The following is a 144,179-nucleotide window of genomic DNA, read 5'->3' on the forward strand; positions in this document are numbered from 1 at the left end:
TGTAGATCTTGAACTGTTTATCATTTTTGCTGTTTACAGTTTTTCTTTATCTACTATATTTCTGGTCAAAATGCAAAATTTGGGAAAAATCATCATTTAGGGGCCAAAACTCATAAAATGAGGTGACCGACGATTTCAAAGTGATGTCATTTATATGTTGAAATTGACAAAGGGAAAAGGTACGGTTTGAGCCAAATTGGCGCTAAAATAAAAAAAATTTCAAACTGTCTCAGTTTTTATTCAGAATCAAATTTTATTTAATTTCATTGCATGCTACCTTTGTTTTTACAGTCAATAATATTTTATGATTGATATGTATTACAATGACGAAAAAGCATAGGAGCAAGAAAACTAGGAAAAGGAGTAAACAATCAGAAAAATTCAATATAAACCCAAATATTGTACTTAAAGAGGAGCCACCTCCACCCTCAAAATTAATAAATTACAATAACATTTGAATTGAATGGAATATCTAATAAAAATGAAAACAACACTTTACAATGTTATGCTATATGGAGTTGAAACCTTAGCCTCTTTATAATTTTTAGATTTATAAATGGACAATTCTAAATGATTCATTGTTGGTTGCTTAACATCCAGTGGCAAATGTGTCGTGCGTGTTCAGGACGAGAACAAATTAACAATAGATCCAATAAGAAGGTCCTGTAACAGAACCTACGGACCCTTCAAAGAGCTGTTGCAAGGATTCTCAACGTTCAATGAGCGTAGCACTCTCTCTACACGCTGCATTGTGACCGGACGTGGCTGCGTTCTTGAACATCTCACACAGCCAAACGGACGTCTCACTTTGGCAGGAGTCGTTAGGAAGAGGACTTAAGTGACCATATTTCTCTTTCCCTGTCCCCCTTGGAGGTAAATAATTTTAGAAAGGTTTGTTATAAATCATGTCACTACCGAAGTACTGACTACTGAGCTGATGATAAACTCGGGGACTTGTCCAATGTATTCAATAAACAACGAAATAAATAATCTGCAAGCTTCAATACGATCCTTTTGAAATAATATTGAAAAAAAGAATAAATGTGTATATGATATGCGTTCACCTCACAAATATACATTATCAATTTTTTTTATCACTGTGTGGCCAGGCATAGCATACCCTTGATCAGACTCCTCTTCACAGTAGGAGCAATTAAACATTGTTCTTGATTTCCTTTTCTAGAACGATAAAACATTATTTCTTATTAAACAAGAATCTTGCAATCTGATTAGTTAATTAACCGGGTGTAAATAACACCCCCACCCTAGTTCACAAGGGGATAAAAAATATGCCAAAATTTCCGAAAAATAAAATGGTTGCCAAAATTATGAAAATTAAAATTTTGGAAATAATAATAATAAAAAAAATAATTTCAGATTAAAAAAAAAAAAAAAAAACCAAGTGAAGAAAAAAAATATTCTCCAATATTCCCCAAAGAATAAATTTTTCAAATTTTCCACAAATAAAAAAAAAATAAATAGATAATATTTGAAAAATGCACAGCAACGTCGGTGTTGAAAAAATGTGTAGTGAGAGTCGGTCATAAAATTTTTTTTTTTCAATTTTATTCCCGGGAATTCATCATTATTCGTTGGATACCAATTTTCATGTAATTCGTAGGTACAGGAAAACCACGGATTTAAATGTTCACCGAATTGCAAATTGGCTGTATGATTGTATGCAGACTTATGGAAAACCACGAAATCAAATATCCACGAAAATGCAAGTTTTCCTCAATCCACGAAAATTGGTACCCACGAAAATGAATGAATCCACAGTAAACGTTTTTAGAACAAAGTAATTTAGGGTTGATAATATTTTTCTATCAAAAATACTAATTTACCTTCTATGATCTTGTATATAAGGTTCTAGCATATTTTTTTCACTTTTTACCAGAAAGGAAGTCTGTTTACATTTTTGATCATATTCACTCGAAAAAAAGTGGTCACACTAAAAAAAACCCGATCAAATCACTCGAATAACCACGATCCAAGCCGGACACTATACCTACCTTGAAGATATTAAACAGTGAGTGTTTTTATCTATTCAGTTACAAAACTATTATATCTGGCGTTTTGTGTGCTGTAATCTGGTACTTATGCCAAAGTGTTCTTAACAAGAGGCTCTAAAGAACCTGTGTCGCTCTCCTAGGTATACGTGCATCTTCAACAATGAACACTCTCCAACATTGCGGGCTAGAATAGAATTCATGACAAAAATCTCTTTTATGTTGATCTTGTATTGCTGATCATGTTTCTGTTTATATATTTTCTCTATCTTCTTTAGTTTTTGCCCAAAACACTAAAAAAAGTCAAAACAATTGTCATGTAAGGGCAATCACTCCTATAAAGAGTCTACTAGTGATTTCGGCAAAAAATGACTTATTCTTAGATCGTGTCTTGCTGATCATTTTCGCTTTTAAATTGTCTATTTTTGTATAATTTTCAAGAAAATAGGCTTAAACGTAAACAATTGGTAAAAATCGTCATCAAACATCCAATACGTGGTCGACTGACGATTTCGGCCATATTAAATTTTCTGTAGATCTACTCTTGCTGATCATTTTTTGCTATTTGAAGCAGCTATCTCTCTATAATAGTTCTCAAGATAGAGGCAGAACACGGAACATGGGTAAAAATCGTCAATAAAGAGCAATAACTCCAATAAGGAGTGAACTGGCGATTTCGGTCAGAAGACTTATTTGTACATCTTGTCTTGCTGATCATTTTTGCATATAAAAGTTTCTATCTATCAATTATAGTTTTTCAGATATTAGGCAAAAACGCAAAGAAATGGTAAAAACGTCATTAAAGGGAAATAACTCAAACATGGGGTCGTCGGACGATTTCAACAATGATAGTTGCTGATCATTTTTGCCTATTTACGTTTCTGTCTATCTTACAGATATTTGGCAAAAATGCAAAAAATTGATAAAATCGCCATGTAAGGGCAATAACTCCAATAAAGGGTTGTCTGACGATTTCAACTATGTTAACTTATTTGTAGATCTTGTCTTGTTGATCATGTTTGCTTTTAAAAGTTTCTCTTTGTGATAATTTTAAAGATGATACGTAGTCAAAAATGGAAAAACAAAGGTAAAATTCTTCATTCTCGAGGGCAATATTATAACTCCTATAAGAATTCGTCTGACAGTTTTGATGTATTTAGACAATAGGTAGATATTATCATTTTGAACATTTCTGCCACTGTCAAGTTTCTCCATCTAAATCAGTTTTCAAAATAATAGACAAATTTTGCATTTTACCCCCAATGTTCCATTTTTAGCCATGTCGACCACCTTGGTTGGCAAGCAGGGTCATCGGGCACATTTTTAAACTAGATATCCTAATAATGATTGTTGCTAAGTAGTTTCGGCGACGATTTTTGTATAGTTAACCACGACAGACGGACGACGGACACCAATTGATGAGAAAAGCTAACTTGGCTCTTTGGCTTTGGGCCGAGTGAGCTAAAAAAAAAGAAGCCTATTTTGCCAAAAATTCATACAAATATAGCTGATGATTTCTTTTTCATGACGTCTCAGTCAAATTATGCCATCGAGGAAGCTTAAGATGATTATCAAGCTATAAAACCAGGTTTATTCCACCTTTTCTACATAAGTAAATGCCTGTACCAAGTCAGGAATATGACAGCTGTTTTCCATTCGTTTGATATGTTTGAGCATTTGAATTTGCCATTTGATAAGGGACTTTCTGTTTTGATTTTTCCGTGGAGTTCGGTATTTTTGTTATTTTACTTTTGGCTAGTAATCTTATTTTCTGAAAGCCTTTCTTCTGAAAACAAGAAAATTTGGAGGTAAACTAAGGTGCTCTGGAAGGGGAAGCAGTTTCCATTCAATTTAGGTTATTTACCAAGCCAATGTTCTTTCTCTAGAGTCCCAAATCCTGCTTTATATTCAGTCCATCCTCTGTAAAAGTTTACATCACCATTAATTCTTCGCTGAAAGACCTAAATAAAAGAATATAGTATGTATCATACATATGTATATATAAATTATTGTCCAAATATAAATGCAAAATGCAACCTTTGTGGCCAGTGCACTTTAGAGTAAAGTTGGTAACATCTATATAGGAGTGGGGAATGATAGAAAACACATGTCAGTGTTGAAAGGTCGAGAGTAGCGATCGTGGGAATTTAAAAAGTAATCTTTATGCTAGGGCAGTTATAAGATATATAAGAAGATGTAGTTAGAGTGCCAATGAGACAACTCTCCATCCAAGTCACAATTTGTAAAATTAAACCATTATAGGTCAAAGTATGACCTTCAACACGGAGCCTGGCTCTCATTGTTCAGATATGAAACTGTAAACACATATTCATATTATCTTAAAGATTTAGTTATACTGAAAAGGAGTTAAAGATGTAACCTTTACAACAGACTCAATTATTCTTTGGTCATTTATAAAGTGATACCAATAGTATATCTTGGCAAACATCGTCGTCCATAAACCAACAATGTAAGAGTGAAACTTGGTATACGTCTTTAGTCAGCTAGTTTCCCTGATACACATTGTTTCTATGTAACATCTCGGATTACAAGCGTATCACCTTGTTTATTTTTTTAGCATGTTTCAACTGTTGATCTATCTAATAAAACTGATGAAATTTCCTTAAAGTTAACAGGCGCTTTTTAAACAATACAATTTGTATTACCTTAACCCCCTTTCATCTTGAGCAAGATCTCGGCAGAGAAACGTTATATATTTAAATGCAAATATACCAATTTTAGTGTGCCCAACACATGTTTCATAAACATCCATTATCAGGTACGCTTGAAATTAAAAGTTTCTGAAAACAGTGAATAAACTCATAAATACCAGGATTAAAATTGTGTACGCCAGACGCGCGTATCGTCTACAAAAGACTCATCAGTGACGCTTGAATAAAACAAAGTTAAGAAGGCCAAATAAAGTACGAAGTTAAAGAGCATTGAGGACCCAATATTCCAAAAAGGTTTTGCCAAATACAGCTAAGGTAATATATTCCTTGGGTAGTAAATCCTTAGTATTTTAAACATAATTAAGTTTTGTTGATTTATAATTATGATCATATCAATGATAACTCATGTAAAATGTCACACATAAGTACTTACTACTGTGCTGGTGATATGATATAATTCCGTTGTAAGTGGAATATATTTTCTTACGCGTATCGTATGGATTAAACCTTAAATGTAATGTTAGAAAGAATGCCAATTTGTTTCTGTGTCTCATTTTTGAAAAGCAACGGATAGAGTGAAATTGGGGTTTGGTTTCTGGACGATATCTTTTGAATCGTAAGTCCAACATACACCAAACCTTGAAAATGCTCCTTATAAAGAATAAGCTCACTAATGATTTTGTGGTCTGCAGGTCAAAGTTAAAGTTCACATCGCTAATAGATAGACTGAATGTTTTTGGGGAAAATTTTGCTTCCATAAAGTTTATTTAGATCCATTTATCAAATTTATACCAATCTTTGGTGAATAGTACGCTTTGAAGAATAAAAGGTCCATAGCTATTGAATTTGGTGTCATTTTCTCAAATATCAAAGTTACAGCAGCAAGTAAACGGATGTCCACTTTATTTCGGATACATTCTAAACCATAGATCCAAACATTTCCAAACATAGTTTGATAATGCCTTATGCTAAATTTCGTTTTCCAATGATATCTTTCGAAACATATGTCTAACCTTCACCAAATTTATCTTGAAAATGTCTCTTGAACAGAAAGCGACGCCTATAAGTTAAGCAATGCCTAAGGTTGAGGTAACAATGCCTTTGAATAAACTTACACTTACTCTCTCCGGACAATTTTGGTGGATAATTTTCCTTTGGGGGAAGACCCCTTTTATCCTTGAAGTCACTGAGTCAAAGGTCAAGGTAACAACACTAATTGATAAACTAAGATTTTGGCCAATATTTGTTTGTTTTGGGTAGTATTTGTGAGCAATTACTATCATTTGACGTTGATTGTCAGCTGACTTTACAACCCTATTAACCAATACCATAAAGAAAAAAATAGTACCCAATGCAAAAAAAAACCCAAATTCCTTCAACTACAAAGCAATAAAGAATTAATTCGGCTAATCCTTTCATAGAGTTTTTGTATTTTTTCGTATAATTTATAAATATAAATGCATCATTCGATTTTTTTATATGTTCCTATAAAACATTGAATGTTTCAAGGTATCATGCAAACGTACTGTCCATCCTCCGTCCACATTTTCTGTTTCCATATCACAGAAGACATTGATGGCATATCCTTGCTGATATATTTTGTACACACCACTTCCTCTCTTGATATCAATGTCGCCGCAGTCTATAGGAAGTCTGATATTAGATCCATCTATAATAAAATAAAATAGAATTTATTTGCTTAATATTTATGTATTTTCTTGTTCTTTCTATGATATCGTTAATTCACAGAGGTGTTGAATTCCATTCAATATACACCATCACGAGATCAATATTTCGTTCAACTAAATTTTATCTTAAAAAAAAAATAACTATACATAAATTAAGGCAACAGTAGATTATAGATCTGTCGGGCTTTAAAGGACATTGGCCGCATTTAAAGAGTTCATTACCGTATAAAATAAAGTATAATAATCGCATCAGACAAGACTCTTGTTAATCATGTTAATACAAATGCGCGGATATACATAGCACACAAATACAAAACGACATACATTAAGTTTGTCATCTTTTTTATATTTTTATTTAACAAATTAGTATGCACAAAAAGAAGTGAAAAAAGCCTTGTGATCTATTAATAAAAATAGTTTCAGAATTCCATAAAGAGATAACTGGTTATTCCATGATAATATGCAATGTGCAAACGCCAAAATTTATATATCAAAACAAAATGGTAAACGACGCATCTTACTGTGGTAAGGGTACTTACAGTTGTTTGAAATACTTGCAGAATTTACTTTTCCGATAGCAATTAAAACAAGAGGTGCCGCAATGATTAAAACGGATGTCATTTTGACACTTCAAAGTGAAACCTCCACAATCGACGATCTGGAGAGATCTGCGTAGTAAAACATTATATTTTTTGAATGATTCATAAATAAAGGAACTTTTGATTTCCTCTTCCTGTTGTTAAAAAATATTAATATTGATGTAAATAAATGTTTCTCGCATTTTATTTTATGACACGGCAAAAATTGATATCAAGGCCGTTTTCGCTTCTGGTATTTTTTAACACAACTTATATATTCTATCGTTGAAAATAATAAAAAGAAGATTAGCAACTGTTCTATTTTTGTCCAACCGAATCGTGAATTATTTCGGATTCAGAGGTATGTATATAATTGTGTCCGATGCAAAATAATTTTTTTTTATGGAGGCCTTCGATTCATAGTTTTACCCCAAAACATGTAAAATTTGCAATAATATATTAAAAAGTAACCTTCAATCGCAATGTATTGCACCGGAATAACATTTTACATTATACATACATGTAAACGTGACGAGAAATCTTATATGCAAAATATCTAAAAACTTGAGTATTTTATATATATTCTTCTAAGTTTCAACATTAAAATTGAAAATCCTCAGCTTAAAGGAAAGATTAACTTGGTATGATTTTGATTGTTCTATATTTTCCGTGGTGGTGTATAGCATCTAATGTTATTTGATATCAATGCACTGCTTATAAAAATTGTGTACGTAGTTTGTATAGACCTAGGCGTAGTGATATCTACAATTTAGAATTATTTAACACCACTGGTCGGCGAAATATGAGTCACTGTCATCGAAAATATACATTCCCTGCAGTTCACACCGTGTCTATGGATGGATTGTTATAAAAAGCGTTGGGATAACTATATTAAACTGTTTCCCATACCATTATCACATAATACTCTATTTCAAGAGGCCCAAAACACTTTCGTTTTTGATTTAATTCTGCTAAGTACAAATATATGATGGAAAACGTAGTTTTTTTAATACAATTCGCTAATAAGGGTTTGGTTGCTATCAATTTTATAAGTAATATTTCCACCAAATCTATGTACAGTCAACAATACCTGATTACTTTATAGATAAAATTTACAGCTGTCATTTCAGATACCTGCATCAAACTTATTACATCCAAGATTTTCAACCACAAGAGTAAATGATAGACTTTCAATTGATATTTTATAGTGTGTCTTTCTATGTTGTGATATTACACTATTGTTTCAGATAAGGGTGAAGGTTTGGTACCATTAAAACGTTTAAACCCGCTGCAATTGTTTGCACCTGTCCTAAGTCAGGAATCTGATGTTCAGTAGTTGTCGTTTGTTGATGTGGTTCATAAGTGTTTCTCGTTTCTCATTTTTTTTTTATAGATTAGACCGTTGGTTTTCCGGTTTGAATGGTTTTACACTAGTAATTTTTGGGGCCCTTTATAGCTTTCTGATCGGTGTGAGCCAAGGCTCCGTGTTGAAGACCGTACTTTGACCTATAATGGTTTACTTTGATAAATTTTGACTTGGATGGAGAGTTGTCTCATTGGCACTCATACCACATCTTCTTATATCTCTTTACCCTCAAAGATGTAAAATACAAACCTCCCTATTGCTCTTGTTAGATGGTATTTAGCCAAAGGCCACAAATATCGAATTCTCCAGCCGATCACCGAGGAGAAGAATTAAGATTACTGATGGATGCAGTTAAGGACTTTGCAAGAATTTTAGAAAATGGGTAAATCGCGAACCAGTTGAACCAAAACTGGATACTTTGTCTGAATGGATCAAAGTTTTTTGGTCATACATTCAGACGTGCATTCAAATTCTACGATGCACAATGAGCGCACGGGGTTTAAGCCCAAGGTGGTCGATGTGTTATCCTTTCTTCGCGACAAAAATACTTTTGTTACAGCAGACAAAGCATCAAACAAGATTGTTGTCAAATGCAAAAATCTTTTTTTTTTAATGTCTAGATTAAAACAAAAAAAATTGGGAATCCCATATATTCTCCTACATAATTCACGGAGGAGGAGATTTTAGAAAACCATAATTTTTTCTTTCTCTCCTTCGGTATTAACTTTAAAAAGGACAATGAACTTCACAAAAATCTTTATAAAGAAAGAAATATAGCCAGGTCGTCAAGACGGTCGACTAAACACCTTTCAAAAGTTCATACCACCGTTCTTCTCAATAAAAAGTGCCCTCTGGTATTTTGTGGTGAGGTATTTTAATCCAGCTGTGTGAATTCTTAAATACTAGTACTAGTAGTCTTAAAATCTACACCAAAATCTTCAATCACAATCTTTACAATTTTGAAGTAATATCGAAACCTTTAACCTCTCTACGCTAAACACTACTATTCCCATGCTCAATTGAGAAATTGACTAAATCGTTTCATTTAACTGACACTTTACTGCTAAACCGGAAATCGTAGATACCAATTTTAGGTCATGACAAATTTTAACTTGTGAAGAACCACACTGAGTCCATGAACAAATACACCAAAGATAATATCACCACAATGCAGACCTTTTTATCGACAAAATGTTTGTTGAGTTTGATTGATTGATATTTCAACAGACAGTCGGAATTCCAATGGGTAAGAATTTTGCATCCCTGCTAATTTCACTTCTATCAGATAAATTTATGATGTACTGTCACTCAAATAACCCATATTTTAATGAATGCTTGAATCTTATATATCCTAGTGAACTTGATATCTATGATACTACCACAACTAGGAGGTTTGCTTCATATCTTCAACTTTTCCTCAATATTGACACATTTGGACGACTTCAAACTAGAATCTATGACAAACGTGATGATTTCAACTTTCCATTTTTCAAATTTCCAATTCACGTCAGTTACATACCCTCTGTCCCATCGTATGGCGCATATCTCAGTTATTATGTTACGCTCGAGCATGTTCATATTACACAAAAACTGATACAAACGAGTTTTAAGGAAGAACAACTGAAATCGACAGTATACAGACTTACGGTCATCATCACAAATTCTTAGCCGATACGATGTTTCTGTGTCTATCCTCACCAGCGCCATGGCTTTGCAGTCTTAGATCTTTAGATAGAATAGTCGTCTGATCTGTAATTCTATCCCAACTTTGACATTTTGACTGATTGTTGATTCGCATTGAGGATGATGCATGCTTACCCTGCCAACGCATCTGGTCTCGCTCTTTTTGGAGTTCATGATTCTTTCCGTTTTTGTTTGTAATCTTGATTTGTTTCTTTTTAATCGATTGATGAGATCAGAATATCGGTAAATAAACTCATCATAGATACCAGGATTGAAATTTTGTACGCCAGGCGCTCGTTTCGTCTACAAAAGACTCATCAGTGACGCTCAAATAAAAAAAAGTTAAAAGGCCAAGTAAAGTACGAAGTTGAAGAGTATTGAGGACCCAAAATTCCTAAAAGTTTTGACAAATACAGCTAAAGTAATCTATTTCTGAGGTAGAAAAGCCTTAGTATTTCTAAAATTCAAAGTTTTGTAACCGGTTGACTTACAATTATGACCATATCAATGATGGTTCATGTCAACACAGAAATGCTGACTACTGAGCTGGTGATACCCTCGGGGAATAAAAACTCCACCAGCAGTGACATCGACTCAGTGGTTGTAAATAAACTCATAATTACTAAATTTATTTTTTCTGATTTAAAAATAAAATGAGATTATTTAAAAAAATATCTTTAAACAGACGTTTAATGTGAAAGACTGATTAAAACAAATTGCTGAAGAACGACCTTTTAATTGTGACCAAGATAATCAGATCACTGTAAATACCTTGTACTAAGTCTGATATGTACACTCATTAATAAAAGCAGATGTGGGGTTTGAAACTACTGATCAAAACCCTTAACCAGCAAACAATTGTGTATCATTTTTGTTAACACATTTTCTACAAATATAAATGTATCGAAGAATCCAGGTATTTTCTACAGTTTTATTTTGCCAATCATGTCTTCAGTGTTTCTTGTTGACTTAATTTTACAACTGTCCATTTCGGGTTTATATGCATAACCAACAACACACCATCTCCACATATCAAATTTGTTAATGCGATTTGAATCTAAACTGGGGTCAACTTTCAATGGTTTGTGTGTGTGTTTCGGGGGGCTGCAGAGCAAACTGAAGCCTTCCCATCACGCACCATCGTTTCGAGTCGTTTTGTAGTCATAAAATACAATAAACCGTTTCTGTGTGTGTTACATTTTAATGTTGTGTTTTTGTGGTGTCGTTGTTCTCCTCTTATATTTGATGCGTTTCCCTCAGTTTTAGTTTGTAACCCGGATTTGTTTTTATCTCTATCGATTTATGAGTTTCGAACAGCGGTATACTACTGTTGCCTTTATTTGTTAAAATGTTTGTACTTTTGATAAAATCCAAAACTAATATCAATCTTAACAAAATAATTTCGACACTTTGGTGTTTATGTTTAACAAGATTTATTCAAGTTCAAATAGTAATAGTAGTAACAGTTCAAAATATAACACTGTCATATATGAGGATTTGATGCAATTGATTTCAATCTGTAATGATGTAGGTGGACCAAGGACCACAATGAACATCCTTTATCGTAGACCCTGATCTGATGTATGAAGATACAGTTTCAAAATAGTCTCTTGTGATTATGTCATCATGGCATAACTGTCCATAATCATTCCATCCACTTGTCAACAAGATACCATTCTCTGCAAATAAAAGAGTGAGAAGATACAAAATTGTATATTATGTAGTATTTCTTTCAGGGGCTTGTATTTTAGATTCTCTCTTGTAAGTGCAAAAACTAACAGTGGATTTTATTAAAGCTACTCAATTAATTCTTTTATCATCTCACTGCGTGCACCAACACTAAAAATGGTTATAAAATACCATAAAGCAATTAAAAAAACTTCGCATGAACTCTAAAAAGGAGCGTGCATGATGGTGAGAAGGGGGTTAGTGATTTCCTATGATAATGTACCTGTGAGTAAAGCAGTATGACGAGATCCACAACTGGCTTTTTGTATATTAAATGTGTCCTGTAAATCTATCAAGCATGGGAGAGGGTGAATTTGTGCTGGGTCTACATTTTGTATAAACAATAAACTCTCCATCTTGTCTAAGTTTTGTCTTTCTGGTGAGTCATCAGCTAAAATGTCTCCTCCTACGGATGGTAAGGAACTGTCATCACTTTTTTCCTGTACAGGTTTGTTCATGTTATCATCGTTTATCACAATGTTTCCAATATTATGTCTAATTTGTGGTGTTGAAGTATCTTGTCGATGCGTATCTCCGTGTTTTTCTCGAACAGTGTTAGAGGGAAGGCCAAGTTGCCCACTTTCGTTCCAACCCCAGCAATATATATCTCCACATTCTAAACAAATAAGGTAAAAGGATAATTATAATATTCTAATTTAAGAATGCTCTGCAAAAATGAGATAAGTACTTTGTTTTGTGTTGCTATCTCATTAACGCATACTTAGATCTCCTTCTGTCCATGCAATGTAGTCAACTGTTTAATATTTCGATAGTTCTTAATTATTTGTCTTGATAGATAATACAGTTATTATGCTAAGTCAGAAACCAGGATGGGAAGAAAACAGTCGTACAAGATATACACTATTCCATCGTTAAAACCAGACTGTCGAAATTTAACATTGATGTTTAGCAGACAGTTTAGACTTCATTTAAAATTTTATCAAGTTTTTCCACTAGCTTGATTGATTGATTGGTGTTTAACAAAACTTTCAGCACTCACTATAATTGCGCTATTTCGTAGAGGTCAGTTTTTATTGGTGGAGGAAGCCAGATTGCCCGTAGATAACCGCCGACCTTCGGTAGGAAAACTAGCAATACTATTTAATTAAGATTGGATTCGAGCGTACCTGCCACGTGCGGAATTGGAACCCACAACCTCAGTTTTGACAGGCTAGTGATATAGCAGTTCTACTTGGCCACCGAGGCCCCTGTTTTTCCAGTAGAAAATAAATAAATGTTTCGTTTCATGTTACCTGAAACACAAAGCGAATGCCAGCCACCAGCTGCAACGGCTAACATTTTGAGTCCCGCTAAGCTGTCTATCAACTTTGGTTCCTTTGTACTGTCCACTGTTCCATGACCAAGCTGTCCTCGACTGAATGAAAATGAATACACAGTAATATAAGGCAATTACAGTTCTTATACGACAAAGTAAAGCATTAGTGAAAGCAAGTGAAGACACATCATTGCGACTAACACAGTTAAGTACTGGACACAGTAGAATGCAGGAAAAGCTACATATATATCGGCAAGAGCAATAGCTATATCAAATCTGGTAAAACGATACAATATCTTCTGAGGTGTTATACAAAGAAAAGTGCATAAAAAAGAGGCATAAAATATTTAAAAGTTTTTGGTACCTTTAAAATCTAGGCCAAATCTTACTGGGGAAAAAACAGACAGAAACTGCATAACCAATCATTTATTATATAGTAAAGCACACGAAGAAGAACAATACAACGAATACAAGAAACAATTAAAGTTAAATCAATAATAGCTATTTATTAAAGTGACATATGTTTATTGGCAAAATTCATTTCCAAAGATTTTCGATGATCTGAGAACTACAAAAACATTGTGTACACGTACGGCAAACAACGCCATATCACCATTGTGGCCGATTCAATTCATGAAAATGTAATTCACTGATTTTATTTTTATATACATAGAATATTACATTTATATTACAATTCCTTATTTAAGTAATACTTATAACTTTCTGGATTTATTTTTTAACATCTGGGAAATGACTTTTAATGATAATTCTATTTCTAAGCATCCTTTTAATTCCTGTTGAAAAAATAAAGTGATCAAACTATTTTACAAGAGGAAGTACATCTCCTTTTTATACTTGTATCTTGTTATGTTCGAAATTTTTCTACATACGTTCCTCCTCCAAACGTGAGGACTGTGCCATACGTAGTTAAAAGTAAGATATGTTCCTTCCCACAGCTAACTGCAGCCACTTTATCTGTACATAGAGGTACTAATGGTAATGATAATGTTGGTATAATATCTGCATCTTCGCATCTGATATCTTTTCCTATTTTACATAATATGTTCTCGCTTATGAAACATGTCTTGGTATCTGTAATAATATAAACTGAAACTCAATACTAAATATGGTGGAAAATGTCACAATAAGTATCTAATTAGAGTTTTGCTGTACATGGCGCATGCTACGAAATTGGCTCATATTGTACTGTGTAAGTAAAAACTAAGTTATACAAGCATATGAACTTACTGTCCTTTGCATGATATTTAGATATAATAATGATTGACTGATTGAATGTTGGTAAACGGTCGTCTGCAAAACATTAAATGCATATACAAGATATTAATATCTTATAATATGTAATCGTCCGTTTGAATTCTATAAATCTTTAAATAAAAATATTTCAAAAATCAAATTTTCAACTTCGTTGCCTATTTTGCAGTGTATATTTATATGTGTAGTACTAGCATACAAACTACGACAATTATGTTTATATTTTTTTCTTTAGCTAATTAAAAAGTTGTTCCTTATAGATCTACTGTTATAAAGCCCTGCTTTGTACAATACCGACACTTTCAGTTGGATTTTTCACATGCTAGCTCACACGGGAACAGCAAACACATTATTCTGAGTATGGACCAACCTGTCTTTGTTATTAAGTCTAACTGTCGCGTGATTGTCAGGTTATATCATTTTTTTAATGATGTAAAGACGTGTAGTTAGGTAATGTTATAATGTCTTGTATTCATAATTCAATATGAAAAGTGATCATTGGACAAAATATGCATGAAACGCTCCAGTGATGTGGGCTTTAACGTTATTTTAATGAACCGTAATTTTGGTCAATTTTACAACACTTCTGTAAATATAGACATACCTAAAATAATTATGAGATCTTTGTCCGTTGCAGTAAGATGACTAATCTGACCTTTATGTTGCTGTTTGTCATGAAATTGGACCAGAAAATATTTCGATTTGTCTGTTATCATATAAAATTGTTCGAAATTGTTTACAAATACTAGATTTTCACCCACAAATGTAAGGTTTTTAATGACAGATCCAGAAATTTTGTGAAGAATTTGGTCGTATATCGCATGTTGGTAGCCCAATACTTCTTGTGTTCCGTCATCTGAAAGACAATAACTTTATTCAAACGTGTAAAATCTAAAAGAATGATTAAGAAAATTAGTATTAGTATAATAAAAAAATCATTATATAAACAACACATATCTGAAAGGAGATAGAGCAGATTGTTATCCTGAGAAAACATTGTCAACCGACGCGATACCATGCTTTTTCGAGTGGTTACAATCTGCTCTATCACCTGTTCAGCTATGTGTTATTCAATTTATTTTACTGAATCATCTGTCATATTTGTCTTTTAAATTTTAAATTGAATGTAATAAAATATGACTTCATGTACATAGCAACGCTACATTCATTAGAAAAGTGTTATATCAAGGTATATAAGTATTTTTTCAGAGACAAGTGACTGTGCAAAGACAGAAGCGTAAATCTTGAACATTTTCTTTAAAAATTATGGATGTAAATTTAATTCATTGTCTTTTAAATAATCGATTTTGGATTGATCTTCACGAGAGGGTGAAATTCAAAAATTGTCTCCCGCTGAGACATGGGATGGAGTAAAATGTTTCCAAATCAAAACCTAGCATTTTGACGTGAAGTATAATAATAAAGATTAATTAAGCAATGCGAACCCAACCATAAACACGTGGTTAAAATAGGAGCTACGAAAATATAAGTAGTCCTGCTCCACTAGTGGCAGTTAACTATATGATTAAAAGTGCATTGTAAAGATATCATTTAACTAACAAATAAAGATTACAATGGATCACTTAATATGATAAAATATTACATGCATAAACGTCTCTTTACATTTTCAAATAAGGAACACCTAGCAAAAGATGTGATTCTGTGTTGGTAGGATAGTAATTAATTATTCAAAAATGTGTTATTGCTCAATTGCAGTTTATCGATTTTATCAACAACAATCATACTACAAACACACAAAAATCATGTCTTCAAATAGACAAATGCACTGCTATATGAGGACACGTACAATCTCCTCCTGTCCGAAGTTTTTAACATGGTGCATGTGAACAAAGGAAAACACAACGATAGTGCATGATCACATTATGTTCAAAACAATGTGTAGAAACTTATTCAACAATTAAAACTATTTAATAATTATAGTGTTAGAATGTACGTAGGCTACGCTTGGGTACATGAAAAAAAACCACATTTAAGATAAAACAATTGAAAACATGTATAACAACTTTGACATGTTTGACAAGAATTTATGTAAGGAACTTGAAAACGAAGACTTGTCCCGGCAATTGTAAGCCGGTCTGGATGGAGTTTACAGCATAGAGAACAATATCACAAAAGAGCAGAAAAAAAGGCAAAAAAGAATAGAGAAAATCGGCAAAAAAACCCCGAAAGAAAAGAGAATAATGGTCAAAATAAATGAAGAATAAGAGAAAATGATCTAAAAAGTTAAAGAATAAATAAATCCAGACCCACATTTATCCTAGGCTTATCTTCTCAGAAGATCAGGCATATAATAAAGCTATGACAACTAATGGGAAACAGAGTGCATGATTAGTTCTCTTTATAATGCTCTACACAACAAACTGATGTATAACTATATTAAGCTAGACTAAGTATTAAACAATGGCATTTTGACAAACGTATCATTATGGCGATTCTTTGTTGTTTATATGGTGTTCATTGTACAGGTAAACATCTACAAATGTATATAATATATATATTTATATTATTTATTCCACTGATACGGGAGTGACCCTTAAAAAGGGTCAATTTTAAAGTACCAGACAGAAAACTGACAGGTCACTGGTATAATCTACCCTCAGTATCAATATCAAAAGCATCACCTCCTCCAAAATATCTAAAGATATATTATATACTTATATAATATGAATATTAATATGTGGGAGAGTACACTATAAACCTTGCCATTGTCGGAAATGTCCCCGGTCCCGTTTCTTCTGGTTCAGTGAGTGACAACAGATAATATATAAACTGACTGAAATTAGTCACCTAGAGTTTGACTATGTACAGTGTGTTCTTAACTTTTACTAAAGATACTTGCCAAACTGAACTGTTGTGTTACTCCATGATGTTTTTATTCTGGTGACGTTCTTTTCATTTAATATTTTTAATGCTTTATCGTCCATAAATTCGCCAAAGCCATGGACGTTAACCATATTTCTTTTGTTGTTGTTGTTGTGCCATGTGCTTGAAGACTGGGTTCCGTTTTTGACGAGGTTGTGTGAAACCAGTAAACAAATATAATGATATTCAATATTTGTTCTTTTGTTTCCAATTATTCGTGCATGTGTGTATTTAGAATATTTTGAATGAAGCTTCTTGGGAAAGATTTATTAATAAATTAATAAACACGAATGTAAATCTGCAAAAAAATGGAAGCTCAGCGACATTTTATTTACGTCGTTGTGCTGTGTTGTTTAATGTCTGTCTTTTGGCGATTAAGATGGGAAATAATTTCAGCCAATCGCAACTCTTCATATTATTCATTTCCAAAATGGTTCTCGAAAGTACCATTGTCTGGTAAAAAAACATAAAATAATATTTGTTCCCCTCACACTTAAGCTTAAAAGATAAGATACACATTTCGGTAGAGAACTGATGTAAACTTGCATATCGTATCGTATCCTCTATACCCTATTGAAGGCACTTAATGTGTGAAAATCAATTGCCATTTATACGTTATAACGATGATGATTTAGCGATTTTGAAAATCAACATCATCGTTTGGATCCATTCGTCCCAAAAAAGGAATATCAATAATCATTTCATTTAAAAAGAATTCGGATTTGTTAACATCCCGCTTATAATTTAATACTCTTATAGAATAATATGAGGCCGGTGTTACCTACATGTATGAACATGATGAAAGGGGACGATGTAGGGCCAACATAATTTTAAGAATACTTTTACGATATCCCTATCCCGTTTACAACAGATTTATATATATAAATATTTATTGTCCAAAAATTCCCAGCACAACTCCTGGTAGAAAAGTAAGTGAATTATGGAAACTTATCTGATGTTAAATGCTATCTCAAAACTGAAGCAGTTTTTGTCTCGCCTTGACGGAGTCAAAAAGTGAGAAATAGGTATGCTGGTTCCGGTAGCATTGACTGCATCAACAATGCATAAGATTGTGATTAGATCAGTTTTTGGGGAACCACTTGTGGTACATGTGCATTTGTAGGTCAATGATATTTGGTATGCAGTTGTATAAGCATTGGCACATCTCATTTCCATGGAGATTATTTGTCCCCGCCACCTCAGTCATGGTCTATTGACTTAAAAAAATTTGCTGAGATTACATGTATCAGTTTGTGATTAGATCAGTTTATGGGGAACCACTAGTCATGCTAGTGTTAGGTGATTGATATTTGGTTTGCAGATGAAAAAGAATTGGCACAACTTATTTCCATGGAGATTATTTGGCCCCGCCCTCCAAGTCATGGTCTATTGACTTTGAAACTTTTGCTTAGTTTACATGTATTAGTTTGTGATTAGGTCAGTTTATGGGGAACCACTAGTGGTAGGTCATTGATATTTGGTATGCAGTTGTATTAGCATTGGCACATCTCATTTTCATGGAGATTGTTTGACCTCATCCCCTCAGTAGTGGTCTATTGACTGAAACTTTTGCATGCATTAGTTTGTGATTAGGTCAGTTTATTGGGAACCACTAGTGGAAGGTCAGTGATATTTGGTATACAGTTATATTAGCATAGACACATCTCGTTTCAATGGAGATTGTTTGGCCCTGTACCTTTAGTCGTGGTTCATTGACTTTGAATATTTTGCATAACTTCCATGTTGAGTATCGTCTTTTAATTTCAACATTTGATTTTTTACCATCAAAAAAACAAAAAGGCAAGAAGTATCTCTGTGTTAACAGTTTATTTCTCATATCAAATGGTCGTCTTCCAAAAGACACTTTACCAAATTGTAAAAAATTACTTCCCAACATATTTTTGATTTCTGTTAAAAAAGTAACGGAAAGGCAGAATCGTTTTCCGTTGTTGGTCCTGTTGTTAGGGATTTAAATTATGACATCATTTTTAATGTAAACAAAGAAATATTATTTTCAAGTAATGCTTTTTTTCTTCACATTGATATGAAGTAGTATTTAAATAATAAAATATAATAATTTTTAGCTTAAAACAACAAATTAAGATACAAAGTTGGCTTATTATTTATCTTCGTTTATCAGAAACAAAACACTGCTTGGTTGATCAGGTGAGAACTTTCCCTCGAGAATTCATTTTGTTTGCTATAAAATTGTATGTTGAATAAGCAAGACTCATTTGAAAATGATGATGATTTTATTTTCATTTTTTAACTGCTAATATTCTTTTTGTAATCAGATGCAACAAATTTGCGGGAAACCCTTTGAAGCTCCTTCGTATATTTTAATTGAATCACTTGAATGTATCTCTTTTCTGGTCTTGATTATTCTCAGTCAACTTTTATGGGTGTCATAGTTATAAAATGTTAGATTATATTTTGGAGAACGTTGTAGTCTTTTTCCCGCACCAAGTTTTGTTTTCTTTTGTTGAAAAAAGAGAACCAATTGACTTTGGTTAAAATTCGGAAGAAAGATATTTTAACTGAATAAGTATATCCACATCATCATGGCAGTAACCTTTGCTGTTGAATGATTTAAAACTTTTTCAGTTAAAATATAATTTTACAATGTTAAAGTTCTGTTAACAACATTATTACAGTCAGTAAAAGGTAGGATGAGAGATACCATGCATGTAATAATATTTTTTTAAGAGAAACTCATGTACAGCTAAGATAAAGATTACAACTAAAATATATTGGAGGTACATTTTGTATTCATAACAGTCAAAAAAAGATTGGCAATTAGAGGTTTGAAGTTTTGTACCCTTAGGAATTCAAATAAATGGCCATAAAAATCATTGTCATGCATGAAATGTAAAGCCTAAATCATGTCCTAACCTTTTGTTGATGATACACTTGTATTTTATCTACTTTGATATGTGTTTCAGTGTTGACAACAGTGATTATATGAGAAATGGAGACTTTGTTCCTACCAGACTGCAGGCCCAACAAGATGCTGTCAATCTTGTTTGTCACTCAAAAACTAGATCTAATCCAGAAAATAATGTTGGACTATTAGTTATGTCTCAGTAAGTTGAAGGGAAACAATGTTGGGCTATTAGTTATGTCTCAGTAAGTTGAAGGGAAGTAATGTTGTTCATTAAAATTAAAATTGTTAAAGTAAAATACATGTATATGCAGATGCACATACTTTAGAAATTAATGCTTTTTTTTGAAAATTTATAGAATGAAAGTAAATGACTACCAAATTTATGTATCAAGCACAAAAGCACTTCTTTAAAAATGTGAAAATCAATTGTTTTCATTTTGTTACGGGTTAAAGAAAAAAGCATCTAGTTCTTATATTTAAGTGACACTTCAATTTCAAAGAAGTTCCCTCATAAAGTATTTATTACAAAAAGTGTAAGTATCGATGATTATTATATATTAAAAGGATAACAATTTATAGTTTCAAATTTCTATAACTATTTATTCATATTTACAATAATGTAGACATTAAACTTGGTTGCAAGTGCGCATAGTTCCACAAACAATATGTAAAAATAATGTTAATTTATTAATCAGAGCTAATATTTCTATTCTTGGGTTACTTTTACATAAATTTGAAATATGACAATCAGATGATTTATCTTGCAGTCAATTAAAACTAAGCAAAAGTTGCCTGCTAGCTAGTAGATTTGTAGGTTACGTTGTATACAGTACTTAAGTTACATAATTATATACACTTACCATGCACTGTAAAGGCTAAATAACGGAAATGTAAAAAAGTTTGAAATTATTAATTTGACTTTAACAATATTTTTTTGGTGGTTCTGACAGTCTTCACGATGAACTTTTGAAATTACAGGCCCCGAGCTAAATTTTTTGAAAAATTTAGTTAGATTCTGTTGGCCTGTAGAGATGAATTTTACAGGCCTGAAAGCAATGATACAAGCCTGGGATGCTGGTCTTGTGGTTTAGCGTGGACTGTTCTGAACATTCTGCTTTTTCTCTCTTATGTAATGCTAATTTCAAAGTGACCTGTTGTATTATTCATAAATTGAACCAATGTAAACCTATTTCTGGCTTATATTTCTCTAAGTTATGACATTTACTTTTGGTGTGAGTGATATTGACCATAATCTAACATGACATAAAACTGGAATCATTTTATGTTCCTCAATGACAAAAATGTTTGCAAAATATTAAAGATATATGGAATATGTCTTGACAAACAATACATTGCAATGAAAAAATCTGGGTCATTTTACTTAATCTTCCTTTTTCTGTCAGACTTGTCAATATTTCATTACTTGAATATACAAATGAATGTACTATTAAGTTTAATTTAAATTCATATAGTTAAAATAATAAATAGTTATGTCCTGATAAAAAACTTTCCAGCCAGGTCTACTCATAAAACCTGACCCATAGTGAGGGGAATATTACTTTTTATTGTGATTGTAGAACTTGCAAAAGATTTACAATAATTGGTTTCCATTCTCTAACTTTAGTTTGCCTCAACCAAATGTTATGAAACTTACACACAATGCTTATTACCACAAAACACAGATCAAGTTCGAATTTGGGTGGCATCACTTTTACCGTTCTAGAGTTGTGCCCCTTTACAAATGGAAAAATTGCAGAATTTTTCGTTTCCGTTCTCAAACTTTAGTTTGCCTTAACCAAATGTTATGAATCTTAAACACAATGCTTATGACTACAAATCACAGATCAAGTTTGAATTTTGGTGGCGTCACTTTTACGGTTCTAGAGTTATGCCCCTTTACAAATGGAAAAATTGCTGAATTTTTCTTTCCATTCTCTGACTTAAGTTTGTGTCAACCAAATTTATGAAACTTATACACAATGCTTATTACTACAAAACTCAGATCAAGTACAAATTTGGGTAGCGTCACTTTTACAGTTCTTGATTTATGTCCCTTTATAACGTTATATGCAAGCGGGGGCTTCATCTGTGTCCCATGGACACATTCACCATTTATTTTTTAATCATACAGAATACTTGTAGTTCTGAGCTGGTAATATACATGTAGTATACATTATGATAGAATCAGGAATTAATTTTCACAGTGTGTCTTTCTTCTTTTCAGTGTTGAAGTTTTGGTCACCTTGACCACAGATGCTGGAAGGGTTTTAAGTAAGCTTCATCAGGTTCAACCGATGGGAGAAATTAAATTTGGAACAGCACTTAAAGTTGCACATGTAAGTCTTTAGAAGAAAAGATGAATCAGAAATATTAAGATTAGGTCGAGTATATCACATCATGCAATAAATCTGAAAATGTATCATCAGCCTGAAGATTCACATAAGATTCTCTCAAAATCTTATTCTTTTAGTAAATTGAACTAGTTTCAATTGTTTGTAATTTTTTGTCAGATGTTATATATGTATACGGTAGATTCATTATTATTCATGGAGCACCAGTTTCATGGATTTCATTGGTGTAGTTAAACCATGAATTCCAGTGTTCACCAAAGTATAAATTTCCTATAAGCTTGTATTGAAACTCTGGCAAATATACTTTTTTTCAATCCATGAAAATTGGTACCCACAAAAAAATAAATCCATATTTAGTTATATTCTGAAACTTAGAATACATCATATCTTGTATTATATATTGGTTATACACATATATATTAAAGGATTAAACAACTTGATCAGGTTTTTTCACATTAAGTACATTGTAATACATTTACAAACTATATCTGAGTAAGGAAATAGGTATTTATCATTTAACATGAAGCATGGTATCATGTTGTTGTAGAACAAATAAAATAAAAAATATTTCTGTAATACCTGTGTCAGATAAGAATTTACTGATGTGTCTAAGATAAGAAAATTCTTGAATACTGTAAATTTATTTATAGCTTGCACTTAAGCACAGACAAGGAAGGAATCATAAAATGAGGATTGTATTCTTTGTTGGTAGTCCTGTTGAAGATGAAGAAAAAGAGGTTAGTTTGACATTTAAAATGTATTGTACTAAAAAACTAACCTGGTTCACAGATGATCTGTTTGAAATGGTAATCTTTAAAGGAATAATTGATACGAGGCTAAAGATAACTACAAAATTTATATGATGGCTTTCCAGAATTATAGTTGATTACCCTAATGAATCATCCAACAAGGACAAGGTTGCCATTGCACATAAAAATTTAAAAAATGAGTAGAATATTTATTAAAATTTCATGTAGTAGACCATAATCATATCTGCAAGCTATCAGAAGATAGAATAATTGGAAGAAGAAAAACAATAAAAAATGAAGACAAATTAGTATTTATTCACTATTCATTACAACAAAACTGATGAATGAATCAGTTTTAGTTGCATCTATTTGTTTTCCTTCTGATGTTAGAAACTTTCATGATTAAAGCTTTGTCCATGGAGATCAGTGCTGTTGATTGATCAACAAAAAATTAACAAATGTGTCTTTTTCTGTTATAAAAATTGATTTTGTCTTGTTTATTATAGTTGGTAAAACTTGCAAAGAAACTGAAGAAAGAAAAAGTCCAGATAGATATAGTTAATTTTGGAGAAGAGGTCTGTATAGTAGATTGTTTTGGATAACTCATACTGAAATGTTGCAGGAATTAGAAAATTCCTTGGATAATTATATCCCCATTCTAAAGGAGAGTGTATACTGGTTAAGTTCAGTCTATCCAATGAAATTTTTATCACTTTTTTCTGATCCATGGAACTTTACTTCCAAGATACTTGTGAGCGTGCTATACCATTTTATGTGTTTTCACATCTATTCCTCATTAACTACGTGTTAATTGAATACTTAAAGTTCCTAAACATAATGGCTCTGTATGAAATTTTTGTCCCATTTTTCCTTGAATTTGGTAATAAGCTGCTGTACAATGTGATTTGTTGTCACAGTTCATCTTGGTTGTGGTTTAATAAAAAATACAAAAACAAACTAAACAAAACAAAACAAGAAAACAGCTATATGCAACCATTTGTTTTAAGAAAAAAAATAATGCATAAAAGAAAAATTCAGTCATTGGAACAAAATTGCAAAGATCATAATGGATGAACTTAGATACAAAAAAAAAGACCTATGTTTTAGATCCTTGCTTAGAGATGCAACTATTGATATATTTAGTCAAGCGTTATTGAAAAATTCCCTAGAAGTATACTTCTGCAGTAGTTTTGAAATACATCATTAATATTTAAAACCATTGTGAATTTAATAATAAATAAATTCCCTTCCACAGTGACACCAGCACACTCCATTAGAATAATTCACAAATCTGTAGTTCCATACAAGTAAATATGGTGTATATATTGGTTTATATTTTACAGGCAGTCAACACAGATAAATTGACAGCATTAGTAAACACAATCAATGGAAAAGAAGGAACTGGGTAATGATCAAATTTCTAATGTAAAGTTTTCATACTTTGTCAATTGGACTTGCTATCAAAGATATCAGGGACTGAATTTTGTTGGAAATTTATTTTACTGTAATCTGTCAGTGTAATGCAGGTGATATAGTTGTCATACTTTTTCTCCAATCTTATTTGGATTTTAATGAAATATGAAGCTAAATTTCTGTCCCTTTTTCCTTTGGAAATTTAATCTTCATTATTTCACCCTTGTAAACCAAACTATGCAGGACTTCCCATTTTAATTTACTGTTAGTTTGTTCTTATCCTGAAAGTTCATGAACGTCGTATATTGGTATGACGTTGGCGTCGTTGTCGTCCGAAGACACATTGGTTTTCGCACTCTAACTTTAGTTTAAGTGAATGGATCTCAATGACATTGTACCATAAGGTTCAATACCACAAAAGGAAGGTGGGGATTGATTTTGGGGGTTATGGTACCAACAGTTAAGGAATTAGGGGCCAAAAATAAGCATTTTTATACACCCGTTTACGGGACGTATTATGGTATTCCGTTGTCCGTCTGTCCGTCCGTCCGTATGTCCGTCTGTCCGTCCGTCGTCAACATGTCGGACATTAACTCAAAAACGCTTTAACCAATTTGCATAAAACTTTGGTGAATTGTTTGTATCTATTGACGTGAGCTCCCTTTCGTTTTTTATAAATTTTAGATTTTACGTTTCCGAGTTATGGGGTTTTATTCATTAAAAAAAGGGGGATTTTCCAGTTTTCGGACAATTACTCAAGAATGCTTTCACCAACTTGCAAGAAATTATGGTGAATTGTTTATATCTATTGACATGAGCTCCCTTTCAATTTTTATGTATTTTAGATTTTACGTTTCCGAGTTACAGGGTTTTATTCATAAAAAAAGGGGGATTTTCCAGTTTTCGAACAAAAAATCAAAAATGCTTTCAGCAGTTAGTATGAAACTTTGGTGAATTGTTTATATCTATTGATGTAAGCTCCGTTTAGAATTTTATAAATTTTACATTTTACATTTCTGAGTTATGGGGTTTTATTCATTAAAAAAGGGGGGATTTTTCAGTTTTCAGACAATAACTCAAAAATGCTGACAGCAATTCTCATGAAACTTTGGTGAATTGTTTATATCTATTGATGTAAGCTCCCTTTACATTTTCATAAATTTCTAATATGACATTGAGAATTAATTGAACTTTATTTGTTTATAGTCTGACAACAGATTTACTAAGTATTGCACAACAGCACAGTGTATTGCACAACAGCAAGAAATCTTTAATTGAATATAAATTCAATTCATATAACCAATTTCAAGTTCTTAGACTACATTTATTCAGAAACCTATAATATGTCAAATATTTAATACAATCCAAATTCAGACCTGTATCAAGCTTGAATATTGTGTCCATTTTTGCCCCAACTGTTCAGGGTTGGACCTCTGCGGGCGTATCCAGCTGCGCTCAGCGAAGCAGTTTATTGTAACTTCCAGACATAACTTGTGTGTTAGTGTATGGATCTCTCTGACATTGTACCACAAGGTTCCATATCACAAAGGGAATGCTGGGATTGATTTTGGGGGTAATTGCCTCCAAATTTTAGGAATTAGGGGCAAAAAAGGGGCAAAAAACAAGCATTTTTATACGACCGCAAAAAAATTTTGTGGTCGTATATTGGTATGACGTTGTCGTCGTCGTCGTCGTCGTCGTCGTCCGGCGTCGTCGTCCGAATACACAATGGTTTTCGCACTCTAACTTTAGTTTAAGTGAATGGATCTCTATGAAATTTTACCATAAGGTTCATTACCACAATAGGAAGGTGGGGATTGATTTTGGGGGTTATGGTACCAACAGTTAAATAATTAGGGGCCAAAAAGGGGCCGAAAATAAGCATTTTTGTAACTTCCAGACATAACTTGTGTGTTATTGTATGGATCTCTTTGACATAGTAATACAAGATTCCATATCACAAAGGGTCGATGATGGGATTGATTTTGGGGTTAATTTCCTCGAAATTTTAGGAATAAGGGGCCAAAAGGGGGCAAAAAACAAGCATTTTTCTAGTTTCATGACAATAACTTGTGTGTAAGTGTATGGATCTTTCTGAAATTTTACTACAAGGTTCCATTTCGCAAAGGGAAAGCTGGAATTGAGTTTTGTGGTAATTGCCCAAAACGTTTAGTAATAAGGGGCCTAAAAAGGGGTGAAAAATAAGCATTTTTTAGTTTCTAGACAATAACTTGTGTTCAAGTGTATGGATCTCTCTAAAATTGTATTACAAGGTACCATACCACAAAGGCAAGGCTGTTATTGAGCTTGGTTTGGGGGGGAAGGGGGGGGGGGGGTGATGAATCATAGGGGGGGGGGGGGGGGGTCAAAAAAGGGGTAATTATTTTTTTTCGTTTAAGGAATAAGGGGAAAAAAGGTTAAAAAACTAGGGTTTCCATTTTAATAGACAAATAATTGAGTAAAGAACATTATTTAAAAGCAGTGTAAGGTTGGTAATTCAAACTCATTTAAATATCTCACCTGCACTATGTTTGAATTATGTAAATTGGAAATTTGCCAATTATTTTAGTATAATAAACTTCATTGGAAATTTGCCAATATAAAATTTTGCTGATGAAGGTTTTTTGTTTACCTTTAGTCTGACTATGATGTCATTTTCTATTTTAATAGCGTTATGATGTAGTTAAATTTTTTTTAATACTTTTATGATGTATTTTAATGCGCATTTATGGTTGCAAATTTATTGTTTTAATATAATAAACTCCATTGGAAATTTACCAATAGTTTGTTTATTTTTAGCTATGACTATGATGTCATTTTCTATTTAATTTTAAGGTTACAAATTAATTTCAGTTTTAAATATTATTGTAAAATGTTAGCCCAAAACATTTATTAATAAGTGGCCAAAAAAGGGGGCAAAAATAAGCATTTTATTAGTTTCCAGACATTAACTTGTGTTCAAGTGTATGGATTTCTCTGAAATTGTACTTAAAGGTACCATACCACAAAGGGAAGTGGGTCAAAAAAATTTTTTTGGGGGGGGGGATTTTTTTCCTTTTTTTTTTCTTTAAAATTTTCCATTTTAAGTTGGTTAATTCTGATCACAAAGAGAAAGTTGGAATTGAGTTTGGGGGATAATTGCTCAAATGTTTAGGAATAAGGGGCTAAAAAAGGGGTTAAAAATAAGCATTTTTTTTTAGTTTCCAACAATTAATTGTGTTTAAGTAATTGGATCTCTGTGAAATTGTACTGCAAGGTACCATACCACAAACTGAAGGCTGGGATTGAGTTTGGGGGGGGCGTGATGTGTGAAAATTTTCCACTTAAAGTTGGTTAATTATTTCTGATTTAGATATAAAAGCAAATAATAATGATGTGGTTTGATTTTATCAAAAACTTAAATTGAAGTTATGTATATTGTAAATTTAGGTTACATTGGAATTTAAGAATTGGCTTTGGGGTAGGGTTATGGCTCAAACTTTTAAATAATAAGGGAAAAAAAGGTGAAAAAACAAGGGTTTCCAGGTTAATAGACAAATAAGTACAAAACATTATTTAAAAGCAGTGTAAGGTTGGTAATTCAAACTCATTTAAATATCTCACTTACACTGCTTTTAAATTATGTAAATTGGAAATTTTCCAATAACTTTATTGTTAATAAATGCATTGGAAATTTGCCAACAATTTTAGTATAATAAACTTCATTGGAAATTTGCCAATATAAAATTTTGCTGATGAAGGTTTTTTGTTTACCTTTAGCCTTGACTATGAAGTCATTTTCTATTTTTATAGCCTTATGATGTAGTTGAATTATTTAATACTTTTATGATGTGTTAAATGGGGTTTTATGGTTGCAAATTTATTGTTTTAGTTTAATAAACTCCATTTAAAATTTGGTAATAAAAAAAATTTTTGTTTATTTTTAGCTATGATTATGATGTCATTTTCTATTTTACTTTTATGGTTGCAAAGAAATTTTTATTTTTAGATATTACTGTTAAATGATGCTGATTAAGGTTTTTGCTATGTTTAGCCATGACTATTATGTCACTTTCTATTTTAATATCTGTCATGATGTATTTAAATGGGCTTTTATGGTTACAAAGGAATTTTATTTTTAGATATTACTGTAAAATGTTGCTGATTAAGGATTTTGTGTTCAAGTGTATGGATCTCTCTGAAATTGTACTGCAAGGTACCATACCACAAAGGGAAGGCTGGGATTGAGTTTGGGGGTGCTGAATCATAAGGGGGTTTCAAAAAATTTGGGGGGGGGATTTTTTTTCCTTTTTTTTCTTTAAAATTTTCCATTTTAAATTGGTTATTTCTGATTTATATATAAAAGCAAATAATAATGATATGGTTTGAATAGGTAAATTAAAAAATTTTAAGTTCTTAGACTACTTTCATTCTGTGTGAGAAACCTATGCTGTGTCAAATATTTAATTACAATCCAAATTCAGTGCTGTATCAAGCTTGAATGTTGTGTCCATACTTGCCCCAACTGTTCAGGGTTCGACCTCTGCGGTCGTATCAAGCTGCGCCCCAGCGGAGCATTTTATTCTAGTTTCATGACAATAACTTGTGTGTAAGTGTATGGATCTCTCTGACATTGTACCACAAGGTTCCATATTACAAAGGGAATGCTGGGATTGATTTTGGGGGTAATTGCCTCCAAATTTTAGGAATTAGGGGCCAAAAAGGGGCAAAAAATAAGCATTTTTCTAGTTTCATGACAATAACTTGTGTGTAAGTGTATGGATATTTTTGAAATTGTACTACAAGGTTCCATATCACAAAGGGAAAGCTGGAATTGAGTTTGGGGGTAATTGCCCAAAACGTTTAGGAATAAGGGGCCAAAAATAAGCATTTTTATACGCCCGTTTACGGGACGTATTATGGTATACCGTTGTCTGTCTGTCCGTCTGTCCGTCCGTCCGTCTGTCCGTCCGTCGTCAACATGTCGGACATTAACTCAAAAAGGCTTTAACCAATTTGCATAAAACTTTGGTGAATTGTTTATATCTATTGACGTGAGCTCCCTTTCGTTTTTTTATAAATTTTAGATTCTGCGTTTTCGAGTTATGGGGTTTTATTCATTAAAAAAAGGGGGATTTTCCAGTTTTGGGACAATAACTCAAGAATGCTTTCACCAACTTGCAAGAAATTGTGGTGAATTGTTTATATCTATTGACATGAGCTCCCTTTGGATTTTTATATATTTTAGATTTTACGTTTCCGAGTTACAGGGTTTTATTCATAAAAAAAGGGGGATTTTCCAGTTTTCGGACAAAAAATCAAAAATACTTTCAGCAGTTCTTATGAAACTTTGGTGAATTGTTTATATCTATTGATGTAAGCTCTGTTTATAATTTTATTAATTTAACATTATACATTTCTGAGTTATGGGGTTTTATTCATTAAAAAAGGGGGGATTTTCCAGTTTTCGGACAATAACTCAAAAATGCTGTCAGCAATTCTCATGAGACTTTGGTGAATTGTTTATATCTATTGATGTAAGCTCCCTTTACATTTTCATTAATTTCTAATATGACATTGAGAATTAATTGAACTTTAATTGTTTATAGTCTGACAACAGATTTACTAAGTATTGCACAACAGCACAGTGTATTGCACAACAGCAAGAAATCTTTAATTGAATATAAATTCAATTCATATAAACAATTTCAAGTTCTGTGACTACATTTATTCAGAAACCTATAATATGTCAAATATTTAATACAATCCAAATTCAGACCTGTATCAAGCTTGAATATTGTGTCCATTTTTGCCCCAACTGTTCAGGGTTGGACCTCTGCGGGCGTATCAAGCTGCGCTCAGCGAAGCAGTTTATTCTAGTTTCCAGACAATAACTTGTGTTCAAGTGTATGGATCTCTCTGAAATTGTACTGCAAGGTACCATACCACAAAGGGAAGGCTGGGATTGAGTTTGGGGGTGATGAATCATAAGGGGGTTCAAAAAATTGGGGGGGGATTTTTTTTTCATTTTTTTTTTCTTTAAAGTTTTCCATTTTAAATTGGTTATTTCTGATTTATATATAAAAGCAAATAATAATGATATGGTTTAAATAGGTAAATTAAAAATTTTTAAGTTCTTAGACCACATTCATTCTGTGTCAGAAACGTATGCTGTGTCAAATATTTAATCACAATCCAAATTCAGTGCTGTATCAAGCTTGAATGTTGTGTCCATACTTGCCCCAACTGTTCAGGGTTCGACCTCTGCGGTCGTATCAAGCTGCGCCCCAGCGGAGCATTTTATTATACTTAAGCTTATTAATGTTTTTATTTGATACAGTTATTAAATCAAGTGAAGCGTCTGATTGAATGTGATTTAGTCTATGTACTGCTTTAAGATGATCGTTTACTATTTTAGATCACATTTAGTAACAGTACCACCAGGACCTTTACTATCTGAAGCCTTGATTAATTCACCCATTATAGTTGGAGAGGATGGATCTGGTGCTGGTCTTCAAGCCACAGGATTTGAATTTGGGGTTGATCCTAATGAAGATCCGGAGTTAGCCCTGGTATGTATTGCCTGAAATTGAAATAGCTGCAATGAATGGAGGCAGTATAGTATAGAAACTTAGTTGGCCCTAAGATGTGAAAATCATCAAGTGTTATGAATTTATCAGTTTTCATTAAGAGAATGAGAAGATCTTATTCTGTCTTAAATAACTAGGGGGCCTTGGTGGCAGAGTGGTCTAAGTAGTTACTACTGTAATCACTAGCCAGTCAACACTGAGGTTGTGAGTTTGAACCCCTCTTGTGTGGGTGCACTCGACTCCAATCTATATTGACTAGGATTGTCAGTTTTCCTATCGAAGGTCGGTGGTTTTCTCTGGGCACTCCGGCTTCCTCCACCAATAAAAACTGGCTGCCACGAAATAGCCCAAAAGCGGTGCTTAAAAGTGGCGTTAAAACACCAAAAATCAAAATCAAATGTTAAACAACTAGTGCATTAATTGTTTTAGTGATCAATATGTGGCATTTTGCAAGGAAAATAACTTTTTTTTATCCAACTTGACTTTCTTTTTCAATTTTCAGTCTAAATTTCCAGCATTTGATCTAAGTTGATCCACATGGCAGATTTATTTTAATTTTGTTCTTTTTCTAAAGTGAGCATGAAACTTTTCCCACAACATTAAAGGGGCATTAGCTGCCATTAAGACAAAAAATTAAAATCTTATTTGTCCAGATGAAACCACAATTTACATCTATGTTATGAAATCAAACCGACCTGAAAAAATTGTATTTACACAACTCCATGTGCTTCTCAGTCTATTTATATTTATATTTATGTTTATATGTCAGATGACTATTGGCAGTCTTCAGAGGTAATTTTGATGGTTAATTAGCTGGCATCTAGTTGAAAATACGCACGAAATGCTGATACATTATACTGAGTCTATGCATTGTTTCCATCGAACTTTTTATAATTTGGATTTACGTTTTAGTGTGCTATGAATCCAATATGAGAATTTAAGTTAAATCAGTGATCATGAATTTGACAGCTAACACCCCTTTAAGCAATCAACAATAAATCAACCATGAACCATAAAGTCTATTCAGATCTCTCTTTATGCACTTGCTGTTGACTGATGGCATGGTAGGGAAAACTTAATAGTTACAAACAACAGTCTGACTTTACAAGAAACATACATGTATTATAAAGTTATGGTTATCAATCTGTATAAGATTGTTCAATCAAAATCCAGATTTATCATATCTCTGCAAAAGGAGCTTGATAGAAGCATTTATCCCCCTGTCCATCTGTCTGTCCTTATGATTGTTGTAAGTACAAATTGGTTTTAACTGTGAGTTTTATACAGGAGTAGTACATCAGACATGTAAAGATTAAAGATTATACATCCTTTGCTTTCAAATGTTTGTGTATGAGTGTTCCTGATAGTAAATCCAGAAAACATTTTGAAAAAAAAAAATTATTAGGATTATTTTTATTTTAAAACGAAGCAAAATTCTGCTCAAGCATCTTAAAGGATAGATTAACAGTACTTTAATTTAAATTAGAGTGGAAAGGGGGGAGATGTTCTCTTTTGTGAGCTTGTTCACAGTATCAGTTATTTGATTATAGGCATTGAGAGTATCTATGGAGGAACAGAGAGCCAGACAGGAAGATGAAGCAAAGAAAGCTATAGAATCAACAGCTACAGAGACAACACCTGTACAGGAAACTGGTAAAAACATTTCATCATTCAGTAAACCATGGTTTTCCTAAATTCCCTCTCAAGATAGGCTAGACCTCTTATAAAATCCAGATTAATTGTATATTCCAGTAGAAATTTTTTGTTTATTCAATATCACACCAGAGGCATTTCTGTCACAAGGCAAACATTTCCTTGTTTTAGGGAAAACCTTATGAGATGTGGATCTCTGTAATCGTTGATTGGTTAGAATATATTTTTGTTTTAACTTGGTAAAAACCTCTTCTGAGATGGGCAACTTTTTTAGTGTGCCAATTAGTAAATGCCGTCTAGACATATTGTGGGGTTTGTTGGATGTGAGCTTGTACACTAAGGTTCCTTATGGTTATTCAATTTGATCCATGCAATATTGATCCATTGATCTATCATCTGTATTGTAGGAACCAATGATGAAGCAATGTTAAGACAAGCTTTGACAATGTCACTAGGACAGGAAGAAGAAGCAGCACCAACACCCAGTGGACAGAATTTTAGTTCTTTATCAGAAGAGGAACAAATTGCATATGCCATGCAGTTATCTCTACAAAATTCAGGTCAGCAAAAAATTGTTGTATAATATTTATCAAAGATGCTGTCTTGTAGTTGTGTATAGTTTTAAATCTACTTTGCTAGGCCTAACCAATTAATTTTCAGTTCTCGTACAATCTGATTTGCTTGTACAAGTTGTTGCTAGTGATTTTTTTTTTAAATAAAAAAATAATAACACTCTCCTTTTGACAAAAATTCCAACATTTTGATGTTTTTTTTTGGCTTGCCTTGTTGGAGTCAAAAAGCGAGACATAGGTATGATGTTTTTTGGTGGCGGAGGCGTCAACAATGTATTAGTTTGTGATTAGGTCAGTTAATGGGGAACCACTAGTGGTAGGTCAATGATATTTGGTATGCAGTTGTATTAGCATTGGCACATCTCATTTCCATGGAGATTGTTTGGCCCTGTACCTTCAGTCATGGTCCATTGACTTTAAATATTTTGCATATAACTTGCATGTTAAAAGTATTGATATTTTAATTTCAACATTTGCATTTTACTTTCAAAATAACAAAAAGGGGAGACATGCCTCTCTGTTAACAGTTTATTTAATCGAGAAATATTAATGGGGCTTGCTTCTTTAACTAGAAAGACAACTGACATGTCAGCAGTTAAGACCAAGCTGTAGAATGAACCTTACTTTTAGTTACATCCCAGCAATACCCATAGAAATGGAAATAAAACTATCTTGAATGTGTTAGGTGTTCCACAAGGCTATATTTCAAAGTATAATTCAAGAGAGTATTGCTGTAACACTTAAGTACTGTCTACGGTTAAAGATTTTAAAACTTGGATACCTCTTCAAACCTTCATTATTTCAAATGGAGGCTTATACAATATTTTTGTCCAATTTTTTATTCATCTTTTAAGGGGATTACTTACAAAATTATTAAAAAAAAAAGTAATGGAGGTCAACAAAAATAGAAAAAGATGCTAAAAATCTTGATTTATACATATTTTTCATCCTTTTTGGTATTACCTTTAAAAGATTGTAAGAATCCCAAAGTTCAACCAATTTCTTTTTATTTTAGCTGATAATACAACAGAAAACACTCCAGCTCCCATGGATGTGGACGATGAAGCTAAAACACCTGTCCAGAAATCAGAGGAAGCTGTAAGTAGTTATAAAATAAAATGACAGAGCAATCATCAAACAGTAGGTTCTGATACTCATTATATAGTACAGTAGACTCCACCTAATCGGATATCCGCTAAACGCATATATCGGCTATTGTAATATTTTTCAAAACACCAAACGCTTCCCTATATGTTTAATGTTAATTTTATCGTGTTATCGAATATTGGATTTAAGAATATATCGGCAAATAGGATAAGAATATTCAGGAAATTTTGTTCAGAACCATGCACAATTTGATATTTTCAATGTTTTTCTGACAGGAAATTGAACCGAAAGTTACGAAATTACAATCTTGCAGACAAGAAAATTTAGTTTTTACTGAATAAAAAGGAACTATTTCTTAATAAATTGTTGTCTTTATTCATTGTTTTCCTCTGTAAAGTGAATTAGATGCTCTCTAAATTCAAATAGTTTAAATTTATTTATAAAATATACAAGAGCAGTACGTTGGGAGAATTTTGATAAAACTCTAATTCCTCACAGAATCAGAAATATAATTTAAACTGAATGTACCTCCTTCTGAATAATTTATTGCAATATACATATAAATCCCTTTTGACAAGAGAAATCTGACTTTTGTCAGATATAATTTTGTAACATTTGGATGACCACATGTCATGGATGCCATTTTGTTTTGTTTACAATATGTGAAGAAGCCTCGAGAACCATGACCTAAACATAAACAGTCTTCAGAAAACTTAAACTTGATGCAATAATATTTTATCAATCATGATTATATATCTTCATAAATTTGATTATTTAAAGAAATAAAATATATAACAAATACGATTTTAGTTTAGAGACTGCAGTGTACACAGACCATGCTTTGATCTATTTATAGCCAAATTAGCTTACCTGTGATAAATGTAAATAATGGATATTAAGTCGTTTACAAAACAAATAAAGACACAAACTATGGATGGTAGATAGTTATTTACATAAATATTTCAGGACATTTTATTTATTTTAATAAATATAGGATTTAAAAACTGAAAACAAATATAAGCATTACATAACCAGCTGATAATTTTTTACACAAACATCGTGGTGATGTAACTGATAAAAATCACTCCAGCCTTTTCTTATATATAGCAGTGGTCAGGGCTAGTAATATCTCAGGATTAGGTCTACTCATTATTGCAGAATATACCTTTATCATCTAATTGAATATATCAGATAATGGGATATTTTTTGTTGACATTTTGGGTATCCGATTTGCCAGAGTCTACTGTACCTTTAAATTGTAAATATTCAGGTACTAGTAGAACTTCTTTGACAGGGTTAATGAGTACAGTACCTGTACTATCTTTCGGGATGGGGAATCTGTTGTCTCCAGATTGACAAATGAGGTTAAGTCTGGGTGTTAAGACTCAGGCCCTTTATTTTAAAAAAAAATTTAAAGTAAGGCCTATCTTCTATTATGTTATAAGAGTTTTTCAATTATCTGCTGAGAGTACAACTCCAGTTTCCTTCACCAATAAAACTGACTATTGTTCAAATGAATACCTAACAAACAAACTGAATTTTAACTATATTGGTTAAAATCATCAATAATATTATTTTTATTTACAGGGTGCTGATGAGGATTATTCTGAAGTGATAAACGATCCTACATTTTTACAAAGTGTTCTTGAAGGATTACCTGGTGTTGATCCACAAAGTGAAGCTATACAAAACGCTATAAGTTCAGTAAAAGATGGGTCTAAGAAGGACAAGGATGATAAAAAAGATTCAAAATGATACATTATAATTTATTTCTAGAACACAATTATTTCACCAAAAAATATCATAACTTTTTTTTTAAAGAAAAGTTTTAGTACTGTATAAATTAAAGTGAGAATACTATTTTCATTTTGTTATCAAACAAGTATCAATATTGAAGAATCTTTATATGGGAGTGTGAATGAAGTCTAATGTTTAGTTTATGTGTATGGAAAAGTAACAATCAGTGATGGAAGCATTTCTTTCAAATTAAATAAATTTATGCATCCTTAATAATTATTTTCATTGCACATCTAAAATTGGAAAATGTTAAACGGAGTAGAAGCTGGGCATTTAGGCCCAATTATGGCCCAATAAAAATAAAGACAATTATTTCAAATTTGAACATAATGTTTGGAAATGCATACGATCAAGAAATTTCACAAGTTTTTTTATGTAATGTCATCACAATTACGTCATCATATTTCATGAAAAAGATGAAAATTGTTCAATTTATAGTTATCAATCCATAATTACTTTCTGGAAATAAAGTGCACAGCCAGCTAATCACAAAATAATTTTACAGAAACTTAAATATAGCTATTTAAAAAATCTCGCCTAATAAAAAGTTGTTTATTGCGTGTGCACCAAGGGTCTGGAAACAGTCATAGTTGTCAGACATCACCTAATCTGAAATATCTATGACGGAAATGATTATGCCCCCACCTTTTCAAAAATGCTGGATCCACCCTGTAACAGTAGTAATTAATCTCAGAACTAATATTATAATGTTATAAAGAAATTATATTCCAAAAGTTACTTCAATATTCAATATCTTTTCAGCAAAGACAATCGCCAATTCTGATTTTATAATTGAAATTTAATGAAGTAAATGTGATGAAACTGTCATTACAACTTCATAGATTCCGTAAATGTAAAATAAGGAGATGTGGTATGATTGCCAATGAGACAACTATTCACCAGAGTTTAAATGATGAAGATAAAAGCAATTATAGGTCAGGGTCACTTGAAACGAGAAAACGGACAGCCTAATTTATACAATACAATTTACGCAAACAAAATGAGACGGACATGAACCATCGATAAGAACTGAATTACAGGCTCCTGACTTGGGACAGGCACACAAAGAATGTGGCAGGGTTACACATGTTTGTGAGCCCTCAATCCTTACCTAACCTGGGACAGTGGTGTTATGTAAATCTACTAAGATTTTGAGAGATTAAAAAAGGACCCCAACATTCAAGTCATCTCCAAATGACCAAAATTGTGTGAAATAATTTCCAGATCCTTGGTATAGTATACATTTAAAAGTTGATGGAAAAAAAGGAAAGGCAAGGAATTTTACAAAATAACGAATTTGGTCATGGATTGTTGCCATGGTAACACTTTTTATGTGAAAATTAGTTTTTATTTTCTGAACATCTTGTACCAGGAAAATTTAAGAACATTTATGATAATTTTTGATTTGCAGTAATATTTGAGCCAAATATGAGTCTTATTGCTCCTTCTTTTCAAACTGTTTACAAATTTATATAATGATGAATCTCCATTGATGCAATATTTAAAGATGAGAACCAGTGAACCAGTTAAAACCTGATGCTTGATGCTTGGCCTCCCCCTTTTTTATGCCCCCGCCGTAGCGGAGGGGGCATTAAGTTTTACCCTTATCCGTCTGTACGTCTGTACGTCTATCAGTCCGTCCGTCCGTCTGTACGTCCCAAAATTGGTTTCCGTTCTCTAACTTTAGTGTGCCTCAACCAAATGTTATGAAACTTATCCACAGTGCTTATTACCACAAAACACAGATCGAGTTTGAATTTTGGTGGCATCACTTTTACATTTCAAGAGTTATGCCCTTTACAAATGGAAAAATTGCTGCATTTTTCGTTTCCGTTCTATAACTTGAGTTTGCCTCAACCAAATGTTATGAAACTTATCCACAATGTTTATTTCCACAAAACACAGATCAAGTTTGATTTTTGGTGGTGTCACTTTTACCGTTCTAAAGTTATTCCCCTTTACAAATGGAAAAATTGCTGAAATATTAGTTTTTATACGTTTGTTAAAGGGACGTATTATGGTATACCGTTGACCGTCTGTCTGTCCGTCCATCTGTCTGTCGTCAACATGTTGGACATTAACTCAAAAAAGCTTAAACCAATATGCATGAAACTTTGGTGAATTGTTTATATCTATTGACTTGAGCTCCCTTTCATTTTTAATGAATTTCAGATTACAGTTTTGCGGTTTATTCATTAAAAAAGGGGGGATTTTCTAGTATTCCAACAATAACTCAAGAATGCTTTCACCAACTTGCAAGAAATTTTGGTGAATTGTTTATATCAATTGACATGAGCTCCCTTTTGGATTTTTATAAGTTTTAGATTTAACGTTTCCGAGTTACAGGGTTTTTATTCATAAAAAAAGGGGGATTTTCCAGTTTTTGGACAATAACTCAAAAATGCTTTCAGCAGTTCTCATGAAACTTTGGTGAATTATTTATAGCTATTGATGTAATCTCCCTATTGATTTTCATAAATTTCAAATATGACATTGAGAAGAAATTGAACTTTATTTGTTTATAGTCTGACAACAGATTTACTTACTAAGTATTGCGCAACAGCACAGTGTATTGCACAACAGCAAGAAATCTTTAATTGAATATAAATTCAATTCATATAACCAATTTCAAGTTCTTAGACTACATTTATTCAGAAACCTATAATTTGTCAAATATTTAATTACAATCCAAATTCAGACCTGTATCAAGCTTGAATATTGTGTCCATTTTTGCCCCAACTGTTCAGGGTTGGACCTCTGCAGGCGTATCCAGCTGCGCTCAGCGAAGCAGTTTATTGTTCTCTTACTTTAGTTTGCATCAACCAAATGTTATGAAACTTATGCACAATGCTAATTACCACAATACACAGATCAAGTTTGAATTTAGTTGGCGTCACTTTTACCGTTCTAGAGTTATGCCCCTTTACAAATCTCAAAATTGCTGAAATATTTGTTTCTGTTCTCTAACTTTAGTTTGCCTCAACCAAATGTTATGAAACTTGTGCACAATGCTAATTACCACAAAACACAGATAAAGATTGAATTTTGGTGGTGTCACTTCTACTGTTCTAGAGTTATGCCCCTTTAAAAATAGAAAAATTGCTGAATTTTTCGTTTCTGTTCTCTAATTTAAGCTTACATCAACTAATTATTATGAAACTTATAAACAATGCTTATTACCACAAAACTCAAATCAAGTTCAAATTTGGGTAGTGTCACTTTTACAGTTCTTGAGTTATGGCCCTTTATAACATTATATGCAAGCGGGGGCATCATCTATGTCCCATGGACACATTCCCCATTTATTTGTATATGATTTTTAATAAGTTTACATAAATATTTCCAACTCATTTTCCTTTATATAATGTGTTCTTGCTCTTATCCTCACAATCTAACTTTACCAGTAGTGTATACCTGCTTTTTTTTTATTCTTATTTTCCAATTTCACATAAAAGGGACAGTTCAAATTAACTTCTATTATTGTAAGATTGTTTAGATAAAGACAAGAGCACATTTAATAAAGGAAAATTCATTGAAATATGGAATGAATTTACTAGAAAATCTAATAAACACAACAAAAAAAATGAGAAGGGTATGCCCGAAGCATCTGTGTTTTAAACAACTCTTTAGGGGTGTTCTTGTGAAGGTCTAAAACAAGTGTTGTTACCTTCAAAAATAGAAAGGTTGACATTAGAGGTAAGCTATTAGAAATCAAATTGTGAATTATATTCGAGAACAGATAAAAGGAATTGAAACAAAACATGCATGTTCTTTAGATGGTGCTTACCATATGTTATTACTTTGGCCTATATTTGCTAGATAGATCAAAGTAAAAGAATCAGGCTTCTAGTAAAATCTAATTTTCTTCTGCCATTAAATAAATGTCATATCTAAATTGCAAGAAAAATCAAACAGAAGGTGTTTTTTTCAGCTTGCAATTTTAATAGAAAAAATGTCTGCTGCTTTTGGCTCTAGTTAAATGAGTTTCTGCAATGCATAATGTTCAAATTTTTTTCCTGTCCAGCACCCAACATGTCATTAATTATCACTGATTGGGAATGTACTGGTGCAATAGAATTAAACTATATTTATATTCAAATGTGCAGATTTTCTTAAAGAGCAAATAGTGTACCAGTTCCTTTTTTCCTTAATCATGTCAACTGCTGTCGTTGTCGTCGTCCGAAGACACATTTGGTTTCCTGACAATAACTTTAGTTTAAGTGAATGGATCTCTATGACATTTTACAAGAAGGTTCAATACCACGAAAGGAAGGTTGGGATTGATTTTGGGGGTTATGGTACCAACAGTTTAGGAATTAGGGGCCAAAAACAAGCATTTTTGTAGTTTCCGGACAATAACTTGTGTGTAAGTGTATGGATCTCTCTGAAATTGTACCACAAGGTTCCATATCACAAAGGGAAGACTGGGATTGAGTTTAGGGGTTATTGCCCGAAACATACAGGAATTGGGGGCAAAAAAGGGGCCAAAAACAAGCATTTTTGTAGTTTCCGGACAATAACTTGTGTGTAAGTGTATGGATCACTCTGAAATTGTACCACAAGGTTCCATATCACAAAGGGAAGACTGGGATTGAGTTTAGGGGTTATTGCCCGAAACATACAGGAATTGGGGGCAAAAAAGGGGCCAAAAACAAGCATTTTTCTAGTTTCCAGACAATAACTTTTGTTTTAGTGTATGGATCTCTCTTAAATTGTACTACAAGGTTCCTTATCACAAAGGAAAGGCTGGGATTGAGTTTGGGGGTAAGTACTCCAAGAGGGGATTCAAAAAGTTAGGGGTGGGGTTTTTTTTCAAATTTTTTTAGGGGGTTCATATTATTTTTTCTTTTAAATTTTTGAAATTTCAAATTTTTTGAAAAGTTCCAACAAGAAATCTTCAATTGCACAGTATTGTGCAATCCAAATTCAGACAGTATTAAGCTTGAATATTGTGTTCAACCTTACCCCAACTATTCAGGGTTCGACCTCTGCTGTCGTATCAGGCTGCGCTCAGCAAGCATTTTATTTTTAAAGTAGTTTAGTTTTAGTTGCACATCTAGTAAGGATGATCAAATCCATTGAGATTTATTAGAAGCAGGCACATGGTGGATTTATTTTGTTTTTTTAGAAATATTCAGTTTCTTGTCCAATTGGTTTTTGGTTTATAGTTAGCATATCTTTAAATTTCCACAAAGTATGTCATTAATCCTTTCGTATCTTTCAAAATCATTGCCTCTGCCACAGCGAGATAAAAGATGTCCTTGTGCCTGTGACATGGTTTGACATAACCTGTGAAAACATCAACTAATATAAATAGTTTTGCATAAACCCATTATTCTGTAGACAATGGAACTGTGCCTTTTACATATAGTTAGCTGTAGTACTACACATGAAGGGTTTCATGTGACATCATAAACAGCCCAAAAAGAACTGTCTTTCACAATATAAACATTATGCTGATTTCAGTGCTCATAGTAAATGTTTTTGGAATAACCTTCATCAGAAGGTACGCTTATTTTAAACAGTTTGTGAACCAAATATGTAAAACCAATAAGAGCATGAAAAACAAAACATGTCTAAACAGGACAGCTCTCAAGTCATAAACAGTTTAACAGGATAACCAAAGTCAAAGAGGTCAAACAGGACAGCCAAGGTCATAGAGGTTAAAAAGGTCAGCTCAAGTCATAGAGGTTAAACAGGTCAACCAAAGTCATAGAGGTTAAACAGGATAGCCAAGGTCATAGAGGTTGAAAAGGTCAGCTAAAGTCGTTTAGGTTAAACTTGACTGTAAAAGTCAGAGATAAAACAGGACAGCCAAAATCATAGAGGTTAAACAGGTCAGCTAAAGTCATTGAGGTTAAACAGGATAGCCAAAGTCATAGAGGTTAAACAGGACAGCCAAAGTCATAGAGGTAAAACAGGATAGCCAAGGTCCTAGAGATTAATCGGGACAGCCAAAGTCAAAGAGGCCAAACAGGACAGCCAGTTATAGAGGTTACCCAGGTCAGCCAAAGTCAAAGACGTTAAACAGGATAGCCAAGGTCATAGAGGTTAAAAAGGTCGACTAAAGTCATAGAGGTCAAACAGGATAGCCAAAGTCATAGAGGTTAAACAGGACAGCCAAATTCAGAGGCCAAGCAGGACAACCAAAATCATAGAGGTTAAACAGGTCACTAAAGTCATAGAGGTTAAACAAGATAGCCAAAGTCAGAGAGGTAAAACAGGATAGCCAAAGTCAGAGAGGTTAAACAGGATAGCCAAAGTCATAGAGGTTAAACATGACAGCCAAAATCATAGAGGTTAAACAGGATAGCCAAAGTCATAGAGGTTAAACAGGATAACCAAGGTCATAGAAGTTAAACAGGAAAACCAAAGTCATAGGTCAAACATGATAGCCAAGGTCATAGAGGTTTAACAGGTCAGCTCAAGTCATAGAGCTTTAACAGGATAGCCAAGGTCATAGAGGTAAAACAGGACAGCCTAAGTCATACGAGGTTAACTTAGCCTGTGGAAGTTGATTTTTAGCTTGAACAATGACACAATTTATAATAAAAAAGGATAATTTAAATCCTGCTAGTGTCCAAATACTGCTTATTTGTTGGTTGGTACTTTTTTAGCACAGATCCAGTAGAAGAAATATAAACTTGTTTCACTGGAAAAAGAGATATGGTGGCCTAAAAACCTACTTCTACAAAATTGTGTTGGTATAAGCAGGGACATATGTATTATAAGTCTCTGGTATGAGCAGAGAAGTGCTGTCGGTCTCGCTCATTTCATTGTCGGTGACATACTTTTAAAAAGTAAATCAGAAATAAGAGAATATGTAAAATTGTCATATTTCACACAGAACCAATATGTTTTCATTCATCCGATATTATACAATGGCTACATTGGTTTCTGAAATGCGAATCTCTGAACTTTGAGCTAATCAGAACCCATTTTTTGGGATGCGAGGACCACGAATCTGGTAGAACACCCATAACCAATGTCCATTATGTTTACGTATAGTTTTATTAATTGAGATTGCTGACTGATGCATTTAATATGTAAGATATGTTTACAGTGTCAGCGAGCCTGCGGATCCAAATGTCCAAAATGGGGACCCCTAGAAGGCCAACGTTTGGAGTGATACTTGTAACAATTCTATGTATTTATCATATATGCCGCTCCATAAGAGGTCCCGGGCCCCTCCCCTTTTTTCCCCTAAATCCGCCTCTGCTAACATGCAAGTAAAAAGCTTCTGGAAAGATTTGTTTTAGTTAAAATTGAACAGTCTGAGCAGTTACTTGATTCAGATAAAGTTAGTTTGCAGTTTGCCTACAAGTTTCAGAAAGAAGTCTTCAAGAGTTAAAAAAAATATAAGTCTGAGAAATACCAGAGACTTGTATGTCACTGGAGATATACTAAATGTAAATGGCTTGCTAAAACAAACCTAATGTAATACCATAACGTTCTAAAAGACACTACCACAATCATAAAATGAAATACTACCAGGCTGGTGCTAAGTACACTCAGCTTTAATGTTTGGAAGAGAGAGAAATAAAAGGAATGTACAATGTCATCAAGTCAAGAAGATCTGGATTGCACTTATGACACATGTCTCACTTCGAGCAAACAGCGACAAATGCAGCAATTAATATAATTCTACAAATTACTGTAACATATTTATAGCTAGGTCGTAGCCATATTAGATATAACGAAAATGAAAGAAATGGGCTATTAATGCGTTTTTTTAACAAAAATCGACTTTTCAAAATACAAATGCTAAATACTAATCTGTCAAATAGAAAGTTTGAAAATATATTTTGGAGTTTAGCGTGACATCCATCATTTTTATTGAACTAGTTCACATTTTTGTTTAGGGGCCAGCAGCAGTCCGCCTCCGGGTGAGGGATTTTCTCGCTGTGTTGAAGACCCATTAGTGTCTGCTCTTTGGTCGGGTTGTTGTCTCTTTGACACATTCCTCATTTCCATTTTCAATTTTATTGAGTTGTACGTCAAGAACATATATGCGAGTAGTATAATACCATTGCAATTTTCATGTAGATAGTATGGCCAATTTTCCGTGTAGTAATTTTGAAAAAAAGGAAATCCCAATCTAATTAAAATTCATGTCAATAGTAACTCGCATGCTCGTATTGCATGCACACGTATAAAAATTGCGGTTTTTATCCAACGCAATCATAGGTTTGAACGTTGTTTTCAATTTAGACTTGTATGTTTACGGTATACCATCTTTTCCGCAAGTTTATTGTTTTCTGTTTAGTATTAAATTGATAGTAAAGATCCATTTTGTTACATCTGGTGATCCGTTTATTTTGGCAATCGCCATGGTAGTCAGCAGTGTTTAAGAACATCCGTTGTTCGACCTGCTAGTCAAATGCGTTTTGTTAAAATATACTTTTTCACGTTTTTGTCTTTTGGAAAATGTTGTTTGTGCTGTATTTAGACCCCTCTACCAAGAAATTTGTTTATAACAATAACGAAATCAGAGATTTTAATCAGATTGAAGAAAACCCCATCAAACTAGAGAAAAGTCATTCAACTGTTCAAGTGAAAAAAATCAATAATAAACTTACTCTTATAAGCCAAAATTTCTCACTCGTGGACTACTTCAAAAACTAAACCACCAAGAACGGTATTTCTTGATGATATTATGATGATACAGGGTCGGATTCGGGAATTTTGAAAGGAGCTCGGGTCGTAATTCCATAAAACTGAAACATAATTTGGACTATTTTATGCTCATTCGGTATTCAAGAGCTTGAAGCTGCTAGTCATTCAGACTTTATAAAGCGTCACCTGTGTCTGAGCAGAAAGTTGACGAACCAGAGATATGTCAAAGAACGTCTCGTCCTTTTTCTTCACAAGGAAATGCCTGTACCAAGTCAGGAATATGACAGTTGTTTTCCATTTGTTTGATGTTTCAGCTTTTGATTTTGCCATTTGACAAAGGAATTTTCCTTCGGTATTTTTGCTATTTTACTTTTTACTTGCAAATTTCTGAATTTAAGTATATGAAAGATCACAGTTTCGAATTAGAATTAGGTCGATATAATGTCCATTTTTATCAATTATTATTTCGAATGATCATAAAAATGATTATGTTTTTGTCATATTGTATAAATATGTTGTGTAGTATCACTTAACCCGTTTAAGCTTTTTTTCTTTTATGCAATAAATTATCGACAATTTCAGAAAAAGCTGTTGATGTAGCATTTAGTATGAGAAATTGTACATTTTTAATGTGATTAAAAAAAAATTAAATTCCAAGATACACATGTTATTTTGTTTGGTACAAGTACATTAAAACTGTGTACGGCCGTATTTTTTTTACCCGACTAGAAAAGAAATCATCGTTCTTAATACATGAATATGCAGCAGAACTCCAAACTGAAATAAAAAAGAAAAGTAACGTTTTGTCTTTGATTAATGATTTTTTTATAAGTTGTTATTGGCTTGGAACTAGCTTCCAGTTGTTATTGGCTTGGAACTAGCTTCCAGTAAATGCAAGTACTCACAGATAGGTTCTTTGTGTCTTTGGTGTTTATGTTACTTGATTATTTTGCTTTGTTTCGATCTGATGAGTCCAGTCCTTTTCAATTAATTTTTATAGTTTGTTGTTCATTGTTGTGCTATTACACCACTGCCCAGGTTAAAGTGAGGAGAGGGCGGGAGCCCGCAAACACGTTTAACCCCGCCATATTATGTATGTACCTGTCCCAAGTCTAGAGTCTGTAATGCAGTGGCTGTCGTTTAATGTTACTGTATATCATATTTGTTTTTCGCTTATTGTTTTGAACATTAATCAGGCCGTTGTTTTTCTCATTTAAACTGCTATACATTTAATTTGTCGGAGCCTTTTATAGCTTGCTAAGAGGTATATATGGATTTTGTTTATATTAATTTTAATGACCGTACACCTATAGTTGCTAACATCTACGTCATTTGTTCTCGGTGGATAGATGTCTCATTGGCAATCATATACCGTATCTACTTATTATATATATATCTATGTTCTTTCTTAGATCCGTTTGTATTCCAAATTAAACTACTTTTTAAGAGAATTGCCATTGAAATGGATTAACATATTATCCTTGTGATGTCTTTATACATAAATGTTCTATAATGATAACTATAATGATAATGTCTTAAACGAGGATTTGCATAGCCAGAGCATACCAAGGATCTCGGAATATTAAGTCCAGAGACATATGTGTATATGCTACAATGAATTTGTACATAATCCCTGATTTTCCAGGGATTTTGCATAATTATTAATCACTAAAATAAAGTTAGTGATTATATATAATCCCTGAAAATGACCAGTGATTTTACATATATTCACTGAAAATTTTTACAAATTCCCTGGAATATTTTCAGGGATTATCCGCAATAATACAAAGATTCTTCTCTGTTTGGTTCAAATACAGACAAATAAATCATATGTGTAACCTATCTATGGTTTAAGTGGACAGTTTTTATGCATTCCCTGTCCATTTATGAAATCTTATCAAAGTGAACAGTCAGTTTTTTCTGGTGATATTCTATTTAACTGTGCCGTTAAACCACATAAACTCATAAACAAATAAGTTTTTTTTTTAATTGAACTAAATAACACCAGCATAAATGCACAGACCATGTAATTTGCTGTACTACAAAGGGGATGAAAGTTAACGAACAAGGAATTCGAATTAAGCAAAGAAATGCAGCTAAACGTTCAGAAACACAAACAGAGCACATGCTTGACAGATTGAGCACAATTTTAGAGGTGGCTGTGATATCGATTCCGTATGTTGATCGTGGAAAGGGAGACCCCAAAAGCATAATGGCCATCGTTCATAAAAGGGCTGAAAAGGATATTGCCTAACTACGAAACGTGAAATTATGCTCAGATAATACTCAAGGAATCAATTTGAGGTGTCTGATTGACCTTTTTAGCACCTTCCGATGTTTCTAATGAACACTTCATTTTTCTTCAAAGTGCAGTAAAATCAGATTCAATATTTGAAGGCTAAGGGTTTTTGTTTTTTTTTTGTTGTTGCGAAAATTGAGGATAAGCAGAGCAAATACTCAATAGTAAAGAGTCTGGATAACCCCTAATCAGAGGCGGATTTAGGGGGGGCCCGGGCCCCCCTTTTGTGGGAAAAAATTGGTTGATTATATAGGGAATCACTAAAGCATTACTGGAGCGGGCCCCCTCTTAGGCAGTCAATGGGCCCATTCTTATGAAAATTTCTAGATCCGCCACTGCTAATTTTACAAATTCACTGTAACTTATATATGTCTCTGGTAAGTCTTATACCAAAGACATAATATAATATATTGTATTACATGTCTCTGATCTTTAAGTACTATACAAATCCTTGTTAAGTGGTTTTAATAAAATTTATACCAATTAGGCTCATTACTATCTGGGACTAATCTGAAACTTCTGTAACACAGTGTTGATAGTAGTCTCAGGACTCAGTAATATTAATATTGGAACATGACTTTGATTTGATTTTTATTTAAAAATTGAATCCATAATTTCGGCATGCATCGTTTTCATACACTTTCGTTTCAGAATTCAAAATTATTTTAGTTGTAATTTAATAGAAGTTTTCGTCTATTACCCCAAAAACTAAATAATGTCCTCAAAGCACCTGTTAAAGTTTTCGCGCAAAAATGCATTTAAAGATTTCGACGGAATTGTCCGAATAAATTTTGACCAATCAGATTTTGTCTATTTCCCGCCGTATTTTGCCGACAGGAAGCCGAATCGGTCATGGTGTCTTCCGGTGAAACCAACATTGGAAGTAAAAATCATTTATTGTTGAACCTATGTAGTAACATTAAGTTTGAAATCAACTGTGACAGCTACTTTTCAATTGTTTCAGTATCACACAACACATGATTGTCGAACAAGCGAGATTTGTAACGAATTATTACCCTTTTTGTTTTGCATTTGTTGCACAGTTTCACCATTTTTACAAATTTTAGTATTATGATACTTTGCATGCAATTTTTCTTGATGATGCCTTCAGATGAAGTTCAGATGTTTAAGTATGTTCAATCTGTACTGACAGGACAGTTCAAAGAATAGATGGTTTGAAGCTGAAGTTTCATTTGAAAAGATTTGTTGTCCTTTTTAAATTCAAAGTACACATATTTGTTGTGAGCCTTTCAGTGAAAAGTTCATCTGTCTAGAGATTAAATGAAAATTGTTGGGGTAGTTTTCCAAGTTATCGTCTTAAACATTCAATGTTCATGAGTAAAGTGCACAAACAGTCATCATGATAATGTATTTTGCTGCCTATCACTGATTATTATCCAAAATTGTACTTCATTAACTCAACAACAAAATCAAGGATTTAGGGCTGTTGGGGGTCATACTGAACAGAGTCTGTAGAAGTCTGGTCGTCTTTTAATTGGTTTATTAAATAACAATAAAATATAGTTTATGATGTATTATTTTATTAATATGAATCTTTTTGTCAATTGATTACTGTAACGGTGACTTTTGATATATATATTCACTGAACATGGACGTCCCCATCTCTGGAATTAGCGACCATGGAGTGTTGGTGCAGTTTTGTTGTTTAAAACCAGTATTTCATATATAGATATGTGTTTTAATATATTGCTTTTATGTGATTGTAGTGTCTAAAGTTTTGTGTTTTATATTTTACTGGTTAAATTCACTTGCAGAGAAGTTTATAGTTACAGGACCGTGAATGATTATTATGTTTGACAATATGGTCGACATAGACTACATGTATGGAAGAGTCTAGATAAAAAACACCTATTTTTTACCAGTAAAAATTTCCATAAAACATATAAAATGCTTAATACAAGATTTTTTGAAAGAAAATTGTTTCAAAATTGATATGAAAATTTAGTAAATTGTACTTGGGCATTACCATAGATATAATGTATATCAATATTCATTTGTCATATGCCACCAGTATTTTGAATATATATGCGTTTTGCAAGCGGTTTGTCAAAACTATCCGAAACGAAAATAAAGAGACAAGAAAGTTCTGCAATTTCTAGATCATTATGTCTCAATTTAGCATTTAACAATTTAATACATTTGTAATCAAGTAATCTGCATGTCAACTTTAAGATAAAACTCTAATAAATATCAATGGAATATCAATAGGTTGCATAATGTAAAGGTGGAAACCCCTTGGATTTAAATATTATTGACCCATACTCCAGAAAATATCAGTCACAGATTTCACTGTTTTATGACAAAATATTTACTGAAGCTCTGTAAATAAAATACACATACAAACTAAACAAGCTTTTACTAAAAGAATATTCAATCCAAATGGACCCCCCAAGTTAGAAAAAGGATCAGCTGGGAAGTCCAACTTTGCTATCAAGTTTGTTTTCCAAAGTGACGGATTATGTCAATCTATGCCCTATTTCTTGGTAAACCAATAAACTTGCAGAATTTATATCAATAGGAAACTGAAAGTAACCAATAAAATAACACACAGACTAATGTAATTCAATTAAGATAATTTATCATACAATATAATATTAGATCAATAATGAACAAACATTTCACTGGATTATTCGTGAATTATTCTTAGTTTGAAATCTTACCATTCAAGGCAGGGCTTAAAATTAGTGGTCGCCCACTCAACGTGTGTTTTTTGATGTGGGCTAATAAATATGTTCACTTCAATATTTCCACTTACCTGCCTCCTTAACTAATTGCAATATCCCTCTACTTCCCCATACGTTCGTCGAGTTTTTTATTATAAATACGGTAATACCTCCAGTTATCTCCCTTGCGTAACTCTTCAGTTTCTCTTGGCGGACGCCATTAGAGCACATGCATTGCTTTCCCCATACGTTTATTTGGATAATAAGAATTTGAATCGTAAGATGGAGAAACAGGAAGATAAAGTTTAAGAAGTGTGTAAGGTGTCCCGACAAGATGAACACTCTGGATGAGCACAATGAATGTTACAAACATCGTATTTGTAACGAGTCATTCCCATGTAAAATTTTCAAAAATTGGTCAAAGGAGCATCAGAGTTTGATCATGAAAATGATGGAAAAAAGTGTTCTGAAGACAATTAAATTGAATAAACTGTCTCAACCCGCCTGTGTAGACAGGTTGACAGATTTCAAAGACATAAGTCCACCTGTGGAGGCGGCAGTCAGAGCTTCAAATGAAGACACTGTCACTGAAAATACACCTGACAACAGCACCTGTATGGTCGATATTTCGGCCATTGTACAAGAACAGGTACAATTACAAATACAAAACTTATTCAAAAATCAATGCTAATGTTCTTGAAGTTCAACCTCCTGGAAAGCCTAGTTCTGCAACTTTGCAAAACCAAAGGCCACATTTTGACAAATTCAAAAGCTATGATGATCAGATGTCTTTAATGATGAATGTTGATCAAGATCAGGTTTCTTATCTTGATCCAGAAGAAAAGATTGATGATGGGTCTGCATCGCCACGATCTAGTCAAATGTTAACATGCACCCCAGTCGAGGTACCACAAGGGGCACCTTGTGCTTCTGATCCAATTGAGTGGGTTTCATTTATTCATAAAATGGCAACAGTTCTCAATATAGAACCTGAATCTTCAGAGGCTCAAGATCAGGAACGTCTTTCTTTTGTTTTGGCAAGATTAAAACCTGACAAGAATGATAAAAAATCAGCAATTAAATTACCTTTGGAAGGTACAATTATTGACATGGTAAAATCTGTAGAAAAGGAAGCTATCTCTGGTCATTTGAAAAACAGAGCTGTTCGTGGCAGGGATGATGAGGCTTTCATGGTTAAGAAAGATGATTTTAATGCTTTCTGTAGTCCTAAGTTAGATGACAATATTGAGGAAGTGCTAGCTATTGGTCATATAGGCAATTCTGTTAGATCTGGAGTTAATATTCCACCTTTTCACAGAGAATTAGATAATGATTTTCGTCGTATGGACAATTCTGCCAGGGCACTTTTTAGAGCAGTTTCATATGGTACTATGATTTCTGCCTTTTTGGATGAGGCAACTTGTGAAGATGATAGGATTGAAGGACGTAAAGCATTAATTAATTGCTTTAGAAGTATGGCTGATTTATCAGGCAGAATCATGGCAAATTCAGTATTAAGTAGAAGGAAACTTTTTCTGAAAAATGTTGACTTCATTTGCAAGTCCACAGAAAAGAAGTTGTTAAAGTTGCCCGTTTTTGGCAGTCAACTTTTTAATGGACAATACTTTGACACATTGCATACATCAGCAGAGAATTTACGGGATGCTAAAGAGACCCAGAATGTTTATATTAATGCTGGTAGTTATTGCAAGAACTTTAACAAGTCTAGAGATGATGACATCTTGTAGGTTATTTTTGTAAATTTTCTTTCGTCCACCACTGAAATATTTACAAATCATGGATCAGAAACACACAGACTATAAACAAAATCCGTATTCTAACGATAATAAATACAGACACATGAATGACACAGTTGACAGAAGAATTATGATTACAAAAGTGAAAAATACGCATTCCACATGCATAAACAGACATTTGGTTGGATCCCCTTAATTAAATGTCTATATATCAGTGCAAATGCATTGTTTCAGTTGCTTAAATTATTCAATTCAATTCAAATCTTTATTGTCATCACACTACATTTCATAGCTTGTGACACAACACTACAAAATGAAAACAAACAATATCAACAGGACCATTTATATACATAATGAAAGTAAATATTTCAAGAGATCCCTGTCCTCAGTTCTATGGACTTATTTTAAAAAAGGAAACTTAGCCTATGTGTCCCAAAATTTGTATTGAGAATCATGATTTCCATAAATTTTGTGGGCTATTAAGATTTACTGTAGGCCCCAAAACCTATTTTGCTAGGGGCCCACATGGCTCCTTGAAAAATAAATAAAGTTCAAACCCTGCAAGAAAGGATAACTCGGATTTGAAAGCCTGTAATGAACTTTGGCAAATTTATCAAAAGTATGCATCTCTAATTAATTAAACATTCTCAGGCTTGAGCAATAATAAAAACTAATTAAGTCCAACATGATTACTTCATTCCTATAGTTTTAAATTAACTTGCCTATACTACACACCAGAAGTTTATATTCAAAACATCTCTGTTTATCTATATTATAACAACGATCATGTATCAAAATACGTTCACAACTTTGATAAAAGTGGACCATGAATAAATTCCTTGTGTCTTATACTAATGGGTTGATATTTTCAGTATTTTATCTAGATAAATAAAGGATTGCTTGAGTTTTCATATTTTTTCTATTGGCTGTCTACCAAGTTCAGCTTTAACCCCTGATTTAGAAAATGTCTTTTTGGTACCAAAAACTTGTATATTTACAGAAATTACAGTGGCGTAGCTTGCATGTATGCTCAGATGCTCAAGCATCCACATCATTTTGACAAAAAAAAATGTGTTTGCAGCAGTTAAACTTTTAACTGCTTGAAATTCGGAGGTATAAAAATTTAACAAGGGTCAGGATATGAGGATACAGTCCATTCTTTTCCGAAGCAGTATAAGTGGTCTTTCATTAAGGATAATTTAGTTTTTGTAAACAATTTGGATAAATCGCAGAAAAGTGTTCTCAATTTTTTTTGTAAAAAGTCTACATCGTCGGCTCCAGCAAGCGCAGAGGATGATGATACGCAGACCCGCAGACATGTTTCAACTGAAATTGAGCCTAGCGGAGCAATGGCTTCTACATCTGACTAGTAACGTTACTAACAACTAAACCACCATATCGTTTCCTTCACATGCAAGACGACATGATAAAAAATCAATTTGTAATAGAGTGTGATCATTCCTAGGCGTATAAATTCCTGTTTCTATCTAGGTACAAATATTAATTTTATTTTCAATTAAAGAACAAAGTTCTAATGTCCCCCGCATTGCTCATATTTTATCTATCCAAGGAACAAGGGCAATAACTGAAAAAAACATTTTTTTCCTTTTAATTTTAATTCTAATATCTTAAGAGAAATAAAATCTTCAGAGCAAATGCAATGGGATTTCCATTATAATTTATATTTCAAAGGGTCATAAAAATATCTGATGACTTATCTTCGAAAGTGTCAAAGACATTGCTGATGATATAAGTTTCATAAAAATCTTACAAGAATTAGAGAGTGCTAACAAGACCAGATGGACGCCCGGTATTTCCATGTCTCCTGCAACGCATTAAGCCAAGTTATCAAAATCTCCATGGGGAGACTCAAATTCCTGGAAAGGGGGGTCAGTTCAGTTCCTATATTCGGGAGTTCCTTATACAGAAGTGCCACTGTAATGGGTCCATTTTTGAGATGTCAAATATAAGATTAGGTTGGAAACTTTTACATCAAATATTTATGAATTGAATGATGGTAGTTTCAAGAAAACAATAAAATACAGTTGGAAATATAATAATATGAATTGGTGGGTATTTTGAAATTAAACAAAAATCTAACAAGTGTCTGATTCTGGTGGAGTACATGTGCTTACAGGAAAAATGTCTGAAAAAAAATAATTTTCTACAAAAAATGGTCCAAAAAATGTTTGCCTCGCTCCGCTCGCAGACAGTTTGGCATCCACATCATTTCAACCCTGGCTACGCCACTGAATTAACATTACAGTCATTAATTGACTTTATAAAAAGATTCATATTAATAAAATAACACATTATAAACAATATTTTATTATTCTTAACACAAATAAACGAATCTTAAGCCTCCAAACTCTACCAGACTGAAACAGAAGTCTATGTACAGACTGTTTAGTATGACTGGTTCTGTTGTAGTCTAAATATTTATGACATCTTGAAAGGCTTTTTTAATTTTTTACTGTGACGCCTTCCTATGATGTCATAAGGACAAAGTTATTTTTTCCCCTGGACTTGGAGAGGAAATTTTGTTCTCAATTTTGAGGCCATATTTGTCATGAAATTTTCAGTGACAGCTAGAAATGTTTGAATATATAACAATTTTTACCTTTTGTGTGCTTGTTGGTGCAAAGTATTGCCAGAAATATCCTAAAAGTGATGATGTTACAATTCCATCCGACATGATGATGACTTACTTCTCTTTGTTAAATGGTGTCCCAGATTTCCCAAGATCCTTCACTTTCGGAGAGTTTAAAATAAATTTACAATCAGACTCTTGATGGACCTAAATTTCTGGATTATATAAATGGAACATTTTAAAATTGTTAAAAGTTTTCTGTTTAGAAATGGATCATTCTATAATGACAGCAGAAATGTCCTGTTCCCATGATAATTGGGTACATTTGTATAGTTCATACTAATATTTTTTTTCTAATTTGGGTCTCTTTGACATGTTTGAAGTCTTAGCATTGGATCAATCTATTATGACAGCAAAAATGTCCTATTACCGTGATAATTGGGTACATTTGTACAGTTCATAGTAATATTTTTGTATTCTGAGTGTCTTGAGGTCAAAGTTTTATTTGCCTGTTTGCAGAATGTCATTTTAAGTCTGTTGAGTGCATGAGGAAAGGCTGCAAACAAGATTGGTCCTTTTGTTGTTTATGCATTAGTAGAGCTGTGTAATTTGAGGAGCATCTGTTGCATAACTAACTTAGTCAGTGTTTTACTTGTTTTGCAGTCAAGGCAAATTTTGACAGCTATATTGAACGATTGGGGACAAAATGGTAGCTTTGCTATATTGTATAACTAATTTTAATCACTTATCTATTTCTTCAGTTAATGTATTATCTGTTGTAGGATGAAGTATGGACAGTGAGTCTGCTGCGGTACCTAACCATCAAGCAATATCTCCTTCCTCTCCTACAAAAAATCCAGCCATGAATGGAACCTCACAAGCCCCGTCAGGCTTCCGCCATATTCTACCACAAATTCCTACCATGAATAGGAACCCTAAAATTGCTCAAAGTAAAGCTAGTGCTAAGAAGGAAGTAGCTAGTCCACCAGGAAGTGTTGGTTCTAAGTTGGTAGTGGAAGATGCTAGCAAGGTTGTTGCAATAGATGTAGATGTCAAACAAGAAATATCAGTCCAGAAGATGCCAGAGGAGGGTTAGTAGTATTGCTTAATACCCTGAGAAACTTATAAGAGTACATGTAAACTTAAAATCATTTTTATGTATATCTGAAGTGATTTGTTATTTTAGTTTTGGTACTATAACTATTTTTTAATAGTATTTAATCTAATTGCTTCATTTGAACATGCAGAAAAGAATTTAATTGCATCTTACCTTTCTGAAAAGCACAAAAATTAAACCCTGAAAACTACTTTTGTACTAGAAATCTTAAATTTTATAAGTCATGAAAATAATTCAGTATACCGTACCCTTTTTGAACTAAAAATAACAAACTATACCATATTCCTTAATGAGCTAGGAACGTCTTTGTTTGTAAATATATATCTTTTTTTAGGGGTGCCAAATGAAAATGAAGAGTCCGCAGAAAATGAGAAGCCAAAAGAATCTGACAAGTCTCCAACATTGAGTGCAGTATCTACCTTAGATCCAGATAAAAAACCTGAAGGAAAGTCAGATCAAAATCAGGATCTCAAAACACAAAAAAAATTGAAGTCATCATCAGAAAAATCAGAGCTTAAAGGTACAAAATCTCCGGAAAAGTCTGAACAGAGGCCACAGAATCCACCTGAAAAGAAAGTGGGAAGTTATAAAAATATTTTTGATGACAAGGTTGTTGAAGGTAAAAGACAACGCAAACCTAAAGTTATCGATGATGATTTGACTGGGTCACCTAAAACAGCTGTGAAAGCACCAGAAGTTAAACTTAAAAAACGAGAATCTTTAACAGTAGTAGAGGAGGAAAAACCAGTAGAATGGTTGGTTGGTGATTGCCTTTGGGGAAAAGTGGCAGGACATCCATGGTGGCCATGTATGGTATCTTTTGATCCCCACACTGGTATATATACAAAAATGCAAGGTAATTAGATATTAATAATATAGCATTCATATTTGATATAACTATAAGAGCAAGGTTTCAGTAGACCAAGTGAAATTGAAATATATGTATACTTTTGTTTAGTGACATGCATGTTTAGACAAGTATTATTTAAAGGGCATAAGCTTCACAGTTTTGTTTTTGTTTCAAACATTTATAGAACTGGAGTTGTGAAATAATATTTTGCTCTTCCTAGTCGTCTTGATTCAATTTTTCAAAATAAGGTCAAAAACATTGCTGATGTATTATTGGCTTGCAAGTCAATAATTCAACTCATTTGCACATTCATGGGCTAGGCATGTTTAGTTATTAAAAGAAAATAGTGTCAACATTGAAAAGTGAAACAAGGTAGCCACTGGGAAGAATCCTTTTGATGACTGATTCTGTCCACAAAATATCATTCTAATACAGGTTAAACGATGATTTACATATTTTTTCAATCAATGGCATGAATATCAAACAGATCTAGAAAATTCTTCATTATACGATTGCACGTGCTTGGAAAGAAGGGAAGTATAAAGTTTCAGAAATTTTTCACAAACTTTTCTAGGTGATCATGTGATTGTAATGTGTTATGAACTAGGTAACATGACCAATTAATTTTAGATTGCTCACTGTTCTTGTTGCCATGTGGACATCTTAATACATAAATATATACAGGTAAATTCAATACTTTTGTTTTATAGGGAAATCAAGGATGTATCACATGCAATATTTTGGTGATGAATGTGAAAGAGGATGGGTTTATAGCTCATCAGTGATGGAGTTTAAAGGGAAGAAAGATTATGATGAACATGTGAAACAAGCATTTGATAATGCGAAAAAGTCTGATCGTACTAGACTAGAAAAATTATATAAAACTTACCCTGGTAGATTAAAAGCCTGGAATATAGCAATACTGGAAGCTGAGTCTGCATTGCCATTGTCAAGAAATGAACGTAAACAGAAATATATATTTGATTATGAACAACCCAAACCTGTTGATGTACCCCCGGTCGCTGCTGAAGTGACCCCACTAAATGGAGATGTTGAATCAAGTTCTGAACAAAAAAAAGTGGATAAAAGTAAAAAGAGAATGTCATTACCTGTTAAAGAAAAAACTAAAGATTCTAAAGTACAAAAAAGAAAATTAAGTTTAGATGTTAACTCTCCTAATATTCCAAAACCAAAAAAGATGAAAGTATCTGAGGAGGAAACACCAGTAAAAACAGATACACCCAAAGTTCAACAAATTGAAGGATGTTTTGAAGTATTTTGTCAAAAAAATAAAGATACAATGATGGAAGAACATCCTAGTTTTACTGAAGAGATGCTTGCAGACCTAATGAAACAACAATGGTGTATGATGAGTCAAAAACAAAAGGCTCGATATAAATCAAAGTTTGCCTCTGATGAACCAGGTATGTAAATTGTGTAGTTTTTGCCATGCCTGTTGGATTGCCAGCAGAAAACTTTTTTTTTCTTTCTTGTCCTTGCTGAAAGGTGATATAGCCTGGTCTACAAAATAGATTGTACCATTTAAGAGTTGTGGTTCCTGGACAATGCCCTGTTATGCGGAAAATAAATTTAATAATTTTTAGGTTTAGCTGAATGACACAAGTATGCTTAAAATCATATGAGTTAGAACATAAGATTTATTGTCCATACATTTATATTTTATTGAACAGATGCCATTGATTGATATTTTAACTATTTAAGAACCTAAAAAGAAGCGTATGAGTAAACCAACAGCAAAAAAAATTGATATGGAAGAAATGGAAGAAGATGCACCTGAAGAGGAAGAAGTTGCAAAGAAGAAGAAATCTTCACAAAAGGTGAATACTGATTTAGTTTTTGGGTTATGTTTGCATTAAATGCAACTTTAGAGTCACAGGCTGGTTAGCTATTGTTTTGCCATCTTCTCTACCTATGTTTGTGTGAATCCACATTATGCAGTGAGGTGATAATTATTTAGGTTATATCAATGTCCATGTAGCAATTTATTGATGATTTAAAACAGATAAATTGATTTACCAATTGCTGTAAATGTGTATTACCATATTTATCAAGAAACCATTTTATTAAAAAAATTCACAAATTTTAGAAAAGTAGTGCATGGCACACAAATCTATCTCTTACCAATAATTATGAACTAAGGGAGACAACTCAATAAACAAAATTGTTAAAATTTGTTACTTTGCTCAAAATGTAATGTTTAATTTTAGGTTCACAATACTAAATAAAAGTAATATTTGTCCTTGAGTGCGAGTGAAAATTAATGACAATTGTATATAACATAACTATCCACTTAACTATTTAAGTGTAATGCATAGTTCATGTTGACTTTTTGTTTCAACTTGTAGGCATAGGGAATTAGAATACTGGTTTTTTTTGTGTGAACTTTGCTGATGAATTCATGTGTATTTAATTTTACTGAATTTCAAAAACATAGTAAATGGACTTGTCATAATTTGTTGATAATATGAAAAATATTTGGCTCTGGGCATTATTTGTTACCTTTTATCTTCCTTAAATGGTTTTCTGTATGGATCACTGAAGTTGTTTTAACAGTTTCACAGTTCAGTTGAGGTTATGTAAGGTAAACATGCATGTACAGTTTTATACAAAGACAAAAGATGGAATTTGTTATAGTTAAAAAAGATTTTTTTGTTGCCCTCATTTTACTGTATTAATTTTTTGAGAGTGTTTTGTACTCTAGTGTTAAAGAACAATGTTAAAATTTTAATTCTACCATATACATGTATGTTTTAGTCAACAGAACCAGAGGAGCAAGAAAAACCAGAGAAAGTTCCTAAGGTCAAACGTTCAAAATCTGTCAAAGAAACAAAGCCTGTTGTTAGTGATCAGGTACAACTTTATTTTAAGTTTAATCTATTTTTGTTAGGCAAGACATAAGATACTAATCAGATGGAGACAGCCTAAACTAATTGCATTAAGCTTAATGTTTTAAAAGGAAGAAAACCCAAATATTGTGCAATCTCGTTATATTTGGGCAAAGATGCATATAAGCTTCAAATACAATACAGTTATCTCTATTCTAATCCAAAATAAACAAATCATTCAATTTTAGTCGTTATTTCAGTGGAAAATTTTCATTAAACGAAAAGTCCGCGAAATGATATCTTCTTTGGCACCATAACTAGGTGACGTCATATGTATGCTTCCGGCATCAAACGTAAACACCAGGTGTTTTCTGCTTTCTTTTCCACTTCAAAATGTAATAAAAAGAAGATTTCTAGGTGCAAAATGTGAGTTTTTTGCTTATTATTGAAGAAATTACATGTGAATACATTCCGAAATTCAAAATGTCAGCTTCCTTAGTTACAGACAGGGAGATAGAGAATTTTAAGCTTATTGCCATCCAATCAGAAACATTGATTCAACATTATTGCATTAGAAACAGTAATCTCCCATTCCTAAAAAAGGAAGAGAAATTCATATGGGCAGTAAATAAGTAGACTAACATACCTAACAGCAATTTGAATACTAATTGTAATTTAAGAAATTTTTAATTATGTTTTCCGATCTATGCTTTTGTCTATGTCCATCCAGTATCAGTTTTAAGTGTTTGGTGGAGGTAGTTTACAATGAAGTTGTGGTAACATCAACTTTAAACTTAGTACACCAGAGCTCCAGATAAGAATTCACAAATTGGGGTTTTTACCCACCATTTTTTTATGTAATTGGGTGATCAAGTTTTTTAATTGCATTATCAATTCCAATTCACCCTTTAAGCAAATATCAAATTGGGTTTTTCACCACCAAGCTCCTTAATGTATTGGGTTTTTTCATCAACACAATATTGAATATTTAGGCATGTTATAATCACATTATATCAACCCCAGATGTGTTGCCATCTTAAATGTGTTTCTTTCTTTGTATATGTGCTTAGCTGTTTTATTTGATTATTCACTGACAAGCAATTGTATGTTTAATTTGTGTCCCGTTTTAAACCTTCTGTCAGTTTTGTATTTTCTCAAAACTTAATATGTAAACTGCAGCTGGTGTCACTATTTGGACAGTAACTAATTGCCTTTCTAGATCCCATATGATCACCCTACAGTTTATAGTTGGGGTAGGTGTGGCTAAGTGTTTAGATTTTTATGTAATATATGTGAAATTTAGGTGCTGTAAGAAAGTTTTGCCAGACCTTTCACCTTTTTGCCAGATCTACTTTTTAATAAAAAATAAAAAGTAGTTCCCAGATTTAAGATATACCCCAAAACCTTGAGATTTATAGGGTGGTTTAATGATGGAGACCACATTCAACTTAAATTTACAAATAATTCTGCAACATCAAGTAAATAAATGACAATGTTATACTGCACTTGCCAATAAGACAACTATCTTAAGCATCCAGAACAATTAGACCAAAACAAAGAAAGTGTCAAGCTGCATAATTTGACGTAAAAAACGGATATGTGTATTCATTCATCAACTAAAATGAAAAAAATAATATATAAACTGTTTTTGTTTAATTCAATTTACATAAATCTGGGTTAAGTTGTCCCTTATCAGAACTTTTGGTTTCCTATGCTTTCCAACTACATATCATGTCTTAATTGATGTGGCCTTTCACTTTTTCCAACTGATTTCGTTTTTGACGAAACCCCGTGTTTATGGTTCTATAGCAATGTTCTCGTTAAGGTACGCAAACACGCCCGTGCGTTCAATGGACGCTTCCTAAAATCACTAGCTGAGTCTTGTTATCATCATAACTTTCCCTCAGCTATCAAAAAGAAGCCGAAAACATGCTTCTATTCAATATTTTTATCGGACATTTATTTTCGTTTTAATTCATTGTATGTTATGATAAATCCAGAGCAATTCAAAAAAATATGACAGCATGTCACACGCTAATTGGATAAACGCCGAGAAGATCGAAATGTTTTCATAAACATGTGTACCTTTTGAGCAACGGAAAATTCCAACAGGGACCCATTACAGCTACTTGATGCAGGGCTCTATTTTAAGAACGAAAGGACATTTCCAATTATAAATATTATAAAAATAGATTTACGCGACGACTGTAATCAGATAAGGGTAAATAACGCAAACGATAGCGAATAAAAGCGTTAAGAACTCATGGTTTTGGCATATAATTGGGTTTTCCTTTGAATTAATTGGGTTATTGAACCCTGCAATGGGCAATTGCATTGGGTTTTTAATTATTTGTATTGCATGATCACGCAAATAGGCATCTTATCTGGAGCTCTGGTACACATTAAAAAATCATTATGCTGTGAACTTCAGAAATAATATGCCAAATTAGGGTTTTGATCCCAATAACACATTTTATTAAGTCTCCCAAACGAAGTTTGGGAAGACTTATTGGTTTTGCTCAGTTCTTATTATTATTATTATTATTCTTCTTCCTCTTCTTCTTCTTCCTCTTCCGCCGCTTTTAAATTTGAACTTGTCCGCACCCGTTCTCCAAAACCGCTTGTCAGATTAACTTAGGGTTTCACAATATGTTAGACTAACATGTCTAGTGGTGCAATCAGGGTTTTGTTTGTGCAATGGGGTTTATAAAGGGGTACTTTGGGGGGCAAACAGAAAGGAGGGTTTTACTATAGAACCCTATGGGATTTTATTTTAAAAATTTTTCAATTGATTATAAATTGAAAACCGTTTGTGATAGACACAATCTTTTTAATTGAAAATGTTCTAAATGATAAAGCACATTAAATGAAATACAGGGTTAGTCCCCAGGGGTCATCCCTGCCTTTTAAGAAAGTTCTAATATCTTGTAAGTGGTCAAGATCCCCACCCCTAAACCATATATATTCTGGTTTGTCATGCTAAGATGGTTTGAATGATATACAGGGTTAGTCCCCAGGGGTCATCCCGACCCCCTGCCATTTGAGAAAGGTCTAATATCTTGTAAATGGTCGAGATCCCCACCCCTAAACCATATATATTCTGGTTTGTCATGCTAAGATGGTTTGAATGATAAACAGGGTTAGTCCCCAGGGGTCACCCCGACCCCCTGCCATTTGAGAAAGTTCTAATATCTTGTAAATGGTCGAGATCCCCACCCCTAAACTATATATATTTTGGTTTGTCATGATAAAGCACATCAAATGAAATACAGGGCTAGTCCCCAGGGGTCACCCCCACCCCCTGCCATTTAAGAAAGTTCTAATATCTTGTAAGTGGTCGAGATCCCCACCCCTAAACCATATATATTCTGGTTTGTCATGTGAAGATGGTTTGAATGATATACAGGGTTAGTCTCCAGGGGTCATCCCGACCCCCTGCCATTTGAGAAAGTTCTAATATCTTGTAAATGGTCGAGATCCCCACCCCTAAACCATATATATTCTAGTTTGTCATGATAAAGCACATCAAATGAAATACAGGGCTAGTCCCAAGGTGTCACCCCCACCCCCTGCCATTTAAGAAAGTTCTAATATCTTGTAAGTGGTCGAGATCCCCACCCCTAAACCATATATATTCTGGTTTGTCATGTGAAGATGGTTTGAATGATATACAGGGTTAGTCCCCAGGGGTCACCCCCACCCCCTGCCATTTAAGAAAGTTCTAATATCTTGTAAGTGGTCAAGATCCCCACCCCTAAACCATATATATTCTTGTTTGTTATGCGAAGATGGTTTGAATGATATACAGGGTTAGTCCCCAGGGGTCATCCCGACCCCCTGCCTTTTGAGAAAGTTCTAATATCTTGTAAATGGTCTGGATCCCCACCCCTATACCATATATATTCCTGTTCATCATGTCTCGAACATTTGTATGACGTATAGGGTCAGTCCCCAGGGGTTCCCCCCACCCCCAATGTTCTAGTGTCTTGTAAATGGTCGAGATCCCCACCCCTAAACCATATATATTCCTGTTTGTCATGTCTTGAACATTTGAATGACGTATAGTGTCAGTCCCCAGGGGTTCCCCCCACCCCTAAACCATATATATTCTGGTTTGTCATGCCAAGATGATTTGAATGATATACAGGGTTAGTCCCCAGGCATCATTAATGCATATAACTTTACTGGACCAAACCAATTTTCACTGGACTTTGCCCAATGTCAGGCGACCCTGGGAATTACGAATTATGGGAGCTTCGTTTGGGAGACTTCGTAACAGCATCCTGTTACAATCATTTCTTGTTGAATATAGAAATATCTCACTATATTTTTTTCACTGAAAAAAGTACAATCAGGGCATAGTTTCCTATTGATACAGATTTTTGTTTGTATTGTACTTTGAAACTGGATTTAACAAAATAAAGTTTTGAAATAGCATTATTAGACAGCAAGATTATCAACCGTAGTCAAATACCATCTGTAAATAATAATTACTGAAAAGAGTACAGTACAAATAAAAACTAAATAATCAAATAAGATTTACCAAGATATAAAAAAGTTATAATAACATAATTATTTTAAAAAATCACAAACTTGCTTTTCTGAGTTTCATCCATATTAATACAAGAGAGTATCTTTCTTTTGGGAACAGATAACACGTATTCTGATGCTATATTTTAGGTTGAGCCAATGGAAACAGAAGAAACTGTTGAACCAAGTGAAGAGGATCAGGTACTTATTTACATTCATTCAAATAGATATTTTGCTTTGATAAACCTATATACATTATCCTATTACAAGTGGGTTTACTGTAGATAGTCAACATAAACATCAGCCAATATGGAAATAAAGTGAAATGGCATATTCCAGTATTAGAAAATGTTTTCCTCGATCTTCCAGGGGAAAATAATAAAATAATAACCCAGCTGTCTATCAAATGACATCATAAGAAAAATTTAAGCTATGCATGGAATAAAACCATTATGCTCTAGAAGCCTAAGCCAATTGTTTTAAACATTGTAAAAATGTAATTGTTCATACTTCATGAAACAAGTTATCTAAACTGGGAGAAAATTAAATTGATAATTTTTATTTTAATAAATATTTCAGTTTAACCCATTCTGTATGTTTTATATTTCAGGAAAATTCCAAGAGTGCTGCTCCTAAACCTACTGATCTAGAAAATGAAGAACCAGAGTTTGAGATTTTGAAATTGGCCTCTTCTGGTCCTCAAAAAGCAGAAAAGATCTGTCAGATATGTGAGAAAGATGGAGATTTGTTAGACTGTACTGGTCCTTGTTTGGGCACCTTCCATGCTAATTGTCTTGGTCTGAAAGAAACAGCTTCTGAAAACTTTAAATGTGACGAATGTACAACAGGTACCAGTATTCCAAATAATTAACATATATTGCATTATATGATATTGTTGATTCTTTGTTTTTGATTGATTGATTGTTGGTTGCTTAATGTCCAGTGGCAAATATTTCATGCATGTTCAGGACGAGAACAAGTTAACAATAAATACAATAGGTAGGTCTTGTAATAGAGGCCATCCGGGATAATGGTCGGGGAAATTTAGACTGCCACTGGAAAATGAGGGTATATTGGATAGGGACAGAAATTTTGACTTGCAACAGGCCACCTACGGACCCCTCAAAGAGTTGTTGCAAGGGATCTTAACGTGCAAAGAGCGTGGCACTCTCTACACGAGGCATCAGATTTAACGTCCCCATTCTGACCGGACGTGGCTGCCCGCACAGCCAAACGGACGCCCAACTTTGGCAAGCGTTTTACTGCCGGTCGGAAGAAGACCGAGTGACCATATTTCTATTCCCCAGTCACCCTTGGGTGATACTTTATTTTGTGGTTTTGCCAAAGTCTGCATATAGAAAATTTGTACTTCGTTGAACATATTAGTTTGTGGTACCCCTATACCCATGAAATCCTCGTCAATGTGTACCCCAGGAATAATAGTGAATCCACAGTATGCAGTTATTATGATATCAAGTATTAAAATATATTTGATGTAAGGATTTTGGAGAAAATATGAGATGTGGTATGATTGCCAATGAGACAACTATCTACCAGAGACCAAATGAAGTGGATGTAAGCAACTATAGGTCACTGTACAGCCTTCAACATTGAGCATCACCCATACTGTAAAGTCGACTATGAAAGGCCAGACGTGACAGAATATGAAACCATTCAAATGAGAAACCTTACAGCCTGAACCACAAATGAAAAACATATAACAGACAGCAACCAACTGCGACCACTGAATGGATCAGACCTTAATATAACTAATCTTTACACTCAAATGACATTCAGAAATTCATATCTTATTTTTCATTTTAGGTATCAGTTATTTATGTTATGAGACTAAAAAGTTGTTTGTTATTGAAAGGGGCTTTTAACTACTATTATATTTTCTGCATTTTGAAAGCTTAGGCAATGCTTCATTGTGATTCAAAATGTGCATGTTAATATAATAAACTTTGACAACCAAATGAAAGAAAAAGTTGTCTACCATGCCTTGAATAGAATAATTGATAACAAAAGAGTTTCTTCAATAGATTTATATTCCTTAAATTGTACAAAGATCATTTGTTGGAAACTGTTTCTTTGTTTTTGCAGGAAATCACAGCTGTTTTAAGTGTAAGAAAGCTGACACAAACACGAAGAAGTGTGGCGTTGTACAATGTGGAAAATTTTACCATGAGGACTGTGTTAAATCTCTTCAGTATGCTAAATGTGAGAATAAAAATTTCACATGTCCACTTCATGCCTGTGAAAGTTGTTGTGCTGAACAAACTAAAAAAGACAAGTCATCTAAAGGTTTGTATAATTTTTCATAAAGATAGATTTACATACACATGTTAGGTCAGTTTCATTCACTGTGTCTTGTCATTCTGGTGAATTATAATTATACATACACATTTAAAATGTAGCACATCAGCCCAGTGTTCTCCCCAGGCCCTTAAAGGACCGCGGGCTTGCGATGTATAATTTCTGAGCGTGGTGCTATCGGTCTTACCTCGATTCTTTTGTGTTTTAATTAAGAGATCATAACTTTATGGTCACAGATAAATATTTTATGGCTTCACTCACCACCCAAGTGCTGACCTGTGACAAGTCGGAAAATACTATGTACACAAACAGTATCGACCCGATAGTTGTAAACAAGCCGGTACAGTTTTTGTACATAATAAAGCTGGCTGATTAACGGATAATTGACAATTATACATTTCTCAATTCTTATATTATAGTATTATCTGTCTCTGACTAAACCATGGCCAAATTATCTTTAATTAAGACATAGTTATTGCATGATAGTCAGGTTTCAAACTATAGTATCTGTCAACCAGTAAATATTATCATCTGTACATATCACATGACCCAGTTAGTTCACGTAGCATATTCAAGTGTATTTACAATTAATTGCAATCTATTCTATTTTATAAATAAAATAAATGACTGTACCTTCAAACTGGATATCTATATCCATAATTAATGAATAACAGAAGTAATCTTGCAAATTTTATCCATAAACACATGTTAAATCTATTTATATCTACTTCCTGTCATTAAGGCAGGAAAAATAGGGAGACTTTGTTGTTGTCATTGAATATGGTTACTTATAGATCTATAGACCTAAAATAAATTTATAGATTTAGGAATTCTTTATAAATGGATCATGACAAATAAAGATTTAGATTTGAGTGCAGTATTAAGTCTGTATATATGTTTGATTATCACCAAAGACAAGAAAGGTTATTATTTACATGAAATCTATGGCAAAATGTTTAAAAATTTATGAAAAATTTCTTTTTATTTAAATTTAAGATAGATACTGGTTCAAATGATAAAACAATATTTGTTCTTGTAAATTTTATATCTCCTTATGACAGGAATCCTTTCACATATTACAACAACTTTCTTTCTAGAAACTAGAAAGTTTTTTAAATTGAACATTTTTGTTCTCTTTTTAATTTATTGATCATGGATTTTATAAAAGATTCAATTATTTTAAATTTAGATGAATATTTTGTAATGAATAATGTTTTATTTATTTTAAAAAAGTATTAAAGTAAACAAACTGTTTTTTTATTTACTTCTTTTTTACCAATAATTTTCTGACTCAATGTCTATACATAATACAGTACCACAGTATTAAAACAAAACAAGAGACATAAAAACTACAGTAACTAGAAATATAGCTAAGCGACGCGACGCAACACAACTGATAGTATGAATCATTTCACCAAGCTGTCCACACACGTTACCCTGGTGCTATCCTAAAATCCTGGGGAGAACACTGTCAGCCAAAGTATTTTCCCGATTAAATGTGCCAATTATTTAGGAATTTACAATTTTGTCTTGATAGATGTAGTATTATGATATGGATTAATTACACAACTCCAGTGACAGATTTTACATGCAAATAAAGTTGTTACTGTGATATGGATCTTGAGCCCTGTTTTGTACATAAATAAATTGACCATGAATTTTTGGTTATTTAACTCGTAAGGTAACTGTCTACAGAAATAAGTTCCCCCTACTAAGATGCATTTTAATGATTCCAAGCCAAGCAGTCTTAGCCCTTACTCCTAAATTCCATGTGCTTGCCTTAGAAACTACAAAAAAATAATTTCAAATACATCGGTTGCATGAGCTTGGTATCAAACACAGGCATCCAACACTCAAGGCTAGCATTCTAACTGGGAACCACCCTTGCAATTTAAAAAAACTGTTACAATGAAATCACTAAGTGTTTCAGCTGGACTATTTTATAACCAAGCATTATTAAGTGCTATTAAATTTTTCCTTTAATTTGTTGTCTAAAACTTTAATTTTTTTCTAATTTGTGTTCGTTAAAAAGAAAATAACAAAAAAAATTTCTAATGTGTGTTTGTTAAAAAGAAAATAACAAAAATGACAGAGAAAAACCAAATACAAAAAGTTAAGATTTGAACTATTTATTTGTTGTTTTTTTCAGGTGCCAGATTATTGCGTTGTGTAAGATGTCCTACAGCATACCATGTAGGAGAATTCTGTATAGGAGCTGGAAGTATAAATTTGCCTGGTTATAATATTGTTTGTCCTAAACATTTCAAACCATCAAAGTCAAATAAGGCTGTACATAGTCATGTAAATGTGTCCTGGTGTTTCTCTTGTAACAATGGTAAGTCTGATAACCACCATACTTAGTAATATAAAAATATGCTGCTGTTTCTAGTGTAATTATTGTAAAACAACCAACATGTTCATCATTGCAATGTGTCCCTTTGTTATACCTTCAGTAATGTTAAATCAAAATGCCAACAATCATCCCAGGGCGTTAAAAATTCCTTTTCCTGTTTCCCGGGGAGAGAATAATATTACATGTGAAGTTGACATTGCAGATCATTGCAGTCTGACAGTAATTTCCCACCTGGAAAATTCGTTTTTCTATCAAAAGAATAAACCTATCTGCTGCTCTTACTTGTTAAGTAAAATTTCAAAATACTTTCTTAAGATCATTCTGAGCTTCTCATTTAATAAGTTACAGTTTTACCGATCTGCAGCAATTTTCCATGTGTGCCTTTTGGTATTTAGACTTTTAGTTCAAATATTCAAAAAGGTTGTATAGAAACGGTTTCAAATATTGAAAGACGCTCTTTGCTTGACGTCCTTGAAAACTCATTGATTGTCAAACACTTTTATATCTTTCCATGTTTTTATTATACCCCCGCTTTAAAAAAGTGGGGTTATACTGTTTTACCTCTGTCTGTCCGTCCGTCCGTCCCATGAATTTTTTTCGTCACATCTTTCTCAGGAACTACATTACAAGGATTTCTGAAATTTGTTGTCGGGGTTCATATGAGTTAGCTATACTGTGTGATGCGTTTTCAGATTCATCACTCAACAACTTCCTGTTTACCTTATACTTTTAGTGGGGCAGGGGTATCATTAGTGAGCAGTAGCTCACAGATTCACTTGTTTTAATTAGGAAATACAGGAATTCATAGTATGAGTTTTAAGTATTGCATTCCAATGCTTTATACAATGCAATGTTTCATTTGTATTTCCCACTGCAAAATGAATACAATTTTTACCCTTCAATACTCACAAGCACTTTGATTCTTATATAATATAAAATTGCACTTGTCAATGCATATTCTGATTAACTGTTAAGTTTTGTATGCCTTCTATCAGGTTGTCATCTTGACTATACACTTACCTTGGTCTATTGTGAATAGAAAATAATACTAAATGGGTTTTACAGGTCATAAACCACCTATCAATTTAAGTTTTATTGATTGGTTACTTGTTGGTTGGTTAACGTCCAATTTAAGTTTTATATCAAAAGTATGTTGAATGTACTTATAACAAAATGTGTCACTCTTTTATCAGAAACTACAAAATAGAATGACTATATTTGGTCAGCAACTCAACAGTGATGAGTTGTAAAGTGTGCGGGCTTTTCAGATCTGACAGACAGCTACTTCCTGTTTTCTGATACTTTGAATTACATGCGGAAGTATGCTTGCCACAACACACGTGCATTCTTGTTTCTATCATATGATATGCTTTATATCTATCATTTCACAGGTGGTTCATTAATCTGTTGTGAGAGTTGTCCAGCAGCTTTCCATGCAGATTGTGTAAAGATTAAATCAACCGAAGGAAGCTTTTATTGTGCTGAGTGTGCTGCTGGGAAAAGACCATTATATGGTGATATTGTATGGGTCAAGTTAGGAACATACAGGTATTCAGTTGTATTTAAAGTAAATAAACTTTCCAAGACTATTTTCTTAAAAATTTAGATTTTTAAAAGTGTAATAAGACAAAAGGAAAAATGAAGTTGATACAGAAGCAGTCAATGGTGCTTGAATTAACCACAGCTTATATTGATGTTTATATTTAAAATTGCTATTGTGTCTTTATAAGTAATGAACAAAATATCCAACATCTTGCAGATGATATGAGACCTGAATGTCTTTTGATAATTATGAGCTACATGTATATGATAAAGTAAGTTTAGGGTAGAAAGGCAACTTCTTTTAAAATTTATGGGGTGATGGCTATTTAAGCCGGAGCAATTCTAGGAAACATTGAAAATTTTATGCATGGCCAGGCAAAAGAAAAAGTCCTTTTCGAATCCCTCCTCCTTAAATGTTTCCAGGACACCCCTTACAGATATGAAAGAAAAGGAGATGAGGGTCGTACGTTGAGGAGAGAGCAATCCAAAAGAGCCAAAAGATGTCTGTCCACAAATGGTCTTCAACAAGCCATATGCCTAGCTGTAAATTGGCATAAGTAGACAAGTTCAGTGTTGAATTAAAGGAGACTACCAAAGTCTGTGATTAGGATTTTAAAAATAAACTTCTGCTTGTTACAACATTAAATGTGCTCAAAATTTCTTTCACAGATGGTGGCCATGTCAAGTCTGTCATCCTGCCAATGTTCCACACAATATACAACACAAAGCTCATGGTGTTGGAGAATTTCCTGTACAGTTTTTTGGTTCTAAAGATTATTACTGGATCCATAAAGGAAGGTAATGTAGCAAAACAGAAAAATCATTTTCAGACGGACTCCGCATTCTTATGCAAGTTCTCCATATACACTGCTTCCACACTTTAGACAAATTAATTTTTCTAAAAAAATTTGCCTTGAAATAGGTGTTAGAAATTTGCTATTAATTGAGCTTTTCAGAACATTTTATTAAGCTACCTGGATTTTTTTTGAAGTGGTCTTATCATGGCATATTTGTCTGTCATAAACAGATTAAGGATGATAACTGAAATTTTCTTTGGAGTAAGAGCTCATTACTAGGTACCATAAACTGTAGGTTAAGTTAAAGTTTCAATCTTTCTGAGATGAAGAGATTAACTAAAGTTCGCTTTGGAGTAGGACTTAATAACTTTTCAATTTACCATGAAATGCATGTCTGAATTGATGTTCCCATTGTAATAATTACTAGTCCCAGAGTCTTGACTTGCCTCAACCTTGTTTAATTATTTCATTGAGGGTTTTACAATTTTGTAACAATTGGAAAACAAAATAATTACCAGATAATAATATTAGGTTACTTGGAAGCCTATTATTATTGAGTCACTAGAAAGGTATTATTACATGAAATTGGTGTTATTCTTGCTCCTCCAAACACACTGTGTTGACTAGTTCAGGCTTTTCTTATTTTTGCTTTTCTACCAGAGATATATGGGGAGGATTTATTGGCTGTGCCAATTTTTACACCTTTTTTCATGTTTTTCACCCATTATCTTGCAGGTGTTTTGCATTCCAAGAAGGTGACAAAGCCTCAAAAGAAAACACAGCAAATAAGCATTTAGCCAAGATATTTAGCAAAGGTAAACAAATAATTGTTTTATCTAGTTGGAATAAAATTGCATATATACTTTAATTTGATCTTTTTCTTTCCTTAGCTAATACATTTCAGACTGGATTGAGCATTCTTATGCAAGTTCTCCAAATACACTGCACATATATATTATACATATTTGATCAATGAAAAATTTCAGATAATATATTACTGACGAATGATGGTGTGCTTTTAATTAGGGTTCAACTTACTTGTCAGTTGAAATTGAAAATTCTCTTATGTGTCTTCTAGATGAAATAACACCAAGGGTGAAATATGGTAACTTTGGTCTTTTGACAGACAGTTAAACCCTTGCCAAAGTGGGGCATCATTTTGGTTATGCAGGATGCATAAAATTGCAGCTATGTCCTGTCTGAATGGAGATGTTAAATTTGATGCCTCTTTTAGAGGGAATTGTTTTCTTACATTTTTGAAAAGTTTCCACCAATTTTTATTGTTTTTCTTATTTTTAACTGTTGGAGTAAAGAAATAGTTGCTGTATGACTTCCAAAGGTGATAAAAAATGCAATTTTTTGGGTCAATAAAAGATTCAATCAGGACTAATGCCATGTTAATGTTTTAGGTGTTTATGAAGCAACAGAGGCATTCAAAGTATGGAAGGCAGTGAAAGCCAACAAAGAACAAGTTGAAAAAGAAAGACAAGACAGAAAACCAGCACCATTTAAATATGTAAAGGTAAAGGTTTATACGTACTTTAGCATTATTTCTGCACACAATTACTTCTTTACAAGGAGGTATAAAAAGGTATTTATTGCACCTTTCGTACAAAATTTACTGTATAAAAACTGATATATATTGGCCTTACTGTAAATTCAGTAGTGAATGTGATAATTTTATTTCAGTTGAAACTCAGTTCAGATTACTCTCACTTTTTTCATGCTAATGATGCATATTTCAATATAACATCTATCAATATAACATTTAGTAAACTTTGTATGATTCAGTTTAATAAATGTACATTCTATTAAACTAATTTTTGCAAGCAATTTTTACGGGACAACTAGAAAAATAGTATGAATATGTTAAGTTGAATTATCAACAAGTTGAAAATTGTGAAATTAAATCTTGGCGAATTTGGCTATAAACACACGATTAGTATCTGTGAAAATGAGATGAATCACAGACTTATTCACAGTATTTTTTAATTAACTGTACAAAGATTAAGGTTTTGATGTCTTTATGCAAATTTGTTGGATCAGAAAATGTATATGAAATGGAAAAAAAATATCTTTAAATGGTAACATAAACTTTATGTCAGAATCACAGAAATCTGTATAATGCAAGACTAACTTTAAATGCCTCAAACTTACAAAATTGTCACACATATGAACGTTTAAGTTCTGTCAAGCTAACTTACCTGCTTTATATCTTTACAGACAAATGTTCCAATAGGCAGTGTACAGATCTACAAAGCTGATTTGACAGAAATTCCTAGGTGTGAGTGTAAGCCAGAACAAGATAATCCTTGTAGTTCTGACACTGATTGTCTCAACAGAATGTTAATGTATGAATGCCATCCAGCTGTTTGCCCAGCCGGAGAGAAATGTCAGAATCAGAGATACCAGAAACGGGAATATCCAGATTCAGAACCTTATAAAGTTCCTAATAAAGGATGGGGACTAAAGACAAATGTTTCTGTTAAAAAGGTAAGGTCTTGCCAAGCATCAGAGGTATTAGATTAACTTGATACTTTTTCAAATGCATACTGATAAATATTTAATCCATCGCAAACTATCACAAATTTAAACATAAATTCTACAATTCCTGATATAATTTTAATCCATGATCATGATTATTTTAATTTGTGATCTCAAATTCAATTTATTATTTTTGGAGGTCCTAAATAGACTTTCGTACCTTTTTGAATGACCATACAGACTAATTATTTTCCTTCAGACTTGATTCAGGTTATTGAGTTGAGTTTACACATTGCTTGTGACACATAAGGATAACTTCTGTCATTTTGCATCGTCTGTCTAGTCACACTTAATGGCCTACTTCGAGCGTTTACCATAGTTTAGTTAAGGTCGAATTAGTGCGCATGTCTAGACAATAAATTGCCAAAATGCATTCCCTGAGTTTAAATTTTCTAAACATGGCGGTGTTGAAAGTTCAGAGTTCGCTAAATAACTCATCATAGATACCAGGATTAAAATTGGCCCAAGAACACAGTTATTTCGTAGTGCATTTCTTTTAGACAATAAAGTCAAATTAAAAAAATCGCACCTGCTCTATCTCAAAACGATTTTTACAGTGTAGTGTACTACTATTGGGACAAATAATATCAAAATTATAGAAAAGTCTACCAGCTCTAACTCAAAATATTGACAATTCTATGTTAAGGAGGTCTAAAATTCAATTTGACAGCTTCAGACATACTAGTTTTTGACCTTTTTTAACTGGACCAAATCACTACTTAACATAAAGATTCAGCACCCAAATTTTATTAACATGTAATTTCATCCCCTTACTTAATATTTCATGCATAAAATATAAAGAAATAAATTTGGAAAGTGTATTAAAAAAATTTGCAAGTTATACACTGTCCACACTAAGGACTATATTTGTAGACAACGAAAATCTAAGAACGATAAGTGTGTCCTCGGACCTAATAGCGTACGCCAGTTGCATATTTCATCTAAAAAAGACTTACATGTATAAGTAACTCTCAAATGAAAAAAGTCAACCGTTTGGTTCTAACATAATGACGTCACCAATGAAATATAGTACAATACGATCAGCCATATTTCTGATGTGGATCACATTATTCAGCCTAAATAATATAGAAATAAGCAACAACATCAGGTAAATGCAGCTGGTTGTGTTTTAGATAATTATATGAATATGTTGGGAGTAAAAAATAAATTTTCAGTTTAAACAAATGGCCTTGCCACAATCGCGGCCATTTTACAAAGTTAATTTTGGTGACCTCTGGATTGACTATATTAACTATAGATAGCACCTAAAGTAGGCCAATATTAGTTCACAACTCCTTGGAAAAGGTTTAACAGAATTCAACCAATCTTTAGGGATCATAGATTTATTCTTATGAGGAAGCTCCGAGCATGCTCGGAGGATGCTCAGAGCTTTTTCAGTAGGCTCTTCTCTGCAGTTTATGTGAAAATAATTATCATGATCCATTAAGATGTCAATCAAATCTACACCACTTCTATAATAAGGAAAGTAGAGCATTATAGAGGAAGCTCAATTAACACCTGTGTAAACATCTAATCTATTCAAATACATTTTGCCTGAAATTTTACAAAACTATAGAATAGATTAGAAATTCTTCAACAGTACTGTGTAATGCTTGGAAAGAAATCTCATGTCTCCACAAAAAGTGAAAGTCTTTAACAAAAAATATACAATTATTATATTTTTAAAATAATCATTTCTTTTTTTATAATAAAAAAATTCTCAAATTTTATAATTAGATGATATGATTTAAATATAGTTTATATTATATAATATGCTACATAAAAGTTATGAAGACACAAACAACAGTCAGGGGGCGATACTAAACAAGTTATTTTTTTTAGTTACTTATATTAATAGGTATTTTTTGTTTTTTTAAATTATTTGATATAATCTCAATTGTTATTTTAAATGTCAAAAGTGGACTAAATGTAGTTTTTAAGAATTTTTTCATCATTTCATTAAGTAAAATTAAGTATTTATCCAACTTGAGATGAGTATAGAGAGATTACTTTAAAAATAATGACAAAAATATTACTTTTATAAATTATTTTATACATCTTCGAAAAACTAAGCGAAAAACTAAGCACAATTATTTAAGGAACATATGTAATTGTTTTTGATAAATATTTCAAATTATAAATAACTTCAAGTCTTAATTAAATCACAAGGTTCCATCCATTTATATTTGTTCATCTCTAAGATTTTGAAAGAAAATGTTATTTTAATAGCCCCAAGAGACCAATCTATGACCAAGAAGTGTGGCATCAGAAAGGCAATTAGTGTTTCAGGAGGATTTAAATAGTTTTATACTGCATGGGGAAAATAACCAGATGTGAAAATTTGTTAAAGCTTGTAAAACCTGTATGAATGGACACCTATAGAAATAATATTAACAGAAGTTACTTATTCATGATATATAAGTAATATTTGAAACAACCTTGTTTTCAATATAACTTGTATAGGTTATTTTGAAAATTACTAGTTTAAGTAATGCCCTTAACTAAACAATGGTATTTTTTTTTATTATTTTGAGTAAGCAGTTTATGTACATCTTCCTAAGAATACTTACACATCTTACCTTTATATCCTTTTACTGCTGCAGAATATGTTAATTTACCGTTTACAATTTCAGGGACAGTTTGTTAATGAATATGTTGGTGATTTAATTGACGAAGACGAGGTTAAAAAGAGAATAAAACAAGCACATGATGATAATGTGATGAATTTCTACATGTTAACATTAGATAATAAAAGGTTTGTTTCTCAATATTACTGTAAATTCAGAAATTACTGCGATGTTTTTATTAATGCGAATGGGTGAGTATCGCAAAAATAAAAACTCGCATTCTCATATATGATACATGTACATATCGGTATGCAGCTTTTCCTGAAATTGCAAAAATTAATCTCTCATTTTTGTCCATTCATTAAAAATCACAAAAATAAATGCACACAATAATATCTGAATTTACAGTACATAAAACATTAACATTTGGCAATACATGGTAAAAAAGAATGATATAAATGTTAAGGAGATTGAGGAAAAAAGTATACCTGAGTGAATTACAATTGGTTGCCATCTTTGTTAGCTTTGAAATATCGGTCTAGCTTTATGTTTAATTTTCCTTGTTGAATTTGTTCACATCTTTTTATACCAATTATATGCTGGTCATTTTGAAAAGACACTTTGTCTATTGTTGAAGACTAATTTTACCTCTAGATGTCTTTCTTTTTTTGTGTTCCTTGGGTGCTGACATATTTCTGTATTTTAATATTATATAACAAGAGGTTGATTACTTCTGAATGTTAATTTTAGTTGTCATGCGATAAAATATAAAGGCAATTTCTTATTGCTTTGCTATGCACTTTTGATTGCCCAAACCGTATACTTTCTTATTTTCTCTATTTAAATTGTAATATAATTTGTGATTAATTGAGATTGCCAGTAAGAGAAATATATGTACACAAAAAAATGTATCAAGCTTGGGAAATCTTGCCTAATGGTCATGGTTCAACAGGATTAGATATCTTTCAAAAATAATTTAACAGAAATTCAGTTTACTCATCTAATAAAAAATTTTAAATTACAGAATAATAGATGCTGGACCTAAAGGAAACTTGTCCCGGTTTATGAACCATAGTTGTCAACCTAACTGTGAGACACAGAAATGGACTGTAAATGGTGATGTCCGTGTGGGTCTGTTTGCACTGCATGATATTCCAGCAGGTAAACCATTGTCATAACACATCTATCTGTCACAATATTCAAATTCAAATTTAAAAGTATTGAAGATTTTTCAGAAATTCATATGTAGACTAGTGACTTCTTAAGAATTTTTTGTAATGATATATTTCTTTTTTTTTATTCATTATTGTAACAAGGAAAGTGGGACATTTCTTTATTACATGTAACTACAGAGGGAGAGATCAATTAGTCATGTAATAATCAACTGATTTCTACCAAAGTGTTTTTAAATTTTTTATAATTTAATTTTGCCAAAATAATGTGATTATTAAAGGGACAGTTGTTTATGTAATCATTGTTTGATTGATAATTTTTCATATGCATACTGATGAGGAAAATCAGCATCAAATAAATAGAAAATTAGTCTGGCCTTTAATTACTAGTTTGGCATTTTGAACATGTAATAATGAAATATTAGTTACCTTTGTAGTTATTGACTTGGATTTGTTTTTTTACAGGATCAGAGTTGACATTTAATTACAACTTTGAATGTTTGGGAAATGACAAAACAAGTTGTTCATGTGGTGCTGCTAACTGTAGTGGATTCCTGGGTGTTAGACCAAAGGTAAAACATGCTTTACACTTTTGTATATGTATCACCTGTTCATATTTCTTAAAATTAATGACTCTCTGCTCAATATCAATGTGCCAAGTCTCATTATCCTCTTTATAATATTAAACATTGAATGACTTCCGAAACTATTGTATTCCAAGTATGAATGTTTATTTTTTCACAGAATATAATGTTAAACTGAATTCTTTAGTTCAGTTCATTGTGTACCATACTAGCAATTGTCATTAAACCTTATTTTGACCATTAACCACAGTGGCATATTCAGATTATTCTTTATGTCCATTAAGTCCGATAGAGATTTTAAACTTTGCAAAACGTTTTACATGTTTTATTTGAAGACTCGAAGCATCGCAATGAATTGGCATTTCCAAAGGTAAAATGGAGACCCTTCAAAATCTGAAAATTTTAAAATGCAAAATTACTTAGTTTTACTTGGTCTAAATCAAGTACAATTATTTGAAACATTTTACAATAACTTTTTACAGTACAGTCATAATTACTAATTGAAAGAAAAACCTGCCAAGAGAGCTTCGAGTCAAACCACAGACTTAAAAAATTTGGTATTTGCTGCTTTTTAACTAAATGCAACTTTTAGTAGTAAGAGAAAAGACTGGTTGGCCTAGAGACAGAATAATGTGTCCAGTAGGGTGACATGTCTTCCTGCAGACTTTTACATTATGAACTAGCATGTTAAAAATCTGGCTGAGCATGTCAGTCGCAAGCAAAAGTTCATTTTTATATCACAGATAACACGTTTTTGTCCTAAATGAGCATTTAACTTGCCACTTGACATTTGATAGCAATCCAATATCATTTTTGCTTGAAATAAGGTTGAAAAGTAGGAGTGACATTATGAAGTTTGTAAATATTAAGTTTTATTAGTTCAGAAGTATTTGTTTTCTTTTTTGACAGACTGCAGCTGCAGCAGCTCAAGAGAAAAAAGCAAAAGAAGCAAAAAGTAAAGATAAAAAGAAACGGAAAAAAAGAAAAACTGAAGTCAAGAAAAGCCATGAGGATGAGTGTTTCAGATGTGGTGAGGGAGGGGAGTTAATCATGTGTGACAAAAATGGATGTCCAAAAGCTTATCATTTAACTTGTCTTAAGCTGAGCAAACCTCCACATGGTAGGTAAAAGAGATATTGTTGTATTTAATACAGTAACTATAACAACTAAAATCATGATATTAGTGTTATTAAGGTTAAAGGGCTTCTACTTGTATTTCAAACTTATTAACAGGAAAAAGGAAAGAAGGTGAACCGTATTACAAGTTGGATCCAAATCACCTGTAAGATAGACCAGCAAATTTTACTGTGGACTACTAAAACCATATCATAGACACTATATAAATTGACATCCAATGAAATAAAATTAAGAGACATTATTATAATGAATTATTTAAAGTTTGCCCTGATTATAATCTTTACAAAATATTCTTACAATGATTTTGTTCTATGATAAGAAGCCCGCTTTTAATGTGTTGTTCCAGAGTTATGAATCTTATTAATAATTGTTAAATGAATGACAGTAATGTGCATTACAATTAAAAGTGTCATCTCATATCAGTCTAGTACAAAACAGGGTATATTCATATAACATTAACATGATATTGTCCTAAATAGGCATGGAATTTTGTTGTAATAATCAATGGTGGCGATTTAAAAAAGAGAGGCGAAAGATACCAAAGGGATATTCAAACTCATAAGTCGAAAAACAGACTGACAATGCCATGGTGAAAAACAAAAAACAACAGTACTCAAAACACAACATAGAAACTAAAGATGGAGCACCTAAAAATGGAGGGTGGTATCAGGTGCTCCAGAAGGGTAAGCAGATCCTGCTCATGTAAGTAAAAACCCGGTGATAAGTCTTAATTCGGAAGGTCACATTCGAGAAAAAGAGGATGGGGTTGTGGTTCCAACAATTGGAACATATACCTCATCATCTGTGAAACAGATAATTCATAATGATCAACCAACTCTTGATGGTGTCTGGCATTATTGTGATTGAGTTTATATATAGAATAGCCATCATCTATTTGTGTATTTTGTTTATTACAGGAAAATGGGATTGTCCCTGGCATCATTGTGACGAATGTGGTAAACCTGCCACTAAGAAATGTGCCCTTTGTCCTAACTCATTCTGTTCAGTACATGAAGAAACCAATATCAGGGAAGTACAAGGTTTCCTTATTTGTACTGACCATGAAGATTCCGAGGCAAATGATCTCTACATATCTGATCAGGAAGAACGAGCCTCAAGCAGCACAAGATCTTCAGTGTCATCAGACGTTGCCTCTGAAGATGATTCCAAACCAGTTGAGAAAAAGAAGGCAAGTAACGGCAAAAGAGGCAGAAAGAGTGGCAGTAAATCTCAGGGTACAGACGATCCATTGGCCGTAGCCCCAATGTTTGATGACAGCGATGACGATGGATTCTCAGGACTTGTTATAGACATACCCAGTATCCCATAAGGCATCTTGTATTCACTTGTAAAAAACAGTTTCATTGCATGAATTCATTATACTTGAATTGTTCACTAACAAATAACAAATTTGAGGAGAACTTGTTAACTTTGTTTTGTAAATATCTTAATATTATTCGTTATATTCATCCTGTTACAATATTTGTCGTATTCTCTTTGTTAATTTTCAAGTTGACAATAGATTTAAAGTATTCCAATGAATCAGATAAGCACAGTATTGTTGTTTCTCATTCAAGAAGTTAATTCAACAACTGTTCAGTTAATTCTACACCTGTTCATGTGTTTCCTGAAAAAACATAATGTAAATACCTAAAATGACCTCAGATTTACTCAACAATCTTATATAATTTGTATATTTTGATCAAATGTTTCTGTACCTTCATTGGACATATTTCACATTAAAATGTCCAATATTCTAGGTTTAACATGGTAGGGATACCTCAAAATTTCTACAATACCTATGAAGTTTCATCTACATAAGTTTTGATAACTCATCCTCATGCCTGTTAGTTTACAATTTTCAAATGTGTTTATTAAATGTCAACTTTCAAAATTTATATCTTTATAATAAATTGTTTAAGAAAAACATTATTGGCATATTTATACAGTAGGCATTTTAAATTTTATGGGATAATTTTTAGAAAGAAAGGAAAACTTTTCAATATTTTTGTATGAATGCTTCAGCTATAAATATCTTGAAGAGTTCTTTGATGGGATGGGAGTGACTCATTTATCCAATAATTTTTGTTGAAATTTTTATGATGAAAAATGACTTTCATGTAAATAAAACAAAATTGAATGGAAAAAACTGGAGAAATATGTAGAACTTGGGTTAGTTCTAAGATTTCAATATTTTCCCCCTCTTTTGTTTTTGGCAAAGAAAAGATGGATTGTGAAAATTAATTATTTGGGACTTTTTGTGTATGTGGTTGAACCATGAATCCATATTCATGCTTTTATTTTCTTTGACAAATAGGAGGGTTAGATTCAATTAAGCTTTTATAAAAATATTCAAAAGTGAAAATATTTAAATCAAGTTCAGTTCAATCAGAATTATTTGTACATTAAATATAACAGAAAAAAAGCTATTGTTTAAATTTTAGGGAACGCAAAGTGTACAGAATTTGATTTGTTTGAAAAATGTGTGGAAGAAGTTTATAAGGATTGTTCTAATTTGTTTATTCAATTTATTATTGTCAACTGATAATTACTATTGAACATATTTAATATGATATTACCAGTGTTTCCACCCAGCATTCATGCTATGGTACCTGAATTAAAAATTTGAAATTAAAAAAAATTGTTAGAATTATGCAGAAGTGGGATGAAATTGTTAACATTTTATTGTTATATTTGAACACATTATTTGAGTGTCTTGCAAGTTTTAAAAGTTGATATTTATGGTAGTAAAATGTTGGCATTTTGTGATATGTTCAGGATTATTATCAGGTTGCATATATTTTCTTAGTCTCACTCTTAATGATGAATACTATTAATAATAATAACTTTATCAGCTCAAATAACACCCTTAAGAGGATCAAAATTGAGGGAACAGGGAAGGGGTGGGGTATATAGAAATCCCCCTGTCCATCCATCTTTTACAGGTGCCTTGTCATCAACTCCTCAAAAACATCTGGACAGATAATGATGAAACTTTACACAATAGTAAAGTGTAACATGTGAATAAAGGAAAGTAATCCTAGTTCAACATGTTAAAGGGAAGATAATCAATTTACTTACTTCAATATACTTATAGTATTGCGGGGCAAGGGTATCCTTTTGTGAGTTTAATCGCAGTTTTAGTTTTGAAAGGAATAAACAATGAAAAATCATGATATAAACAAAATATTTTTTTGTAAGCCACAAATTATTTGTGGAAAATTCATGGAAAATTAATTCCCAACTTTGACTGAATTGTTTTTAATACGAAGGGAACAGAAGGAATCTTTTTCCAAAGAAATCCATTGTCTATGTACCACGAAGAACAAATATTGAATTTTTGAATTTAGCAGTCTGTGAAAAAACTTATATGTATTTGCTCTAAATCTCGTTTCAAGAAAATACTTCCATATGTTTAACAAATTTTTTCTAAATTTTCAATGGCTCAAACCAATTTTTACAAGTCACTTGACTATTGCTATGTTTTTGGCACAGAATGAGATCGGAAAAGATAAAGGCAGATAATAAACTGTTTTTGTTGCAAGTACAAATAAAAAGGAATTAGAATTTTATCATATCGTGATATTTTTCTATTTTTTCAGTCAATTAATTTAATGAAATGCGATGTACTTGAATGAAAGATTTAAAGAAAATTCTGTGCAATCATGTGAAACTTGTGTGTCACACTCAAATTTTTTTTGAAAATCATGTGTAGAGAACAGATTTTTTTTTTATTTGGTGAGTAATTAAAAGCTATAAGTTCAATAATTAAAATGAATAGTTCCCATTCTAAATAATACCTTGTTAAAGTTATTGTATGTAAAAGTATTCATGAGCTAGTTATATAGTGTGTAAATAGACGATTGTATTTTATTGTGTTAATTCTCAAATTGTTTTATTCTAAATTTTATTTAACACAAAAATGTTAGAATTGTATTTTAGTGTGGTGGAATATTTATGACATAAAATTCTTTCAGAGGTTTTTTAACTGATATTTTATTGTACATTATTGGTGTCAAAGTTGATTTTTAATATCTTAACATTGCTTTAGTTCTACTCTATAAATATTGTAATTATATTTAAAAATACAGGTGTTGAAACATAAAAGTGTATATTAATCTTTCTGTTATGCAAGTCAAATTCCACATAAACTTCTCCCATTCTAAGTTCTTTTGGCTTTCTTATCGAGTAATAGATATATTGAATGAAAATTTACAGAGTTCGCGAAATGTGGTGGTCCGAAGGATTTGACCACCAAAATTTTGCAAAGGACTGACACAATCTTGGTATTTGCAATAAAAATAATAATAAGGACCAGCAGATTTTCTCCAAGGATCACCAGGGGAAAAAGATTTTGCTAACTCCTAATTTATAAGGGGAAGGGGACTCTTTAGCTATAAAATGGTTTTAAGAGAAAATATGAATTATTAGCATTTTTTAATTCAAAAAAAAATATGAACAAACTGATTAAAAATTTAAATTACATATAATAGTAATTTAATGCAGACTTCAAATTAGGAAAGTTTATGTACAAACTTTAAAACTAGATATGTCCTCTTTTATAGTTAGTCAGTATTTATATCGATATTGATTCAGGGCTTGTTTCATTTATAAAATAGTATGTGAAAAGGTAGAAAGGCTTCCAAAATCCTCCTCTCCACAACCATTATTGTTTGCATACATCAAATGGAAATACAACCATAAATGACCAATGATCAAAATTAAAAAAAAATAAAACTTCCATTTCCACCCCCTCACAATTATTTTAACAGAATACCCCTTTATAAAGCAGTTGTACAGTTATGTGAATCATGTACACACCAAGGAAGTAAAACATCATAATAAATTACAAAGTCAAACTATTGTTCATAAGTCTGAAGTAAATGATCTCATGTATAGGTTACACAATAATAGAAAATTCATTTGAAAACACGTCCGGGAAAAAAGTTTTTTTGTTCGTGACAGAATACGTAAGAATTAGAGCTCAGTAATTGTATGATTATATAGGTAAATAGACTGTACTACTAATTTTGTTTGAAAAATTTACAGGAGTTCAGAGGATGGGGTAAGAGTTTATACTAGATTTTGGCAGGCAAAATTCAACAAATAAAATGTTATGTACAAAGTTTTTGTAATATAATAGTAAAATGGGAGAACCATTACAATATAAATTCTTAGGTAAAACAAAAGTAAAACTAGATCATTATATATTTATAGGTTAACATTGATTTCATCATTATTCTGGAGTACATAATTTTTCATGGAATTGTTCATACATTATTTGTAAAGTGTTATTATGTAAATTGTGAAATTAAAGCTTCTGGTAGATATTCTTCTTTATTTACTGCTTGTTGACAGCAATGCTTACTCATTTGTAACACATTTACAGGGAAATATATAAGATAAGATGTGATTGATTGCCAATTGTACTATCCACCAAAGTGCAAATGATGTTTTTGTCGAGCCTGCAAAATTTATTTCGCAAAAGCGAGACATAGTGATCCTAGATTCTGTCGTCTGTGTCATCAACATTCAGGCGGGTAGCTATGTTCAGGTAAAAATGCTCGGGCATGCACATGAATTTTAGAGAAAAAAATATTTTAATCTAAATAAACTAAAAGAACTTGTAAAAAGTACATGACTCTTTCGTCAATGATTTGTTATTGAAGATAAAAGTGATGAAATTTCCTTTTTAATCAAATGTGAATTTTACTCAGTTTCCTATTGTTTAAAGCAATTCATTATCTGCTGAGATACGATATGTGGATTGCATTTTTGGTCGAGCATGCAACTTTTATGTCGCAAAAGCGAGACATATTGATCCTAGATAAAGCTAGTGTTGGCGTCGTCAACATTTTAAAGTTTAGTCTGTGGTTAAAGATTTTTTGAAACATCAAAAACTATTCCAAACCTTCATGTAATTTTATGAAATTTGGACAGAAGCTTTTTTATGACCAAAAGACAGTATCAAGGGCTATATTTTGAAATAATCATTTTTTTTATGCACCCGTCATAGTGGAGGGGGCATTAAGTTTTACCCATGTCCGTCTGTAAGTCCATCTGTCCGTACATCCCAAAATTGGTTTCTGTTCTCTAACTTTAGTTTGCCTCAACCAAATACTATGAAACTTATTCACAATGCTTATTACCACTAAACAGATCAAGTTTGAATTTGGGTGGCGTCACTTTTACTGTTCTAGAGTTATGCCCCTTTACAAATAAAAAAAAAAATTGCTGAATTTTTTGATTCCGTTCTATAACTGTAGTTTGCCTCAACCAAATGTTGTGTATCTTATACACAATGCTTATTAGCATGCCTCAACCAAATGTTATGTGTCTTATACACAATGCTTATTAGCACAAAACACAGATCCCGTTTCAATTTTGGTGGCGTCACTTTTACCGTTCTAGATTTATGCCCCTTTACAAATGGAAAAAAATGGTGATTTTTTTGTTTCCATTCTCCAACTTTAGTTTGCCTGAACCAAATATTATGCAACTTATACACAATGCTTATTACCACAAAACACAGATCAAGTTTGAATGAAAAAATTGCTGAATTTTTTCGTTTCCATTCTCTTAACTTGAGTTTGCCTCAATCAGGTACAAATTTGGGTAGCTTCACTTAAACTGTTCTTTAGTTATGTCCCTTTATAAAGTTCTATGCAAGCGGGGGTATCATCTGTGTCCCATGGACACATTCCCCATTTATTTACTGATATTATTATAAATGGACTTAGTTTCTTTACAGTTAATATTTAGATACAGTCTAAGGTAACAGTTTTTCGGTCATCAATAACTTTTGTCAATTTGAAACCTTTAAGACATTTTACTGAAGTTGGATAGAAGCTTTTTATGACCAAAAGACAGTATTATGAGCAAAGTTTCGAAATATTTATTTTCATTTTACTGATAAATTGACTTAGTTTTTTTTACAGTTGATATTTCGATATAGTCTAAGGTTAAAGTTTTTCAGCCCTCAGTAACTTTGTCAAACCTTCATGAAATTTTACGTAAGTTGGACAGAAGCTTTTTTAATGATCAAAAGACAGTATCCAGAGCATAATGAAAATACATTTTTGATTCAGCCATGCTGGATCTATGCGATCACTCTGCTTTTGGAGATGGTGCAGAATACTAAGTTGAAGACATTTTCATGAAACTAATTATGTGTTTTATGACTCGCAGAAACTTCTACACCATTTTAATCATCAATTGCCAACTTTTGACATGTTATTTGCCCTTAAATTAAGAAAAGATTGGTCTAACAACCCTTTTATTTTAGATATACACTTGCATATAGTTCCTTTGTTAATCAAAATTTATAATTATTTACTATTTATGAATTAATTTGAAAAAGTATTTGTACATCAATTGAATTGGTTGATAATAATTTTGAAAGTATTATATTAGTATCTTATGCTTGTGTAAGTTCTTGTTCAATGAAATTTGGGTCAACATGTGTATATATATATCTAAGTTGATTCCAACACTTTTTAGCTCACCTGGCCCAAAGGGCCAAGTGAGCTTTTCTCATCACTTGGCGTCCGTCGTCCGTAAACTTTTACAAAAATCTTCTCCTCTGAAACTACTGGGCCAAATTTAACCAAACTTGGCCAATATCATCATTAGGGTATCTAGTTTAAAAAATGTGTCCGGTGACCCGGCCAACTAACCAAGATGGCCGCCATGGCTAAAAATAGAACATAGGGATAAAATGTAGATTTTGGCTTATATCTCTGAAACCAAAGCATTGAGAGCAAATCTGACAAGGGTAAAAATGTTTATTAGCTCAAGATCTATCTGCCCTGAAATTTTCAGATGAATCGAACAACCCGTTGTTAGGTTGCTGCCCCTGAATTAGTAATTTTAAGGAAATTTTGCCTTATTTGGTTATTATCTTGAATATTATTATAGATAGAGATAAACTGTAAACAGCAATAATGTTCAGCAAAGTAAGTTCTACAAATAAGTCAGCATGACCAAAATGGTCAGTTGACCCCTTAAGGAGTTATTGCTCTTTTATAGTCAATTTTTCGTAAATTTTTGTAATCTTTTACAAAAATCTTCTCTGAAACTACTAAGATGAATTTAATTAAAGTTGTAAACAATCATCATTAGGGTATGTAGTTTAAAAATTGTGTTTGATGACCCCGCCCTCAAACCAAGATGGCCGACATGGCTAATAATAGTACATAGGGTAAAATGCAGTTTTTGGCTCATATATCTAAACCCAAAGCATTTCTAGCAAATCTTTCAAAAACAAAATTGTTCATTAGGTCAAGATCTATCTGCCCTTAAATTTTCAGACCATTCAGGCAACCCGGTTGGGTTGCTGCCCCTGAATTGGTAATTTTTAGAAATTTTTTCAGCTTTTGGTTATTATCTTGAATATTATTATAGATAGAGATAAACTGTAAAGAGCAATAATGTACAGCAAAGTAAGACCTACAAATAAGTCACATGACCAAAATGGTCAATTGACCCCTTAAGGAGTTATTGCCCTTTATAATAAATTTTTAACAATTTTCATAAATTTTGTAAATTTTTACAAAATAATTTCCACTGAAACTACAGGGCCAAGTTCATTATAGATAGAGATAATTGTAAGCATCAAGAATGTTCAGTAAAGTAAGATCTACAAACACATCACCATCACCAAAACACAATTTTGTCATGAATCCACCTGTGTCCTTTGTTTAATATGCACATAGACCAAGGTGAGCGACACAGGCTCTTTAGAGCCTCTAGTTTGAAATGGTATTACTCCAATTCTTTCCATAGGCAAGTAAGAGTCAGTATGATTATCAACTGCCATGATTTTCGAATAATTACACTCAAAGGTGTAAGTATTAATTGGAAACAACCCAAGTCTTAATTCACCACAGTTAATATCTCATGACCTATTACATGATTAAATAAACACAATTTATTATACCTCAGTATGTTTTTTCTATATAAAAAAGAATTAAATATTTGTGCTATTTCATTCCACAGACTATTTGCCAGTCAATAGTTTCAAAGACTTTTACCCCGGTTAATAGTTTTATCAACATATTTCCCGGATTTTTTCATACTAATTTTTCATTTGACAAAGATGACGTCATTGACTTTTTTGCTTGGATTTGAGCGCTTGGCAACGCGTTCAACCCTGAATTATCGTAAATGGTATAATCTGTATGTGTCTGTCGTCGTAATTTCAAATTTTAAAATATATTACCTACCAGAAGCAATTAAAAAAGAAAAACTACATATTTTAAGATCTAAAACAAAACAAATGTATGGTATGGGACTGTCGTCGTCTTCATAATCTATGATTGCTTTGGTATACAGTAATGTATTTTAGCTAGCGTTTATTATATGCACGGAATTATTACACAAGGATTCCTGGTCTTGATTACAGTAAATAAGATATTTACAAATACACACGGGGAAAAAAGGAACCAAATAGTTCATCTTGTGCATCATCGTTCAAGTGACTATTTGGTTTTTTTTTCAAAGTGGTGTATATAAACTTTTTAGAAAGTTGTTTTGTTCGGTATAATAAAACACTTAATGACTGGTTATGAGTGTAATAGCAAGTTTGTTGTCCCTTTGATACTAACTATTGCCCTCGGCTTCGCCTCGAGCAATAGTTGGTATCTCAGGGACAACAAACTTGCTATTACCCTCATAACCAGTCAATAGGTGTATATTATTACACACCTAACTGAATACACACATTCTTGACCTCAATAGTAAACATACAAATGTATAATTTATTTTGATCTACACTTCATTAAAATATTCTGTTAATTTTGCTAGCTAGCTGAATGATTACTCAGTTTTGGGTTTTTTTCAAAGAAAAGACAAAAAATGAAAAAAAAATATTTATAAAAAATGCAAGCAAATTTTATTTCACTTGTAAATTCAGTGTCATGATCATCTGACATAAGTCAATAATCAAGTTCTAATTAATTAGTTTCAATTATCAGAAATTTGGTTGAAACAATAAACAAAATTGCATAACTCTTACCTGAGCATTTTCTGCAATAAAATTTATTTGTTTGTTCTACATTTATATCCCATTAAATTGCTATTTAACAGTAATTGGAAATATCTCAGCATTAGGTATTTGTTTATTTAAATTTGAATACAGGAAATGTATTTTTTCTTAATGAAGAATGAACACCAAAAATAGTTATTATTTTTTTTTTATTTTTGTTGTTGAGAAAGTGCATTTCCAAGGCCTCTTTCAGTAAATTTTTAAGCCAGTTATTATTAAAGGCAGATAAAAAAATGTATTACTTGTTTGAAGATTACCCTTTCCGTTCTTGTCAATACCATTAAATTGCAAATATTTATTAAAAAAATCTGATAGAGTCTAAAATTGAAATATCAATATATATATATATCAATATTTGCATCAATATTACGAAATTCTCTACCTTTGGACAATAACATAGAAATTTTACAGTAAGATTGGAAATTAAAAGAGAAAAACGTATTCCAAAAAGTATGGTCAAAAAGAATATCAGACTAGCTATGAATATGGCTGGATCACAACATCGACGATGCTTTGATTAATTTTCCGTATGTTTCTAATAAAAGGACTTTGTTTTTTTTTGCAGGTAATAGGTAGATACAGTTTGATGTTAAAAGTTTGGTTCACATCAAGTACTCTGTCAATCATTCATCGAATTTTATGAAAATTTGACAGCAGGTATATGTTTGATAAAGAGATAATTTCTGTGGCAAAATTTTGAAAGTATACTTTTTTCTCCATTTTATTATTTTTTTGACGGACAGAACGGGGATTCAATTTTTTTGACATGATAAATTTGTAAACCTCCAAAGATTGTTATGAAACTTGGACATAAGCTTATTTTTCAAGATCAAGAAAAAGCATATAAAGAAATAGTTTGTATTTTTTCTTAAATCCTGTATTTGGCTGATAAATGGATTCATGTTTACAGTCAACATTAAACTTTTACACTGGCAGTAGCAATCCCAGGCAAGACATAAGTTTCCACAGAACCCTTTACAAATTTTTATAGAACACCTGACCATCTATGAAAATTAATTATTTCATGAGTTCATTAACGAAATGTGCGCATAAAAATTAGCAGAAAATTAGTTGAAGTCAAAATAATTAATAGAACAACAACATTGAAAGGAGAATTTTTGCTGGTTAACTATCTCTAAAAGTTTTGGATTTTTTGTCGTTTGAGTTTTTTCTCCCAAATCTCTAAGTCCTTTTAAACATTTTTTACAGTAACTGTTTTGGACTTTTTTTTCTCTAAAACCAATAAAGATTAGATTCCAAACCAGCATAAATAAATTAAACACCAAAAAAAAAAGCAAATTAGATGCTAAAGTATGTTGCAAAGCCTATTGGTGAGTTTTAATGACAAAAATGGTATATATTTCTCGAAAATGTGTGAGCTTCTTGGGGCTTTGCACCTTCGAACCCACTTCCTTGAGGTCCTCTGTCTTGGACCTGCCGAGGGCCCTCAGGCCTCTTGCCATGGTTCGGGCACACACTTAAAAATGGCCTAGCTACGCTACTGGCATTTATCCAGTTTTTTTGGACATCAAAAACTTTGTCAAACCTTCATGGAATTTTATGAAATTTAGACAGAAGCTTGTTTATGACCAAAATATAGTATCCAGATCAAAATTTTGAAAATATGTATTTCCATTTTTGCTGTATTTATTAATAAATGGGCTTAGTTTTTTTTTACAGTTAACTTTCCGATTTAGTCTGAGTTTAAAGTTTTTCAGTCTTCAATAACTTTGTCAAACCTTCATAGAATTTTATGAAATTTGGACAGAAGCTTGTTTATAACCAAAAGACAGTATCCAGAGCTAAATTTTGAAAATAAATGTATTTTACTGATAAAGGGACTTACTTTTTTTTACAGTTAACAAGTAGATACAGTCTGGGGTTAAAGTTTATTACACATCGATTACTTTGTCAAACCTTCATAGAGTTTTATGAAACATTGGCAGAAGTTTTTTAATGATTAAGAGATAATGTCTGAAGCAAACCTTTGAAAATATATTTTTTTCATTTTTAGCATTTTTTTGACAGATGGACTTTGTTTTTTACAGTTAACATTTACAGACAGTCTGGGATTATTTTTTTTTGACATTATAAATATGTAAACCTTCATGGTTTGTCATGAAACTTGGACAGCAGCTAATGTTCAAGACCAGAAAATAGCATCTAAAGAAAAAGTTTGAATTGTTTTTTAAATTCTGTATTTTACTGATAAAGTGACTCACTTTTTAAGTCAACATTACACTTTTACTCTGACAGCAGCAATCGCAGGCGAGACACAGGGTCCATGGAACCCTTTACAAATTTTTTAGCGACTATAGGTCAATGTAAGGCCTCAAAACCCATTCCGCAAAGTCAGCCATAAAAGGCCCCTACATAAGTTATCAAACAAAATATGTTTATATGAAAGTTGAGCTCAATGAGGTTTATAGAAAACTACTTTAAACTGAACACTTGACCATTGTAGTCCAACAGTTGTCTAGAACTGTGATTATTGCCACCTAAATTCATGAAATTCCTGTAATATATATGGATTCAGTCTGCATTTCTCCACAGTATATTGGCGGTATGTATTTTAAAAAGTGTTCTTAGCATCTCTGTCTTCTACAGTGTGAGTTCTTACTACAGGACCTGGTTGTTTATCTGATTAAATGTTTGTCTTGGTTGTGTATATACAGTCAGGAATCTACTTCGTTAAAATTATCTCCCCATTACGCCAGTCAATTTTTACAATCATAAAAATGGAAGCCATTGTAGGGATGACACGCTGCCAATTTAGCTCTTGAAAACAGATAAATTTATCCACACAACACCATTTCGATCCTTATATACCAGATGTATTTTAAAAGACAAATGTATCTACTAGCTATTGAGCATCATTTAATGTACTTTCCTGCATACAGTCAACTTAAACCTGTTGTCTGATCGGTTGTCAGGTGGAATTTTTGAAAGTTCAAAAACTTTAAAAAAAATTCTAATTATTAAATATTTCGTAGAAGGGCAGACTAAAATTTATCAGAGGTTTAAGACTAATAACCATAGATAACACACACAAAAAATGAAGTTTTTTTGAAGATAGGCATTTTTAAGATCCAACTGTAAAGTCTGTCGTCAAGTACATTTCGTTAAAACATTGTTATTGGAACACACCTACTCTGTTGTTTTGACTCATTAGAAAGATATTTCACTTGACCCATATATTTCATTCTTTAGGAAACTGTGAATTTTAAATGTTATCCTATCAACATGTAGCCTTAATATATAAAAATAATAGAAATTGAAGCGAGATGATGTATCAAATATTTTTGCCTTATACGTTTTCAAGACAGAATAGTCAACTCAAACACGCCCGAACATGAAAAGGTGCACTCTACTTTCTATTTTCGCTGCAATTATTGCCCATTTTGGGAATTTTTTCCCAAAAAACTATCACTGGGGGAAGAGGTGCAAATCAATGCTTCAGAAACATCAATCTATTTTCTATCTATGTGCACAAAAAAGATCCAACTGTATTTGAACCTGCAACAATCAACTGTTTTATGAAAATTTGCCTTTAATTTAAAAGTTTACAAATGTCTGGAAGCTTTTTACTACAATTCAAGTAAAAACAAGTATATATGAAAAAAATCCTAAATTATGCAACTTTATTAAACTTTTAAAGCCCATAGAAACAGAAGTAAACAATTCAAATACAGTATATCAATTTGGCTTTTTTACCTTCTCTAACAAAGAGTTCCATTTCTTTTGTTTAATTTCAACTGGGTTTCTGCCTGATATATAACCTCACTAAACATTTAACAGTATACAAATTATATAGAAAGCAACAAACGAAAAAACAAATATGATATACAACAACAACTAACTTGCAGCCCGACTTAAGACTGGCATATACAGAATGTGGCAGGGTTAATAAAGTTTGCAGGTGCCCTGGTTTTGGAATGGTTACTGTTGTTTTTGTATCGCATCACTGAGGTTGAAAGACCGAGACTTGGGCTTGTTGTCTTCATCGGTGGCAGCATCAACAATGCATTAGTTTGTAATTAGGACAGTTTATGGGGAACCACTAGTGGTAGGTCACTGATATTTTGTATACAATTGTATTTGCATTGGAAAGTTTCATTTCCATGGAGATTATTTGACCCCCACCCCCTCAGAATTAGTCTATTGACTTTGAAACTTTTGCTTGGTTTACATGTATTAGTTTGTGATTCGGTCAGTTTATGGGGAAAAACTAGTTGTAGGATAATGATATTTGGTATGCAGTTGTATAATAGTATTAGCTCATCTCATTTCCATAGAGATTATTAAGGCCCCACTCCCTCAGTCATTGTCTATTGACTTAGAAAATGTTTGCTTACTTTACATGTAGTACATGTAGTTAGTGTTTGTTCGTGAACCATGAGTGGCAGGTCAATGATATTAGGTATGCAGTTGTATTAGCATTGGCACTTCTCATCTCCATGGGAATTATTTTGTTCCTGCTCCTCAGTCATGGTCTATTGACTGAAACGTTTGCTTATAGATATAAGTAGATGTGGTATGAGTGCCAATGAGACAACTCTCCATCCAAGTCACAATTTGTAAAAGTAAACCATTATAGGTCAAAGTACAGCCTTCAACACAGAGTCTTGGCTGACACCAAACAGCAATCTATAAAGGGCCCCAAAAATTACTAGTGTAAAACCATTCAAATAGGAAAACCAACGGTCTAATCTATATAAAAAACGAGAAAAGAGAAACGAGAAACATTTATGAACCACATCAACAAACAACAACCACTGAACATCAGGTTCCTGACTTAGGACAGGTGCAAACAAATGCAGCGGGTTTAAACGTTTTAATAGGCGTCAACCTTCACCCTACCTGAAACAATAGTGTAAAATCACAACATTGAAAGACGCACTATAAAATATCAATTGAAATGGCTTAACTCAATCAAAAGACATATAAACAAAAACAAGTGAACATACACTGAACGAATAAATTTGATCTATGACACAATGTAAATACAAAATTAATAAAACAAGGGGGTTGGACGTAAAACAATATCAGAAAGACAACCATAACATTGGACAAAATGCCTCCAAATAAAATAACGTACACAGGTAAATAAAAATAATTTTGCTGTAAGGTATTCATGGAGTACAGAAATAATTTTGTTGTTCCTAGTACAAGAACAAAAATGAAAATTTATCGTCATACTAAACACTTATCAAAGGTGGTATATCTTAAAAATAGCGAGACTAGATATAACACTTAATAAGTAAACATTAAATAATAAACATACATAGTTTACATGTATTAGTTTGTGATCAGGTCAGTTTAAATGAGAGACTTATGTTAAGTCAATGGTATTTGATATGCAGTTGTATTGGCATTAGCAAGTCTCTATTCCATGGAGATAATAAGCCCCCCCCCCCCCCCCACCACCATCATGGTTCATTCACTGAATGATTTGCATAGTTTACATGTTTAGATATTGTCATTTTAGTTTCAACATTTGCATTATACCATCAAAATTATAAAACTTGAGACTCATCTCTGTGTCAAGTTTTTTGGTTTACAATGAAAAGTATAAGTATCCTATTGATTTTCAGATCACAGACTGAAAATACATCAAAAATCATTGCAATTTGTTGTTTCTGGATGGTTTGAGGTATACTTGTTAGATTTTAAGAATACAAGTGGTTGAAACTAGAAAAAGGTCAGTTGGTCAAATTTCAAGGTCATAGTTGCTAAGAATAGGTGTACACTATGAAATTCTTTAAATTTTAGTATAGTATCTAGACGAAATATCTTCAGTATGTCTTAATATTTGTGGCCCCACTGACTTAGGTCATGCAGGGCCATATAGATTTACCCTTATCCGTTTGTCCGTCATACAGTAAAGAACAGTTAAACAGACTTTTTTCTAAACGCCTTCACATATTGAGCTCTTCTTTGACTCGCCTGTGACTTTTGTCGTCGAAAGTGAGACGTAGGGATAGCTTTTCCAGCGATAGAGACAAGGATGACGGCCTTAACAATTGTTAAGTTTTCTGCTTTAATAAGTTAGTTTGATGGAAACTACTTGTGATGGATCATTAATATTTAATACAAAGTTGCATTAATATCAGTACTTATCAGTTTGATGACTATTTTGAGGCCCTGCCCCCTTGGTCAAGGTTCAGCAACTTCAAATTAATTAGCAATTTTCAATGTTAAGCTTTCTGCTTAAGTTAGTTTGATAGGAATTACTTGTGATGGATCATTGATATTTAATATAAAGTTGTATTACTATCAGTACATATCAGTTTGACAACTATTTTGTGGCCCTGCCCCCTAGGTCAAGGTTCAGCAACTTCGAATTAATTAGCAATTTTCAATGTTAAGTTTTCTGCTCAAGTTAGTTTGATAGGATCTACTTGTGATAGATCAATGATATTTTTTATGAAGTTGTATTACTATCAGTACATATCAGTTTGACAACTATTTTGTGGCCCTGCCCCCTAGGTCAAGGTTCAGCGACTTGGAATCCATTAGCAATTTTCAATGTTAAGTTTTTCTGCTTAAGTTAGTTTGATAGGATCTACTTGTGATAGGTCAATGATATTTAATATAAAGTCAGTGGCGAATCCAGAACTTTTTATAAGGGGGCCCCGCTCAAGTCATGCTTCAGTGATTCCCTATTGTAATATCTTAGATTATTCCAGGAAAACAACATACAAACCTTCGAGACGTTCATTTATTACGTTATGTGGCTACGGCCATATGACTTGTATATTTGTTAGCCATTATTAAATTACTATCTGAACTATCAAGTCTTGCTCCGATCTTTCACCTATATAATCAACCAAATTTTTCCCACAAAAGGGGGGCCAGGGCCACCCAGGATCCGCCTATGAAAGTTGCATTACTAACAGTACATATCAGTTCGACGACTATTTTGAGGCCCTGCCCCCTAGGTCAAGGTTCAGCGACTTTGTATTAATTAGTAATTTACAATGTTAAGTTTTCTGCTTATTTATAAGTTAGCTTGTGATAGATCATTGATATTTAATACAAAGTTGCATTACAACTTAGCAATTTCAATGTTAAGTTTTCTGCTGAAGTTAGATTGATAGGAACTTCTTACAATAGACAACAATATTTTTTATAAAGTTGCATTACTGTCTGTATATCAGTTTGTCGATCATTTCTAGGCCCTGCCCACAAGATCATTGTCCAGTGACTGAAATAATAAGCATTGTTGCTGTCCATCACTTGTCTTTTTCTGAATTTTATGCCGACAGGCGAGACATATGTCTGTGTCAACAGTTTATTAGTATGTGAGTCTACTATGATGAGTTACAGATCAAGTTTATGTTTGGTTACACTCCGGTGATTTTTGCCGAAAATACAAGCTTTGGACTTTGAAAATTTCCACTTCTAAAAAGAGCTTCAAGCTTTTTTGGTCAGCGGGGCCATCCATGTCGTTCTGAAACATCTAGTTGATAATATTTAAACTAGGTATGTGGTTCAAGACCTGGCTTGTACCGGTAAGACTTTTTTCAATTGTTTTCAAGTCATATGATATAAAACAAGTGAAGTGGACTTTCTTTTAAAAGAAAATTCTTCATCTGATGAAAATTTTCAGAAATGTACTGCTATTGAATTATTGTCTTCCTGTCCTCTAACTAACAGATAGCTTTTCAGTATGAGTGACCTTAACCACAAGAACTATTGCATGTTTATCACCTCACTTATTTTTATGTGCTTTATGATTATGTGTTGAATGTTTATTAAGGTCAAGATTGGTAACCTTTGGCAATAAAATCGTAAAGCTTTTTAGCACAGCATGCAAAAACTTCACTGAATGAAATATTTTTTGTCGATTATACATTCTGGATTCGTAATAAAGTAAATAAATTGTGCATAAAGGACTTAGTTCAGTACTTACACATGCATTGGTTCAATAATTTCAACATAATAATTACATGGAACTCAGTTCATATCACTTTTAAGTGAATTTTTTTTTTTAAGTACATTGGCACTCTGTCAAATGAATTTTAAGTACAATTTTTGGTTTCTAGATACCTGACTTTATATTCCTGGAACATATAGTCCCTGTTAAGAATTTAATTTTTATGATTACTCGAGTACAACATTATGAATTGTATTTATACCAATTGTTTGAAATATATTCAAGTCTATATTGAAAAGTCAATTAACAGCTTTAAGCATTGTAAAATTAATAGATTGATATTTCATAGTTATAAAAATAAGGAGATGTGGTATGATTGCCAATGAGACAACTATCCACAAGAGTTCAAAAGAAGAGGAATATAAGCAATTATATGCAACCGTACAGCCTTCAACAATGAGAAAAAACCCATACCGTATAGTTGTCTTTAAAAGGCCCAGACATGAAAAATATGAAACAATTCAATTGATAAAACTAACAACTTAATTTATAACAAAACAATTTACGAAAAACAAATATGACAGACATGAACCAACGACAACCACTGAACTACAGGCTCCTGACTTGGGACAGACAAATAAAGAATGCGTCGGGGTTAAACATGTTTGAGAGCACTCAACCCTCCCCTAATCTGGGACAGTGGTGTAACAGCACAATACATTTGTATTAAAAATCTCTGTTAAATTTGTTCCATACTTGTTTATGCCTCAGTAAGAACATTTAGTCTAAGTTACCTCAACGGTATAACCAGACTGGAAGAAAACTTGATGCAAATCAATGGTTTTTCTGAAGTGTAAAATAAACATCTTTTTCACAACCATCAACAGGTGTTGTAATTGTAAAACAATGGGAGTTTGTAGAAAAACTGAATGGAAAAAATATAAAAGCAGTGGTGGATCCAGGGGTTGCCCCCGTTTATCCTGGGTTGGAACACCCCTTTTAAAAATGGCTGAATCCGCCTCTGAATAGGAAGTTCAAATATCTACTAGAACACCTGTGAATTTAACCATTTTATTCATTCAATAGAGAAATTCTACTGAAAAATTAATAAATTCTTCCTCTAGAAGATTTGAATGTGAACTCGCCTATTGCATTCATTTAACCAAGAAGTTCACCTCACAAATTTATTAATTCTATCATCAATAGTTATCAATACACAGCCAAACTATACTTGCAATGTCAGCAAATGTGTATATGTTTTACATAGAACACTGTATGGACAACTTTATATTAACATTTAAAATTAAAAACAATTTATTAAATAAATACACTATAGACGCTACCATATTCTCTTCTTCATAATATATAGAACTGTCACAAAGAAAAACACTAATGCTAAGAAAATAAGTAGTTTGTCTGTAAACTGTCTTCTAGAATATTTTGTTATAAGTCTCTGTGAATTCTTTATATGACCTCCCATAGATTTCATTTCTTCTTGTGTACTGGTGATAGTTGTTGAAGACTTCACTGAAACAAAAGAAAAATGTAAAGGTTTTAGCATTTGAAATGATTTAATTATATGATGACACCATCATGTGTATGGTTTATGTACACAGATAAATTAAGGATAGCATGTTTAAATCACTATAATTCTGGAAGTAAATCTAATATATATCCTTTTGTATATTAAGATTCAGTTCCACATGCTCAAGTTGCAGTAGAATTTCAAAAGAACCAAGAGATTGTCCATTAATGTACTTTTAACCTTAACTTTCAAGAAGTGTAGCTCACAGTTCAACTTCCTAATTACCTTTTTTCTTACAACAGACATACTGAATTTCGTGATACCTCACACATATTAAAATTTTCCAAGTTATATAATAAAATTAATTATAAATCAAAACATTGAACAATATTAAGATGTTAATGTTCAATCAACATCAAATGGCATCTGTGTCCAGCATACAACTGCAGAATTGAAGGTCAGTACTGCATATTAAAGTTGTGTCATTCATGAAAGGATAAGAAGTGGTTGTAACAAACCAATGAAATATTTGAAAATAACCAATATACAAAAGTAGCAGTGGTTTTATTGCTGTTCTTAACCTTGAAGAAGCTGGAAAGTCTTCCAGAGGCGGATTTAGGGGGGGGGGGGGAGGGGGCCCGGGCCCCCCTTTTTGGGAAAAATTTGGTTGATTATATAGGGAATCACTGAAGCATGACTAGAGCGGGCCCCCTCTTAGGCAGTCAGTAGGCCCCCACTTATGAAAATTTCTAGATCCGCCACTGTCTTCTGTGATGTAAGGAAGAGCTACACCTTACAACAAATTAAGGCAGTCCCTTGAGTCAACTTGAAATCCACAATATGTATGTTAATATCTTTGTATGGCACTTTCTTTAATACTTTTTTTCAGAAATAACTTACACAGTGTAGATTTTGTACTTTCACTTTGTTTCACTTGGTCAGCAATCTTTCGATTCAGGGTCATTAAATTTTCTGTTATATCTGAAGCCACTTTAGCCAGTCCTTCTTTACTGTTACCACCTCTGTAAATCATAAAATTACTGGTTCATCTGTTATAGTATCAGACTACAGGTATATATTTTTCACGGAGTCAAAATCTAATAAATTAATCATAGTTTTCAGAGAAAAGGTTCAATGTAAAGAATAAACTTTAGATTTATGCTTAAGTTAGGCAGAATTTTACCTCTTCCGGAGTCCTGTGCCTCCATTTAAAAGCTGGTCTTTTTCTGATCGATCGATTGCAAGCTGAGCTGACAGGTTCGACTGCCTAAGTGTTGATACAGTACTGAAAAATTGTATTATATTCATGTAATGTGTACATTTATATACAACAAAAAAAAGGTGAAAACCTCATAATTTAAATATTTGTAACTAATCTGTGTTTATTTATATTTTGTGTTAATAAGCATTGTGTATAAGTTTCATAACATTTGGTTAAGGCAAACTAAAGTTAGAGAACTGAAACCAATTTCGGGATGTACGGACGTACAAGGGTAAACCTTAATGCCGCTTCCACTACAGCAGGGGTATAAAAACCTCCCTATTACAAACAAACTCAGTAAGTTTTAACATCATATCTAATAGGCAGTATATGGATTGTTAGGATAGAGTGTTTGTCAGCCTTTATATAGATTTATAGTACAAACCCTTAATCATGGCTTCATGTGTTAGCCAGTTTTCTAATATCTGAACCGTTCAATTTATATTTTATCAAAAACTACTTTATAGGTGAAAATTCCTTATGAAAGTGACAGATTTGCTAGAGTTTCACCTGAGCATTTCTGATTTTAACTACTGTCTTTTTTTAAACAGCTCTGAATTAAATAACAAGAGAGTACATACTGAAATGTCTTGCCTGCTTTACTGATCATGAATGATTTTATGTTGAAAGTCTTTAAGATGAAGGATTTACTAAAAGTATCACATACACTTGACAGGTGGGTACAAAAATGACAATTTGGATGAAACTTTGTAAACACATAGATATAAGAAGATGTGGTATGAGTGCCAATGAGACAACTCTCCATCCAAGTCAAAATTTATAAAAGTAAACCATTATAGGTCACAGTATGGACTTCAACACGGAGCCTTGGCTCACACCAAACAGTAAGCTATAAAGGGCCCCAAAAAATTACTAGTGTAAAACCATTCAAACGGGAAAACCAACGGTCTAATCTATATAAAAAACGAGAAACGAGAAACACTTATGAACCACATCAACAAACGACAACTACTGAACATCAGATTCCTGAATGGTTAGTATTATAACACACTGTGACATACTTAGTAAGTTGTTGTTTGTGGTTGCCAACATCATGTAATAAGGTAATTCTATCCTCTTCTCTGTCCTGTTCATTAGCAAGTCTTTCTAGATCCTAAAAAAGATCAAACATAGTAGTTTCAGTTCAATTTTCAAATTAAATTATGAAATCATCTTGTCTATTATAAACTCAGTTTGGTCCCATATAATAACAAACTTTAACAGTATTACAAATTTTAGTGTGTAAAGGGTTCTTTTTCTGTATCCAAATCAGGGGCGGGTCCAGGTGAGGGCGTAATGGGCGTACACCCCCCCTTTTAAAAAAAAAACAAAAAAACTATCGTAATCTAATATTGTATTGAATATGGCAATTTATCATATTCATTAATTAAACACACACTCTGAAATGGTTCTAATGAATCCACTCTAGTCTTACATGAGAGTCCGTCAGTATTTCTATGTTCATTTTAGGTTTTGTGTTAAGGTACATTTATACTAGTAACATGTATATTTGGTATAGCATTTTTACTTCCCATCTGGTTAGCCTTTGGTAGTATCATATTGTTTCAATATCCATTAGTGAGTAACTAAGTGACATTGACCTACATTATGCCATGAAGTTCAAGCACCATATTTATTTATGTACCATATACCACCTATCGGAACTAGACAGTGACATGATTGCTTTAATTTAGTACTGTAGTACAATGACGTCAATTTTTCATATTCAATCATGTATTCCATATTAAAGCCTACAATATTTAGAACGAAAGAACTCTATACTTCAGTGTTTGTTTGTCTTGTATCATGTGTGTCGTTCAACGAAACCAGAACTTAATCTAAAATAGAGAGATATTTATCAGTCTGGCTACTTCATAATTTGATGTTAAATTGTTGAAATCCAGGAGCTTCTGAGCTTCCCAATAGACCCTCTACCAGGGCAACCGTAATTTCGCCTCCCGTTCATAAAATTCTAGCCTAGGACTATTGAAATGTTAAGTAATGCCTTATACCCTAGAATTTGGAATTTCTCATTATTGGTCTACTGCTGTTAAGATCCATCCAATCATTTTAATATACTATAGACAATTAATGGAGAGAATTCGGCAAAATGTCAAACCCTGACACTTTAACTATAAAATATACATGCTCCAAGTCAGGAACTGTTACATGAGTGCATTTCACAATTATTTAATGTTTTTATGCTCAAAAAAAGGTCATTATACACCCCCTCTTTCAAATATCCTAGAAATGCCCCTGCAAATAGAAGGTCTTTTTGATATGGCACCACAAACAAGAGGCTCTCAAGAGCCTGAATCGCTCACCTGTATTTCAGAGGAGAAGATATTTAAATGTTAGCAAACTTGGTGAACAAATCGTGTAAAATTGTCTTTAAAGGGCAATAACTCCTTAAGGGATCAATTGACAATTTTGGTCATATTAACTTTTTTGTAGATCTTACTTTGCTGAACATTATTGCTGCTTACAGTTTATATATATCTTTAATAATATTTAAAATAATAACAAAAAACTGCAAAATTTTGTTAAAACTACCAATTCGGTGGCAGCAACCCAACAATGGGTTGTTCGATTCGTCTGATAATTTCAGGGCTGATAGATCTTGACCAATTAAATAATTTTACACGTGTCAGATTTGCTCTAAAAGCTTTAGTTTTTGAGATACAAGCCAAAAACTGCATTTGACCCCTATGTTCTATTTTTAGCCATGGCGGCCATGTTTGTCGATGGATCAAAACTTCTGATACAATTTATAAACTAGATACCCTAAGGAACATTTAGTTAAAGTTTGAAGGTATTTGGCCCAGTAGTTCAGAGGAGAAGATTTTTTAAATAGTTTACGATGACAGACGATGGATGACGACGGACGCCAAGTGATGGCATAAGCTCACACGGGGCCCAAAGGGGCCCCGGTGAGCTAAAAAGTTGAGTCCCAAAGCATGATTCAGATAAAAAAAAATATCCCAAAATGACAATCGTTTGTCACAGCCTGACCAACCCAATCCCAATGACTCTTAAACTTCATGTATTTATAAATTTACAACGGTTTTACTCTTTAAAAAAAAATTTTGTGACTGGATGACTCTTACATCCAAACATCAGTTCGAGGTAGTGCAAACAATAATTTCAAGTCAGATATAACTGAATATAAAAAATTTAGATTTAAGGACTGTACTTTGATAATAATAGAGAGATGAAATTAGCATATTAAGGTTATGGTTGTCTTTCTGATATTGTTAAACATCTAACTCTCTTGTTTTATTAATTTTGTATTTACATTGTGTCATAGATCAAATTTATTCATTCATTGTATGTTCACTTGTTTTTGTTAATATGTCTTTTGAGTTAAGCCATTTCAATTGATATTTTATAGTGTGTCTTTCTATGTTGTGATGTTACACTATTGTTTCAGGTAGGGTGAAGGTTGGCGCCTATTAAAACGTCCTAAGTTAGGAACCTGATGTTTAGTGGTTGTCGTTTGTTGATGTGGTTCATAAGTGTTTCTCCTTTCTCATTTTTTATATAGATTAGACCGTTGGTTTTCCTATTTAAATGGTTTTATACGTCATTTTTGGGGCCCTTTATAGCTTGCTGTTCTGTGTGAGCCAAGGCTCCGTGTTGAAGGCCGTACTTTGACCTATAATGGTTTACTTTTACAAATTGTGACTTGGATGAAGAGTTGTCTCATTGGCACTCATACCACATCTTCTTATATCTATATATTAGCATAAAATGCACCTCACACATTTATCATTAAAGTGAAATCATTAATCTACATCTAGGTTAATTCTTGTTAAATACTTCGTTAAGTTCTTTTCTTTATCTAAAATATATCATGTTTCTTGTTTAAGTTCTTTGTTTTATCTTATTAAGATAGTCATGTTTAATATAATGTAAAGTTATTCTTTATATCTGCATAATATAAAGCATTTGATCGCTATACTCTCAGAATATTAGTCACATTTTTAGATACTTCTAGTCATTAACTTCATAAGTTTATAAGAAATATTGTCGGGTTGTTTTAAAATCACTATGATTGAATTCTCTAAAATTGTCAGTTTGACAGTTTCATCCATTTTCAATCTCCTTTGACCAGGCTTAAATTTGTTATTCTAATATCCCTTTCTTTTATTCTAAATACAAGTTTGAGGATAAAATTTGATCAATAAGTTTAACTTGTGACTGTCAGAAAAGAAACAATATATTTCAAAACAATAAAATGCAAAAATGATCTGTAGACATAGATCATTTACACAAGTCAATTAGAAAAACAAATGTACAAGTACATGTATAACAGAATGCATATCTATTTTTATTCATAATGCCATTTATAAGTTACCTCGATCTTCTTGCGTAGTTTACGGAGTTTACCCCTTATTTCAGTATTAATATCTTCTAATGCTTCCCTGGAATCTGCTTGTGTTCGTATATCCTGAAATAGTAAAAAAATTCCAGAACCACTTCAAAGACATGTACATGCTCAAGAATCTACAACATACATTTATCAATAAATAGACAACTAAAACATGCAAAGTCTATGTTTAGTAGTATGGAAAAAGTTGGATTTATAAATAGCAAACAAAATGAGTTCTCTGGAGAAACTCACCTCAGATCAATCAGGCAGATTTTTGTATATGAACAAAGATCAGTAATAAGACAACTTTGTATATTCGTTTTTTGTAGGTATAAATTAGTATGTTTTTATTTGCCGTGTTATAGCCTTTTTGTGCTGAGGCTGAGTAAAGCAACCACCAATCAATTATGTTTTTAATTAAACTTTTCTTTTTTTGTTGAGGCTGAGTAAAGCAACCACCAATCAATTATGTTTTTAATTAAACTTTTCTTTTTTTGTTGAGGCTGAGTAAAGCAACCACCCATCAATTATGTTATTAATTAAACTTTTCTTTTTTTGTTTACATTGAAAACCATGTCACATATAAAATTCCTAACACTAGGACCAACTTCGGATACGTTTCCGTAATTCAGTTACTTTTTCACAGGAAATTAGACTGGGAATTTTGCCTGCAATTTAACCCCTTAGCTAGAAATGGGTTACGTATGAACTAGGCGTGTTCAGCTCTTAAAAGCAAAAGAATGTAAACATTGAAAGTGAAACAAGGATAAACCATTTGGTTGACTTAATCTATCCACAAAAAACGCATTCTCATACAGGTAAAACTGATGATTAACATATTTCTATAACCTTTAATATGAAATTAAACAGACCAAAAAAAATTCAATTGCACAAGTTCGCTATCTATTTATATCTATATTTATGTTTATATTGGGTTATATGACTGTGAGCAGTCTTCGGAGGTCACCTCGATGGTTATTAAGATGACGTCTAGACTAAAATACACACGAAATACTTGCACATATTATCGAGTACATGCATGGTCATTATTTTGGACTTTTTATAATTTGGATACACATTTTAGTATGTTATAAATCAAATATGAGAACGTGCGTCAAATTGGTGAACATGAATTTGACAGCTAATGCCCTTTAAATATCATAATTTGTAAAATGTATAAATAAATGGTGGCCTTAATAATACTAAAGATTCAAAATCAGTTTACTGTATTATTAATCTTCAATCAAAGCCTTAAAGGCTGTAAAAGCAATTGCTGCCATGTTAATGTTTTGGGGACTTTTTCATCCACATATATATAAGAATTAAACCTGACAGGAGTGTTGTCTAGTGAGAAGTTAGAAGGTTTTAACTTTATATCAATAAAAGACTTTAGCAGAAAGTCATTTTTGATATGTTTTATATTTCACAAGGAGACAACACATTTACCAGGCTAAAGTTGGGGTCACATTTACATGTGCTGAAACCAGGGACTTTCTATACTAATAGTACAGAAAGTCCCTGCTGAAACATATAACTCAAAAAGAAATTATCCCCTGGTAGTGTTTGTAACTGGGCAATTTCCTTTATTGATTTAATTTTATCAATTATCATAATTAATTTAAATTTAACCATTCAATTAAAACATTTCAACTTTCCAGACGCAAATGTTGAAAAACGTGAAAGAAATAAAATATCTTACAAGACATAAACATGTAAAAAATAAATATATATTTCAGCTTACTAAAAATATTTTCATAATGTTACTTTGTTTTCATTTCTTAAAACTAAGTCCCAAACATTATTGCTCAGTTGATATGTGTCATTCTCATGCAATCCCGAAAAGGGGGGTCATCACAGACAAACATGACATTAAATCGTCATTATACGAACAAGAACAAACAGCTCTTCGTTGCTTTGATATTTATCAATTTTCAGGAAACATTGCGAAAAATGATCTTCAATATTTCGAAAACATGTGAAATAAAATTGCAAACACGGTGGACCATCGAGTGTCAACACACGTAGTAGACTCGTCCACTGGAAAGACGAGGATAATGGTTTCATCATTTGTCATGCATACCCAGTTTTGATTATGATATCCAAAAGGACATACTTTTTTTCAATCTATGAAACTAGAAAATTCCAAATTGTAAATATCTCTTCAGCTGGAGCTTGTTTTATTGGTCTCTTCTGCACATCTCTAGAATGTCTTCTGGTGAAGAGTCCAAAAAAATGAATCTGGACCTCTTCTGGAGATATTCTACGGAAGATCAATAAAACAAAAGTTCAAATCTTCTGGTCCTAACTATTATTTCTATTGCAAAATTTCGATGGTCAAAAGCTTCGGACCACCACTTTTCAAAAAATATCATTGTATATGTATCAATATGCAAGTATACAATGTATACCAGATATTTCTCAGACTGTTTTTTTTCTTTTTTTTTTAATAAATCCGTTGGTTGTGTAATGATTGATACTTCAGTCTGGGAGAACAAGATTTATTTCAGTACTAGTTGTAATTAGCTTTGAACAAACTTCCAGTAATTGCAAATACTCTTATTTCGGTGCTTTGTGTCTTTTGTCTTAATGTAAGTTTTTTTTGTGTGTCTCGTGCCGATCTTTTGAGTTAATCTAATTGCAATTGATTTGTGCAGGTTGTTCTTATATTTTACCTTTACACCGATGTCCCAGCTTAGGAAGGGTTGAGCGCTCACAAACATGTTCTTGTACTGTTACACCACTGTCCCAGGTTAGGGGGTGGGTTGGGCCGGATCCCTTTAACATGTTTAACCCCGCCACATTCTGTATGTATGTGCCTGTCCCATGTCAGGAGCCTGTAATTTAGTGGTTGTCGTTTGTTGCTGTGTTACATATTTGTTTTTCGTTCATTTTTTTGTACATTAATTAGACCATTAGTTTTCTCATTTGAATTGTTTTACATTTGTGATTTCGGGGCCTTTTATAGCTGACTATGCGGTATGGGCTTTGCTTATTGTTGAAGGCCGTACGGTGACCTATAGCTGTTAATTGCTGTGTCATTTGGTCTCTTGTGGAGGGTTGTCTCATTGGCAATCTTCGTTTTTATATCAACCCTGCCATATTCTTTGTGTGCCTGTCCCAAGTCAGGAGCCTATAGTTTAGTGGTTGTCGTTGGTTCATGCCTCGACTCATATTTGATATTTTGTAAATTATATTTTGTTATGTATAATTAGGCCGTTAGTTTTTTCGTTTGAATTGTTTCTCACACTTTTCACGTCGGGCCTCTTATAGACGACTTTTAATACAGTATCCGGTTTTGTCATTGTTGAAGGCCTCAATTACGATTGCCTATAATTGCTTACTTCCACTTCATATTTTAACTCCGGTGGATAGTTGCCTCATTAGCAATCATACATCTCTTCGTTTTTATATTATATACCTGACTTTTAAACTCGTGCTTTCCTGAACCGAGTCCTCAACATGCATGACATATTTGTCACTGGGCGTTAAAAATTAGCAAAAACAATCCATCAATTTAAACTTGTGTTAAATAAGAAGAAAAACCATTTGATATTTATTCATTTATTGGGGTGGGGGACAGGAGGATTTCATATGGTTGCCTGGTAAGAGCTGAAAAATAGGCATAATTAGCGACAGATTAAAAAAGTTAATAATGCCCTCTTCCCTTCCACATCCTTCATCTATAAATTTAAACTGACCACCACGGAATAGCCCAACTTAGTGTTGAAAGTAGCGTTAAACACCAATCAATCAAAATCCCTTCCCTAGAATATCAAATAGTCGTCCCTTAACTGTTATTGTCCAGCTTATCGTCCTACAGGGATGTCCTACTAAGACTGTCATACCATAAAAACGTTTATAACACAGCTCACATTCTAATATATCTGCATTCATAAGTTTATTAATGTCATTTAGACTAAACGACGCCATGTTTGTTATGTGACTCTACCGTCTAAACTACCTATCAAAAAAGAAGAGGTGGGAGAGAGCCAAAAGATCTTCCCTATTCAAAAAAAACAGAAATGGACATCTTCTGGCTCACTACCGAAAAAAAAAAAACATGCCCCTGGACTTGGCATCTATCACGTTTTGATTTTGACAGGTCCATTTCATTAGCAAATTGGTCGATAAATCTTACTGAGTTATGACAAAAAAGGAAAACAAACTTATTGTTATGTGTTTTTAACAAGGGTTTCGTTCCGCTAAATTATTTGCGCAAACAAATCAACAAAATAGGTCAGTTAAGTTTGTCTATTTTTAGATTGCAGGTAATCATTTGACACCACGTATAACCAGTGTAGTGATTTTGATTTTACGATAAATTTATGAATGAATGATAATTTTATGAATGAACAAGAGCACCTGGCCTCTTTCTTAGAGAAACACCAATTAAACATATAAAACCGTATTTAATGAGAGATAATTCAGTAAAATTTTCAATACTAAATCAACAACTGAAATGATTCGATATTTTGTTGAAACATCGTACGAAAGGAGAACGGAATCGCAGGTATAAAAATGCACTTTTTTTCACTCGGACTTCTATGTTTTTTGATAGTCAAACGGTTGTCCCCCTAAATACAAAAATACATCTACAAGAACATATGCTGAAACCTCTTAAATCCACTAACGTTTTTCAAAAGTTTCAAGCCATGTATTGCATTAGAAAACATACATAGGTGTTTAAGAATGACAGACCAGGAGCCTGTTTAACAAAATACTATGGCTTGATCTGGGCGGAGTCTCTGATTTGCGTCACAAAGATGGCCATACGCGATGACATAAAAGCAATTGCTTTAAAAACCAGTATTTAAACAGTTATTTATATCATGTTTATACAGACTTAGTAATACCTGCCTCTTATTATCATCTGAATAAAAATTAAGCTTCTATAAGTACCCCTTTCTCTTTTTATACCCAACTTGAAATAGAATTCTTAACTTCACAGAAACTTCATATGCTGTTTCTGTTGGTACATTGTAACTAGACCAGTATTTCCTGTAAACTTATGGAGCATATCATCACCAAACACATCATCAACCACCTTGAAAAGAACAATATACTGTATGACCTCCAGCATGGCTTCCGTCAGTCACGATCATGTGAAACCCAACTCATTTCATTCATCCAAGAGCTTGCAGCAAATAACAACAACAACACACAAACAGACTTAATTATAATGGACTTTGCCAAAGCATTTGACAAAGTCCCTCATAAAAGACTTCTCTATAAACTGAACTATTACGGTATTCAAAATGAAACACTAAACTGGGTCTCTGCCTTCTTAAACATGTTAAATGACAGAACACATACAGTTGTCCTGGATGGAGAGTCATCTGACCTGGCTCCAGTCACCTCAGGTGTCCCTCAAGGCACAGTTCTGGGCCCAGTATTATTCTTGGTTTACATCAATGACCTACCAGAATACTTACAATCCTGTAAGCTCAGACTGTTTGCCGATGACAGTGAGTATCATCTACAAAACCATCAAATCTCAAAGTAACTGTGATGAACTCCAGTTAGATTTAGATGCAGCTGCTAGGTGGGAACAAGACTGGTTGATGGCTTTCCATCCAGACAAATGCACAGTCCTTACAGTATCACAAAAGAAAAAACAGTTTAAACATGACTATATCCTTCACAATCGCAAACTTGAAGTAGTCTCTTCAGCTAAATATCTGGGCATTACACTACAAGCAAACTTAAATGGTCAAAACATACAGACAACATCATAGCTAATGGAAACAAATCTTTGGGCTTCTTAAAAAGAAATTTAAAAACATCATGTCAGAACATCAAAACCCAGGCATATCTGGCATTAGTTCGTCCTAAGCTTGAATATTCATGTTCAGTATGGGACCCTCACACAGCTGAACAAACCTCTAAAATTGAGATGGTCCAAAGACGAGCTGCCAGATATGTCTGTAACAGGTACCATAACATCAGTAGTCCTACAGACATGATAAACTCACTAAACTGGCCCATGCTACAAGAAAGAAGACTACGCACAAGATTGATAATGTTCTACAAAATAGTACATCAAATCGTAGCAATCCCATCTGCTATTCTCATACCATCAGACAGTAGAACCCGCAAAAATCATAGTTTCACTTTCAGACACATTCATGACATTTCTACTAAAAAAGATACATATAAATTTTCATTTTTTCCGTACACCATTACTCAGTGGAATTTACTACCAGTCCACACAGTCGCTGTAACCACAGTCGACACTTTCAGAGAACAGCTTACACCAACTGTTCTCCACAAATTCATTTAACTCATTATTAGCCTATGTACATAGTTTTAATCACAATTTAAAATTCTTACGCACTCCAAATTCATTTTCAATTATTTTTGTGTTTTTGTAAATATATATTTAGGCTATGCAGCGCAAAACAGTATATAATCTTCAGATAATGAAGGACTACTGAAAACCGAAAGAAGAAGAGTATAGATAAATGTGTTATGTCAATTTTTTGTTCCTGTAAAGTAATGTGACCAGCAAAAATCTTTACCTGAATACAAGCTTTGATCTCTAAATCTAACTTCACTATTTCTTGAAGACAAATTCTAACTTGTATGTCTTCAGCAGCCATGAAGCAATACAACACAAATCCAGCTGTGCTCAAAACGAAAATAACTTTGACATGTGTCCGGAAGTAAACATTAGAAATGACGATTGCCAATTGTCGCAAAAGATAAAAAGTAAATGATATGAAACAAAATAATAATTTGCTAGCATTGAGAGTGATTTAACATAAACAGGCAAGGAAATAAATGTTTAAAAAAAAAAATTCTTAAAAATTTTTTTTAAAAAAATGAAGCAAAAGACACTTACGTTAATGTTTACTTCCGGCTGGGAAGAGTAACCACGTTGACATGTCAATTAATTTAAAACTATGTTCTAATGCAACATCTAATATCAGAAATGCCAAATTTTAGAATAAACATTATATTTTACCATACAAATTTTGGGTAGTGACAAAAACGGAGGAAGCATAACAGATCGTGCGTACCTTTCAACCTGTCCTTCTGCAACACTGTCACTGACCGTTGTTTTCTAAATTCTATCGTGGAAAGAAACTGCTGTTTATATGGGAAGGTGAGCACTATTTCCGTTTTATGTTACATCAAACTCATCCAGCGAATAAAAGCAATGTTGGAATCATTAAGAAAACCAGATTGAGATCATATACTATATTGACCAAGAGATGTATTGTAGTTCATACTAATTACTATCATGACTATATAAACTAAACTGCTAATAACCTGTAGATTTATGCATACTATTTTGTACAGGTGATTGCATCAGTGCGGGTTCATTTCGCTTCCATAACATGTTCGCACCCTACATGTTTGCCCCTGCGTTAGTTTGCACCATACATGCGCATCCTATTTTTATTCAAAGACAGGTTAAATTATTATCCTGGTATTATGGGTGTTCATGTTATTTAGAATGCATTGTGATGTCACAATTTCCATTGAAAAAGCATGCATAGTACGAAAACATGATCTGCCAATAAATGTTTTTTTTAGATGTATATATCAAAATATATAATAATTTTTTAATGTTGTGGCAATGTCAGTGTGACGAGACTGATATCCATTTGGTATCTTTGGCAATATATAATTGGTTTTATGGAATTACGCCCACCTTTCAAAAATCCTGGATCCATTCCTGATCATCATGACTACTCATTATTCATTTCGTCAAAATAATTCACAAAACACTGAAGGAACCCTGTTTACATTTTTAGTATGTCACTTAATTTAAAACAATATAAAAAAACTTATCTTTATTTTATACACTTAACTAAAACATGGTCAAAAAATTATTAAAAACAAAATCTTTAAAAAGGATGCAAATGGACCCAGGGTGGGTGCAACTTGAAAGGAGGCGAACAGACCCAGATTCAGAGTGCACTCTCATCTGAACCAGTGTTTGATTACTTACCATATTTCTTGTAGAACCAAAAAACTCTGTTCCAAGTTCCAACACTGTTTTTGGTAATTTCTTCAAAACAGATTTAATTTCAAAATTGAAAATAATTACATTCATACTCATACATGTACATGTACTGTCATAACCATGATAACCAAAATGACTGTCCAAATTTTAAAAAAAAATTACGTAAATTTAATATGAAGCAGTCAGCAGGTTGTACCTGATGAGCTTTCAAACATTATCAGTACATGTTTGTTTTATTTATCATATTTTTTTTATATATTTCACAAATTCGCCTGTTATCATGGTTATGTGTTTTATATGTATTTTATGATGTTTTAGGAAAATCCTGAAAAGGAATAAAAGACAGGAAAGGGTTTTATCTACTGCCCTGTTGTTGAAGGTCTTACAGTGAGTTAGTGGTATTACCCAAATTGACCTAAAAATAGCTACTGTTTATGCACAATTTGAGAGCATAAAAACTTTTTGAAAGTAAATTATACAATTAGTTACATGTACTACATGTACATGTATACATTTTTTGTTGTTGAAAATGTGCTTTTTCTATGCCTTGTGCATTTTCAATGCTTGCTTCTGGAAAATATGAAATCAAAATTCAAGAAATATTCTTTGTTTATTAAAACTGGGAACGTGATTTGATAAAAATATTAGAATCAGATTAAAGAGAAATTGTCAGGGGCAGATTCAGGCGGGGGCATGGCAGGCGTGCGCCCCCCTCTAAAATTTGCAAAGCATAGGTTGTCCTCAGCTTCATAAAGAATATTTCGATAATTTTACCTCAAAAAAAATTTCGCCTCTTTCTGATCAACCAAAATTTAAGTTTGCACCTCCTAACCTAAAATCCTGGATCCACCCCTGACTTGTCTGGTTTTGAGAATTTAGTGACCCACTGACATGACTGACTTTAACACACATTTAGCTCATTTTATCTACTGAAAAAATTGCTTATCTTTCTAAAGAATTGCGGTAATCAGAGTTCTTGTAAAGTGTCGGCTTTATCGGTTTGGCTGATAAAAAAATTAAAAGTCTGACAAAAATTGGCCACATGTCAGTCAGTCAGAGGTAATACTTATACAAGTGTTTTTTATTAACTGGTACAGGTAAATTATTTTGAGGTAGAGTTAATTCCCATAGACATTCACATTTTTTTACTTCTATAAGTAAGAAAGTCTTATTTTCTTCTTTTCTTGAATTTCTCTTGACTACATTGCTCTAATGGCGTGTTTTATTGCCTGTCATTAAAAGCTGACTTTACTATTCATAAAAGTTTTGGGAGGTAAAAAAATACATAATCTTTAAAGTTCATGAAATTTTTTACCTCCCAAAACTTGAGAATTTAAGGGGTTGTAAAAAAAAATTACTTGTATAAGTACATTTTTGGAGAAAATTAAATTTCAGGGGAGATTATTCAAACCTGGAATATAAAATAAATATCTTACAAATTTACTTATACAAGTAAATATTACTTACATCTTCAAGTAAATAAACATGACTTGTATAAGTATTACCCCTGACTGTCGGTCCAGGTGTCCAATAGTAAAATTGCTATGATCATACTATTGTCTGTATAGGAATTGCTGTATTAGTATGTTTCAAAACTTTCAGAACACTCTGATTTATTCTATCTAACCTATGATAAAACACCAGAGTTCTGTATATTAACAACAACCAGGCCTCTTGGCCTCTCTCATTCCTCAGCCAAATAAATGTGGCATAAAGAGGGAAATGATAACAAAGTGAGTGAGAGAGGTTTGAATTAGGAACTCAGATTGAGAGTGATATGACATTGGACACAGAATGAAAATGGGAGAGCCAGTGACAGAACAGTGGAAGAGAGTGCTATTTACTGATATATAGTCCTTACAATCTTTCTTAAGATCACATTTATTGTCGATTTACATTATGCCGACTCTAAATAAAATTTACTTGCTAAAAGTGAGACAGGGAGTGATTGACAGTAAACGGTGACAATAAGACTTAAAGAAATATCCAGAGATACCAATAATATGAATTTAATTGATGTTTAAATAAAAACTTGAATTTAGCATTAGTGTATACAGTAAATACACAACAACAAAAGCTTACTCTATGGTTATATTTTAATAAGTCTGGAGATCTTTTCCCATTCTGGTTGAAAAAAATTGGACTGACAAAATTTTGTTTGGGCCAACAAAAGCTAAAATGTCAGCCCAAATAACTGACATGTGAATTTTTTTTCAAGAACTCTGGTAATGTGTAACAGGAGGGTTGGGTGTCTATGCATCACCGTTCCCCTCGTGTATACTAAGTACCGTGAATTGCCAACAAAATCAAACACCAACAGACCTTGATTGACCTCAACCAGTGTAAGTGCAATTATTTTAATCCTTTAACCCAAATACTATAGACGATGGATGCCTTTACTGAATTTTGATGACAGATGTTATGGCCTTCTTTTACTTTAGGGTCCCAAACCATATAGAGCTATACTAAACTAACCCTAACCCATACCTAAACCTTACACTAGCTCTAACCCTAAAACCTAACCATAACCTAGAACATCACCTAACCATAACCATGAATGAACCCTAACTCTAAAGTGAATGAACCATAACTCTAAAGTATAAGGACCCTTTAAGTAAAAGAAGACCAATGTTATTATGTATACCACAATGTTTTGTACTAGCAATTCAGGTTTAAGTTTGATCCTCTGGGAGACTGTTATGGCAGAGAAGACTCAAGATTTATTTAAGTTCAGATACTTTATATACTAATAACGTAAATCAACATATAACAATCAACAAGTGTAAACGTGATCCAAAATCAATAATATACATCAAAAAGTCAAAACAAAAACTATAATAAAGTTTTCAGTATTTTGTAAACAAGAATAGAGCACCAAACAGAACAAAATATGTAAAAATAAACTTATTGATTTCTTCATATTGAATTTAAACAAATAGGGAATGTAGCTGTCTAAATATTAGTGTGGAAATATCGAAACACTGTCTCAACGGAAAAGTTAAGTGCACTACGAACACATGGTGTAATATGACTTATCTATTTGTAGATTTACATCGTAACAGTTATTTAATTACAAGTAAAATAAGAAGAACACACTGCAGTGAATACAAAAGCGACAGGCTGAAGTTTTCTAAAATAAAATCCTACATTTTTAATTTGAATCATTTTCCAGGCTCAATTTAGACTACTTGTATGACGGACAATATTTAATCAACAGTTCTAAAGGTTGACAAAAACTCAGCTCTATAATAAAGAGAGGAGAGAGAAGTAGACCTTACTCAAGTCATTGGCCAAGAGACAAATTTCACTTCGAATCAGCCGCTTTTATACCACCGTTGACCAATGAAATTATTTAGTCAAATTGTATTTCTTTGACCCGAAAGTAACCAATGAAAATCACGGTTTCGGACATCATTTTGAATATGTGCCAATATGGATGACATAAAAACATTTTAGAACATTAAAGTGAAAAATCGAAACTGTCAACTTAATAATTCAATTAGGGAGCTACCATTTGATTTTTATGGGGGGGAAGGGGGGGGGGGGCTAGGATGAAAAATTTTGTCCTGCCTTTTTATTTTTCCCTCAATTCGGTCCTGCCTTTTTATTTTTTACTCTATTTGGTCCTGTCTTTTTTTTTTAGTTTATCCTGAAAATTTTTTTACATAAATTGTCATCCAGCCTTTTTATTTTGCAAATAATCTTATCCTGCCTTTTTTTTTACTCAAAACTCCTGTCCTGTCTATTTTTTTCAAATTTCATCCTAGCCCCCCCCATAAAAATCAAATGGTAGCTCCCTTAGCATCCAAAAATATGTAAGACAAAGTTAAACTAAATGGTAAGTGACAAACGTACGCTTCTCATTCAAACATGAACACGGTCTATAAAAATGAAGTTATTTATAAATGTCTGCCAAAATTAAGTTTACCGGCAAATTTATCAAAATAGACTTCAAAAACCAATCCCGCTACAAACATGACAAATGCAACTATATTTAAAAGCGCTATATCAAGTTTTTTCTCACCAAACCTCAATTAAAAACTAAAAAAAATGATTGAAATTATGCACATATTTCTTCAAAACTTTCCACCAGTGATTTCAACCACTTTGAATACTATTATTTACCAGACTGATTTCTTTGGGACTTGCAATTTCGAAAAGTTAAGATAATTGTGGTAGTAACAGTTGTCTTTTGTTGCTGTATATGATATTTGTCTTGCACATTTTATTGTTGTGTTGTGCTGTTACACCACTGTCCCATGTTAGGGAGATGGTTGGGTGCCCCAAACATGTTTAACCCTGCCACATTCTGTATGTGCCTGTTCCAACTTAGGACCCTGTCCTTTAGTGCTGTATAGCATATTTGTTTTCTGTTTATTGTTATTTTCATAAATCAGGTGTTAGTTTTCTCATTTGAATTGTTTTACATTTGTCATATCATGGCCCTTTGTAGCTTGCTGTGGGGTATTGGATTTGCTCATTGTTGAAGGCCATACAGACTCCTATACATGTAGTTGCTAACTTCTACATCATTTGGTCTCTGGTGGACAGTTGTCTCATTGACAATAATACTACTAATTATTTTATATAAGTTATCCTTCTCATTTCCTAAATTTAACAACTGTTAGCCATTTTATATATAAAAAAGAAGATGTGGTATGATTGCCAATGAGACAACTCTCCACAAGAGACCAAATGACACAGAGTCATTTAAACGGCATTCAAATCCTAAGCTTCTGTACATGTGCCCTTCTTGGATCTGATTGGTCAATGGCTAAAAGAAGCCCTAAATAAAATTAAGTATGTTAAGTACAGGTCTTTTGAAACCTAGCTAAAATGCTTGTTCAAAATGTAACTGACAACCAAGTTATCTGATATTTTCTTTAAATGTCATTTGGTTTTGGTTGGTTTTGTTTGAATGGCAATTATTAGAATTTAGATCAATCAACAAATAAATGCCAAAGTTGGATGAAAAAATGGAGAATAAATCCCAAAATAAAGTGAATAAATCTTTTCTGCAACAAATCTCCCAACTATTATATAAAAATAAGGAGATGTGGTATGATTGCCAATGAGATAACTATCCTACAAAGTTCAAATGAAGTGGATGTAAGCAATTATAGGCAACCATACGGCTTTCAACAATGAGAAAAACCCATACCATATAGTCCACTATAAAAGGCCTGGACACGAAAAATATGTCATATATACCATATAGTCCACTATAAAAGGCCTGGACACGAAAAATATGAAACAACTCAATTGAGTAAACTAACAGCCTAATTTATAACAAAACAATTATGAAAAACAAATTTGACAGACATGAACCAACAACAACCACTGAACTACAGGCTCCTGACTTGGGACAGGCACATAAAGAATGTGGCGGTGTTAAAAATGTTTGTGAGCGCTCAACCCTCCTCCTAACCTGGGACAGTGGTGTTACAGCACAACAAAAGAACAAACTATAAAAATCAGTTGAAAAGGGCTTAACTCATTAGAAAGATAGAAAGCAGAAAAACATCTAACAAAACACAGGCCTGACGTGGAGGGTATTTATATATCCCTAACATCAAAAAAGACACAAAGTACAGGAGAGAGTACTCAGAGTTACTGAAAGCTAGTTCAAAGCATATATAACAACTAATAAAAAAAAATAATGTATCTAAAACTGAAATATCAATCAGTACACATCCAACATCTAATGGATTTAGTGTAAAACAGTTGTCTTCAGGGTGAGATTTCCTCTTTTGGTATACTTGTTTAAAGATTAAACTTAATTGGACTTAAATGTGAAAACCCATCACTGTGACATGTAAATACTTGCAGGCACTGAAAGCTGGAAATTATCTCATATATATTCATTTCAAGTTTTTCTTCACTCAACCCCAAGTCCCAATTCTTAAATGATTGATAGGATAACATTATAATAAAGTAGCATAACAAGAAATTATTTAATGCAATGTTAACATGGTAAACTACAATGAATGGCAGCAGTTGATCATGTTGATACATGTTTACAAATTAGAATTTCATGTTCCTTATAAGTTACATGTAGAAAAAACATTTGATGTTTTATTGATTTTCTTCTATACAGTTAAATCAAAAACCTTTTCGATGTAAATTTATATATGATACTACTTGTACCATTAATAATATTCCTCTGAGTTTTTAAAAGTTTATTAAGTTTCTTTAAATGTCGCCATCTCGGAATAACACTTCCAGGTATATATGGTTGTTTTATTTTTATTTTGATATAATGCCTAAATGGTAAGGTAAGACCAAAGTTGTTGTTGTGGAAAGAATTCTCTATTTGACCCCCCCCCCTCCTGGTTTATGGAATAAGCAAAATACACAGGCAAGGGGGGTTCAACTGGAAGTCTTGCCATTTTTTGTTACACTTTTAATCTTTTTCTCACCATTCATATAAATGTACACGATTGCAAAATCGGTTTTGCCATAGCAATCTTAAACCCAGAAAAAATTGATGTACTTCATATTAAAAACAATTGAACTAAGCCTTTTAACAATAAAAAAATATAGCAAGTCTTTTACATGTATGTGTACCAATTTTTGTTTTGTGAGTTACATGTGTAGGTTTTGTTATACTTTATGCATCTTTATGCTATGCTGTATAATATTACTGTTTATTTATACTTTCTTTTCATTTATATTTCAGAATATATTTTAACTGTAAATCAATGATTCAACTATGTACCTGTATGAATAAACAGCTTCATAACTTGTCGTCACGGCAACTGATTGTCCTAGTAACAGTATTTATTTTATTGGGAATTTTGGTTTTTCTTTCCATCGATATATTTGTGTTTAGCTATGATAAGGATGCACGGGACTTACATATCAGTAGACCTTTGGCCTCTGTGCCCAGTAAGATTGACTTTGGACCAAATGTACATTTTGGTATAGTGATTGACTGTGGAAGTAGTGGAAGCCGAGTATATATTTATTTTTGGCCACCGCATTCAGGGAATCCAAGTGATCTACTCAGTATCCAGCAGTTAATGGACCCAACAGGAAAACCTGTTGTCAAGAAAATAAGTCCAGGTAATATCATTTATACACAAAATGTGAAAACATGTATGCAAGTTATATCATTTATACACAAAGTATGACAGCATGTACACATGTAATATCATTTATGCAGAAAGTATGATAAAATGTACACAGGTTATATCATTTATACACAAAATATGGCAAGTGCACAGGTTATTTCATTTATACACAAAGTATGACAACATGTGCACAGGTTATATCATTTAAATTATACACAAGTACACAGGTTTTATCATCTACACATAAAATGTGACAACATGTGCACAGGTTTTATCATTTACACACAAAATATCTTAAATATGACAATATGTGCACAGGTTATCATTTATACATAAAATATGACAACATGTGCACAGGTTATCATTTATGCATAAAATATGACAACATGTGCACAGGATATATCATTTATACATAAAATATGACAATAGAATACATGAAACTGTTATTGATGCACTTATGTGGAATCAACTATTCAACTTGCCGGTGAAAATTAATGAACTATGTTAGATTTGAGAAGTGAAACAAATGTCAAGTCCAAAGTAATAAATGTATAGGGACATATTAACTTGAGATAAAAGACACAAAAACTTTAATGATTCAACCAAAGTGCTCTGAATTATTATTTGTACTGATTGGGGTTGTGCTTTTGTATACAATATGCAGCACATTGTGTTATATATAAACATAAATTGAACTAATTTTATCTAAATGATACACCAAAAATTATGCATGTAATAAAAACAATTTCATTTACAGGTTTGGATACCTTTGAGAAGAACCCTGGAGCTGCTAGTGATTATATCAACCCCTTGTTAAAGTATGCTGCATCTCATATCCCATCTGCCCACCATGCTGATACACAGCTGTTTATACTGGCAACAGCTGGTATGAGAATGATCCCACAGGAGTAAGTATCCTCACAATATACATGATATATTACTTCAACTAATTTAAACTCAATAACACACTGCTACACCCCACCAAAATCATACTCATAGTATCCAAACATTTTTCAGAAAAATGACAGACTGAATTAAATGATTGGAACATTTCGAACACAATTTGTTTATCAGCAGCTGGGGCAATATGCGCAATTTTTTCTCCATAGGCGGTAATGGTAACGTTTTCTTCTGTAGCTCAGTCCATATCGTAAACTTGGATATGTATGATGGCTCGTTTCGAAGCTGAGACATTTTCACATATGTGGTTAAATTTTCGGGGTACAAAGTGTGATTCATTTTTCCATAAATTAGCATACAGTCATACCCCGAAAACCCCTTCGTAATGCAGCTCTTCCTTTTTTCACACAATAAGTTCTTTGAAAATTTAATACTTTGAATACATTTAATAACACCATAGTTTTTACACATTTATTCTATGGTCCTCTACTTTCCAAATCAACACAAATGGTTAAGCTCAATCACTTGTTAAAAATAGAAACATGTCCAATATCACTACACAGAGATTTTTTGTTTACACACAACTTTTGTGTTCCTCAATTGGAGGCGCATTAGGGATATTGACCCAGCTGTATTTTGCTACTAGTTGTTATAACAAAATTAGCAGATTAGGATATAGCTGAATACCAGCTGAACACATGATACACATCAGCCTTTCAACATCAAACCATATGGCATGCTCTAAATTGCCTTAGGTCTATTCTTAACAAATTGTGAATGAAGTCATCACAGACAACCAAAATCTTTTATCAAAGACAAGTTGATCACTGATTCCTGATTAAGGACAGCAGTATTAGCATCATCAAGCATGTCAAGGTAAGACTACTTTTGTGAGTACATGACCTTGCCTTGAATATCCTGACCAGTGTACATACAACCATACAATATAAAAGACCTCTTAATTTAATGATATTGAATGATAAATGTACATTGTATTACAGATGACTAAAACACAGTTACATGAAAAAGCATATTATTCTGTTTTGTGTAATTTTTATTTAAATATTGTTCACAATTACTAAAAGCAAGCTCAAAGTACTTCACAGGTATTTGTTGATGCATGTAATGAAGAGATTGTCTTCTTACACTCATCACCCTGAAGATATGTTTTTTTCTTTATGTTATTTCAGAAGTCAAAAAGAAATATTTGAAGATTTAAAGAAAGATATACCTAAAAGCTTCCCATTTGTATTTTCTGACTCAAATTTTGAAGTAATTAGTGGAAAGTTGGAGGGGGTGTATGCCTGGATTGCTGTAAATTATGTTCTTCAGAAGTTTGGACACGGAGAAGAAGGTAAGATAGTGGTATTAAGATAAAGGATAAATGTTACTGTAAATATTATCATGATTATACTTTTATTTGTGCAATACAAATAAATTGACTGTATAAACTTTTGTTTTATACAGTCACTGACCATATAAAGCCTTGTTTGTGACATTGGTAATATGTTTTGATAAGTTTTATCATTGATGTCATGAAAGATACAGGCTCACAGAATTTCTGACCTCATCCGCTGTAAATTCATCTCAAAATAAAATTTTATATGAGCAATGCACAAAAAAAAGGATAGATATGTTTCGGCTAGGCCTTACATTCTACCTGTTTAAGTCTTGTACAAACAAAATTATGTGTTATGAGACAATGTATAGTTATTCTATTCATTGTATTCTATATATGATAATCTGAGAAGGAGAGTACTTCTGTTATATTCAAACAAATGATAGTATGTATAAAGAAAAAAGCAAATTATGTCAACACTTCATAAATGTATATTGATAGTACATGTATATAAAAGGAACTATTGTTTTATAATGCCATTGTACTTTATGATAACTATTTAGTGCCACTTATACCGTACCTCAAAAAGTGATTTTGGATGAAAGTAATCATTAAGTTTGTGACTGTTTTTAAAGGCAGTGCTTTAATGCCTTTCTAGTTGCCGGGTTAATCCTTCCTTCCGCGATATCCAACTTATCTACGTGGGGGGTCGTTAGGCTCCAAGTAGATCCGGAAATGTTGAATTCTCTCCTCTTCTTATTGTGATATAAAATGTTTTTTGTTTCATTTCATTTACATTTGGAAATAGAGAAACGATCATTGTGTTTTGTTAGTTTTAAAAACTTTTGATATATTTGTATTTTGCATTATAAGCAGTCAACCGATTGACAAACTAGAATTATTTGAATTCCGTGTGGAAAGAGCTCGGGTTAATTTCGAGTGTTATCTGCAATCTATATGTTTATAAATCATTTCAGTCGTTGATATAATAATTAAAGGTCGACTGAACATGAATTATATTGTACAATTTAAAGCGCATTTCTGTTTATGCACGTGAACCCGTCTAACGTTATTGTTATTTCGCAGTTATATAAAGTAGCAAATTATCGTTCCTGAATAGGTGGCGCCGTGGTAGCCGATCCTGTTCCTCAACTTCCGGTTTCTGCACTGTGCAACTATTTCAGTTACATTTTTAATTAACGATGCCAAGTACTTGTTGTTGTGTACCTGGATGTCATTTAAGAGGAGGACATGCATTTCCAAATGACTTAAAAAGAAGGAAAAGTTGGAACAACGCCATGGCCCATACGCAGATTGGACGAGAACACGATGAAATCGTGGAGTCCATCTCAATCAGCTGTTGTTTGCAAGGCACATTTTACTGAAAAAGACTACGTGCAGGAAACTATTCATGGTAAAACTCTATTTTCTTTTTGAAATATATAGTTATATATGTAATCGCCATGCGAATAAACCAGTCTGTTTACAACCGCAATTATCGTTTTAGAATAAAAGGGGGTGGTTAATTCAAGACGTCATAATTTTTTGGATTACGATTCAATGTGATCTGTTTGAGATTTTTTGGTGATTGCTACAATTATAATGATTTCTTACAAGAGGTATATCATACTGAGAATTATTTTAGCAGTAATTATGCTAATGTAGTAATGACAGGAATGCATAAGGAAGCAAGTTAACTCGTACCATTGTAAACTCGTACCACGTAAACTCGTACCAAAAAAGTTAACTCGTACCAACGTAAACTCATACCACTGGGAAGTCGTACCAATCAGAACTCGTACCACTGCAAACTCGTACCATTAAAAATATATTCAAAAATACGAATGTTTTATGATTTTTTTTTTGGTAAACTAAATAAAAAAAGTTGAATTACTTGAATTTTATACTAGATTTTAATGAAAACTTAGACAAAAATACGAATGTTTTATGATTATTTTTTTTTAAAGCTTTATACAAAAAATTAAAATATCTTTGAAATTTATACCAGATTTTAATGAAAACTTAGACAAAAATACGAATGTAATTTCTTAATTACCATGCTAATAAATATATTAAATTCCTTTGATTGTGTGATTATTGGTTGATTATTAACTAATCAACTTGTTTTTTTTTATCTTTAACTAATCAACTTGTATAATCATATAAGCATGGTCATATTCTGCTGAAATGTGCTGAATATTGTATAAAAATAAATTTCATACTTTCTAACTGTTGGTCATAAACAATTTTAAACCTTTAAAACACAATCAATAAATTCTTTCATTAAATAAAATTCCTTTTAGAAACAATAGAAAAATACCCAAATCTATTCAATGTTACTGATTTGGAATGATTAAAAATTAAATCAAATAGTTGTCAGTAAAAGTTTAAAAAAGAGTCTATTCAAGGGAGACAACAAAGCCAATCTGCCACGGTTTTCTCTATCCAATTAGAAAAGGAAAATTAGCTACAAATTGGTTATTGTAATTTCAAATTATATACATTTTACAGACTTAAAAGGTATTGAGTGAAATTAAAGTATATATTCATCATTAAACACCATTTTAATGCATTTAAATAAGTTGGTACGAGTTTACAATGGTATGAATTTACCGTGGTACGAGTTAGCAGTGGTACGAGTTTGCATTGGTACGAGTTTTTGTTTAGTGGTACGAGTTGACATTGGTACGAGTTTACAATGGTACGAGATAACTATAATTCATGCATAAGCTATGCCTCATAGACTTTCTTGAATAATATCAATGACAATGTTAACAGGAACAAAACAATGACATGCTCTCATCTATATTATAGTTATTTAGGTACAAACAATGTACGTTTGTTGCATAAGTCTCTCATTGTTTGTCCTTTGGATTTACATAACAATACATTGAATCAGGCAAACATAGTTTTATCCAGATTGTAATGAATAAATCTAGTTAATATTTCGCCAGGTAATACAAAGTATACATTGCTAATGGAAGTTCATTTAATTATCAAAAAACTAATGTTTTATAACCTTTTTCAGGGCGCAAACCCACCATTCAGAGACTTAAGTCTACTGCCATTCCCAGCCTATTTTCCTGGACCAAGCAAGAGACTGAATCGTCCGCAAAAAGAAAAATCAGGGCAGTTTCCTGTGAAAACAAAAGAACTAAACTTGATGAATATTGTAGTAGAAATCTAGAGGAAAGTTTTGATTGTAAAGTTGGTTTTCCTGAAGAAGTCATTCATACTGCAGAAAGGATTTATGACTGTCCACCACCAACTGCCGAGCTAATGTTGAGCTTCACAGATGGAATTATGCAAACACCATCAATGCCTATGTTTTCAGCAGAGAATTTTGAAATGAAGACACGTGACACAGCCATGCATTTTTATACCGGTTTAGAGTTGTATACTAAATTTTTATTTGTTTTGACCACACTTGGTCCAGCAGCACATTGTTTGAGATACATATATTTTCAAATTGATAGGGTGTCAGTTGAAAATCAGTTTTTTTATGACTTTGATGAAATTGAGGCATTATACAACCAACTTTGAACTTTCTAGATTCTAGATTGAATCTAGTGTAAAGAATATTGTGTATACATGGATTGTTTTTATGTCTAAACAGTGGTGTGAGGCTAACACTTGGCCATCTAGTGGTTTAGTCAGGTATTTTTCACAATCCAACTTCAAATTAAAGTTTCCTACGACTTGGATTATTATTGACAGCACAGAATATCCCATGATAAATCCTAAAGCTCCTAGAGCTCAGGCAACCTTTTCATCATATAAAAACAGAAACACTGAAAGTACTTGTATGTTCGACACCTGGTGGTTTAGTCAACTATGTCTCTAATGCATATGTTGGTTCTACCAGTGACTATGAAATAGTTGAAAGATGTAGAATAGTTCAATTATGTGATCCAGGTGACAGTGTGATGGCAGACAAAGGTTTAAATGTTCCAAATTTTTTGCTAACTTTTTTCAAAAAAAGAAACCGAATTAGTTCCAAAACTCTTATACGGGATAGAAAAGTCTCCAATTAACATGTGCACATAGAGCGAATTATTGGACTTGGCAAAACATACAAAATTCTAATAAATCCTATGAATGGAACTGAAACAAAACTTTCATCTGAAATAACATTTAGTTGTACTATGTTGTGTAATTTTAGAACTTGTATTGTGCCAAAGGATGCATAAATAAAAGTAACGCAATGAATTTTGTTCTGATATATATATATTTATAATTACATGCACATGTAAATTGTAATGCATATAAAATAAGGAGATGTGGTATGATATTCAGTGAGTTTATCGAACTAAAGTGCATAAGAAATGGGTTTAAGCAGTTACAGGTGTTACTGTCACCGTACAATCTCCAACAATGAGAAAAACTTGTACCGTGTAAAACATTTCAGAGATTTTACCACTAAGTTTTGTTGTCTCACCTTGACTTTGGTGAATTGTTTATATCTGTTGATGTAAATATAAAAAAGAAGATGTGGTATGATTGACAATGAGACAACTCTCCACAAGAGACCAAATTACACAGAAATTAACAGCTATAGTTCACAGTACGGCCTTCAACAAAGCCCATACCGCAATATCAGAGCTCTATAAAAGGCCCCGAAATGACAATGTAAAACAATTTAAACAAGAAAACTAACGGCCTAATTTATGTACAAAAAATGAACGAATATAACAAATATGCAACACATAAACAAACAACAACCACTGAATTACAGGCTCCTGACTTGGGACAGGCACATACATGTACATACAGAATGTGTCAGGGTTAAACATGTTAGCGGGATCCCAAACCTCCCCCTAACCTGGGACAGTGGTGTAACAGTACAATATAAGAAAGAACTATAAAAATCAGTTGAAAGAGGCTTAACTCATCAGATGGATAAATACAAGTGGACGTGGTCGGGTAGTTGTACATCCAAACAACAAAAAGACACTAAGTACAGATCTGAGAGTACTCAAAGTTACTGACAGCTAGTTCAAAGCCACTAACAACTGATAAAAAAATCTTGCATCTAAGACTAAATTATCAATCCGTAAGCTCCCTTTAGAATTTTATAAATTTTAGATTTTACATTTCTGAGTTATGGGGTTTTATGCATTAAAAAAGGGGTGATTTTCCAGTTTTTTTCGAGCCTGCGACTTTTGTCGCAGAAAGCTCGACATAGGGATAGGGATGTGGCGACGGCGTTAGCTAACTTCTTAAAAGCTTTATATTTTAGAAGGTGGAAGACCTGGATGCTTCATACTTTGTATATGGATACTTCATGTTACGAAGTTTCCGTCAGCCACATGTCCAATGTCCTTGACCTCATTTTCATGGTTCAGTGACTACTTGAAAAAAAAGTTAACATTTTTTGTAATGTTAAATTCTCTCTTATTATAAGTAGTAGGATAAGTATATTTGGTATGTGCGTACCTTGCAAGGTCCTCATGCCCGTTAGACAGTTTTCACTTGACCTCGACCTCATTTCATGGATCAGTGAACAAGGTTAAGTTTTGGTGGTCAAGTCCATATCTCAGATACTATAAGCAATAGGTCAAGTATATTCGGTGTATGGAAGGACTGTAAGGCGTACATGTCCAACTGGCAGGTGTCATCTGACCTTGACCTCATTTTCATGGTTCAGTGGTTATAGTTAAGTTTTTGTGTTTTGGTCTGTTTTTCTTATACTGTATGCAATAGGTCTACTATATTTGGTGTATGGAATGATTGTAAGGTGTACATGTCTAGCTGGCAGGTCTCATTTGACCTTGACCTCATTTTCATGGTTCAGTGGTCAAAGTTAAGATTTTGAGTTTTGGTCTTTTTTTCTAATACTATATGCAATAGGTCTACTATATTTGGTGTATGGTAATATTTTATGATCTATATGTCAGTTGCGCAGGTTTTATTTGACCTTGACCTCATTTTCACAGTTCATTGCTCAGTGTTAAGTTTTTGTGTTTTGGTCTGTTTTTCTTAAACTATAAGCAATAGGTCAACTATATTTGTTGTATGGAAGAATTGTTAGCTGTACATGCCTGCCTGGCATGGTTCATCTGACCTTGACCTCATTTTCATGGTTCATTGGTCAATGTTTAGTTTTCTTGGTTAATGTTAAGTTTATGTGACAGTTGTAATAAAGCTTTATATTAAGGACTATCAACATAATATCAGTGATTAGTAAAGAAGGCGAGACATTTCAGCGTGTGCACTCTTGTTGGACAACAACTCAAAAAAGCTTTAAGCAGTTCGCATGAAACTTTGGTGAATTATTTATAGCTATTGATGTAATCTCCCTATAGATTTTCATAAATTTCAAATATGACATCGAGAAGAAATTGAACTTTATTTGTTTATAGTCTGGCAACAGATTTATTAAGTATTGCGCAACAGCACAGTGTATTGCACAACAGCAAGAAATCTTTAATTGAATATAAATTCAATTCATATAACCGATTTCAAGTTCTTTGACTACATTTATTCAGAAACTATAATATGTCAAATATTTAATTACAATCCAAATTCAGACCTGTATCAAGCTTGAATATTGTGTCCATTTTTGCCCCAACTGTTCAGGGTTGGACCTCTGCGGGTGTATCCAGCTGCGCTCGGCGAATCAGTTTATTTCTTAATTAAGAACTCCTTTATTCATTCATAAATTACTTTAAACTTGGAAATATAATTTTGCTTGGAGTTATAGTTTCTTAAAAAAGTATTGTCATTGAAAGAGTTGACATGTTGCAATGTACATTTATTCTACATAGTTCTATGGTACCAAATCAAAAGTTTATATAAAAGAAAGAAGTCAAAGGTTTCCCATCATAGTTAAGTTACATACATTTTTTTGTACCTGAGGTCGTTGAATATAGATCATTATATAAATAAGGAGATGTGTTATGATTGCCAATGAAACAACTATCATCCATACTTAACAGTAACAAACCACATTTGCAGAGTTGAATAAAATACAGTTGATAACATTTACTTATTACTAAAAAGAAAATGCCTAACTATTTTAAACAGTATTTGAATATCAATTATATGGTCATTTTTATAAATTTCCTGTTACAAAACTTTGAATTTTTCGAAAAACTAAGGATTTTCTTATCCAAGGAATAGATTACCTTAGCCGTATTTGGCACAACTTATTGGAATTTTGGGTCCTCAATGCTCTTCAACTTTGTACTTGTTTAGCTTTATAACTATTTTGATCTGAGCGTCACTGATGAGTCTTATGTAGACGAAATGCGCGTCTGGCGTATTAAATTATAATCCTGATAACTAATTTGACTATAAACATAGATAAAAAAGGTACAAACTGGACATAATGCACTAGTTCATAAACAAGTGAGAACAATCTTCATATAGTGCTCAGAATATGACATTCATATAACTTGTTCAATATCATTAGAGAACTCTAAATCTTAAATACTGAAAGCCACCTCTGATAAGTACACTGTACTATGCAAGATAATGATATAACTGGACAAAAAATACACACAACCTGTAATTAACTGCCTTTACAGCGCTTTCGCGCTTTGATTAATTGTAGGAATTATATTTATAACTCAACTCCTCAAAATATTCAGCAACAGTTTGTACCTTTTTTAAAGTCATCTTCCTTAAAGCTGACATTATTTGTTTTCACTAAAAACATGAAAATTGATAATTGGAATCTAGCATTTTATTTGTTGATATATATTTATATAAGAAAATTAAAGCAGATGTAAAGTGATTTAAATAAGTTGGTGTACATACACAGCTTTGTGATATTGATCTTCAGATGGTTTAACTTGATGCTAATATTCCTAACACTATATCTAAAGTTTCATATTAATATGGTGTTAAGAAGAAATTGAGCTCTTATACAATTTGATTTACAGAACATCCATTAGTTTGGGTGGAGTCACTGAAGAATGAGGGTTCATCTGAGCGTCCACACATGCGACGGAGAACAGTTGGTATGTTAGATATGGGAGGTGGATCTTTCCAGATTGCTTTTGAAGTCACAGGAAAGGTAAAGTGATACAGAAAACATTTGGATTTCAAATTTCAATAATTATTCAGGATAGGGTACATCAGACTTTTATATTACTGATCTAATACAACTTCTCAGTAGCTGCAATTTTTTTTAGAAAAACAACATCAATTTTACTACTTTTGATATTGTTCTGTTATCCAATAGATACAAGAAGATGTGGTATGAGTACCAATGAGACAACTCTCCATCCAAGTCATAATAGGCAAAGCAGTAAAAGAACTCTTACAAAAACTGTTAAAAAAGGCCTGACGTAAAGACTTAAGTAATACAAAACAGACATATAACAAACACAGGGCAAAAACAGAGATTGTAAGAAATCTTAGTAAAACCATAGCAGGGGGCAATAAAAAAAATTGTAGGCGTGGATGAGTATTTATATATCCAAACACCATAATATGTAATAACAATTAAGATACAATAAACATGTGAAAGCTCTCTCACAGGCAAACAACCCATAATTGAAAAATATAGGGGCATACACCACAAGCACGGGGACACATTCTACAGCATCCACACAGCACGAGCAACATTCCCTGCAGTAAATAGATATAAGAAAATGTGGTATGAGTGCCAATGAGACAACTCTCCATCCAAGTCATAATAGGCATAGCAGTAAAAGAACTCTTACAAAAACTGTTATTTTTATTTATTTACATTACTTTCCAAATGCTTCCATCTAGCAATAGGGTCTAATATTGGATAATATTTCTATAAGTTCATAATTATCTTGATGTGGGAGAAAATCTACTGGTGACCACCGGTTAATAACTTCAAATTAAATACTCCTAAAGAAACAACCTCTATAATGAGATGGTGGTGAAAACAAAATATTAAACAGGGATTTTCATTCTGTCAAGGACATATTTGGTTAAAAGAGGGAAAACAAACATTTTAGAAATACTGTACAAATCATTTGTGGTCTGTTCTAGAAATAAATGTTTTGGAGGTCAGAAAGCACTTTTGATTTAACCCCACGCTACCATGCATATTAAACATTTTAATTGATTTTTCCCTAAAATTGTTCAGAATATCTGTTTGAAATATTCACCACCCATGAAATTTTAATAGAAATGCCTTCTGACCCTGGTTTTGTAATAGCAATAAATGCATTAACAAATTTGTAGGCAAAAATTTCATTGGTTAATAATTATTAAATCAGAAAGTAGAACAGAGAATTGTCAGATCCCTATAAGTAAAGCATTAACACAGGATCTGTATTTCAAAAAGATTGCATCAAATATTTCCTAATTTAAAAGCCTTTTATCTGTTTCCATTATAGAAATAAAATAATAAAAACTTCACTGATGTTGGCAATTATATTTGATTTATTCTTTATTTGCACCAGGATTCATCTATACCAAAGCACAGAATAGCTGAGTTTAACCTTGGATGTCAGAATAATGACCTTGACCATACCTATAAAGTGTATGTAACAACGTTCCTGGGATTTGGAGCTAATGAAGCTGAAGAGAGATATGGAGAGATGTTGGTCAACAAAGCTAGTCTTAGCATACAGAAAGAACATGAAGAATTAGTGAAGATGAATAAAAGGTGATCCTTTTTTTTGTCAATCTTTTTTTTTAATTTTCATTAATATGTCTTCATGTAATCTTGACACAAGTATTTAACAAGGATACAAGTTGTAAATAATAAAAGTAGATAATATAATTGTTATTGCAAAACATATATTTGTGTGCAGAAGTATTTACTAATTAAGTCTGTTGATACTTTCCAAATTTTAAGTCTTAATGAGAGTTATGACAGAAACATGGGTGATGCACACTGAAATCAGTATCATATTATTACATAACAATTGCTACCACTAGGTCAGTACTTATGTCCGTAAAATAAGTCCCTGAGGTTGCTAAATTTTCAGTGATGTGTATCTGATGGAAGCTATTCCAGAAACATGTGCTTTGTCCAATAAAATAACTATCATACAATCATATTTTAAACATTTTATAAGAAATACATAAAGATGAAGGTGTCAATGGCTGATTTATTTTCAGTTTCTTTATAATTTAGTCTCTATTTTATTAGACTCTTTGTATTTTAGTGAAGCTATTCATCCATTCCACCATCACAGAAAAGTTATGATAAAAGATCCATGTCTGCCAGAAGATCTGTCATATGAAATAAAGAAAGGCTATGTATTAGAAGGGGCAGGTAACTACTCAGCTTGTCAGCATTCCCTCTCACCTCTCCTTAACAGGTCAAGGTTATGTGAACAGGATCCATGTTCAATGAATGGTGTACATCAACCAGAGATTATTTTCAGAAACAGTGAATTCTATGGGTTTTCAGAGTTCTGGTATACCATGCAGGATGTGTTCAGGATTGGTGGTCTCTATGGTAGCAAGAGGTTTGAGGAAGAGGCAAAGGTATGTGGTATATATAGAAAAAATATGTTCCTTTCTGATTTAAACATACTTTTTCGAGAGGGAAAAAAATCTGGTTATTAAAATAGTGAAATATGGATTGCAGCTGCCAACAGTTTCTGTGCAATAACTTATGAGGCTATGAACCCTTTGTTCAACGCTTTTCAAATTTAAATATGTTGTTGCTGATGACAAAATGGAGGTCAAGTTTGAAAATATGAAACCCAGATTTGGCAGCTTGACAGCTCATTTCTTGTTTTATGAATATTAAAAGATTAATACTATACAAAAAGATATGATTATTTATTTGGAAACAAAGGGCATAGAAAATTGCAAGATCCCAATATTTTAATAAAGAATAATTGTTTGTGAATGCATTAGCCCAGCTTACACTCTAACCTTTAAAAAAAAATGACACACAAATTGGCTCAGTAGTAACCTTTATTTCATTTGCAAATAAGAGAATTCATACTCTGATTGAATGGTAGACCTCAAAGTTTTACCAAACAGTTGAATGTAAAAATAACATTTGAATACTGTATAAACAGAACAAATATTTGTTGAATCTTATTAGTAATCTATATTGACTTGCCATCTCTTTTTTTAAACAGAGGTTTTGCAGTACTAATTGGATGACATTACAGTCTTGGTACGAGCAAAAACTGTTTCCTCAAGCTGATGAGAAAAGATTCAGGTAAAATGATGATAGAAACAGTTAGTTAACATTTCTGTCTTTTAAAGAAGTTTACAAAATGTATTGTTCAATTTACTTGCAGATGCAATATGGATTTGGATAGCTAATCTGCATGTTCCCGAAATTTTAAATATTAGAGCCAAAAGATATTTCAAATTGAAGAAAAAAAACGAAAAGCATATTCTGTAACGATTAAAAAAACGTGACAGTAACAAAATATATAGATGTAACAGAAATCAGCAGTATATCTGTTAAGCCAAAAATTATCAGTTTTATAAATGTCTTGGAGAGAAAGGAAATTGCAGAAAAATAGGATTTTCACATTTAGGCAGAAATTCTGAAGTTCATTTTTTACTGCTCTCATACATTCTCAGTTGGAATTCCAGTCCACCTCAGTCATCATTTAGTAATAGTACTAGAATTTAATGTGACAATAATTCTGTGGAAATTTTACATTGTTTGAAACAGATCTATGCTGTTTTTTAAAAATATCTTAAAATGACAAGAAAAAACTATTTTTTAGATATTGAGCAGTGGATTATGCATCAAATGAAATGTTATTGGTATCAGTTAAAACAATTTTGATGTGTCTTTGAAAATTCTCCTCTGATCCTCTTCTATTTATTCTATTTTTCTAATCTGAAATAAAAAAAAATATATGCACAAATGCCATTCTATTGCTTTAAGCATTTTTATTATTAAATTCCTGAAATAACAAAGACAAATCTAATTTTTCAGTTATTTAGTTTGCTTTTAAAGCATGAGGCCCGAGAACACAGTTATTTCGTAGTGCATTTCTTTTAGACAATAAATTCAAATTAAAAAAATCGCACCTGCTCTATCTTAAAAAGATTTTTACAGTGTAGTGTACTACTATTGATACAAATAATATCAAAATTATAGAAACTTCTACCAGCTCTTACTCAAAATATTGACAATTCTGTGTTAAGGGGGCCTAAAATTCAGTTTGACAGCTTCAGACATTCTAATTTTTGACCTTTTTTAACTGGACCAAATCACTACTTAACATAAAGATTCAGCACCCAAATTTTTTTAACATGTAATTTCATCCCCTTACTTAATATTTCATGCATAAAATATCAAGAAATAAATTGGGAAAGTGTATCAAAAAAAAATGCAAGTTATACACTGTTCACACTAGGGACTATATTTGTAGACAACGAGAACCAAAGGACGATAACTGTGTCCTTGGACCATGATAAGTGTCTATGTATGTTAACTGGAAAAAATGTAAATGATCATCAATACAGAATGATAGAAGGAAATGCATATTGAGCTTTGAATAACATTTGTATTTTTTGTTATATTTGATTTTATACAGACAACAATGTTTTAAAGCATCATGGATTACTACAGTATTACATAAAGGATTGAAGTTTCCTAAAAGTTACCACAGTTTACGATCTGTACAGTATATACAAAACAAAGAAGTGCAATGGACACTAGGTGCTCTTCTGCACAGAACTCGTTATCTACCTCTCAGGTATATTTTGAATATATTTCCTTCTTTTGAACTGTCTTTTGTCTTGATATGTTTGAAATGAAAAAAATAGGGCATGAAGCAAACAAAAGAATTGATGGAAAAATTGGTCTTTTAAATAATAATCCTTGTGTGTTAGTGTCAGTATTTTTCCATTCATGGTAGATAATTTAGATTTTTAACAGGTGAGCTTTACTGAGCCTTTTTCTGAACGGATCAAAGAATTCTACTTGATACATTAGCAGAATTTGTTTAACAAAAAATGATATCCGTATCTGGGAAATGCTAAGAGTTTTAAATTATTTTCAATGCTATCACAATGAACAAATCTGGTAACAACAATGGAATTGATGTCAGAATATAATTACAACGGAGAACACAGAACAAGTAAACAATATGTTGTTTGTTAAAACTAACTCTTGTTAAAGAGTGATAGAAGGTGAGACTATCCAGGAGTTGACAACCAACTCAAAGACAAGAAAGTAATTAACAGGACATTCCTGAACCATTAACAATGACTGCAAACCCATATCAGGAAACTTAAACTACAAAACCATAGAGTGAAAAGATTCAAAGATCAATGGTCAACTATATGTATCAGTCACAAAATGCATGTACATTTTGAAAGTTCAAAGATTAATGTAATCAGATTCCAAACAATCTGTAGAAATATTCAATTCTTGTTACATAATTTTTAAGATATTTTGATTGTGAAGAGGCTCATTAATTGAAATTAGGAAATTTGACATACATATTTGAGGAAATATCAGGTCGTGTAGTGTTCAGGGGTTAAATCTATATTGACAATGCATTTGTTTTTCAGGGATATGGAGAAAACATCTCAGCAACAGAAGAAACATACATGGACATTACGGAGAACTATACTCCATAATGAATATCTAATTATATTGTGTTTTATAATTGTAATAACTGCAATCACTTTGTATGTAAAAAGGTTAAAGTTGTGTCCAAAAGCTGATCTTTCTAGAGTGCCATCTATGTCCTACTTCATGACTGAGGAAGGACAGAATGAATCGGGAATCAGATATGGAAATGCGTACCAGTATCCTTGAAAGTTAAAGGAATACTGTAAAAGTGTCATATACAATCAGTAGAATTACAGAAAGTAAAGTGTTCAAATTATTTTGTGTTCAAATGATATTTTAGATATCTGATTAATGATAAATTATATCCGTAAATCCTGCTGAATATTTTGATATCCATCATTTTTTGTGAACCATGCTTTTATTATAAAGTAAATCACATGTTTTATATCCATAATTCATAAGGGAAGTAATATAGTAATTAGGTTTAATGGAGCAGTGCCAAAGTGTTTTAGAAGCTTATAACTTTAAGGTCCTCTGTGTTTCAAGGTCTAATATTTAATTATATATTGTATATGAACTACATGTATAATAATTTTAATAGACTTTTTATAATTCTAATTTTAATACTGATAGAATTTTAACTAGTTCATAGTTTCATAGTTCTGGTTGAGAAAAATCTATATGTTCTCATATAGCATATAAAACTTTGTATGTTGGTAATAATTACATTCTTCCTAAAAAATCCTAAGAGATAAGATAGAAATTTTGGAAGAGGGCCAGATTAGCATATTCAGATTTTAGTTTCAGCAAAAGTGGGGTATAATGTGAATGAAATTTCAAGGCTTATCTTGGAATCAAATCTGGATGTGCTTGATCTTGTATGATTGTGTATGTCAGTTTTTTTCTTAAAGTTTAGATTTTTGTGGTTCCTCTGGAAACATTAATAAAATCTTTAACATGATTTATCATAATGAGCTTATGTCGATATAAATGGAAAGTCAGATGTTAAACTGTCATAAATAGTTATAATCCATATACCTGTACATCATTATCCAAGGTTAAAGGAGGGGAGAGGGGTGGTCGAGTGCTCGCTTGCATGTTTAAACCAGCCACATTCTATATGTGCCTGTTCCAAGTCAGGAGCCTGTAATTCAGTGGTTGTCCTTGGTTGCTGTTTATCATATTTTTATGCTCCCGCCATAGCAGAGCGGACATTAAGTTTTACCTTTGTCCGTCAGTACGTCCGTCGGTACATCCATATGTCCCGAAATTGGTTTCCGTTTTTTCTAACTTTAGTTTGCCTCAACCAAATGTTATGAAACTTATACGCAATGCTTATTACCACAAAACACTGATCAAGTTTGAATTTGGGTGGTGTCACTTTTACCTTTCTAGAGTTATACCCCTTTACAAATGGAAAAATTGCTGAATTTTTTGTCTCCCTTTTTCAACTTAAGTATGCCTCAACCAAACGTTATAAAACTTATACACAATCATTATTACTACAAAACTCAGATCAAGTACGAATTTGGGTAAGGTCACTTTTACCATTCTTGAGTTATGTCCCTTTATAACGTTATATGCAAGCGGGGCATTATCAGTGTCCCATGGACACATTCCCCATTAATTTTTAATTTATTGTTGTGTATATAAATCAGGCAGATGTTTTTATTTGTTTGGATTTTATATTTTGTCATGTCAAGGCATTTATATCTTGCTATATGGTTTGGGTTTTGCTCATTGTTGAAGGCTGTACTGTGACACATAGTTGCTTACATCTACAGCATTTGGTCTCTTGTGGATAGTTGTCTCATTGGCATTCATACCACATCATCTTATTTTTATATGCATAACAAAATTTCAAATTTAGGAAGAGAGATTGCAATAATGTAAGGTCTATTGATAACCAGAAATACAAATGTATATAAAATAATAAATGATATTATTCAAACCATTTTATATGGAAAGGATTTATATAGGCTTTATCCAATCCCTCATTTAAACTTAAATATATGTATAAAAACTCACCAAAGATACCAGGCTTGTACTTTTGCGAACCAGACACATGTTTCTTTTACTTAAGACTCATCAGTGACACTTAAATAAAAAGTTTGAAGACCAAATTAAATTCAGAAATTATTTTTATTAATGCGAATAATGTGACTGAATGAGTATTGCAAAAATAAGAACTCGCATTTAGATATCTGATGTCATACACAGATTTTACTGAAATCGTTATAATTAATCTCGCTTCTTTTTTTAAAAGACTGCAAGAAAGTCACATGATTTTGAACATTTTGATGTTATTGAAATGGCTGTTTATTTGTACTTAGTTTATTTGATGGAAATAGTGTGTTTTGTAATTAATATATGAAAGGTTACAATATTTTAGCTATTGTAATTCAAATGTATGAATGGTTAACTTTGATATAATTGGCATTGGATGTTTGTAGATATGTAACCACACTTTTATGTCATTTCACATGTATGAGGGTCTTGATGGGGTTTACCGAATAGAGAATAATGGGCTAATATTACAGAAAAATTAGCCCAAAAAAATATAGAATAGAGAAAAGTAGGCCAAGAAAGTAAAGAATAGAGAATAATAGGGTGCTAAAATATGAAGACTAGAGAATAATGGGAAACATTTTATAAAGAATAGAGAAAAATTTCATTATGGATAAAAGAATTAAAGAATACAAAATTGAAGCACCCCATCCAAACCCTAATGTATTTCTAGTCCCACAGATTTAACAAACATAAAAATAAATATGGCATGCATTTTTATAATTATATTTATTACAGGGTATTTGTTTATTGAGAGGAATATTTCACATTTTTCTCCAGAAATGTATCAAGCGACAGTAATGTGATGTCCACCAAAGAAAGTCAGGAACAATAAATCACTCAGAAAATAGTTTTTTTTACAATTCTTCATAAATCCTGTGAAATATAATTGTTTATGGGTACCAATTTTCATGAATTTTATTGTTCCCTCTAACCACAAAATTGTTACCTAAGGACAAGTTTATATTCTATTTTGTCGTAAAACCACCAATTTATAACTGACCTGAACAAACCATAAAAAATTATACTCACATAGATTAATACTTTAATAGTATACTTGTGTTTATTTTGTGGATGGTATTTAGCTGTTAGTTAAATGAAATTATGTGTAAAAGCCTTGATGGTATGAGAAAATGGAGTGACACAATAATGGCAACTTCCTCATGAATATTACTTTTAAAGGCATTTTGTATATATTTTTTTTATTAACTTACTGATGATAAGTATGTTGCTGTAAGAAATCAATTTGCTTGTGATTACTTTTTCATAGCTTTTGTTGCTCACTGATCATCCCATGAGAGGTGTGCATTGTACCAGTTAAAAGCATTTTGTAAATTGAGTACATGCCAGAATTAGTAATTTCAACATTTCTCATACACCTACTCATTGATTGAATTCCACAGTGCTTTCATTGGGTGCTTAGTACATGTAAGTGGAAAAATAATAACAGTCATAGTATATAATGATTTCATATTCTAGAACTTAAATGTCAGTATGGACTTAAAATATAAAAAGTATAGTAAAGCAAACAATTTTTCTTATTTTATGAATAAGAATATAGGAACAAATTATACACACCTCCTAGCATTAATACAATGAAATTTTATCCCAACGAATTCACTAATGATGCAAGAAACATAGCGTTAGTCTTTGTAGCCTTTAAGTTGTGATTTTTTTCCATATTGCTTTTAAATTATACAGTAGATTGCCTTTTGTAAAGTTAAGTTGACATAGAAGTCTTTTTGTTACACTTCATCATTTTAAAATGTGTATAACTTCATTCACACAGTTACATGTATTCATGATTCATAAATGTTGGGTAATTTTTACCCAAAGACAGCAACAACAAAAACCCATGAAAAAAAACTCACATCTATATAGATGTGAAGTTTGGTATTTAAAAAATTAGAATTATGTTTATCTCTGTTGACATTGATTGTTAGAAGGTTATAGCATATTTATAAAAAAGATAATTAATATTTACAAATAAAAAATATGAAATATACATTTTGTCATCTGGTCAACTCTCTTTCAATAGTTACAAAAAGTAGAATTTACATACATTTTTAAGTTAACATGAATCAGTATGATAGAAAAATTGACAAATTCCAGTAGCAATATCTCACTAACAGATTTCCTTACAGCAGTAAACACTTACTGATTTTAAAAGTATTTTAGTAAACAAGTGACTAGTTCTTTATCCAAATTTATTATTCTTGTGTTTATCATTAATTAAATGTCTATCCCACAGGTATCACCTGTCCTTAACCTCTCTTTCATGGTTCATTGGTTAATGTTAAGTTTCTGTAGTTTGGTCCTCTTCTAAGATACTATAAGCAATAGGTCAACTATATTTGGTGTAGGAAATGATTGTAAGGTGTAAATGTCTGTCTTGCATGTATATTCTGACCTTGACTCATTTTCATGGTTCATTGGTCATTAATGTTAAGTTTTCATGGTTTGGTCTGTATCATAAATACTGTAACAATATTTGGTGCATGGAATGTATGTTAATTGTACATTTCTGTCTGGCAGGGTATATCTGACCTTGATTTCATTGGCATGGATCACTGTTAATGTTAAGTGTATGTGATACTTGTAGTAAAACCTTTATCTTTAAATCTTTCAACTTAAAATTAATCATGGCCAGTAAGCAGGTCAGACATTTCACATATGCACTTGTGAAATCCTTTAATGAAATTATTGTCTAGTCTATTTGTGAATTTAAAGAAAGGGTGACCAGTTGATAACATATTTGTTATAATAGTTTTTATATTCATTATATACTTAGTAGTAAATCAAGTAAAATTTAGATGTAATACAATCAATGGCAATCAGTCTGTATCCACCATCCTTGATGATATTGATATGTCATAGTTGAAAAGGCTTAATCAAACCCCTTATCTGAATAAAGTCAATGTCAGAGGAAAAACATTTATATTAGGTATATTATAAAGTGTCTATGATATGGCTTCTCAATATCACAGGATATATCAACCCTTTATCAATGTTATCTCTTTACCAAATCTCTTTGGATTATATTGGTGTATTTGGTTGATAAGAGTGTGATATTGAAAAAAGTCATAGTATATTCTCTATTTAGAATAGTATGTGAGTTAAATGACGGTTTATATTAACACACATCTGATATTTGATTTGTGATATTTATATTTGTTTGAAATATTTGTTATTGAATTTTTTTTTTTGTCTTTTTAATAAATGTTTAAACATTTCTTCGTGTTGAGTTCATTTATAGCCTAAAATAATAAATATTAGTTGTATACCAATAGGTTTGTGAAATTAAAGGTAAAAACTTCTACTGTAATGTTCAGAGTTCAAGTGTTCAAGTTAATGGCAGATCTTTTGGTGTCTGTTAAATTCTTACACAATACTTGTCTAGACCAGGAGCTTTACACATGGTATTGGCAATTTCTGTCATTGACATTGATTGACCTGTAAATGTCTTTGTTTTATTATCTTGCCTGCAAATAATTCCAAGAATGTGAGACATAGCTATATGTGCTTATCTTGTGACAGCAGTGTTAACTATTTGTATCAAGCTTTATATTTCAAAAGGAAGAAATGATGGATAATCCATCTTTTATACATATATAAAAATGAGATGTAGTATGATTGCCAATAAATATACTATCCACCAGAGTTAAAATGAAGTGGTAGTCAGCAGTTATAGCTTATGTATTACTTAATTATAGTGTCGTTTGACAGTTTTGATGTAAATGGACATTAGGTAGATCTCATCATTAAATAGGGCTATTTATTTCTATGGCTTTATCAGTAATCTAACAGAAATATTTGTTGTTCACATTTTATTTCATTTTTTATAATTCAATAAAAACAATTGGCAATATAAAAATAATAAAATAACAATATGATGTGAAATGTGTTCTATGATTCAGCTGATCATGTAACATACAACCTGCTACGGTTGGTAATCTCAAGTCTCCCAAATTAAATATCTACTATTATGGATTTAATAAAATCATCCCAATTACCATCCTCTTTACCAAAATTTGAAAATTCACATTTTTCTCTGCAGATAAAGTACTACAAACAGAAATTTAAGTGAATTGACTTCTGTACCAAACTTCTGGCAGCTATTCTTACCAAAGAATTTTCACTTTGAAGTTTTTGGGTAACAATATTCATCCTATATCTTACCTTATAGATACTGATGCTTTTTTTCTTTCAAAGTATCAGATTGTTGGTAGGGTTTTAATATTACTCAGCCCATCAGTAACCTAATATGGCATATACAAGATCAGTAAATTTTATATGGGGACTAAAGCTGACCTTTCACCCAATTAAAAATTTACTGACCGTGTATTATAGGACAACACTAATGATGTTCAGTAAATAAGACTGTAAGAAATGAATAAAAAAAAACTTTATTTGGGAGATTTAGTATTTTACTGTCTGGTGAATAAAAGACATTTATGTTTTAGTAATAAATCTACCATTACCTACAGCATACTAAATTTTACAGGAATATCTTTTTAGACAGGTCATACAAAGCTCATCCAGCGTCTAGGATTTAAGAAAGCATTTTAGAAAATAGACTTCAGCACTATTCTTTATACATATCAAATATTTGCTTTCACAAGAAACATTTGTAACATGGATAAGTAATTCAGTAAGATAAATGGTTACCGGTACTGATTGTCTAATACCAAACAAAATGTGTCCATAGTACACAGATGCCCCACTCGCACTAACATTTTCTATGTTCAGTGGACCGTAAAATTAGGGTCAAAACTCTAATTTGGCACCATAATTAGAAAGATCATATCATAGGGAACATGTGCATTAAGTTTCAAGTTGGTTGGACTTCAACTTCATCAAAAACTAACTTGACCAAAAACTTTAACCTGAAGCGGGACAGACGGACAAACAGACGCACGGACTGAAGAAACATAATTCCCTTAGGTGGGGCATTAAAAACATTTTTCTTAAAACTTTCAGTGCTTTTCCTAGAAATTGTTTCAGTATAGATTTATTTTTCTTTTTTTTTTTGGGGGGGGGGGGGGGGGGAGGGGGGGTTGACTGAAAGGATGTCGCTTATAATAGGTATTATCACATTTTGAAAAATAAGAGGCTTAATTAAAGCATGGGGTTACTATTATGTATAAACCCTCTATGGAAAACACTGACCTTTTTCATTGTACCAGACCACTAAAAGACTAAAACATGTAGAATTAATATTTACAGCATGTTTACCTCAATCTAGGAAACATTTCTCCTACATTTACTTTTATCTAAAAACAATTGATACATTAATAAACTGCTTCGCCGAGCACAGCTTGATATGACTGCAGAGGTCCAACCCTGAACAGTTGAGGCAAAAATGGACGCAATATTCAAGCTTGATACAGGTCTGAATTTGGATTGCAATTAAATATTTGACACATTATAGGTTTCTAACACAGAATAAATGTAGTCAAAGAACTTGAAATTGGTTGTATGATTTGAATTTACATTCAATTGAAGATTTCTTGCTGTTGTGCAATACACTGTGCTGTTGTGCAATACTTAGTAAATCTGTTTTCAGACTACATACAAAGAATCAGCAAAATAAATTGTGACCCCCAATATTTTTCTTTGGATACATGTTATTGAGTTTCTTAAATCTTGAGGAAAAAAAAAATTAATCCCCCCCTCCAAAAAAAAATATTTAGTGCAAATTAAGAGACATCCATACACTTAACAAGTTATTGTCTGAAAACAAGAAAAATGCTTGTTTCATACCCTTTTTGGCCCCTAATTCCGGAACGGATTGGGCAATTACCCCCAAAATAAATCCCAACCTTCTACTTGTGGTATTGAACCTTGTGGTACAATTTCAGAGCAATCAAAATACTTATACACAATTATTGTCCTGAAACTAGAAAAAAATGCTTGTTTATAGTAATATCTAAAATTAAATTCCTTCATCAGCATTTAATAGTAACTTCTAAAAATAAATTGACAGCTAGGACTTTGCAACCATAAAAACCCATTTAAATACATCATAAAAGTATTGACATCATAATCATGGCTAAAATTAAAAAATACTTCATCAGCAACATTTAATAGTAATATCTAAAAATAAAATTCCTTCATCAGCATTTAATAGTAACTTCTAAAAATAAATTGACAGCTAGGACTTTGCAACCATAAAAACCCATTTAAATACATCATAAAAGTATTAAATAAAAAATGACATCATAATCATGGCTAAAATTAAAAAACCTTCATCAGCAACATTTTATAGTAATATCTAAAAATAAAATTCCTTCATCAGCATTTAAGAGTAACTTCTAAAAATAAATTGACAGCTAACCACCTCAAGAGAATACAACATTTTCTTTATAACAAAACCATTGTAAGGGAGGTATCTCTAATGCAAAAAAAAACCCAAACAAAGAATAACCAATTCTGAGTATAAAATTTTATCACCACTGAACCCTTTGATATATATAGATTCTACCACTGCATCGAGTGTGATACGATATTTATCCACTCGAGACAGTTAAATTTTCAAATTTAAAACGCGAGGCTCGCCGAGCGTTTTAAATATTCAAAATTCAACTGTCGAGAGTGGATAAATATCGTATTACACGAGATTTGGTGGTGGAATCTAATTCTCTAATGATTTTCAAACAATACGCAGGCAAATTTATTCCTTCTTTTCGAATGATCTGCAAAAAGATGTGTTCTTTCTATGTGACGTCATCAGGCATGGTCGCCTTTTTTCATGCCGTCACAATAGGAAATTCAGAGGAAAGCAAGAAAATTCGACGTCATAATCGGATTTTAACCAATGAAGAACTGAGATCAAACGAACCACACGTTGATTAAATTTTTTTTATACCATGGGTGCAGAAAGGGATAAATTGACGAAGAATTAGAGAAATACTATTACAATATTATATGTATTTAAATCACAGTATTTGATGTTTCTAGAAACAGCTAAAAAATATATCATACTAGAACTAGCAAACAAATAGCAAAAAGTACCAACATAAAGAAACAAAGCTAAAGTAATTGTCCATTAACCAGGGAACCCTTGTTTTCCCCCTTTTTTGCCGCTAATTCCTAACAGATTGAGCCATAACCCCCCAAAGCCAATCCTAACCATCCCTTTGTGGTATGGAAACTTGTGGTACAATTTCAGACAATTCCATACACTGTTCCACAAGTTATTGTCTGGAAACTAGAAAAATGCTTATTTGGGCCCCTTTTCGACCCCTAATTCATAAACCATAGGGACCATAATCCACTTGTATTTGTAGTATTTGTATTTTTATCCATCTGATGAGTTAAGCCTCTTTCAACTGATTTTTATAGTTTGTTCTTATGTTGTACTGTTACACCACTGTCCCAGGTTAGGGGGAGGGTTGGGATCCCGCTAACATGTTTAACCCCGCCACATTCTGTATGTATGTGCCTGTCCCAAGTCAGGAGCCTGTAATTCAGTGGTTGTCGTTTGTTTATGTGTTACATATTTGTTTTTCGTTCATTTTTTTTACATAAATTAGGCCGTTAGTTTTCTCGTTTGAATTGTTTTACATTGTCATTTCGGGGCCTTTTATAACTGACTGTGCGGTATGGGCTTTGTTCATTGTTGAAGGCCGTACAGTGACCTATAGTTGTTAATTTCTGTGTCATTTGGTCTCTTGTAGAGAGTTGTCTCATTGGCAATCATACCACATCTTCTTTTTTATAATAACCCCCAAAATCAATCCCAACCTTCC

General features: G+C 32.4%; 8 protein-coding genes and 1 long non-coding RNA gene across 10 annotated transcripts in view; 5 read left to right on the plus strand and 4 right to left on the minus strand.

Moving 5' to 3' along the window:
• LOC127734299 (ficolin-2-like) overlaps positions 1 to 7,064 on the minus strand; it is a 10,674-nt gene extending 3,610 nt beyond the window's left edge. The window contains exons 1-3 of the mRNA XM_052244125.1: positions 6,909 to 7,064; positions 6,208 to 6,350; positions 3,874 to 3,970 (exon numbers count right to left, since the gene is read on the minus strand). Of these exons, the coding sequence (XP_052100085.1) occupies positions 3,874 to 3,970; positions 6,208 to 6,350; positions 6,909 to 6,990 (322 nt within the window). The 5' untranslated portion in view covers positions 6,991 to 7,064. The remainder of the gene's footprint in view (positions 1 to 3,873; positions 3,971 to 6,207; positions 6,351 to 6,908) is intronic.
• A 4,348-nt stretch (positions 7,065 to 11,412) lies between these two features.
• LOC127734294 (RCC1 domain-containing protein 1-like) lies at positions 11,413 to 17,325 on the minus strand. Its single transcript, XM_052244120.1, has 6 exons — positions 17,133 to 17,325; positions 14,877 to 15,128; positions 13,891 to 14,092; positions 12,978 to 13,099; positions 11,948 to 12,340; positions 11,413 to 11,675 (listed from the first exon to the last, which is right to left on the minus strand). The coding sequence occupies exons 1-6, from the start codon at positions 17,245 to 17,247 to the stop codon at positions 11,509 to 11,511; spliced, it is 1,251 nt and encodes a 416-aa protein (XP_052100080.1). The 5' UTR covers positions 17,248 to 17,325; the 3' UTR covers positions 11,413 to 11,508.
• A 221-nt stretch (positions 17,326 to 17,546) lies between these two features.
• Positions 17,547 to 36,466, plus strand: LOC127734295 (26S proteasome non-ATPase regulatory subunit 4-like). Of its 2 annotated transcripts, XM_052244121.1 has the most exons (11): positions 17,547 to 17,611; positions 20,098 to 20,238; positions 22,264 to 22,375; positions 23,041 to 23,127; positions 23,646 to 23,714; positions 24,483 to 24,544; positions 30,950 to 31,103; positions 32,672 to 32,774; positions 33,182 to 33,334; positions 34,362 to 34,444; positions 36,041 to 36,466. In XM_052244121.1, the coding sequence occupies exons 1-11, from the start codon at positions 17,586 to 17,588 to the stop codon at positions 36,206 to 36,208; spliced, it is 1,158 nt and encodes a 385-aa protein (XP_052100081.1). In that variant the 5' UTR covers positions 17,547 to 17,585; the 3' UTR covers positions 36,209 to 36,466. The 2 variants fall into 2 exon arrangements, with proteins under 2 accessions (XP_052100081.1, XP_052100082.1); XM_052244122.1 differs by lacking the exons at positions 17,547 to 17,611; positions 20,098 to 20,238 and adding an exon at positions 20,249 to 20,281.
• Positions 36,467 to 47,994: 11,528 nt separating this feature from the next.
• LOC127734305 (histone-lysine N-methyltransferase NSD2-like) lies at positions 47,995 to 83,881 on the plus strand. Its single transcript, XM_052244129.1, has 20 exons — positions 47,995 to 48,048; positions 54,979 to 55,287; positions 55,648 to 56,169; positions 56,874 to 57,587; positions 57,886 to 58,001; positions 58,939 to 59,034; positions 63,690 to 63,740; positions 64,150 to 64,387; positions 65,643 to 65,843; positions 68,005 to 68,190; positions 69,600 to 69,756; positions 70,420 to 70,548; positions 71,283 to 71,362; positions 71,957 to 72,069; positions 72,771 to 73,040; positions 75,725 to 75,846; positions 76,683 to 76,819; positions 77,296 to 77,402; positions 78,324 to 78,534; positions 79,469 to 83,881. Exons 2-20 carry the CDS (start codon positions 54,987 to 54,989, stop codon positions 79,879 to 79,881), a joined length of 4,164 nt encoding a protein of 1,387 aa, XP_052100089.1. The 5' UTR covers positions 47,995 to 48,048; positions 54,979 to 54,986; the 3' UTR covers positions 79,882 to 83,881.
• Positions 50,815 to 51,597, plus strand: LOC127733435 (uncharacterized). Its single transcript, XM_052242798.1, has one exon. It carries the CDS (start codon positions 50,815 to 50,817, stop codon positions 51,595 to 51,597), a length of 783 nt encoding a protein of 260 aa, XP_052098758.1.
• A 13,890-nt stretch (positions 83,882 to 97,771) lies between the features above and the next one.
• On the minus strand, positions 97,772 to 110,307 carry LOC127734306 (vesicle transport protein SEC20-like). The gene is made up of 6 exons (XM_052244130.1): positions 110,152 to 110,307; positions 103,619 to 103,711; positions 100,284 to 100,375; positions 99,184 to 99,285; positions 98,901 to 99,022; positions 97,772 to 98,002 (listed from the first exon to the last, which is right to left on the minus strand). Exons 1-6 carry the CDS (start codon positions 110,230 to 110,232, stop codon positions 97,815 to 97,817), a joined length of 678 nt encoding a protein of 225 aa, XP_052100090.1. The 5' UTR covers positions 110,233 to 110,307; the 3' UTR covers positions 97,772 to 97,814.
• A 7,981-nt stretch (positions 110,308 to 118,288) lies between these two features.
• On the plus strand, positions 118,289 to 136,508 carry LOC127734307 (ectonucleoside triphosphate diphosphohydrolase 7-like). Its single transcript, XM_052244131.1, has 10 exons — positions 118,289 to 118,670; positions 119,436 to 119,586; positions 120,769 to 120,932; positions 128,804 to 128,937; positions 130,307 to 130,512; positions 131,018 to 131,342; positions 131,951 to 132,033; positions 133,376 to 133,537; positions 134,358 to 135,737; positions 135,899 to 136,508. Exons 1-9 carry the CDS (start codon positions 118,307 to 118,309, stop codon positions 134,605 to 134,607), a joined length of 1,839 nt encoding a protein of 612 aa, XP_052100091.1. The 5' UTR covers positions 118,289 to 118,306; the 3' UTR covers positions 134,608 to 135,737; positions 135,899 to 136,508.
• LOC127734308 (uncharacterized) lies at positions 121,719 to 124,874 on the plus strand. The gene is made up of 2 exons (XM_052244133.1): positions 121,719 to 122,331; positions 123,946 to 124,874. Exons 1-2 carry the CDS (start codon positions 122,247 to 122,249, stop codon positions 124,458 to 124,460), a joined length of 600 nt encoding a protein of 199 aa, XP_052100093.1. The 5' UTR covers positions 121,719 to 122,246; the 3' UTR covers positions 124,461 to 124,874.
• A 3,732-nt stretch (positions 136,509 to 140,240) lies between the features above and the next one.
• LOC127734309 (uncharacterized) overlaps positions 140,241 to 144,179 on the minus strand; it is an 11,573-nt gene continuing 7,634 nt past the window's right edge. Inside the window, exon 2 of the long non-coding RNA XR_007997510.1 lies at positions 140,241 to 140,832. This is a non-coding gene — a long non-coding RNA (uncharacterized LOC127734309). The remainder of the gene's footprint in view (positions 140,833 to 144,179) is intronic.

This window comes from Mytilus californianus, unplaced genomic scaffold (assembly GCF_021869535.1).
Source record: "Mytilus californianus isolate M0D057914Y unplaced genomic scaffold, xbMytCali1.0.p SCAF_3, whole genome shotgun sequence".
Lineage (NCBI taxonomy): Eukaryota > Metazoa > Mollusca > Bivalvia > Mytilida > Mytilidae > Mytilus > Mytilus californianus.

What these genes read in the sequence shown, in the direction of transcription:
- LOC127734294 (XM_052244120.1), bottom strand. Translation starts at nt 17,247, where the DNA reads ATGGTTAACGTCCATGGCTTTGGCGAATTTATGGACGATAAAGCATTA. An exon ending in AGATCTCATAATTATTTTAG is followed by an intron (nt 14,093 to 14,876) that starts GTATGTCTATAT and finishes ATATTATTACAG; the next exon opens with ATACCAAGACATGTTTCATA. An exon ending in CTCACGTTTGGAGGAGGAAC is followed by an intron (nt 13,100 to 13,890) that starts GTATGTAGAAAA and finishes ATTTTCATTCAG; the next exon opens with TCGAGGACAGCTTGGTCATG.
- LOC127734306 (XM_052244130.1), bottom strand. Translation starts at nt 110,232, where the DNA reads ATGGCTGCTGAAGACATACAAGTTAGAATTTGTCTTCAAGAAATAGTG. An exon ending in AGATCAAAGCTTGTATTCAG is followed by an intron (nt 103,712 to 110,151) that starts GTAAAGATTTTT and finishes TTACTATTTCAG; the next exon opens with GATATACGAACACAAGCAGA. An exon ending in CACAAACAACAACTTACTAA is followed by an intron (nt 99,286 to 100,283) that starts GTATGTCACAGT and finishes ACAATTTTTCAG; the next exon opens with TACTGTATCAACACTTAGGC.
- LOC127734295 (XM_052244121.1), top strand. Translation starts at nt 17,586, where the DNA reads ATGGTTCTCGAAAGTACCATTGTCTG. An exon ending in GGACTATTAGTTATGTCTCA is followed by an intron (nt 20,239 to 22,263) that starts GTAAGTTGAAGG and finishes TCTTCTTTTCAG; the next exon opens with TGTTGAAGTTTTGGTCACCT. An exon ending in TAGTTAATTTTGGAGAAGAG is followed by an intron (nt 23,715 to 24,482) that starts GTCTGTATAGTA and finishes TATATTTTACAG; the next exon opens with GCAGTCAACACAGATAAATT.
- LOC127734308 (XM_052244133.1), top strand. Translation starts at nt 122,247, where the DNA reads ATGAAATCGTGGAGTCCATCTCAATCAGCTGTTGTTTGCAAGGCACAT. An exon ending in CGTGCAGGAAACTATTCATG is followed by an intron (nt 122,332 to 123,945) that starts GTAAAACTCTAT and finishes AACCTTTTTCAG; the next exon opens with GGCGCAAACCCACCATTCAG.
- LOC127734305 (XM_052244129.1), top strand. Translation starts at nt 54,987, where the DNA reads ATGGACAGTGAGTCTGCTGCGGTACCTAACCATCAAGCAATATCTCCT. An exon ending in CCAGAAGATGCCAGAGGAGG is followed by an intron (nt 55,288 to 55,647) that starts GTTAGTAGTATT and finishes ATCTTTTTTTAG; the next exon opens with GGGTGCCAAATGAAAATGAA. An exon ending in GTTTGCCTCTGATGAACCAG is followed by an intron (nt 57,588 to 57,885) that starts GTATGTAAATTG and finishes TAACTATTTAAG; the next exon opens with AACCTAAAAAGAAGCGTATG.
- LOC127734307 (XM_052244131.1), top strand. Translation starts at nt 118,307, where the DNA reads ATGATTCAACTATGTACCTGTATGAATAAACAGCTTCATAACTTGTCG. An exon ending in GGTTTGAGGAAGAGGCAAAG is followed by an intron (nt 131,343 to 131,950) that starts GTATGTGGTATA and finishes TTTTTTAAACAG; the next exon opens with AGGTTTTGCAGTACTAATTG. An exon ending in ACTCGTTATCTACCTCTCAG is followed by an intron (nt 133,538 to 134,357) that starts GTATATTTTGAA and finishes TTTGTTTTTCAG; the next exon opens with GGATATGGAGAAAACATCTC.
- LOC127733435 (XM_052242798.1), top strand. Translation starts at nt 50,815, where the DNA reads ATGGCAACAGTTCTCAATATAGAACCTGAATCTTCAGAGGCTCAAGAT.